At 44.0% G+C, this 144,179-nt stretch overlaps 4 protein-coding genes and 1 long non-coding RNA gene across 5 annotated transcripts in view; 2 read left to right on the forward strand and 3 right to left on the reverse strand.

Annotated features, from left to right (window-relative positions):
- Positions 1–2,679: 2,679 nt before the first annotated feature.
- Positions 2,680–21,625, reverse strand: Nudt21 (nudix hydrolase 21). The gene is made up of 7 exons (XM_036188700.1): positions 21,363–21,625; positions 17,791–17,991; positions 16,839–16,902; positions 13,304–13,393; positions 6,557–6,632; positions 5,074–5,188; positions 2,680–2,922 (listed from the first exon to the last, which is right to left on the reverse strand). Exons 1-7 carry the CDS (start codon positions 21,476–21,478, stop codon positions 2,901–2,903), a joined length of 684 nt encoding a protein of 227 aa, XP_036044593.1. The 5' UTR covers positions 21,479–21,625; the 3' UTR covers positions 2,680–2,900.
- Positions 21,626–21,815: 190 nt separating this feature from the next.
- Ogfod1 (2-oxoglutarate and iron dependent oxygenase domain containing 1) lies at positions 21,816–51,741 on the forward strand. Its single transcript, XM_036189164.1, has 13 exons — positions 21,816–22,025; positions 23,309–23,454; positions 29,866–29,912; positions 35,050–35,150; positions 38,357–38,473; positions 39,318–39,409; positions 39,714–39,842; positions 40,216–40,329; positions 41,166–41,245; positions 41,499–41,812; positions 49,829–49,951; positions 50,420–50,478; positions 51,151–51,741. Exons 1-13 carry the CDS (start codon positions 21,872–21,874, stop codon positions 51,310–51,312), a joined length of 1,638 nt encoding a protein of 545 aa, XP_036045057.1. The 5' UTR covers positions 21,816–21,871; the 3' UTR covers positions 51,313–51,741.
- A 4,278-nt stretch (positions 51,742–56,019) lies between these two features.
- On the reverse strand, positions 56,020–96,828 carry Bbs2 (Bardet-Biedl syndrome 2). The gene is made up of 17 exons (XM_036188220.1): positions 96,517–96,828; positions 89,949–90,176; positions 84,790–84,915; positions 84,161–84,223; positions 82,437–82,514; positions 78,265–78,369; positions 78,087–78,173; positions 74,051–74,186; positions 73,827–73,966; positions 72,919–73,063; positions 72,664–72,835; positions 71,532–71,661; positions 69,195–69,326; positions 67,363–67,500; positions 66,527–66,639; positions 59,749–59,897; positions 56,020–56,474 (listed from the first exon to the last, which is right to left on the reverse strand). Exons 1-17 carry the CDS (start codon positions 96,631–96,633, stop codon positions 56,368–56,370), a joined length of 2,166 nt encoding a protein of 721 aa, XP_036044113.1. The 5' UTR covers positions 96,634–96,828; the 3' UTR covers positions 56,020–56,367.
- A 31,496-nt stretch (positions 96,829–128,324) lies between these two features.
- LOC118584498 overlaps positions 128,325–144,179 on the reverse strand; it is a 19,028-nt gene continuing 3,173 nt past the window's right edge. The window contains exon 3 of the long non-coding RNA XR_004945040.1: positions 128,325–128,619. This is a non-coding gene — a long non-coding RNA (uncharacterized LOC118584498). The remainder of the gene's footprint in view (positions 128,620–144,179) is intronic.
- LOC118584497 (metallothionein-4) overlaps positions 144,176–144,179 on the forward strand; it is a 2,146-nt gene continuing 2,142 nt past the window's right edge. The window contains exon 1 of the mRNA XM_036188786.1: positions 144,176–144,179. This exon is cut by the window's right edge and continues 59 nt beyond it. The gene's annotated coding sequence lies outside the window, so the exon portion shown is untranslated.

A 144,179-nucleotide genomic window follows, 5' to 3' on the forward strand; every position in this document is an offset into this window, starting at 1 on the left:
CAGTTGGGCAGTGGGGCTTCACACCTTTAATCCCAGTACTCCCAGAGGCAGGCAGATCTCTGTGAGTTCGAGGCCAGCCTGGTCTACAGATTGAGGTCCAGGACAGGCTCTAAAGCTACAGGAAAACCCTGTCTTGAAAAACCAAAAAGAAAAAAAGGGGTGTGTGTGTCTAATACTCTCCATCATTTAGCATATTCATCATTAAAATGACACTCCAAGATTTGTATCATGAGGGTGATGTTTCGTATTAAAAAAGCCTTTTTTTCCCCTTGGTGTTTTGTTTTGTTTTCTTTTTTTGAGACAGGATTTTTTTTTTTTTTTAATTTTTTGGTGCCTGTCCTGGATCTCACTCCTGAGTGCTGGGATTAAAGGTGTGCGCCACCACCTGACTCATCAAAAAAGCCTTAACACTTGTGTTCTTTTTGAATACTTCAAAGAACACATGAAACCTGAATTCCTCTAATTCACCTCTGTTCATCAGGAAACAAGAGTATTGGGATCCACCTGTAATTGACCAAAAGGCTTTAAAACTTTATATGATGGGAACTTTCTGTTTAAAATTAGCTCCCTTACATCCCAAGGTTAGAACACCAAGTAATGTAAATCAGAGGTCTCAGAATAGCAGTGGCTGGTTCAAGCACTTAAGAGTTGGAAGAAGTGACCAAGAATTTCTGGGTCAAAGCTTAAGTTACAAGGGACAGGAGTGGATTTAAATCAGTTGATGACTCTTCAACTTAAGAACTGCTCTCTGACAGTGCACTCTACATCACAGATGGGGAAAAATTCCTCTCCACCTTCCCAGAACTGCAACAGTGACATCTGAATGCCCAATCACAGAAGATGAGCGTAGTCAACCTATCCTTGTCTACCTTCCCCAGTCTGAAGGATTAGCTGGACTCTAGTCAATAAAACCATGCTAAACTAGCAATATGCTAACATAAACCACTGTGGCAACTGTTGGTCCCCAAGGGAAAGGAGCATTCAAGGAACTACTGGCTTTTCAGAGGAAATCAGTAGTCATGTAGACTAGTGCTTACCCACAATGAAGCATGGACATGGTTAGTCATTGCCAGGGCTGACTTGACTCTAAATAAACTTGAGTGAGTTTAATTCCTTGGCCACTCTTGACGTGTCAAAGCTAAACAGAGAAGAATGTATTGGCATACATTTGCTACTGTCCAGTATTCAGAAGACAGGCCTTGTGGTAGACCATAAAAATGTGAGATCTAATCAGGCATATTTCTGCCTATTAACAACTTGCTACACCTCCTAAGACTTTCGTGACATTAAGCCTACAGCCAACAAGTCTGTAATAAATAACTACGTTAACTGTAAGTAATGACACAACCAGCCAAGTCCTTTGTTCTTTTTTATTTTTTTACATATATATATATATATATATATATATATATATATATATATATATATATATTTTTTTTTTTTTTTTTTTTTTTTTGGTTTTTTGAGACAGGGTTTCTCCTTGTAGCTTTGTGCCTTTCCTGGAACTCACTCTGTAGACTAGGCTGGCCTCGAACTCAGAGATCCACCTGCCTCTGCCTCCTGAGTGCTGAGATTAAAGGCATGCGCCACCACCGCCCGGCCTTTTTTTTATTTTTGTAAGTGTTTTGCCTACGTGTATTTATATGGACCACATCCATGTCTGGTGCCCAAGGTCAACCATGTCAGGTCATCTGGAACTGGAGTTACAGATGGCCATGAGCCCTGTGAGTGCTGGGAACCAAACCCAAGTCCTGTGCAAAAGCAGCAAGTGCTCTGAACCAATAAGCTAACTCCCCAGTCCTTAAACTGCTTTCTCTTTGAGGTAGGGTCTCACTATGTACCCACAGTTGGCCTGGACCTCAAGAGATCTGCATGCCTTTGCCTAAACTTTTTCCTATTTCATCCTAATTGGGCAGTGTACTAGAAGTTTAAATTTGCTATTTTCTCTTAGGCTAACAAAACCTGTCCTGACCTCTAGAATCTAATGATTCAAACAATTCCTCTGTATTGTGTTTTGAGATGGGGACTTGCTAGATGCTCGGCTATCCTGGAATTGTTGATCCTCCAACTTTAGGCTCCATACCCATACCCATCCTATTCTAAAATGTTTTTGAAATGCTTTACTGCTTGCTAAAAATCAAGATTTTTATCATTATGTATACAATACTTCAGATTCTCATAACTATAACTGTCTGAGAGTTAAAAACCTGATGTTATTTTTGTCATGGCCCAATAAGCAAATAATCACTGTTCCATTATACAAAGTAAAATACTGCAATGATGAGTTCTAAATGGACCTTTTTATACCAATTCGTGGTTTTCAGCTTACCTAATCTTAATGGTTTCCCAAATGTGTAATGTCTTTTGACTTGTGAAGTAAGGCCTAGACAGTTATGAAATATACTCTTCAGATAATATACTAGGGATTCTTTGTAACAGAACTCGCTGGAGTTTAGTTTGGTACACACTGTGCGTTGGACTTAATCAGATAAATTTAGTTCCCAGGAGAAAGCCTGTAACAGTCTCAGACTATATGCCTCATTTAACAGGCCATCAACTCCACTCATGTGAACCACGATCACGGTTTGACATTCCCCAGTCTAAAGCATGGAAAAAAGGATCCTCAACTATAAGACTTTTCAGAGTTAAATGAGAAACTTACAAATAATAATACAAATAGGAAGTTCACTTTCTTTAATGTTGTACAAAAAAATGTATGAGTAGAACAAACAATTAATGAACACTGTCACATGTTTACACCACTATCTAGTTCATAATTTTACTCTTTAAACAGCAAGGAGGTGGCAAGTTAGGGAACAAGAGAAAACCAAAAATTCTCTACAGTTCTTCTGTGTGTAAGCTGTGCTCACAGAGACGGCTTTACTTCTGTGTGCAGGAATTCAGTTGTAGATAAAATTGAACCTGAGTTAGAAAAAAAAAAGTTTATTAAAACCACTATTAATTATACAGTTTCCACCTTAAACAACAGGAAATTACCTGGCCGCTCCTCCCCTCCTTGAACATGTTTAGCATGTCTATACTAAGACAGCCTACTCTCATCAGTCATGCTTATGTACTACAGAAGTGCAGCTGAGTGCATACCACGAGAAACACTAAGAATGTAAATTTGGTTAATTATGAACTACAAAGTTTCCTTGAAGGCATAAAAAGTTGTAACAAATCCTTTGCTCTGTGCATATACATGCTCATGTGCACCTGATACAGCAAGAGGCCTGTATAGTAGAGGAGCAAAAGGTGAAGGGTGATTAGTGGCAAAGCAAAAAGGCCAATTCCACACTCACCAAGTGTCCAGAGACACTAACACTATGACTAGGGTGCTGTTAAACTAACATGTATTAACCATTTCCAGGTACTATGTTCTAATCACTCTGTGTCATCTGACTCGGTCCCCACAGTCCTATGAACAAACTACCATCCTCATTAGCATATGAAGTATATGGCACGAACTATAAGAGTTTGTCCACAGTTTTACTATCAGCAAGTATTGAGAAGGGCTGGAGAGATGGCTCAGCAGTTAAAGCACTGGCTGCTCTTCCAGAGGACCTGGGTTCAATTCCCAGTCCAGACATGGCAGCTCACAACTCTGTAACTCCAGCTCCAGGGGATCTGACACCCTCACACAGACATGAGTGCAAAACACCAATGTACACGAAACAAAATAAATCATAAAAAAGTGGGATTCAAATCCAAACACTAATTGCACAATGCATGGATTTAACTAAAAGCAAGCGGGGAGTTTGAGAGCACAAGTGTGTGTGAGCACCGGTGAGCACCGGACCGTAATGAGCTGCTGCCCAGAGTGCGTGCTGTGAATTAAACTCAGATCCAATGCAAAAGCAGTATACGCTCCTAACTACTAAGCCATCTCTCCACTATACAATCCATATTCTTTTCTTCCTTTTGTTGTTTGATACAGGTCTCACTACATAACCCTAGCTGGCCTAGAACTCATTATGTAGAGCAGGCTGGCTTTGAACTCATACTACCATTCCCGACCATATAATAAACTATTTGATGCAGCTCTTATCCATGGTTAGCTTTAAGAAACTCAACTAATAGAAATCCATTTTGAAAATGCATATATACTCAAGTGGAGCATGGTGGTGCACACCATTAATCCCAAAACTCCAAGACAGAGGCAGGTAGATCTGAGTTCTCAAGCCAGCTTGGTCTAGAGTTGAGTTCCAGTACAGCCAGGGCTGTGTAGAGATCCTGTTGAAAAACAAAACAATCCCCCTCCTCCCAACAAAAAGTCCTATTTGCCTCAAAACTCAGACTCCATATAAAATTATAGGATTGTCTCCCATTCGCCAATTCAGGCCTAAGTACAGTAAGTTTCAAAAACAGAAAGAGAATAAACTATACTAAAAGATTTCATTATCCTAGTTTTTATATAAACAACAACATCATATTTTAACTATTGACTGTTTTACTATCTCTTCTTTGAACAGACTGCAGACTTAACTGTGGAAGACAGCAGATTTGAAGAAGAACCCTTACATAAATATCAGAACATCATGCCATAATTTCAGTCTCGGGGTACTTTTAGTTGTATTTTATCTATTTCATACAATGTAAAAATACATTGATTGACAGGGCAGTGGTGGTGCACACCTTTAATCCCAGCACTCAGAGGTAGAGGCAGGCGGATCTCTATGAATGCGAGGCCAGCCTGGTCTAGTTGCAGGACTGCCAAGGCTACCCAGAGAAACCTTATCCCAGAAAGGGGAAAAACGAAACAGACAAAAACCTTCAATGTCTTTATTTTCCTTAAGCTCTAAAATTTGTGAACTATCACTTCTCAAGTGATTCCAAATTTTTGTTTGTTTGGTTTTTGGAGACAGGGTTTCTCTGTGTAGCTTTGCGCCTTTCCTAGAACTCGCTTTATAGACCAGGCTGGCCTCAAACTCAGAAATCCGCCTGCCTCTGCCTCCCGAGTGCTGGGGTTAAAGGCGTGCACCACCCCCACCACCCCCACCCCCCCCCCCGGCTCCAAATATTTTTAATTAGACATTTTACATAGTTCCATCCGAAATGTTGGACTTTCCATACCTGCTTAACAGCTGAGGAAGACTAGAAATGATGGGTCCATATCCTGGTGCATTGTCATACAGTTCAAACAATGGTGCAGCTACCAGCTTGTAATTTTTCGGTACTGCAAATAAGGCTACAAAAAACAAAACAAGACAGTATTCAATTTCCTTAATCTTTCATGTAATTTTTACTCCCGCTTTGTAACTCATCAATTTTACATTTGAGAAAAGCTTTGATGTGTTAGATCATGCAAGCACATGTGAAGGCCAGAGGCTGGCTGGCATCCATCCGGAGGTCTTCTCAATCACTTCCCACCTTATCTTTTGAGTTTCTTAGTGAACCTAGAGCTCACTGTTTGGGCTAGACTAGCTGACCAAAGAACCTCCAGATTCTCTGTCTCTGCCTAGCGGTCTAGGTATACCTCCATGCTCATCTCTTTACATGGGTGCTGAAGAGCCAAACTCAGTTTCTGAATCTTGCACAGTGAGCACTTTACCTGAACTATCTCCCCAGTCCTGAGAAAAACTTTTAAAGAACGATTAATCATTTTGGGTTATCTGTGTCTTCTAGAGATTATGGACATATATTCAAAACTCATCCTCTCAAGAGAGAAATGTCATAAACAACTTAGAAAACAAGATGAGAATTGCCTTGGAATTGTAATTTAATTTTTAATTTTCATATAAAACTATTTTAAGAAATGGAGCCAGGTGTTGTGACAGTTACAGCACTCCAGAGGCTAAGCAGGAAGATCAAGATTTGGAGGCTTGCCTTCTAAGCATGAGGAACAGAGTTCAACCCCCAAAACCCATATGCTGTGGGTGTTTGTAATCCTGGTGCCAGGAAAGTGGAGACAGGTGGACAGCCAGTTTAGCCTAATTGGTGAGCTCAGGTCAATGATAATATTCCTAAGAATAATCACAGTCAGAGGAAGGGAGGGAGGGACAAGGGAGGGAGGGAAGGGGCAGGCTGGCAGGCAGGATGAAAAATGACTCAGCAGTTAAGAGCAATGCTGTTCTTCCAGAGGACTGGAGTTTAGTTCCCACCACATGCACTCATGAGTGCAGAGACAGACAGACAGACAGACACAGACACACACACCCCTACACATAATTAAAACAAGTCAAAGAGAAACATTGATTTGACTGATCTGGAGGCAAGAACCTGTCACAAGAGAAAAGAACAAAAGCCAAGAGCGGCAGTGAGAGCCTGTCATCTCAGCACTTGAGGGGGAAGGCATGAGGGTCAAGACTTCGAGGCCGGTCTCGGTTACATGAGATCTTGGGTTGGTTTGTTTTGCTTTATGGGGAGTAGGGTGGGGCTGGGATGTTGGGGTGGAACAGATACTTGTTAAAACATACCAGGCCTGAAGACTTCTTTGCCTGAGTGTGATGTGTTTTACAGTCTTACAGCGAGCCTAAAGCTAGTCAAGAAAAATGGGGCGACCAGGAGAGTGCTTCACAAGAGCTTCTAACGGCTGTCTTCCAGACAAATGCCTTACCTTTCTCTTGAAGCTGAACCAGAAACAACTTCTTATGTTCCTTGGGCTTTGTAATATGTGCAGGAATATATGGATACTAAAACAGAAAATGAGAACAATTTGTAGGCTTCAAGCATCTTTATACCCCGTGTCTTAATTATCAAGTTCTCCACTATCCTCATATCCTAACTCAGTCCTACTGTAACACACACACCATGGCTTCATTTGTTCTCTTCGTGTACACTTGCCAGTACACTTCTGTGGGCACTACTGTCTGCCTTCCCTTCACCGGACTGAACACTTACATAACAGACTCACCCAATGCCTTCACACACACGAACTAACAAGCAATAAATCCATCAGTCATTCAAGTAAAACACTCAAAGAATGTATGACTGGAGACATTATAACACAATCAAATTTTGGTTTTAACAAAAGTTGCTGCTGCCATTTTTAAGTCTCACTAAAATGCTCTAGAATCCCGATGTGGTCATGTTTACTCCGTGAAATCCTTTAAGGAAGTCTTTGAGATATCTGACAAGATGCTCTTCCTCCCTTCCTCCTACTCCCCCACCATACACATGGCACATGCTTGAAGAACACAAGGTGAGCTAAGTGGAGTTCTGCCAGCTGGACAGTCTAACTGCTGGGTAAGATGCAAATGATTAGAAAGAAAACTCAAGGGATAGAAAGAACTGAAGAAACTACTGCTTGACAACAGTTTGACATGGGTGGGGGCAGGGGAGTTAAGAGAACTTTTTCCTTCCTTTACCATGTCTATATTATGCAGATCTCTCTCCAAGTTCTCCAACAATATATTCAGAAATCTGTTTCCTTTTGGGGTTGTATTTGAGGGCAGAGGATTTACAAAGGGCTGAAAAGAGACATACAGGGAGATGCCGGGCAGTGGTAGTGCATGCCTTTAATCCCAGCACTCGGGAGGCAGAGGCAAGTAGATCTCTGTGAGTTCAAGGCCAGCCTGGGCTACCAAGTGAGTTCCAGGAAAGGCACAAAGCTACACAGAGAAACCCTGTCTCAAAAAAAAAAAAAAAAAAAAAAAGAAAGAAAGAAAGAAAAGAAAAGACTGAAACAAGAACATGATATACCTTTCCACAATGACATCCAATGAAAGCAGGCAAGTTGGCTAAAACTAAATAAACACAGCACTTTACTTATATCCTTACCTCCAGGGCCAACCTTAGGCTTCAGTGAGCCATAGTGAGGAGATAAAGTATGCTATTTAGAAACCAGCCTGGAAGACTTCCGAGTTATCACTGAGCACTTTCCTTCCAATTAGATCAAGAAATGTCCAAGAAACCAAAGCCCATTTAGAATAAGTGTATACATCTTTGAAATAGCAACTTCACCATCTGTGTATGAAATTTTGCTTCCTAAAGCCAGGACACAAATGTATTGTGACAATTCTCAGAAACACAGCGTCCACAGAGCCCTGTGTGCTCGTCCTTAGCTACACAAGGCAGTTAGGAGAGGACAGAACATCTTTTGCTGACAATATTGTGTAACACTTGACCTGGAACACACTGTTATGAAAAGAAGCTCTCTAATAATAGGACTTTTGATCTGTCCAAAGAATTAAGGTCCAACTTTAAGATGCCGCCTTACTAGCCAATGTATGAAAATCAGAGCATCAATAACATTATCAATCATTATAACGGAATTAATGCACTTAAGTTCATGTGGTCATAGTGACACAGGAATGAGGTGTTCACGCCCTCCTCTCAGATCTTAGGCAGGCATATTTGGAAGTAACAGGAAATGTCTCCTTGCTCTCATAGTTTCCCTCTGCTTTCCAAACACCTCCAAGCTTTTCAACTCAGGAAACTGTAGGGAATCCATTCAAGTCCTACTCAAAGGGAGGAGTCCCTGCGTTTCCATCTTTCTGACAGACAATTTGGAGATGTTCAACACTGGTTCCTTGACAGCCCTTAGCAGTATTAATCTTGTTGCTCATGGCTACAGTAAGATCAATACTATTATGTTTGGCTTGGCTCTGGTGTTTCTTGTTGTTGTTAGTTTTTGTTTTATTGTCTCATGTTGCTGGAGCTGGCCTTGGACTCAGTATATAGCTAAGATTGGCCATGAGCTCCTTAGCTTTCTGCCTCTACTACCAGAATACTGAGGTTACAGGTATGTACCACCATGCCCAGCATTTTATTATTTTTTTAACACTGGCTGCTTCTGGTTCCCCTCTCCCTATACTTTGCTACTTCCTGTCTCACCTCTCAAGCAATCTGTATCCACATCTGTCCTACTTGCCCATAATATATCTTTGAAGGATGAATGCATTCTGAAAACTTAAGGAAGGAAAAGCAGCAGCTACTATTTCCTATGGAACCATATACCCCAGAGTAACCAAATAACTATGAGGTTGTTTCTCTGTGTTTAAGAAACACATCTCCAATAATTTCATGACTGTAGGAAACTATCATCAATGAGCTGTTATTACAAAAAACCAAATAGTCTAAAAAAAATTTTATATCTCCTTTGAGACAAAGTCTAACTACTGTAAGCACTAGCTGACCTGGCACTTGTGTGCATACCTGGCTAGCCTTGAACTCACAGAGATCCACCTGCCTCTTCCACTTAAGTGGCAAGATTTAAATAAGCATGGGCCACCATACCCATCCAGACAGTATGAGACCTTAACAGAAGGACAAACCATATCCTATGGAAGCCAGCATTCAAGATGTCCCAAACATCTAGGTCTTCTGAATTCAATCTTGATGGACTCTCTCCCACTATCAACCAGAGTGTGACAGATAGAATACAGAAGTGATTATTTACCACTGCCAAGACCAGGAAGCTAACTGACCAGAGCTTCCCACTAGGGCACTCCCTGACATCATTTCTTACATTCTTTTCAATTACATGCTCTAGGGAAGGTAGCTGACCTTGAGGAAGTCCTCCTTTGAAGATGACAAAAAACTCAGGGAAGTTAGCTCTGTCAACAACTGGCAAAACCTGAAGACTCCAGTCTACTTGCTAAGAAAGTCTGCATGCATGATGATTAGGGATGACATCCTTGTGCCGTTCTGCTTTATGATGCAGTCCCAGATGAGAATCTGTGACCTGATGAGGTTCTGAAAACTACAGTTTCATAAATATCTATTGTCTTAGGCTACTGAATTTGAAGATAAATTGAGTATCCCTTATTAGAAAGACACAAGATCAAAGTGCTTCCAATTCTGGAGTTTTGTAAACTCTGGAATATTTATACTCATGAGTATCCATGACTTAAAAGTCCAAAATTATAAGATCCAAAGCCTCTGGATCTCAGATTTTTGCATTAGAAACGCTCATTTGTTATATAGCAGCAATGCACTACCTTGCCTTGTTTGTTCCCTTTGCCCCATTAACAGAGGCCAAATCCAATCAACTGATTTATCAATATATGGGACATTTAGGAGAAAGAACATGTGTTCCATAATACATGGATGCTATTGGTTATTCAAACGCAAGACCACCTATTTTCATTCAAAATGATTTACAGGGTAGGAAAAAAGGGCTAACCACCCTGTAAATGTAAGAAACATTAGACTATCCTAATTTAAGCAAATATAAAAACAAACAGAAATAATTAGGACAGCCAAGCATGGTGGCTGTATTGGGTAGTTTTGTGTGTCAACTTGACACAAGCTAGTTATCAGAGGAAGGAGCCTCAGTTGAGGAAATGCCTCCTTGAGATCCAGCTGTAAGGCACTTTCTCATTTAGTTATCAATGGGAGAGGACCCAGCCCACAGTGAGAGGTACCATCCCTGGGCTGCTGGCTCTGGGTTCTGTAAGAAGGTGGTCTAAGCAAGCCATGTGAAGCAAGCCAGTAAGCAGCACTCCTCCACAGCCTCTGCATCAGCTCCTGCCTTTGGGACCCTGCCCTGTTTGAGTTCCTGTCCCGACTTCCTTCAGTGATGAACAACAATGCTAAAGTGTAAGCCAAATAAACTTTCCTCCCCTAACTTGCTCTTTGGTCATGGTGTTCCATTGCAGCAGTAGAAACCCTAAGACATAGCACATGCTTTAAATCAGCATTTAGGAGGCAGAGGAGGAGGATTTCTGTAAGCTCAAAGCCAGTGCAATCTATGTAGCAAGTTCCAGGACAGCCAGGACTACATAGAGACCCAGTCTCAAGGAAAAAAAAAAAAAGATATATGAAAATAGTGATTATATATGTGATGAGATAGCTTTAGTATGATAATGGTTGTATTTTCTTGTGTTGGGGATGCAGCTCAGTAGTAGAATACTTGTATAGCATGCACAAGGCCCAAGGCCCCATTCCCAGCTTTTATTTATTTATTTTTTTGAAGAATCTTCCCCCACCACCCCCGCACAGCCATTTTTCAAAAGTAGAACTTGTAAAAGCTATGTATCATTTCATCTATTTGAATGTCCTCCAGAGGACCCAGGACTTAGAACTGTCCTTAAGTACAAGGAAGCAGCTCTGCTTCAGTTTTAAAGATAAAACAAGCTATTTACTTAGCTAAGACAGCCAGACTCTCTTCCAATTTCCATGCCGGCCTTCTGGCTTTATGTCCACTACCAGTCTCTCGCTGTGGGTGATTCCAGGGGAGTCCAGACACTAGGCACCTGCTCTACTGGGAATCCCACACATTCTCTCTCAAGGTCTTTGGAAATGAGCACTGGGAGAGTAAATGTGTTCACACTGTCCCAAACACAGACCACTTACTAAAGACTCCCTTAAAGAAATTAACTGTGTGCCTGATGTCTTCAGAGGCTAGAAGGGGTTAGATCCACTGGAAGTGGAATTACAGAGAGTTGTGAATTACCTTGTGGGTGCTGGGAACTAATTCTGGCCTTCTGCAAGAGTAGTAAGTGCTCTTAACTGCCAAGCCATCTCTCCAGCCTTTTACTTTCATTCTTTTTTAATTATGTGTATGCATGTGTCTGTTACACATGGGCACAGGTGCCCACAGAAGTGAAAGGTGTCAGATCCCCTGAGGCTGGAGTTACAAGTAGTTGTGAACCACCTAATATATATTCTGGGAATGGAACTCTGGTCCTCTACCAGAACAGTGTGTATTTATAACCCCTGAACCACCTTGCTAGTCTCCATCATCATCTTTTTGGGTTTTTTGTTTTGTTTTGTTTTTGTTTTTGTTTTCAAGACAGGGTTTCTCTGTGTATCTTTGGTGCCTGTCCTGGAACTCGCTCTGACCAGGCTGGCCTCAAATGCAGAGCTCTACCTACCTCTGCCTCCTGAGTGCTGGGATTAAAGGCATGCCATCATTTTTATCCTTATCTTTTACAATTCACACTAAAATATTCACAATTGAAATGATATCTAGTATTTATCTAAAAATAGTCCATGGTGGTCCACACTCAGAAGGCAGCAGGAAGATCTCTGAGTTTGAAGCCAGCCTGGTCACAAAGCAAGTCCCAGGATATCCAGAACTGTTACAGGAAAACCCTGTCTGGGAGGGTGGGAGTGGAGGGTGGGGAAGTCCTTGGTGAGGGCAGGAAGATGCAGCAGCAGCAGGAGGTAATGAGAAATGTCTCACCACGAATTGCCGTTAAAGGTGAATTTCACTTACTGAAATTCTACTTTTACATATTAAAAAAAATTTCTTTCAAAGGGAAAGGGGTGGGCCAAGCATTCATAAAGCCTAGTTCAATTCCCAACACCTCAAAAAAGGAAGAAAACAACAAACAGTATCATCCTGAAAATATGGTTTATTATCTGTGCACTTCTGTAGTCCCAACACTGGAGCTAGAGGTAGGAAAACAGTGCAAGGCCAGACTTCGTTATATAGCACAGTCAACATAAATGCACACACAACAAAAATAGGAGGAGGAAATGCTGCTTGGTTTGTTAATGTTTCCTAAATCTAAATTAAGTTAAAAAAGAGAAATTGAAAGTCAAGGTCTACTTGGATCTTTTTTTAATTTTAAAATTTTTCCATTTGTTTTGTGTGGTGGGGGTTAGTTTCCAGCACCTATGTGGTACCTAATGACCATCCTCACTCCAGTTCCAGGGATCCCATTCTCTTTCTTATCTCCTTGGGCATCAAGCACATACACACACAGGCAAACACTCATACACATGAAAGGGAAAAGCTGTTTGGATTTTTTTGTTTTGGTTTTGTTTGTTTTTTTGAGACAAGGTTTCTCAGTGTGACAGCTCTGGCTGCCCAGGAACTCTGTGTGTACACCAGTCTGGCTTTGTACTCACAAAAACCTGCTGCTTCTGTCTCCAAGTGCTGGGATTAAAGGTGTGCATCACCACTGTCCAGCAAGCTGTTTGGTTTAAAAAAAAAATTTTTTTTTTTTTTTGAGCTGAGGATCGAACCCAGTGCCTTGTGCTTGCCAGGCAAGCTCTCTACCACTGAGCTAAATCTCCAACCCTTAAAAATGTTTCTTTAAATCAAAATTAAAGAGATGAAAATAAGAAATGGGAAGCCATAGTCTACTTTGATTATTTTTCATTTCTAAAAATTTCTACTTATTTTGTGTGTGTGTGTCTGTGTGTGTGTGTGTGTGTGTGTGTGTGTATGTGTGTGTGTGTGTGTGTGTATCTGTATACATGCCATGCATGTAGAAGTCAGAAAACAATTTAAGAGAATTGATCCTCTGTTCCCATCATGTGAGTTCCAGGGTTCCAACTCAAGTCCTAAGGCTTGGCAGCAAGTACCTTTACCTGCTGAGCCATCTTGCTGGCCCTGATCTTTTAAAATCTGGAATTAAGTGAGTTTTCTGCTTAACCAAATGCCTGGTAAACACAAATGAACACTGACCTGAGGAGGTTCAAAATTTGGTCTCCACCAGTTACCAATGCAGTCATCAATGACCCAGTCCTGCAGGACGCCATCTTGACGACCGAGTATCTGTGGAAAGTACAGTACAGTGAGTACAGTACATGTAAGAATACCTTTCTATGGTAGAGACTGTTAGTTCAGTGATACTCCTAACAAGAGACATCAGTCAGCTAGCGTCTTCCTGATAGATCTCTTCTCTGCAATGTATTACCCATTTCAATCTGTCAAAATAGATAAGATTAGTTCAAAATCTATTATCAACCTACTTTAATCCTACATTCAGGAGGCAGAGGCAGGAGGATCTCTGTGAATTCAATCTACATAGCAAGCTCTGGGCTAGCCAGGGCTACATGGTGAGTCCCTGCCTAAAAAAAAAATCTATCCTTTGCTCTGGCTATGCATGGAAAATCAAAAATGACCAGTTTACATCAGCAAAATAGCACACAACAGGTTATCTAGAATCAACTATCATTTCTACAGATAATCTACCTAAAGTTATAAAAATGTATATATTCTATTCTCACAAAATTCCATTACTAATCTTTGTAACATAACATGAACTCATTTTGATCAAGTTGGATTCAGGCTGGAGAGATGGCTCAGTGATTAAGAGCACTGACTGCTCTTTCAGAAGACCTGAATTTGGTTCCTAGCACCCACATGGTGACTCACAACAATCTGTACCTCCAATTCTAGGAATCTATCTCCATCTTTCTGACCTCTGAGGGCACCAGGCACACACATGGTATACATACACACATAAAGGCAAACAATCATACCATAATATAAGTAAACTTTAAAGTCGAATTCTACCCATTTCACTGGTCAAAATAGCTCTATGAAGTTCAGAGTAAGAAATCCATCAACTGTCCTGTTTCACTCATTCCTAACTGGCTACAACACTCAGCTCCTAGTTGTTTTCCCCAATATTTGCCTCTACATTTAAAAGTAGTCTTTTTATTTTTCAATTGTTTTAGAATAGTTTTACATATTAAGAAAACTTTCAAAGATGTGCCAGGAACACATCTTGAAAGGTGCCTACACCTTTCCTCTACTGTTACCATCTAATATCAGTATAGCATATCTGTTAAACTAATGAATCAATACTATACCAATGAAACCCATAGAGTTTTCAGTCTCTTTAACTCTGTATCCAATGTCCCATTTCAGGCCCAGGATCCCATCTAAGATATACATGTAGTCATCACTTTCCCTGAACTGCTCTAGACAGTGTAGTTCTGTAGCTTGAGGATCTTGACAGTCTTGAGGAATACTGCTCAGGATTTTGTATAGTATTTCTCAGTGAGACTGAGGTTACAGATTCTGGCAAGGAAGATAAGAGAGGGAAAAGGCCATTCTTATAGCAAATCAAATCACATCAAAGGCTTATGCTATTAGTATGACTCCCCATTAATGGGGATCATGATTACTCGGCTGAGATAATGTTTACCAGATTTACTTCCCCCAACTGTAGATTAGAATTTAGGTATTAAAACCATAGTACTCATTCATACTTTCCCCATTACCCTCCCATTATCAGTATGTGATTAAATAAGTATTCAGTATTTAAATTAATAACTACCTTCACAAATGAACAACTAGTAAACTATAATTAAACTGGACAACTATCCCCTAAGTTACTGCTGCATTTCATCTGCTATCACCACATTTATTCCCAAGCTATCTGAGAGCTTGGACATCTTTTCAATTCAAACAGCAATCACTATCCATCTCCACTTTCCTTGATCATGCTGCTCTGATCTGTGCATAGCCCAGCTCACAGCTGGACACAAGGGCTTTCTTTGGCCTTTCTCCTTCAGGGCTAGACCTTAATGTTCTGATTATTATATCATCTTTCCTACTTTATTCTTTTCTCTACTGCTTTCTGAGAAGGGTATAACAGATAATACAGTTTTGCAATTTCTGCAAATGTTAAAGTCATTACTTCTCCCACTGTTGCTTTACAGTTATATCAGAGAGTTCTGGTAATGCAGATTGTATCCTTTCAGAACTATGAAGGAGGCATGCTTCAGACTTTTGAGTTTCCTTTATTACTTCTGGGAGATCCAAAGCATTGACTTTCTTTTTTAGTTTTATTATTGTACAATGTGTGCATGGCAAGTATGCACAGTGCACATGTGGAGATCAGAGGACAACTGTGTGGAGTCAATTCTTTTCTTCCTCCTGTCTGTGGGTTCTTTAGACAGCACCTTTACTAACTGAGCCACCCTGCCAGCCTTGTTTCATAGATACAACATCTCCTCTATTACTCAAGAAAATCATAATCTTTGTGACTCATTTAGCTATCCTGGAACTCACTGTGTAGATCAGGCCAACCTTGAACTCACAGAGATCTACTTGCCTCTGCCTCCCGAGTGCTGGGATTAAAGGTGTGTGCTTTATTTTCTTAAAAAGCTTTCTTCACAGGCCAGCGATGCTTGCATGATTGATTATCTGCTCACAAGTAAGGGCAACACAGTGAAATAATGGGCACTGCTAGGGTGCAGGAGTTTTGTAACAGTTATGCTCCTTCTTTAGAAGACTCCAAATAACATCACCTAGTTTTTCTTGGACTAGCCACTCTCTTCAGAGCAGAAATTTGCAGCCTTCTGCACAGAGTAACATTCTCTGCTTTACTGTTGTGCTCTTCTCCGCACAGATGCTCTCAAAACCCCCTTCACAGCTGGACTCAAAGACTGCTCATTATTTAGGACGAAAGCTTTCATATATTCTCCCCATCTCCTAAACTATTCCAGGTAAGTGTTGGCTTATCCAATTCCTACAGCCTCAGTCACCAGTCAGTTGCCGCTTAACTGGACAGAATGGGAAAAACAAGGTAGACAGATAAATATAACCTCTGAGATTCAAGCAACCCAGCTCATGGACGGGCTCAGACCCTGGAACCTAGCACCTGCAGCTCCTCGGCCTTCCTGTTCTTCAGTGCTGCATTCTGGGCCAACTGTCATGCTGAGCTCAAATACCTTCTAGCTCTTTCCAACTTACTGCTACTATTTTTTTTTTACGATTTTGCTAATGTCTCATTTTGTCTTCCTTAAGTACTCCTTAACCTATACCTTTTAAAAGTTACCTTTCTCTTGATTTGTTGGTAGAGTTTTTAAGAGAACCAGAGGAAAAGTGAGTAGGTTTCCTCTGTTTTTTGTGAAAACTCCACCAAAAAGGCAATTTACCATTATTGTTTCAGCAATATTTTATTTTATTTTATTTAGCAACAGGGTCTCATTTTGTGGCCAGCTGGCATAGAACTCACTATATAGCCTAAGTGGTCTCGAACTCAGGGTAATCCTTCTGCCTCAGCTTCCCAAGCACTAAAATTGGATACACTTATTGTGTAGAAATTAAATATTATACTAATACAGGTTTAAGTTGTATTTACTGACTACTAACTATTCAAATTAAACTTATTTTCATAAGACATATGAAAACTCAATTAATTATAAAGGTGGTGGCATTCAGATAGAAATAAAATTGTTGAAGTGGTTAAACAGAAAAATACCTCTGTCATTAAGCGTTTTAGTCCTTCAACTTCATCTTCTCCTGGGTTAAGTTCACCACCAGGTCTGTAAAAAGGTTAAGAATTTCAGCTTTCAATTTAATATAATTTGAGAATAATAGCAAGAACACAACAATCATTGTTCCCATCAAGTAACTCAGTAAGAGCTATTTCAGTACCATCTGAAAGGCAATCAAACAAGGACCAAAGGCAGGAGATGTGTTGTAAAGTTCAACCTATGTTAAGTACCAGACCATCGTATACAATCCTAGTTTTAAACAGAAAAACCAATATATGTAAAATAAACGCAATCACTGGCTAGCGATCCACCACAGCCTCCTCACAGGAAAGTTATAATTAATGGAGTCTGCAAATGCCCAGAGAACAGACTACATTCTTTAGGTCTGTGGAATGGTGCATTTTTCAAAAATATCAATTTAGTTTTGAGGCCTTTCTTTTTGGCACAATCTTATCAGTGGGCAAGTAAATATTTAAAGAGTTATGGGCTCAAGTGATTAAACTAAATGAAAACACTGCACTAAGTAATGTTACCATCTGGTCTAGAAACTGAGCTGGGACTGATCTAGTTCAAGGATAATCAACAATATATAAAAACATGCAGATTTCTACTTTGGAAAGGAAGTACACTGGAGAAAAACCATGACTGTTTTCTTCCAAAACTCTTTCACAGTACTTGCTTAAATAAATAAGGGCTAAAATTGTGTTTCAAGCCGCATTCTATTACACTTCGTCTTTTTTTTTTTTTTTTTAAAGATTTATTTATTTACTGTGTATACAGAAGAGGGCACCAGATCTCATTACAGATGGTTGTGAGCCACCATGTGGTTGCTGGGAATTAACTCAGGACCTCTGGAAGAGCAGTCGGTGCTCTTAACCTCTGAGCCATCTCTCCAGCCCCCAAGTTGCCTTGATGTTAATTTCTGACACTACTTACAACTTGAAGAAAGTTGTTCCCAGCTGTAGCAGTAACACATGGGGTAGCCGGTGCTCGTGTACAATCAGAACCCCTTCTACAGTCCTTCTCATCCCAATTTTATCAAACTCCTCCCGCATGCGCTGAAATCTGGCCGCAACGGAGCTGTCCTTCTCGTAGAGGGGCTCTTTTGTACCAAAGGTATAATTAGTAAGCGGGTACCTGTGGGCCAAAGACAAGCATCTAGCATGAGAACAGATGGTCTTATTTACCAGGACAGTTCAAAACATAAAAAAAAAAAAAAAAAAACAGTGGTCAAAGCTATATTGTGCTCAAAGACAATTGGCCCAAGGCTTCCTAACCAGCTACGAGACAGCAAAGATCAGAATACTGCAGCTGTCTGGACTCTTGAAGCCAGAACTTCCATGTGTCAAGCACAGACAGCACTGTCCTAAGGTTCCTGAAATGCTTATTGAAGTGGATGTCCATTTTGATCATTTCATGACACAAATATCAGATGACCAACCTGGTTCTTCTAATGAACCTAGTTATAATTTCTATGAACTAACTGGCGCTAACAGCTAATTTCTTTTCTCATATATGCTGAATATCCCTCTTGCTTTCTTCTTAACTAAAATAAAAATGTGGTTTTGTACACGTGTTCATATGGTGTTCCATGACACATGTACAGAGGTCAGAGGGTAACTTGTGTGTTCCGGGGTATCAACTCACATCATCAGTCTTGGTAGCAAGCACCCTTACCTGAAGAGCCACCTCACTGGTCCCTCTCCAATTATTTTCTGTTTCTCCCAGGACGCAATACTCAGATTTGTCTAGTTCCTTTACAGATCAACTTTCTTCTTCTGACTTGCTTGCTTGTTTTTTGAAATAGAATTGGCCTGGAAATCACTTGGTAGACCAGGCTGGGCTTGAACAGAAACCAGCCTGCCCTTCCCTCTCAAGTGCTGGGATTAAGGACATACACTACCACAGTGGCTTAAACCTGTTCTTTTTTCCCTCTGAGCCTACTTAAGACTTCTGAATAGCCTCTTTTCCCTATCTAGAACTCAAAATATGATTTAAAGTGTTAAAGACTTCATCTTGCTTAGTAAACAGCAAATAAATTTTCCTTAAAGTTTAAAACCCACATTTATATGTTATCATACATTCTACCTTGCAGCCCCTTGATTATCGGGTTTTTTTTTTTTTTCATAAAGTGTTTTGATTGAACGTGGCTAATCCCAAAATATCTCATCTGTCAAAAAAAGTGCTTATCAAGCATGAGGACCTCAAATCAATCCCCAGAACCCACCCAAAACAGACAAACAAACAAAACCCAACCAGCACCAAACCAAATCTGAGCATGGTAGCCCCACAAGATCCCATGGTAGACCCCAAGAGAGAGATCCTATTCTCAAACAAGATGGAAAGTAAGAACTGACACCCGAGACTGTCCAGACTTCCACATGTGTGCTGGGGCACAGGCATACCCATGCAGTCACAAAGACTACACACACACACACACACACACACACACACACACACACACAAGTGCACACATCTGCATGAATGCATATAGCATACATATGCAACACACACGAAACTCTTGATATTAATAGACAACTACATACTCTCCTCAGTTATTCTTGAGAAGGGAAATCAAGGTAACCAAAAGAAAAACATTAATTCCAAAAGTCAAATTCTAAGCATAAACAAATAACTCCAAGATAATGAAAATGTACCATTTTCAGGGATCTTTAAAGATTACAAATAATTTTGCAGTAGCTCTAATAACCATCATTAGGAAGAAGTTACTACATATAGCTTTATGTACTGCACAATGCTTTACATGTGTTAACATTTGGTTTTCCACCTGCATTAGAAAGAATTAAGACCAACTACAATACATTTCGGTTGCAAGGGCTATCTCCTACATCACAAGATATCAGCGGAATGAAATGTTAGCATTTCCGAAGGCTGTGAAATCTGAGCACTAGCCAACACGGAGCCTATTCTCCACATCACACTGTGGGCATCTCAAAGCACAGTGCGCATCTGAACTCCTAGCCATGTGTATGCACACTGTGTGTTACAAAAGCACCCAACCAGTTTTCCTAAATGGAAATATACTGCAGAAACAAAGATTTACTTCCCATTTAATAGATAGTTCACCCATTCGATCTCAAGTTCACAGCAATTTACTTCTCAACACTGCATTTACACAGGAAGTGAAAAGTAACATGCTCACCTGTAAAACATCTCTGAAAGCTCATCTATTTTAACAATTCTATACAGTCGCCTGATGTAAAACTGATCAAGGAAAATGTATATAAAACCGGTGGTCCTGGCTTATCACTGAAGTAATACAGAACTTGCGCTTTCAGTTTTTACTTTTGAGGTGCTCAGAGATGAATCTGGCGTCTGTACACACTAGGCGAACTCTCTACCAGTTAGCAAAACCCTCCCGTGCTCATTCATTTTGTTAAAGAGCACTTGCCTTCTCCATTTCACAGGAATCTTTTGTTTGTTTTGTGACAGGGATTCTCTGTAGCCTTGGAGGCTGTCCTGGAACTCACTCTGTAGCCCAGGCTGATCTTGAACTCACAAAGATCTACCTGCCTCTGCCTCCCGAGTGCTGGGATTAAAGGCATGCGCCACTACAGCTCACAGGAATCTTTTTTTTTTTTTTTTAATTTTTTTAGCCCCACCACCAAGCAGTAATCTTTTCAATGTCATATGTCACATTTGGTTTTAGAAGGAAAAGTTCGTTTATTTTAATACGAAGTCAAGAAACACTATGATGACTTACCAAAACACCACTACCAGCAAAGTCTTGTACTTTTTAAACACATAACCAGCCTAAACTGGCCACTTTCTTCCATTAGAATCAGCCACACTGGGCAGTGGGATGCCAAATACTGAGTAAGCTATATCCCAATCTCAATTTCTTGCTACAGCAAAACTTTGTTTGAGAGAGAACTCGAAAAGCAATGATTTGCTTAAGAGAAAGCTGTGTTGAAAACCAAACCAGCCCACAAATAGGCTCTCTCGGCAACATGTAGGTACACCTAACAGTCCGAAAGAACACCAGACAAAGAGTGTGTATTCTCAATCTAGGTCTACTGGGTGCCTGCGATGATAATGTCACTTCGGTAGACAAGATATGTGAATGCAAGAGATAGACGGGACAGCACGAAAATGAATAAAATGTGGCCACTTGATGGAATACTACACAACACTAGGCCATTAGAGGTAAATCTGGAAAACTTACTGTAAAGGAAATGTACACTCTACAAAAATTATAATTATTCATTCAAATAAAAACAAATGCATGTGCAATGAAAACACCTACAACGGATTGAAAGAACATACACATTATGATTAATTCAAAGTAAACGTGGGTTTTAACCATGACTGAATAAAAGGGAAGGGGGGAAAAAGTCTCTCCTCAAAAATAGGAAAACTGCCAAATCGGAGGCAAGAAAGAGGTCTGGGAGAGAAGAAAGCGCGCATCCCGGAGAGGCCACCCCGCCTCCGGGGTGAGGGAGGACGCTCGGGGAGGGGTTTGCCCGCCGGGGCCTCGCCGAACTTACAGGTTAATGGTGCGCTCCAGGGTGAGGGGCTTGGTCTGCTGGATGTACTTGTTGCCGAACTGGTTGACCCCCCGGGGCCAGCCCGTCTGCGAGCGATTCGGCGGCACCACAGACATGCTGAACAGCTCCGACACTGGCGACGTGCAGAAAGCAGGGGCCAGGGGAGACGTCCGCGGGGCGGACAGCGGTTATCTGCGTCCCGCTCAGCACCCGCCGCCCGCCATTAACAGTCGAGAGCAAGAGGAGGCGAATGCACACCGGAAGTGAATGGCTCTGGCGGCAGGAAGTAGGGAGGCATTCCACCGCGACCATTCGGCTAATTGCTAGCAAGATGGCTCAGTATGTTGATCTTTCATTGGTTAATTTTGTATAGGTCCAGCCTCTTTATTTTTTGGTGCCTTCCCATTGGGTGATGCTGGGACTAAGGACTGGGGCATTTCGGGAACTGTAGTTTCTGGAGGGAAATAGCGTCCTGACTTCCTTGGCGTGGGTCTGTGCTTGGTGAGGAGATGAACGCGAAGCGGCCCGCCGATCTGGGCCCAGCGCGGCCAATGAAGAAGGGAAAGAAGCAGGTAGCGGCGGAAATTTCGGACGCTGTCACGGAAGAAACAGTGAGGAAGCAGGTGGCTGAGGCCTGGAGCCGCCGGACACCCTTCAGCCATGGTAATCAGGTGCTGTGAGGGAGGAGCGGCCGCGACAGGAGGCGTGGGAAGGACCTTAGCCACCTCCGACGCCGGCTGCTCGGTTCCTTCCAAATTCTGCCTGATTTGACAAGCCTGGGGAGGAAAATAAATATAGACCCGGGAGTGTGGGCAAGTAGGAGACATGTAGACTGAGAGTTGAATTCTAGAAGTCACGTACAGAATCCCTCTGCTGATGATACGTCACTGGGCAATGTATTTAACTTTGCTTAAGCGTCAGTTTCTTTTATAAAACGGAATCGTTTATAGTATTCCCCTCGGAAAGGTAGGATTGACAAACTAATGCTTGTAGGCATTCATAAATGTTTCCCAGAGAACCAGTAAACATCTAGCAAATGTCGCATGACTAGCACAGATGTTGAGAGCTGCGGGAGAGCTATTACCTGGAGATACCACTCTCAGGTACCTTGTCACTGGGTTACATGACGCATGAAACGAAAGTATCATGAAAGGAACCATCGTTACAGGCTAAGCTACAAGCTATTACCTTATACAATATGGATCTGGCTAGGTGCGTCATGAATTTTCTTCCCAAGTTTGCCATGGTTTTTTGTTTCGTTTGAGTTTTTTAAAAAGGCAAATCTTGGGTGCTTTGAGTGCAGAGAGAGATGAGGCCTTAGTGTTTAAAGTGCAGGCTCCAGATGCTCACAGAGACTTCTCAGTTTCCTCATCCGTTGCATAGGCCTAGTGACAGTATCTCTGTTCCTCTATTGTTGAGAAAGTAAATGAGATCATTCCTGTAAAGCATCACTGGGTCAGGCTCTTATGAGGTCAATATTGGTTGTTAGTCATAGATTGATGGAAGTGAAATGAATTAGAAGGTTAGAAACCATTTTATATACATATATATATGTGTGTGTGTGTGTGTGTGTGTGTGTGTGTGTGTGTATAATGCAGTTACTTCCTCCCCACAGAAAACTTGGGGAAAGTAAGGATAGGATTAATTTGCTATTCTTGATTTCCTTTCTTCCAGAGAAAATGAGTTAATCTAAAATGCATTGTGATACCCCCCCCCACACACACACACACATACAGTCATTAAAGACTAGCATTTAAGATCAGTATCTGAGACAGGTAGTCTTGAATGAGTAAAAGGATAACACAACTTACAATTCTTCTCCGAATCCTAAACTTTAAATATTAGGTTCCCAAAAATTTATGATTGTCTCCTTTTGTATTCTGTTATGCTACTTGGTATAATATGGAAGAGAAGAAAGACAAGGGATAATATTTTTGTTCCAACAGAAGCTATTGTCTTGGACATGGATCCTTTTCTTCACTGTGTAATCCCAAACTTCATCCAAAGCCAAGACTTCCTGGAAGGACTTCACATGGAACTTTTGAGCCTGGACTTCCATGAAAAGTACAATGATTTATATAAGTTCCAGCAGGTATTTATTCCTATTACTTTAGCTCTTCCTCTTCAGAAAGCCTTTGGTTATAAAATCATTCATTACTGTTAAGAGTGCTACTGCTCTTCCAGAGGACCCAGGTTCAGTTCCCAGCACCTCATTAGGTGGTTCATGAACCTCCAAGAGCACCTATATGCACATACTCACAGACAGATCCACATATATATAATCTAGTTTTGTTTTGGTTTGGTTTGGTTTTTTGTTGTTGTTGTTGTTGTTTGTTGTTGTTGTTGTTTTTCGAGACAGGGTTTCTCTGTAGCTTTGAAGGCTGTCCTGGACTAGCTCTGTAGCCCAGGCTGGCCTCGAACTCACAGAGATCCACCTGCCTCTGCCTCCCGAGTGCTGGGATTATAGGCGTACGCCACCACCACCCAGCTAATCTGATGTTTTTAATTCATTCTCTTTAAGACTCGGGGTTCTAGATTGGGTTTGTTTTCGGGAGTCTTCACCTTGACACGGTTGAGCATTCCTTCCTTTAATGTAAGCAGCTTGCTGAGTGCCAGTTGGTGTGACGGTTGTAAGGGTTCTGGCAGTTTCTGCCCTCTAACATCTAAGAATAGAGCTGAGAGTAACAGGAATAGTCAGGAAATGCTTTAAGCATTTAAGTGTATTATAAGATTAAGTATATCATAAACAAAGGGGTGAAATATATTGGGGTGGGGTGGCATGGTGAAGAGTCTTTATTTGAAGATAATAACCATTCAAACTTTTGAGTTCATATCTTTTGTGACTTGATATATTGCAGTCACAGTGTGCTGCATTACAATATATCTAGCAGAAAAGGAAAACTTTTTCCTTTGGGGAGAAGTACTGTTTTGATCCCAAAACCTTGAGTACACTAAGCACACACTCTGTCTCTGAGTTGTACTCCCAACTCTCCATTCTTTTTTAGTAGACAGTACAATTTAGTTTTTAAAAGTAGCTCAGGCTGGCCTCGAACTCACAGAGATCCTCCTGGCTCTGCCTTCCAAGTGCTAGGATTAAAGGCGCATGCCACCACTGCCCGCTAAAAAGGCTATCTTGAAATCAGATTTTTGGGTTTTTTTTTCCTACTCTTAGAAGACAGCCTTTGCTAGGTGGTGGTAGCACACACCTTTAATCCCAGCCCTTGGGAGACAAAGGCAGACAAATCTGAGTTTGAGACCAGCTTGGTCTACAGAACAAGTTTCAGGCCAGCCAAGGATAAACACAGAGAAACCTTGTGTGTATGTGGGGGGAGGGGAGAAATACAAGCCATTGGTGTCCTCAATGTGGGGTCATCTTCATTACAGGGACCACTCACTCTAAAAGGCTGTCAGTGTTAAAAAAAAGGGTTAGAAAGATAGCTCCACAGTTAAGAGCACTGGCTGCCCTTTCAGTAGACCAGCGTTCCGTCACAACACCGTGTGGTTGTCCACACCTGTCTATAACCCCGTCCATACACATAAAATAAAACTGAAATATTTTGGAAATACAAAAACGAAGCAGATGAATTCTTTTTTCTTTTTTTGCACTTCCCTTTTGATTTTATCTGGAAAAAGAGAGTGACTAGTTAATACCTCATTCTTTTACGCTGGAGCTGATCATCTGGTCAGCTGACAGCACCCTCCCCCACTCAGATTTGTAAACCTTGTACGTATGATTGAGTTATCCAGAAAATCTGATGCAAATAAAACTTTTATTCTAGTAAAGTTTACCAGGTTAATGGAAAATCAACAGTTATCTGCTTTTATAATTATACCAACTCTTCAATCCTAAGTGATCTCTGATTACTAAATTGAGATGCCAGTATGTGAGTGTGTATGTGTGAGTGTGTGTTCAGCAATTGTGGATATACATGTGTGCCATTTCTCAGGCACCATCCACATTTATTTTGAATCAGGCTTTCTCATTGGCCTGAAGCTCATCAAGTAGGCTAGACTGACTGAGCAATGAGCCTAGCACTGAAATTAAAAGCACATGCCACCTAGCTTTTTCTCTGGATTCTGGGAATTGGCCCTAAGTTCTTAATGCTCGCAAGGCAAGCATTACAATGACTGAGCAATCTCAACCCCAGAATGGGTTTTTTGTTTTGTTTTGTTTTGTTTTGTTTCTCTGTGTAGCTTTGTACCTGTCCTGGAACTCTCTTTGTAGACCAGGCTGGCCTGGAACTCACAGAGATCCTCCTGGCTCTGCCTCCCAAGTGCTGGGATTAAAGGTATGCTCCACCACCACCACCACCACCACCACCACCACCACCACCACCACCACCACCACCACCACCACACCACCACCACCATCACCACCACCTCCACCACCACCACACCACCACACCACCACCACCATCACCACCACCGCCACCGGCCCAGAATGGTTTTTAATTGATGCTGTTTGACAAGTGAAAGTAAGCTTGAGAAAAAAGCAAAAAATGGCTCTGGGTGATGAAAAAAGAGAAAAGCCATTACCCATTGTGAATAATTTTTACCTGGCTCACTTTTGGACAGGAACTCTTCACCTGTATACTTTTTCTTTGCATGTGCTATAAATTTAACAGATAATTGGATCTCTGACATTAGGATTTGTTTATATATATATATATATATATATATATATATATATATATATATATATATATATATTGTATTTGTTGTTTATTTTGTTTTTCGAGACAGGCTTTCTCCGTGTAGATCCAGCTCTCCTGGAAATCCCTCTGTAGACCAGGCTGGATTTGAACTCATAGCGATGTGCCTGCCTCTGCCTCCCCAATGCTGGGATTAAAGGTGTGAGCCACCACTGCCTGGCTATATTTTTTAAGCATTACTAGTATGTACTTTATGACAGTCCAAGCATTTTGGTTATTAAGTCCTCATCAGAGTCCTGTGACGGAGTGTTTTGTTTTGTTTTGTTTTTTTTTTTTTCATTAAAATATTTTCATTTAAAGCCAGGCGGTGGTGGCGCATGCCTTTAATCACAGCACTTGGGAGGCAGAGCCAGGTGGATTTCTGTGAGTTCGAGGCCAGCCTGGGCTACCAAGTGAGTTCCAGGAAAGGCACAAAGCTACACAGAGAAATCCTGTCTCGAAAAACAAAAAACAAAAATATATATTTTCAATTAAATGAAAATTTAAAAGATCTTGATCTAATTTTCCCCTTTAGCTTCCATCTTGTTTTTATTTGTTTGCTTGCTTGTTTTTGGTTTAGTTTGATTTTGTATGGGTTTTTTTTTGTTTTTTTCTGCGGGGGTGGGGGGGGGGGGGTTGTTGTTTCTTTTGTTTTGTTGGTTTTTGTTTTTTTGAGACAGGGTTTCTCTGTGTAGCTTTGGAACCTGTCCTGGAACTTGATCTGTAGACCAGGCTGGCCTCGAACACACAAGAGATCCACCTGCCTCTGACTCCCAAGTACTAGGATTAAAGGCAAGTACTGGGATTAAAGGCCTGGCCGACACTGACTGATTTTTTTGAGGCTAGGTCCCTAGACATAGCGTACGCTGCCCTCAAACTGGCACTCCTCCTGCATGCTGGATTCCCGGGCTGTGACATCACCTCTGCTAGCACAGTCCCTTTAAGGGCTGTCCACACTGCTTCACTTCCTTTCCTTTCTCCCTCTTGTCAGCACACTTGAGCACTCCCGTACCACTGGGCCTGCCAAGGTCACGCTCAGCCTCCACATTAGTAAATATAGCCTTCACTTGGCATTCTTTGACTTTGGGTTTGGTTTTTGGGTTTTGGGGGGTAGGGGGTGAGATAGAGTTCGTTTGTAGTTTTGGAGCCTGTCCTGGATCTCACTCTGTAGACCAGGCTAGCCTTGAACTCACAGAGAACTCCACCCGCCTGCCTCTGCCTCCTGAGTGCTGGGATTAAAGGTGTGCACCACCACCACCACCACCACCACCACCACCACCACCACCACCACCACCTGACTATTCTTTGACTTTTTATGAGACCAACACAATACCTACTATGCTACAAAGGCAGAGATAATCCTTGATCTTTTAGAAGCATTTGCAAAAAAAAAAAAAAAGCATTTGCATGCCTCCTTCCTAGAGACATATTTTCACTTTCCTTTTAGGATATCATGCTGTGTTAGTAACTTTTCTATTGCTGTAAAAAGACACCATGACCAAGGCGGCAACTTATAGAAGAAAGCATTTATTGGGGGCTTACAGGTTCGGAGGGTTGGAGTCCATGACCATCATAGTGGGGAGCATGGCAGCTGGCAGGCAGGCATAATACTAGATCAGTAGCTGATAACTCAAATCTCATCCACAACAGATATGGTGTGAGCTTTTGAACCTCAAAGCCCATTCCCAGGGCCACATCTCTTCCCAGTAGTCCACCAATTGGGAACTGCATTTATATATATGAGCCAGTGTCAACCATTCTCATTTAACTACCACACATATGCTCTTAATTTCCTTTGCTAAGTCTTCCCCTTATAACCAACATTTGTTTTTATTTTAATTTTAATTAATATTATTAGGAGGGCAAGGTGGGAGGGGCAGTCACAGGACAACGTTGTGGAACTGGTCCTCTCCTTCCATCTTTATGTAGGTTCTAAGTATCAAACTCTGGTCACTGTGTTTGCACACAAGCACTTTTACATACTTAGCCATCTCACCAGTCCATGTAACCAACTTCCTGGTGAGTCCTTCTTAATGCCAGAATACTGGATTCTGAATAATTTGATCCCTTAATTAAGACTGAGCACAGATTTCCATGGAATCTCATGGCTTTCTGTCTCCTTGGATGTCTAGGAGTCACAGGTTTAAAACCAACACTAAACTCCTAATCTCCTCCCTCTAATTCTGTTGTTCCTCTTGACCTCAGATCAAAATGAGTCATTCTTAAGTCCTTGTTCACTCCTCATGTCCCATCCACTGAGGACACTTTCTTCACTGCATCCCAACACCTACACTTCCACCATCAACAGCATTCACCCTCCGAGCTGTCTCTCTCACCATGATTATCATTTGAGGTATTAACCAGTCTCCTACCTTCACCCACTTATATAACTGTCACCAGTTTGTTCTTTTCATACATGTTCACATAAAAACTTGCTCATAGATGTTCATAGAAGCCGTGTTTATAGGAGCAGCCAGACATCTAGCCCACTGATTAATGGGTAAACAAAATGTAGTATGCCCATCTAGTGGAGTATTATTTAATCATAAAAATTTAAGTCAGAGCTGCAACATGGATGAACCTTAGAAATGTTTTGCTAACTAATAGAAGCCAGTAAGACTCTGGGAACACTGAGATGGTTCAGCAGGTGAGAGCACTTGCCGCTCTGTTCAGAACCCACATAAAAAAGTGAGATATGGTGGCAAGCATCTGTAGTCTAGCCTCCTCTGGTGAGATGGGAGGTGGAGACAAGAAGCTTGTGGGCCAGTTAGCCTGAAGTATGCAGTACAGTAGAAACAGAGACCTTTTCTCAACAAGGTGGGAGGAGAGAAGTGAACCCTGATGTTGACCTCTGACCTCCACATGTGCACCATGGCACAGCCATACCTACATTTTTACACACACTAATACACATATACACCTACTACTTATAATAAATATAAAATTTTAAAATAAGCCAGACTCAAAATGCTGTGTATTATATGATTTTTTTTTTTTTAATGTCCAGAATAGGCAGGTGGCCCATAGAAACAAGAAACAGGGTGGTGTTTGTTAGGAGCCAGTAGTAGAAAAGATGGAGCCCAACTGCCTAATAGATACAAGATTTCATTTTGTAGTATTAAATTCTGGACTGATGTAGCATGATTGGCTGCATGGGGAATGTGTGAAACCCATGGAACTATATATTTTTCAAGTGAAGAAAATACTAGATTCTATATTGTGGGGAGTTTTCTCTCAAGCTGTCACCTCACATTCCTCCTTTGCTCAATAACTTAATGACTCTTCATTTCCTTGAGTAAAGCCAATGTACACAGATTGGCTCCAGGCCAACACAGTGCCTTCCGTTAGGCCTTTGACCCTCACCTGCTGCTGCCCACTGGTGCTTCCCCCAGCCACTGCGTCTCTCCAGTGTTTGGGTCAATTGTGCTTTTCCTCATAGCAGTCGTCTACCTGGCTCACCTACTTGTCACGGCAGACCCTTCCTACTCCCAGCACAACCCGTTCCTCTCTCTGTTGCCTTTTCCTATGCACTTGCCACCTTTATGCTAATAAATTACATTTTATGTTTACTGTATGATCCTTCAACACATGTCAACTTCTCTGTAATAATGTCTTCAGTGTTTGCTGAATGAATGGTACAGAGACACTAAGTCACTTGCCCACATCATAACTGTAAGATGAAGGGGTCGTATATGAGACCTGGTAGTTTTCAGTCTAGGCTCAGCCACAATGTTCTATATCAGACTCCTCACTGTTCTTCTTTGCATCCAATATACTGTAACAAGGAATTTTTTTTTTTCTTTATGATCAAGTCTGATGATTTGAAGAAGAGAAAAGAGCCTCACATCTCAGCTTTAAGGTAAGCAAGTAATTACATTGTGGGGTGCCAAATATATGTTAGGCAGAGCACTGGGTGCTTTTTGTTCTGTGTGTGAATTTTAATAAACAAGATAGTCACACTTCATTTTGTTTTTTGAGATGGGGTTTCTTTGTGTAACAACCTTGGCTGTCCTGGAACTCAGAGATCTGCCTGCCTCTGCCTCCTGAGCGCTGGGATTAAAAATGTGCACCACCACACCAGGCTACTTTACTGAGTGTTTTAAATGTTAGTTCATACAGTCTCTGTTGGCATTATTGCCTTTGGTAAAGGAAGAAACAAACCCTAAGAAACTAAATAACTTCTTTAAGACAACCCAATAAAAATTGAGAGCTAAGATACAAGCCCAAGCCTTGGATTGTTTGCTTGACCACCCTTCTTTTCTTCCTTTCCTCCTTCCTCCTTCCCTCCCTTCCTTCCCTTCCTTGTGGGCAGGGTCTCAGGCAGGCCCAAGACTTACTATGTATGTAGCTCAGGTTGGCATGAAAGTCACAGTAGTCCTCCTGCGTCAGATTACCAACTGCTGGGATTACAAACATGAGTCACCATGCCTGGCTTCAAATCTTAATAATAAAGTGTTTGGGTTTGTTGGTTATGAAGAAAACCAAGTAACAACAGAGACAGCATTTTCTGCTTATGAAGCTAGGGAGCTCTGAGGGTTAAAACTGCAGTGTTGACAAGTCAGATGCGTTCTCCCACTTGTGCAGTCCTTTGGAAGTCTGCATTTACAACGTTTTGTGCTTATGGGTGTTTCGCCTGCATGTATGCATATACCCCATATGTGGGCAGTACCCATGGACATCAGAAGATGTTGGAACCCCAGGAACTGGAGTTACAGATGGTTGTGTGCTGCCATGTGGGTTCTGGGAACTGAACCCAGGTTCTCTGCAAAAAGCAGCTGGTGCTCTTAACCAGAGCCATCTCTCCAGACCTGCAAGTATGCACATTTTATAAAGTAGTTCTAAGAATTGATGGTGACAAAACAAAGAAGTACAGGGGCTGGAGAGATGGCTCAGCAGTTAAGAGCATTGGCTGCTTTTCCAGAGGACCAGGTTCACTTCCCAGCACCCACATAATGGCTCACAACCATAGGTAATGAGGTCTGGTACCCTCTTCTGGCCTGCTGGTATACATGCAGGCAGAAAAGTGTATACATAATAAATAAATAAATCTTTTTTTAAAAGATTCCATACAAGAAACTATACAACCATGAATATGTGTGTGGATTTGTTTGTTTGTTTGTTTGTTTGTTTGTTTGTTTGTTTTTTCTGGATCTGAGGACCGAACCCAGGTCCTTGCGCTTGCTAGGCAAGCACTCTACCACTGAGCTAAATCCCCAACCCCTGTGTGTGGATTTTAATAAACAAGATAGTCACACTTTATTTTGTCAATTCAATGATACTTTTTTAAAAAAACTCTAAAATCTAGTGTCCTCTATTTGCTATTTTGTTCTAGTTTAATTAGCAATATTTCCTCCCCTTAGGGATGTATTAGAGGATGGTTATTATAAACCAAGGCATCTTAGATCATTAGAATCACTGTTTTCAAAAGGAAAGAATGTACTACAGATATAAACTGTATGTTTATGTACAAACTTAAAGACTTCAAGTAGACTAATATAATTAGAGTTTTTTAAAAACATTTCTTTTTACTTCTTTAAGATTTTTTCAATAATGAGAACATGCTATATAGTAGCTGCTTTTCATCTATCTGCAAAGAGTTATTTTTTCTCTGAGACAGTCCCTTATACGATAGTAGCTTGTACAGGTTATTTCTTTCTATCTAGAAGTTCTGCTTATGTGTTAACTATAACTCATATTTCATACTAATTTAGACTTTCCTCTTAAAGACGTTTGATCTCATTAGTCCAAAACACCCGTCATCCATGACTGAGCATTATCCCATACTCAAAGAGTCACAACTAAATAATAGGAGAGCTGGACTTGCTTGACTGTTACAGAAAATGGTCTTTTTATTTGCTATGTGTGTTCTGGATGTTCTCACAAATAAAATTAAAGATGCCAAAGATGAGAGAAGCCTGTCCCTGTCGTGTGTTACTTCACAGTGTGGGTAGAAAGGGGCTTTCTGTAGCATTCGTTTTGGGGGTTGATGACAGCAGTTGATTTTTCAGAGATATTTACCCCACCCTTACACCCTACCATTGTCTGGGGACCCGTGTAGCAGCTGGCTGTCTTGACGCATTATGCATCATTAGAAGCTGTGCCTTTAGAGATTACAGAACACTTCTGGGGTTGTCCCAGCCAAGCACAGTCTTATGGGATGGTCTGGTTTGAGGAGTATACGTTGTAAGAAAATGGTAGTGGGATCTTACAGATTTTCCAAGAGTAGTTACTGACAGCACAGTTGCATTTTATATGAATTTCTGTTCTGTGCATTTGAATGAGCCAAAAGTACTATATCTTCATGTATATAATTTGATCAAATATAAGACTTTTAAACATTTGGATTGGGGTTTGGTTTTAGTTTTTTTTTTGTTTTGTTTTTGTTTTTGGCTGTTACTGTATTTGTTTTTGTTGTTCTTATTGTTTTCAGATGAAATTTTAGTATGTACCTGTGGCTGGCCCAGCACTTAAACAACTTTCTTGTCTTACCCTTTTCAGAACTGGGATTACATTTATGTACCACATGTTCAGCTAAAAGTTTATAATTATCAAAGTTAACATTAATTATTTCAGGGTTGATTGGCTGAACTAGTTATAACTTGTATTAAAGAAACTTCTATACAAAGGGCCAGAGGGCCAGCTTATTTTAGAATGGAAATGTTCATTATCTTTTCTTATTTACACCCTGCTGGCATCAGAACATCTGTGGATGTTTTGTGGATTGTTGTGTGATTAATTTAGTATTTGTAGTTACTACAATTCAAAGTCATTTTGTCGGCTAGTGAGTAGGCTCAGCTGGTAAAGGTGCTTGCCACTGAGAGTGATGGCCTGAGTGCAACTCCCAGTACACACGTGGTAGAAGAAGAGAACTGATTTCCACACGTTGTTCTCTTACCTTCACGTGTGCCACGGTGTGTGTACTCACACACACACACATACATTCAAGTTTTAGGAAGGTCATTGTGTGATCTCCTGCAGCTGCTCACCCGTGTTATCAAATAGCAGTACTAGTGCTCCTGGAGCCACTAGCACTAACAAGCTGACTCCTGACCCAAATTCTTGTCTGTGTGAAGAAAAAAGTGGCGTAAAATACATCAGATGGGAAAATGAGTTTATTTACACTTCTATCCCAAAAGTGGAAAGAGCTAATCTCAGTTGGATTCTGCCCTCCCCATGGCACTGTTACATTTTTAGAAAGGAGACAATAAAAAGCCAGGAAAGATGCATATGTAGATTTAACCAAAGCTGGATTTAGAAAAAAGACAGTTCAAAAAAATCATAATTTCAGCCAGGCTGAATTGGTAGTTGCACACCTTTAATCCCAGCACTTGGGAGGTAGAGGCAGGCTGATCTCTGTGAGTTCAAGGCCAGCCTGGGCTACAGAGTGAGTTCTAAAAAAAAAAAAAAAAATCCTAATTTCAAGGGCGCATCACTGCATTAGTATTATGTTTATGATACTGAGATTTATAACAGGAAATACTTAATTGATCTTAGTCCCTATTCCTGGCAGCAAGTTCCTAAGATTTCAAGTGTTCAAGAATTCAAGTGTTGAGATTAATAAAGGTGAATGGAGAATCTTTTGTTAGGGAAAAAACCTTTCTACTACACCTGAGCTTCTGGTAATGGAGAACTCCTAAAGGTTGCCAAGAAGATAACCAAGAGGGTTTCAGCTCTCAGCTCTAATCATTCCATCCTCCAGAAAAAACAAGGAGGGTGGTCAGGTCAGGTAGGAGGATTGCTGCAAATTTGAGTCTAGCCTGAGCTACATAGTACGTTGTAGGCCAAGCCTGGGCTATAAAGTAGGATCTTGTTTCAAAGAGAAGAAGGGCTTACAGTTGGCTGGATGCATCCCCAGTGGCCAGTGGTTTGTTAAGTCAACCATGCCTGTGCAGCAAAGCATCCCTAAGTTCCTGAGGTGCCAAGGAGATGAGAGAGAGGTTCTGTTTCTCTCCCTAGGGCTTTATGCTGTGAATCTTTTGTATTTGGCTGTTCCTGAGTTGAGTCATTAAAAAATATATATATTGTTTGTGTGTGTGTGTATGCCTTAGTTGAGTTCATATGTATGTAGATGCCCCTGGAGACCAGAGGACATTGGATCCCTGGAACTGGAGTTACAGATAGTTCTGAGCTTCCTAATGTGGGTGAAGTAAAAAATTACCTCAAAAATGATCCAACTTGAGGAGGGTGTTGTAGGGACCTCCTGTTTATACCAGATCAGCACAACTCATGAGCTGGTCCTCTAATTGGGTCTGAAGGCAGCCAGTCCTGTGAGACTGAGCCCTTAATCCTGTAGATAGTATAAGAATTGAACTGAGTTTTGTTGTTGTTGTTGTTGTTGTTTGTTTGTTTGCTTGTTTGTTTTGTTTTGTTTTTCGAGACAGGGTTTCTCAGTGTAGCTTTGGAGCCTGTCCTGGATCTCACTCTGTAGCCCAGGCTGGCTTCAAACTCACAGGGATCCACCTGGCTCTGCCTCCCGAGTGCTGGGATCAAAGGCGTGCACCACCACCGCCCAGCTTGAACTGAGTTTTAAGGTGTCCTGATTGTTTCCAAACTTAGGTAGTTAACAGGGGAAAACCCACGTATTTGGTGTCAGAAGCAAAATGTGTTAAAAAAAAAAAAAGCAATTGGGTTTTCGCATTTACTACTGAAAAGCCTGTGTGAAACTGGGTGACTTACAATGGAACAGTGGTGTAGTGACGGACAACAAACCAGAGTGCTGGTGTGGGAGGCCATACCACAGGCAAACTGCTAGGGAACCAAATGACGAGACTTAGAGCAAGCACGCTGTGGTAGCTGGAGAGTTCCATGATTTCCCTGGGAACTTGACACCATGCAAATTTAAACCAGAGCATCTCTCAGTCTCTCAGGGTCTCGTGAATAAAATTTGAGAATGGTCTCCTGAATAAAATGCAAGCTTTAGAGGGCATAGGAATGGCGTGGCTCCACATTGAGCCTATGCTGTGGTGTAACAAGTTGTCTTTTGTTCATACTTCTAGGAAACTTATGTTTGAAGATTTTCGGGACTGGCTTTCTAAGGTTTCCAGCATTGACCTAGAACCAACTATTGACATGTCCTGTGCTAAATACGAGTTCACTGGTAAGGAGGATAAAGCCCTGCTGTCTAAAGATTTCAAGGCTTTAACTCCACAATGATGGAAAGGTAGCATCAGGGTCTTCCTAGTAAGGACTCAGCTTCTGTGCAGAAATAGCCATCATATCATATCACAAAGGCTAAAGCAGTGCTTCTCTTTGGTTATATGACAGCTATTGATCATATTTTCAGAAAAACTCTCATACCAACTTGCATACAGTATTGTAAAACTCCACAGGTAATGCTATAAATCTCTCCTATATTTCTAAAGTGTCCTTAATGCTGAGTTTCCTTCTCTTTATTTTGAATTTAGTGAGTGAATATAGGGAATGGGCCATGTAACTAGTAATGGTCCCTGTCACCAGCCTTGCCTCTTCAGAGGTGTCTGTTGCCCTCCACTTCCCCTCAGATGCACAAATGTCCACTAGAATATGTGTGCCTTTTTAGAAGGAAACGTTGCTTGCCTTTGTTTTACTAAATTTCAATACAGGTTTGCTATCATGGATAGTCTTGGGGAAGTATAAATTGGTAAAATGTTTTGGAGATAAACTTAGCAATACATATGAAAAACTATTGTGTATCTTCATTACTTTTTCTTTTTATTACTTTATTTTCTTTGAGACAAGATCTCACTCTGGCTAGTCTCAGTCTCACAGAGATCATCTGCCCATCCTCTTGAGTGCTGGGATTACAGGTGTGAGCTACTACATCCAGTTTTTCTTTTTCTTTTTTTAATTTGAAATAATTTAACTTCAGCAGGCAGAGCACAAATAACTTGTTTTCCTGTTTATTTGAAAGACAGTTGCAGTTCTGGGATACCATAGGCCTGAACATTTCAGTCATTCTTCCTCCACGACAGTAGTGGGCTTTCAGAGTGAGAAAATTGACAGGCCTGTGCTGTTCCCATATAATTCGTAGGCCTCGCTTATCTGTCACTATTGGTCCTTGATGCCAAAGGGTCTCATTGAGGATGGCACACTACATTCACTTGTTCTGTCCACTGAGCCTCCTTTAGTCTCAAATAGCCTCTTGGTCTCTCCTGGACTTCCAGGGCCTTGATGCTTTGGGAGACTTAGAGACAGTTTGCTTTAACAGCTCCTTCAGTCTGGGCTTCTCTGGTGTTTCCTTGTGATTGGGTGATTCTCCTTAAGACATGCATTTGGAAGAGTAGCTAATGCTGAGCTTTCTCTTCTCTGAGTCCTGCTAGATGGTTTAAAGAGACTCTCGCAGTATTAGTGATGTTGCCTTGGATGACTTCCGTGGCACTAGTGTCAGACGTGCCCACTGCTTTGCTTCTCCTGTCAGTGTGCAGGTTGTGCAGATCCTCTGCTGTTGGTTTTGCTGCTGGATTGAACCTAGGGCCTCACCTTGCTAGGCAAACACTACCTCCGAGCTGTATCCTCAAGCCTTTTCTCCTTACTTCTATTTTCTTGTTTGTTTGTTCGTTTGTTTGGGTTGGCATCTAAGTTGCCTAGGTTGCCTTTGAACCCACCTTGTAGCCCAGATTGGCCTTAACCTTGATTCTCTTGCTTGGTTTCTGCAGTAGCTAGGATTGTAAGACTTTGCTACCAAACCTGACTGTAAGGATTTGTAGGAGTCAAACCAGGAATTTTCACATGCTGCTTTAAGATTATGTAATTATCATGTTTCTCACCAAACTTTGGTTCAGCTATTTTCACAGGTAATTTTCATAGCTAAATTACTGCAATGTCAGGTGCCAAATGATGATTTTCTAGTAGTCATTTCTTCTGCTTTCCTTAGTTGTCATTCCACTGTATTGAAAACTTCTCCCCACTGTTTATTCATCAGTTTACTTATATGTATCAGTATGGATTTATAGATCACTGTTTATACAGTGAGCTATTGCAATTGCTGTTATTACATCGAGGCTTATATTGTCTTTGATTTGGTCGAGGAGAATACCCTAGAGCTGATCTGGAGCCTTCTTGCTGTGTTCTTATCATTCTTTATTTCCGAATTTCTGCAAAGCAGGATTTCCAAGGCTCGCTCCCTCTTTCCCATGCCAAGTCTAGAATGACCTATAGTGCCTGCCCTCATCCTGGTTCCTTTAGTGAAGAATGATACTTGAAAGTCAAGGCCTGGACTCAGTCTGTGTCGGTAGGCTGTCACCTAGACCCTTTCAGTGAAAATGCTATAATATGTACCGCTACATAGCCACACAAACATATACACATAACATTTATGCATTTCTATACCTACATAGCTGTAGATATAGGAAACTGAATTCATATTGCTTTCTCCGGTACTAATTGAATAGTACAGGGTTTATTCTAGATTTCTTTTCCTTAACTGTAAACTTTCTTCAATTCTGCAGCACTTAGGCCCGTTATCTTCAACATATTTACATATTGGACCATTCATGTATGAACGGTCGCAGTTCAGTGTAGCCTTTTGCCCTGTCCCATCCTGCATAGATGCCTACCTTGCTCAACCCCACAAATGGCTTTAGAGAATTCGCCTAGGCAGTTCGTGAGAACAAGAGCAAACAAGAGTCGGGCCAGCAAGATGGCTTGGTTCAGTGGGTTAAAGGTACTCGTCTCCAAACCTGACAACCTGAGCTTGATTCCTGGGACCCACACAGTGGGAGAGGACCAACTTTGCAAGTTGTCCTCTTGCCCATGTGTCCCTCTCCTGCCACCAACACACACAATAAATAAATGTTAAAAAAAATTTAAAGAACAAAAGGATCCGTGTACCCATGAACAGTAAGATTCATTAAGGCATTCTTTGGGACAGCCAAGAAATACAAACAATTTAATTTAGAAATTCAATTAAAGAAAAAGTAAATTTACAGTCTGTATAGTACACTAATTGTGCAGCCTTTAAAAGTGATGTCTAGGGTGTATATTGATACGGAAAAATACTCGATTTGTAATTTTAAAGAAGTCAGCCTACAACCCACCACTATAGCATATGATTTCTTTAAGTGAATACACATATGAGGGAAAAATATAACAAAAATATGTAGAAAAATAGTGTTAGTAACTATATTGTAGCTCTATCTGTATTCACTGTTTAAAGCTTTCTATATTGCATGGGTTTTATTGCTTCGTTTACAAATGAGAAGTGTCATCTAAAGCGACAGTTAAAGCTGGAGTTGACATTACAGATGAATGTCAGGGGGACTGATTGGAAGCAGATAGCAGCTACTCCGTGTACAGTGATCTAAACTATGCTTTAAATGATTATAGATGCTCTGCTCTGCCATGACGATGAGCTGGAGGGGCGCAGGATCGCCTTCATTCTGTACCTGGTTCCTTCCTGGGACAGGAGCTTGGGGGGCACCCTGGACCTTTACGACACTGATGGTAAAATGCATGGTTGTTTTTTTTGGGGGGGGTTGTTTTTGGTTTTTTGTTTTGTGGAGCTGAGGATCGAACTCAGGGCCTTGTGCTTGCTAGGCAAGCACTCTACCACTGAGCTAAATCTCCAACCCCTAAAATGCACATTTAACACCATCAGTAGCCCCTCCTGAATTCCAACCAGTAGCCTCAGGATCACCATTCTGACATATAATGTGTCAAAGGAGATAGAAACCATGTATTTAGCTGGGTGGTAGTGGTGCATGCCTTTAATCCCACCCAGCACTTGGGAGACAGAGGCGGGTGGATCCCTGTGAGTTCGAGGCCAGCCTGATCTACAAAACGAGTTCAGGACAGTCAGAGCTGTTACACAGAGAAACCCTATCTCAAAAAAAAAAAAAAAACCAAAGAAAAAAGAAACCATGTATTTGGCACAGTGACTACCACAAGTAGAATTAATGCTAATCCTAACAACCACCTCTTGAAATTATATTTCAAATACTTGTTCCAGAGACAAAGCTGATTAAGATGAGAAGTAGATCTTGTTGTGTGTACTGACCATGGAAGGGCAAAAAGCATACCAAGCTACCTGTGCCTGTGAGTCCGCCAACAGCAGCCTGTCTGACAAGGCCTCGGGTTGTTTGAGTGACTCACCACAGGATGACTCTAGGAAAATGGGAAGCTAATCCAGCTCTCATCAGTAACAGCTGGATGATGTGGTGGAAGCATGTCACCTAGAGACTAGCAAGTTTGAGTCACATAGGCAGAAGGGGGTATTTGAGAACGCCAGGAGCTGGATGAGGCGGCCTGCAAGTGGCAATGCTAATGAACCCATTCTCTCCTGGTGCAGAACACTTTCAGCCAAAGCAGATTGTCAAGTCTCTTACCCCTTCGTGGAACAAACTCGTTTTCTTTGAAGTATCTCCAGTGTCCTTCCACCAGGTAAATATTAGGGGTTTTTTTGAGCTGAGGATCGAACCCAGGGCCTTGCTTGCTAGGTGAGTACGCTACCACTGAGCTAAATCCCCGACCCCCACCAGGTAAATATTGTAAGACAAGTCTATAGTGCACTAAGGACCGAGATCTTGTTTCTGTCACCCACTGTCTAAGTATGTCCCCCTCCTGCTGGACTGTCTCACAAGGTTGTTTTCACGCCTAGCTTGACGGAGTCTCAAGTTAGTGTGTCTTAGCTAGTGTCCTCACTCGTCACCTTTAAGCTGATGTACGCCTGGTCTTGCTCTTGTAGGTGTCTGAAGTTCTGTCTGAAGAAACATCACGTTTATCTATAAGTGGCTGGTTTCATGGTCCTTCGTTAGCCAGGCCTCCCACCTACTTTGAGCCCCCAATTCCTCGACACCCTCACATCCCACAAGACGTAAGCGTAAATTACTGGGATTCCTATCGTGTGTACTAGTATGTATTAGTTGTTTTTCTGATTTTACTCTTGTGAGGACCGAGCGAGCTGACATGTATTCTACAGTACTAGAGATTAAACCGGGGCTTGCATATGCTAACAGTGTTCTACCAATGAACTTGATACCCAACCTGTTTTTCTGATCTTACAGTTAGAGCTTCTCAATGCTGAAACTGGACTTTGAACTTCCATTTTTCTTAGATAAATTTTGATGATGTTTTCTCAGAGTTTTCTAGTACTTTGGGCTTGATAGGAGGAACATAAAAAGTGAAGACTGTGGAATGACAAGCTAGAGATATTAATGGATCTCATGTATCTGCTGCTTTTTTGTAAGCATGAGATTTTGTATGAGTGGATCAACCCTGTTTATCTGGAGATGGATTATCAAATGCAAATTCAAGAAGAATTTGAGGAAAGGTCTGAAGTTCTCCTGAAGGAGTTTCTTAAGGTAGGCCACCATAATCTGTTTTATATGTGTTATTGACATGTCATCTTGCTAAAACTGATCAAGAGTGTTTTCATTCCTAGCTCAGATGTTTATGTGTCTCTTCTGTTGTTGTTTGTTTTATTACTCTTTTTGGAGGGCCCACCACCCAGCTCCCAAACAAATCACGTACGGAGGCTTAGTCTTACTTATGAATGCCCAGCTTTAGCTTGAAAATGGTTCAGTGAGTAAGACCATTTGTTTTACAAGTGTGAGGATCTGAGCTTAGATTTCTAGCGCCCATGTGTTCATGTGTTTGTTTATTTTCTGGGGCCAGAGACAAGAGACTGGAATTGCTGACTACCAACCTAGTAGGGAGAGGGCCAGGGAACCACATGCTCCAGGTTCAGTGAGGGACCCTGTCTGAAAGAGGTCCTTCTCTAGTCTCCACACACATGTGCTTGGTGCGTGCATTCATGTGCATACACTCACATACATCACACACATACATCCAAAAGTTCTTTTCCTTTTTTTTTGAGACAGGGTTTCTCTGTGGAACAGCCCTGGCTGTCTTGGAACCTGAAACTCGCTTTATAGACCAGGCTGGCCTCGAACTCACAGAGATCTACCAGCCTTTGCCTCCCCAGTGCTGGGATTAAAGATGTGTGCCACCATCACTTTGCTTAAAAATTCTTTAATAATAAATTTACAAACACTTAATGGAATAGCCAATGGCACTTAGGAAATATTGAAATGGACCCCTTAGGAATCAGCCAGCTGATACTCTGCAGAGCTGCTTCTCCTGCCAGAACAGGGAGGGATTGCAGGAAGAATTGCTAACTTATTTGTTTTTTTTCCAGCCTGAGAAATTTGCAAAGGTCTGTGAAGCCTTGGAGAAAGGAGGTGTGGAATGGAATAGCCGTGGTCCCCCAAACAAAAGGTAGAGGTTGCCATCACAGATGGTTCCATCTGTATTCAGCACCTCCCTTTCATCTGCATGAGTCATCTCCAGTAGGACACTTGCCTTAAGATTTAGTTCCCCAGGACATGCTGCAGCAGGTCCTAGCAGGGTCTCACCAGTCTCCTAAGTTGTGCCATCATTTGGGGAGAAAGGTTCAAAGCTAATGACCGGCTTTGACTGCATGGGTGAGCTTACACATGGGGCTGAGGAGCTCACCATTGCTGCTTTTCAGGTTCTATGAGAAAGCGGAAGAAAGCAGTCTCCCCAATATACTGAAGGAGTGCATGGGCTTGTTCCACTCCGAGGCACTCTTTTTGCTGCTCTCCAACTTCACCGGTCTGAAACTCCACTTCTTGGCCCCGTCAGAAGATGATGAGATTGAGGGAAACGGGGAGGGAGAAGCAGCCTGTGCTGCTGACGGCACTGAAGAAGGGACTAGCCAAAGCCCCTCAGGGCCCAAGAATAAACAGGCAGCTATTGGCAGTCACAGTCAAGAGAGTGGTGAACAGACAGACCTGGAAGCACAGGAAGATGAAGCAAAGAAAGGTAAGCTAGTGTTAGGACTCACCTTTATTTTACCTGAAACCATTCGAGTTCCAACAACTTATCCTTATGCATGTACAGATGCCGGGCGGTGGTGGTGCACGCCTATAATCCCAGCACTCGGGAGGCAGGTGGATCTCTGGGAGTTGGAGGCCAGCCTGGGCTACCAAGTGAGTTCCAGGAAAGGCGCAAAGCTACACAGGGAAACCCTGTCTCAAAAAAACAAAAACAAAAAGAAAAAGAAAAACAAGCATGTACAGATCCTTGCTGAACGGTGTCTCCACCTCAGGAATGGGAGAACAAAGCAAAGGTAGCTCTCCTGGATCCTGAGTTCTTCTAGGATTTCTATACACAGAAAACAAAGAATCATCTTATAGAATTGTAGAGACATTGCTATAGGCTTACACAGCATGCTGTGTTAATACCAGCAGAAGCTCTCCTCTCACCACCGCCACTGTTCCTACTTCAAGAGAGTGTACTAGCTGTCCTCTTCCCGAAAAGGTTCATCCTGCATTCCTTCTTATTCAGATCTGAGCAGTGTCACTTCCTCAGAGAAGCTTTTCTATACCACACTCTCACTCGAGACTGCTCGGTCCTAGTCAGTCCTTGTCACATGACCTCATTACAGTGCAGTGTACGTACTGCCACAGTCTCTTAATTCATATGTGCATCAATCCTTTGTGTCTGGAGGAGTCACTTAGAGCCATTATTTTGTATGTTTGGAGTCATCATCCCCATTGGCTCTTAACAATGGTCCCATCTTCTCTTCTGCATAGCTCCCTAGGCTCTGAGGGGAGGGTTTGATGAAGACATCCCACTTAGGACTGAGTGTTTCAAAATCTCTTAGTCTCTCCATCTTGTCTAGATGTGGTGGGTCTCTGTTAAGTCTCATCTACTACAAGAAGAAGCTTCTCTGATGATGGCTGAGTGAGGCACTGATCTATGGGTATAGTACAACAATAGTATTTGGTTTTCCCTTAGGCCAGTGGCCTGTCCAGTCTCTGGTTTGGGGCCACCCATGCAAGTCAGACATGGGTTCCATGTCATGGCATAGGTCTTGAAACCAATCAGAGAGTAGTTGGTTACTCCCACAATGCTGTGCCACTATTGCATCAGCATATCTTACATACAGGCCGCTGTTGTAAATCTCAGGGTTTGTGGCTGGGTTGATGGTTACCCTTTCTCCTCTGATAACATTTGGCAAACCTTCCAGTACCATGAACACTAATCAGTAGGGATGAAGCCTCTAGTTAGGCACCAGCTTGATTTCTCCATGTTCAATGAGATAATATTCAGTAATAGGGCCTTACCATCAGTTTGTGGAGAGTGATCAGTAGTCTTGGCAATAGTGTGAGATGCTTTGGGCAACAACTCAACTAGATGTAACCCATTCCTGGCACTGGAAGTTTCAGTTGGTGGCAAAATATGTCTAGTTGGGGCATTGTCCTCCCCATTCTTTGGTGACTCCATTTATATGTCTTGCATGTATGTATCTGTCTTGGGAAACTTCTACAGTAGTAGGTTTCCTTGTGATCCCTCAGATGGCCCTTAGTGTTAGTTGTCCCTCCCTGTATTCCACTGGGAGATAGTTCCCTCCTCACTAGTCCCTTACTCTATACCTACTCTCTGTGGTTATGGATTGTAGCATCCAGTGCTTAAAAGCTAAAATCCATATTGGGGTCTAGGTTACCCCACCCAGGATGATTTTTTTTCCTAGCTCTGTTCATTTACCCACAAATTTCATATTTTTTAACAGCTGAATAATATTCCATTGTATAAATGCACCACATTTTCATTATCCATTGGTTAATGGGCATCTAGACTATTCCCAGTTTCTGGCAATTAGGAACAGAACAGCAATGAACATGGATAAGCACATATCTCTGTAGTAGGATATAGAGTCCTTTGGGTATGTGCCCAAGAGTAGGGGGATCTTAAGGTAGATCTATTCCCAGCTTCCTGAGAAACTGCCACACTGATTTCCATGGTGGCTGTACAAGTTTGCACTCCCCTTCCAATGAATAAGTGTTTCCCTGTCCCCATATCCTCACCAGAATGAGCTGTCATTTGTTTTCTTGATCTTGGCCATTCTGACTGGTGGAAGATAAAATCTCAAAGTAGTTTTGCAGTCCCCTAATGACTAAGGATGTTGACTATTTCTTTGTTTCTCAGCCATTTATGTTTCATCCTTTGAGAGTACTTAGCTTACTTAGTTCCGTACCCCAGTTTTAAATTGGCTTATTTGTTTTTCTTGTCCAGATGGTTTTTTTGTTTTTGTTTTTTGTTTTGTTTTTTTAGTTCTTAGTATATTTTCAATATTAATCCTTTATTAGAATGTGTAATTGGGGGCTGGAGAGATGGCTCAGTGGTTAAGAGCATTGACTCCTCTTCCAAAGGTCCTAAGTTCAATTCCCAGCAACCACATGGTGGCTCACAACCACCTATAATGAGATCTGGCACCCTCTTCTGGCCTGCAGGGACACATGCAGGCAGAATGCTGTATAAATAATAATAAAATAAATAAATAAAATTTTAGAATATGTAATTGGTAATATCTTTTCCCATTCTGTGGCCTGTCACTTTGCCCAAATGACAGTGTCCTTTGCCATACAGAAGCTTCTCAGTTTCATAAGGCCCCATTTATAAATTGTTGATCTTGGTGCCTGTGCTATGAGTGTACTATTCAGAAAGTCTTTTTCTGTGTCAATGAGTTCAAGCTTACTCCCCATTTCCTCTTCTCTCAGATTCAGAGTATCTGAACTTACGTTGAGGACCTTGACCATTTGGACTTGAGTTTTGTGCAGAGTGATAGATATGGATGTATTTGCATTCTTCTGCATGCAGCCATCCAGTTAGACCAGCACCATTTGTTGATGATGCTGTCTTTTCCTTGTGTGTATTTATGACTTCTTTGACAAAAATCAGGTGTCCATAGGTTTGTGAACTTACTTATGTCTGGGTCTTCAATTCCATTGATCAACGTGTCCGTTTTCATACTAATACCAGGCTGTTTTTTATTACTATCGCTCTGTAGTACAATTTGAAATTGGGGATGGTGATGTCTGCAGCAGTTCTCTTATCATTCAGGATTATTATAGCTATCCTAGTGTGTGTGTGTGTGTGTGTGTGTGTGTGTGTGTGTGTGTGTGTGTGTCTGTAGGAACATGAAAATTGTCCTTTCAATTTCTGCAAAGATTTGTGTTGGAATTATGATGGGTATTATGTTGATCTGTAGATTGCTTTTGGTAGGATGGCCATTTTCACTGTATTAATCCTACTGATTCAGGAGACTAGGAGGTCTTCCCATCTTCTGATATCTTCTTTTTTTTTTTTTTTTTTTTTTTGATATCCTCTTTCAGTTTCTTTCTTCAATGCCTTAAAGTTTTTATTATACAAGTCTTTCACTTCCTTGGTTAGAGTTACTCCCAAGATATTTTTAAGGCTATTGTAAAAGGTAGTTTTCCTGATTTTTTTTTTCTCAGTCTGTTTATCATTTGTATATAGAAGGCTACTGATTTTTGTATGTCAATTTTGTATCCTGCTACTTTGCTGAAGGTGTTTTATCAGCTGAAGTAGTTTCCTGGTGCAATTTTTCAGGTTATTTACTGTACAATTGTATCATCTGCAAATAAAGATACTTTGACTTCTTTTCCTATTTATCTCCTTCAGTTGTGATATGGAAAGAGTGGACATCCTCGTCTTGTTCTTGATTTTAGTGGAAATGCTTCAAGTTTCTATTTAGGTTGATGTTGGCTGTGGGCTTGCTATAAATTGCTTTTATTATGTTGAGGTATGTCCCTTGTATCTAGTCGTTCCAGGACTTTTACCATGAAGGGATGTTGGAGTTTGTCCAAAGGTCCTTTCTGCATCTAATGAGATGATTATGTGGTTTTTGTCTTTCAGTCTGTTTGTATGGTAGATTACATTTATTAATTTATTTATATTGAACTATCCCTGCATCTCTGAGATGAAACCTACTTGATCATGGCGGATAATCTTTTTGATGTATTCTTGGATCTGGTTTGCAAGTACTTTATTGACAATTTTTGCATCTCTAATCAGAAGGGATTTTCTTTCTCTGTTGGGTCTTTATATGGCTTGGGTGTCAGGGTAATTGTGGCTTCCTACAAAGAATTAGGCAGCCAGGTGTGGTGACACATGCCTTTCAGCCCAGCACTCAGGAAGACAGAGGCAGGCTGATCTCTGAGTTTGAGGTCAGCCTGGTCTACAAAGCAAGGTCTAAGACAGCCAGGGTTACACAGAGAAAACCTGTCTCAAAAAAAAAAGGAACTAAGCAATGTTTCTTCACCTTCTATCTTGTGGAATAATTTGAGGACTCTTGGCTTAATTCCTCTCTGAAGGTTTGGTAGAATTCTAAACCAAATCCATCTGGGCCTGAGCCTTCTTTGATTGGGAGACTTTTATTTACTGCTTCTATTTTAGGGGTCATGGGTCTGTTTAAATTGCTTCTATGATCTTAATTTAACTTTGGCAGGTCATATATATCAAGGATATTCATCCATTTCTTTTACGTTTTCCAGTGTGGTGGAGAATAGATTGTTTTTAAAGTATGTCTTTATGATTTTCTGGATTTCCTCAGTGTCTGTCGTGATGACCCCTTTTTCATGTCTAATTTTTATTAATCTGGATCTTCTCTCTCCATCTTTTAGATAATTTGGCCCAAGTTTTTTGTTGTTGTTGTTTTGGTTTGGTTTTTTTCTTAAAGAATCAATTATTTGTTTCATTGGCTCTTTGTATTATTTTTTTAAGTTGTTTGTTTCTGTTTTGTTGATTTCAGCCCTAAATTTCTTTTTAATTTTAAATTATTTCTTTAATTTTTTTAAAAAATTATTTCTTGCAGTCCACTTTTTTAGGGTGTTAGTTCTTCTTTTTGTTCTAAAGCCTTCAGGTGTTTTGCTAAGTTGCTAATATGAGATTCTTCCTTTTTTCTTTTTTTTTTTTTTTTTAAATGTAGACATTTAACACTATGGACTTACCTCTTAGAACTGCCTTCATTGTGTTACTTCCATAGGGTTAGCTAATTTGTGTTTTTATTTTCATTCAATTCTAAAAATTAAAGTTTTTAATTTCCTTTTTTTCTATCTTGACCCATTTTTTACTCAGTAGTGAGTTATTCAGTTTCCATGTGTTTGTATGTTCTCTGTTGTTGATACCAAGCTTTAATCTATGGTAGTCAGATGGGATGCAGGGGTTATATAAGTCTTGAGACTTACTTTGTTTCCACATATGTGGTCAACTCTAGAGAAAGTTGCCTGACCTGCTATGAAGGTATATTCTTTTGTGTTTGGGTGAAATGTTTGGTAAATATCTGCTAGGTCCATTTCATTTGTAACATTAACGCCAGTATTTCTCTATTTAGTTTTTGTCTGGATGACCTGTCTATTGTTGAGAATGGGGTATTGAGGTCTCCCACTATCACTGTGTGAGAGTCAGTATGTGATTTTACCTGTGTTTTTTTTTTTTTGTTTTTGGTTTTTTGTTTTGTTTTGTTTTGTTTTTCTAGAGGTGAGGACCGAACCCAGGGACTTGTGCTTTCTAGGCAAGTGCTCTACCACTGAGCTAAATCCCCAACCTCTCCTGTATTTTTTTTTTTTTTTTTTTTATGAACTTGGGTGCCCTTATGTTTGTTGCATAAATGTTTAAGAGTCCAGTATCCTCTTTGTGGATCTTTCCTTTGTTGACTTTCTAGTGTCCTTGCCCATCTGTTCTGATTAGTTTTGGTTTGAAATCTCTTTTGTCAGATGGTAAAATGACTGTACCTGCTTTCTTCCTGAGTCCATTTGCTTAGAATACCTTTTTCTGCACTTTTACCCTAAGGTGATGTCCGTCCTTGGTGGTGTAGTGTTTCTTGGATGCAGCAGAAGGGTGTGTCGTGTTTTCCCATTCCTTTAGTTTGTCTGTGTCTTTTTATTGGGGAATTAAGACCAATGATATTAAGAGTTACCCACGAGCAGAATTAATTTACTGATTCCTGTTGTTTGTTTGTTTGTTTGTTTGTTTGTTTGTTATGATGTGGGGATTTTCCCCCCCCCTTCTTTGACTGACTGGTCTTGGATTGTTTATTCCTTGTTTTCTTATATGTGGTTAACCTCTTCAGACTGAAGTTTTCCTTCTGTGGTAGGTAGATACTGCTTAACTTTAGTTTTATTGTAGAATATTTTATTTTATCCAGCTGGGTGATTGATAGTTTTGCTGGGTATAGTAATCTGGGCTGGCACCTGTGGTCTCCAAGAGTTTAGAACATCCATTCAGGCCCTTCTGGCTTTTACAGTCTTCATTGATAAGTCAGGTGTTATTCTAATGGGTCTGCCCTTATATGTTGCTTTGTCTTTTCTCTTGAAGTTTTTGGGGTTTTGTTTGTTTGTTTTTGGGTTTTTTTGTTTTTGTTTTTTGTTTTTTGGTGGTTTTTGTTTGGTTTGGTTTGGTTTGGTTTGGTTTGGTTTGGTTTTTGGGGTTTTTTGGTTTGTTTTTGAGACAGAGTTTCTCTGTGTAGCTTTGCGCCTTTCCTAGAACTCACTCTGTAGTCCAGGCTGGCCTTGAACTCACAGATCCACCTGGCTCTGACTCCCGAGTGCTGGGATTAAAGGCATGCGCCACCACCGCCTGGCTCTCTTGAAGTTTTTTATATTTTTTCTTTCATCTATAGATTTAGTGTTTTGATTATTATGTGTGATGTGGAATTTGCCTGGTCCTGTTTATTTGGCATTCTATATGCTTCTTCTACCTTTATTGGCATTTCCTTCTTTATGTTGGGACATTTTTTCCCTGGATTTTTTTTTTTTTTAATTCAACATTTTCTTTGAAATATCCGTTTCTTCTACCTTGTTTTCAGGGCCTGAGAGATTCTCAATTTCATTTCTTGTACTCTGTTGTTGAGGCTTATCGCTGAGGTTTTTGTTTGACTTCCTAAGTTTTTCATTTCCAGTTTTTCAGATTGAGTTTTCTTGTATTTTTGGTTGTGAGCCTAGCCTATAACAGCTGAGTCATCTCTCCAGCCCAAGATTGATTTTTCTTTAGTGATTCTATTTCAACTTTCATGTCTTGAACTGTTTTTATTATTTCTTTCCACGGTTTCTTTGTGTTGTCTCAGACTTCACATTTATTCATGTTCTCTTGAAGGTCCTTGAACATATTTGTATTGCTGTCTTGAAGTCCTTGTCTGTGTTTCAGCTGTCTTGTCTCTCACGGGGCCTCCTGTAGTAGGGTTCCTGGGTTCTGGTGCAGGCATTTTGTCTTGGCTCTCCATGTTTATCTTCTTGTGCTGGTGTCTAGGCATCTGGAGTTCGGATGGTTGAGATCATTCTAGGTGCTGCTGCTGTCTTGTCTTTGGGTGGGTGTTCCATTCCTTGGCTTCTGTTGCCCTCTCTGGACCTTAGGAAAGTGGTGTGGCTGTGGATTCCCTGGTAGAGTGTGCTTAGGAGAAAAGGCTGAGAGGAACTGTGGGAACGAGCTAGGGCAGGGTCCCCAGGGAGTTGGAGGTGTGGTGGGGGAGGGGCTCTTGCAAGCAGGTGCTGCAGGGTTTGAGGGTAAGAATGGAAAGATCGTAATGGAGAACAAGGAGGATAGTGGAACAGGTGTGGCCACGGGGTCCCTGGGAGAGATGTTTCTAGGTATCTGCAGCTGATAAAGGATTGGAGATCAGCAGGAAAGAGCTAAGCTGGGTTCTGACTTAAGAAGTGAGGGCCGGGCCTCAGGGAATGGAGGTGGGAGAGGGGGAACCCTTGCAGGCATGCTACTAGAGGGTTTCAGATGAGAGTGGAGAGATCATAATAGAGACCAGAAAGGAGAGAGAGACTGAAAGTCAACATTCCCCCCACTAAATAATAAGACGTGATAACTGCTGACTGTCACAAGACTTTGGGCCTGCAGGCCAGCTGAAGGATTGTGGGAATGGTTCCCACATGGTGTCCTGTCATCCCTAATCAGCACTCCCTTGTAGTCCTGCATTTGTATCAGAGTTGTACAAAATCTGCTGGGCGTCCTTTTGTTTTTTCTTAGAATCAGGTGTTCCCATGTGCCAGGGGGAGCTGAGGCGTTGGAAGACTGGTCACTACACTTTAGTCCATGACAACAGCAAGACTGAATTTGCCTTGGACCTGTTTCTCTACTGTGGCTGTGAAGGTAGGAAGATAACGAGGTGTCTCCTTAGTTCAGGCAGGCTCTCCAGGGGGACTCTCTCCAGCTGATCCAACTCCTAAGTACTTTTCTGTGGCCATGCTCTCACGGTTCTAAAGGACGTTGGGGGTCGTGAATTTCAGTGTCCCCAAAATCAGATTTATATCTGGGTATGGAAAGGTAGACCATACCTTATTTTTTCTCCTTAATCTCCAGCACAACCACAGGGTCTGTAATTTTTTAATCTGATTGCCCTTCCAGTTATCTAACATTCAGTTCCTTTAATTTTCTCATTCGCTGTTAATTAGTAAGCCTGTGTTCCCAAGTTCAGCTGTCCGGGAAATGAGGCATGTAAAGGAAAGGGAGCCCATGACAGCAGATGCTGGACGCAGCACAGAAGTCCCAGAGCCCTTATGTTCAGCAGCTAGTGTGCTTGCAGTGTGAGCGCAGTGCTGTCTGTCTTTCCTTTGTCAGGCTGGGAGCCAGAGTATGGCGGCTTTACCTCCTACATCGCCAAAGGTGAAGATGAAGAGGTGAGTGGCTCCTTCTCATAGCAGGTTCTCCTTCCCAGCTCTTGAAAAAGTCTGTTCTTAAGACACAGGATAATTTATTTTCTTAATGGTTTTCATTTTGTTTTTTTTGAGGCAGGGTCTGACTATATGGCCCAAGCTGTCCTACAGCTCACTAGTTCACCCAGGCTAGCTTCATACTTTCCACAGCAATGTGCCTGCCTCCACCAAACAAGTGCTGAGGTTACAGGTGTGAGCCACCATGGCTAGCAAGAAATACAAAATTTATTACCTCAGCCAGTGTTTTTAGCTGATAAATCCACATTGGCCTGCCTTGTGGCTCTAATTAAAAAAAAAAAAAAAAAAATACTCAGCATTCAGTAAAGCTTTGAAAGGAAAATCACCAAGTATTATACCTTATTGACAACCTATGATTAAGAGGCTTATGCCCATTCATCTTTCTAGATAGTTGGGGAAAAATGCATTGGGCAAAACCTCTTCTGAGTGTTGCTAGTGAGGAAAAGCCTGTTGGAAATGTCTTGACAGAGAAAAGCTTATCTCCTAATGAAGGATCTTTAAAAGGCTGCCTCATTCATCCCCAGCTTAAATCCTTGCTGTGGAAACCGCCTGTGGTGAGTCGTTGCAGAGCTGAGAATGAGCTCTGCATTCTGATGTGTCTCATGTTTCCTGTTTCAGCTGCTCCTAGTGAATCCAGAAAACAATTCTCTGGCATTGGTCTACAGAGATAGAGAAACTCTGAAATTTGTGAAGCACATTAACCACAGAAGCCTAGAGCAACAGAAAACCTTCCCAAACAGAAGTGGTTTCTGGGACTTTGCATTCGTCTATTATGAGTAATAAGATTGGGCAAAGCCAGCTGGCATTCATCAGTGCTGGGAAACCTGGGGTCTTCGTGGAGTGCAGGAAAGAAAGCATGCAGGCTAACAGGGCCTTCTAACAGGCTGTCCTTACTGGCTGTGCAGCTGCACACCTGTAATGCAGCCTTGGGGGGCAGAGGAAGGAGGACCCCAGTAAACTGGTCAGTGTGGTCTATACAGTGAGACCCCAAAACAAAACAAATCTTGGTCATCCCATTTATGGAACTCATGATTGTCCTCAACCTAGACATTGGCCTCCAGGTATGTACTTATCCTTGGTTGGTTTGTTTTTTAAGCCCCTCCCCCCAACCCCCATTGAATTCTTTTGGTTCTACAGTGACCGCCTTAGCAACTTCTAACTTTGGTGATTTTTTTTTTCTTGTGGTAAAATATATATAACAAAATGTAGCAGGATAACTTTTTTATTTTTTAGTTTGAGGTTTTTTGTTTTGTTTTTCTTTTGACGGGGTTTTAGTATGTAGCCCAGGCTAGCTCTGAACTACTGATCTTCCACCCCAACCTCCAAGTGCTGGAATTATAGGCATGAGTCACCAGGGCCACCAGTTCTTGTGTGTATATACATCTGTGGAATTGAGCACACTGACAGTACTCCAAAGCTCCCATCACTGCCGTCCACATCCAGATGTTCTCTGTCTCCCCAAAGTGAAATTCCGTGCCCTTTGAACAGTCAGTCTCACTGGCTACTGCCTCTTCTCTATTAAGAGAAGGCACTCTTTGCCTCTTAAGTGAATCATACAGTATTTATCCCTTCATAATTGGCTTGTTTCACTTAGCACAGAGCCCTCAAGGTTTATCAGCATCCCAGTGATTTCCTTTTCACTCATATGTGGTTGTAGAAGCATGTGTAACCTGTCATGTTGAGCCTGAGTGCTGTGGCCCAGCTTCAGTCACTACACTGCTCCCCACTGTGGGCCGAGCTCCACCCTGACTCTCAGGGTGTAGACTCGGATGGGTAGTGGGGCTTTTGAAAGATGTGGCTGAAAACTAACATGGCCTTGGGAATTACGTGGCCAAGAAAGGCAGGCTGGTTACTGCCCTATTTATTTACTCTCAGGTGTCTACTGCAGTGGATCACAACCCTTTCACAGAGGTCACATGTCAGATATCCTGCATATCAGATATTTACATTACAGTTCATAACAGTAGCAAAATTACAGTTATGAAGTAGCAACGAAAATAATTTAAAGGTTGGGGTCAGCATACCATGAGCAATGTGTTAAGAGGTTGCAGCACTAGGAAGATTGAGAACCACTGGTCTACTGCCTTCCAGACCTGGAACTGTGGCTTCTACGAGTCTAGCCTGCAGTGATGTCTTCCTACATGTTGGCAGGCCAGGTATAAAGCTTGTTGCCTTTTCCTTCCTTTTGAAAGGCTAGCGCTAAGAGGCTGAGTCAAAATCACAAGAAGCCCTCATTTCCTTCCGTTCTTTCTCCTGCTGTGCTCCAGGGGCTGTGACACAGCTCTTCCCACTGTGGGGTACACACAATGGCTGCCAGATGTTCTTGCCCCACCCCACCCCATATCTGTTTGCTGCTTTCTCCATTTCTGACTATCCTTGCAGATTTCAGTGTGGACTTTACTTATTAATAGGAAAAGCACTGGACCTTTAAATTTCTCCTTCACACTTCTCTTTCATGTCTTAAAACTATCCAAATACCATCTTATTGGGATTATATTGCTAGCAATCCATGGAGTCTGCTTAATGGTCAAAGGAATTTATTTGGGTGTTAACTCACAAGACAGAATAAAGGAATTTGTCGCAGGATCCTGGAAGGGTGAGGCACGGTCCAATGCTGTTCTCTGGAGAGCTTTGCCCTGGTCCGTCCCAGCATCTAAAACCATGATGTAGTGAAGAGAGAGCCAAGTACATGCATCCCAGGTCTTAAGGATAACCTACACACACACACACACACACACACACACACACACACAGGCCACGCCCCAGGGGGCATGTACCTCAAGGTCATAGGCAGGTGTACCAGTTACCTGCTACCTCACTAGGGGCGGTGCTTCAGGGCATGGTTCAAACAGCTCCCACTACATCATCTGTTTTTTACATTGATGGGCTTCAGTTTGTTTTCTTTGCCCCATTGAGTAAAACACATTTAACACTCATAGCCTAATGGATACTTACAAGTTTTAGGTGTTTGATATTAATCATAAAGTAATTTTTTAATAACGAGATGAGAATATCCAGACAACTCTAATTGGACCAAGAGGTAGAAGCAAGAAGATCAAGAGGTCAAGACTATCCTCAGCTGCACAGTTAGTTCAAGGCCAGTCTGGGCAATAGTAGACCTTATCTCAAAAACAAAGAGCTGCGAGTGGTGGCCCATGTCTTTATCCCAGCACTTGGGAGGCAGAGGCAGGCAGATCTCTGAGTTTGAGGCTAGCCTGGTCTACAGAGTGAGTTCCAGGACAGCTAGGCTAGCTACATAGCAAGTCCTGTTTCAAAAAAGTACAAAACCCAAGACTATCCAGATCTAGTTTCTCATGCCAGAGGTGATAGGCATTGTCCATGTATGCTGTGTTGGACTCCACAGCATTATAAACCTCAAGTAGGACTACGAATACTTTTCTTGCTATGGGTTAATTCTTTTTTTTGTTTGTGTTTTTGTTTTTGTTTCCTAAACTGGGTACTCAGCTCTGCAGGCCAGGCTGACCTTAAACTCAAGGTCCTCCTGCCTCAGGTTCCTATGTGGCAGGATTACACGGATGTACTACTACATCCAACTCCTTAGTTTGGGGGTGTTCTCACGAGTGGGGGAGAAAGAATGAGTTTAGCTAACATTTTGTCATTGGATTAACTCCAGGAAGACCCAGGGAAAAGTGCTAGAAAATGAAGCATTCTGTGAGCCAAAGCATGTGTCTCTTACGTTATTCAGCACCACCCAGGAAACTGTTCTGGAGACCTGTGGCTGAATCTTAAACTCTCCCCTTCATCCCCATATGCTTATGGTCTGTCAGCACAACAGGACCTTTACAAGACTGAGTTGAAATGCCTGAACAGAAAGGATCCTGAAGGACCCTATGTCTTTGCAGAGCCTCCAGGCCTGCAAGAACAATAGGACCTACAGATTGCTGCTTTTCATTTGTCATGTGCTGCATTATTGATGTTTCATTGAGAAAAATGGCATATGACAGTGGGCCCCTAAGTCTACAGTGGAGCTGAAAGATTCCTATACTCCAAACCACGCATGGTCATGGTGATAAACAGGCCACCTGTGCTGCTGCTGCTGCATGAGAGTACAGCCATGGAGCTGTGCAAAGAACAGTTGATTGCAGGCTGTCACTGTGTGTGCCCACTACACACTAGCTGCTCAGGGTGCACTGCTGTTAAGGCGCTAACTTCCATGTGGCTTCAGGCATGTTCTTCAAAGGTATTCCAGAGGAAGGCTTGGCTCCGGGGGCTGACACTTGTGTGGGTGTTACTTCCTCTGAAGACCACCGTACAACAGGACACATAAGGGAAAGCAGTGATGATGATGATGACAATCCTAAGTGTGAGGGCCTGAGCCAATGTGTGTGTGTCTTAGTTTTTAACAAAAATTTCAGAAAGTTTTTAAAAAATTTTGAAAATAACTTGAAGGGAAATATTTTTGTACAGTTATACAATGTAAAGTGTTGTTATAAGTCAAAGTTATAAAAGTTATAGAATAAAGAAGTTCTATTACGTAAACTAAGGCTATTGAATACAGAGTATTTTAACGTGTACTCATTGGAAGCCTGAAAGCTTCTGCCTTGTTTGTTCAAGTACACTGTCGTATTTGCACAGTGAACTTGCTCACCTCGTGAACTCTGCTCCATTCTTGATCCTAACTGATTGCTGCTTTGGGCAGAGGGCAAAAGAGGAATGTGGACTCTTGGTACCTCCTTTTAATCAAAGCTATGCTGTTTTTGTGACAATGGCATGTCTCTTTTAGTTCTTAATAGTGAGCCTCTAATTCTTTTTTATTTTGCTTTCTTATTTATTGGTGTTTTGAGAAGGGTCTCTGTATACTCTATCCCCCAACTGCTAATATTACAGAAGTACATACACCTCTGTGTCCAGCTGTGAACTTAACAGTTCTTGTAACTCCTTTTCCTCAAGGTGAACTTCCCTCCAAAGATAACAGCTTTCTATCTTTTCAGATTATATAAATATGCATATTCATTGTTGAGAAATTCAAACTATGTTGAAAAACACAATGGTCAGCTGAAATCTCGTCCTGTGATAACCACTTTGAGTGTCAATGTGTCTACCCTGCACTGTTTTAGGAAGCATGGCTCCTCTTTGTCCTCTCTTCCCTTTCTCCTTGGGTAGAGACAAATACAAGATCCTGGGGCAGCCTTGCAGGCAGGGCTCTGAGGGAGCAATAAAGGCCACCACTCCATACAAGAATGACATAGTTGCCTGAGTGGTTCCTTAAGCAAGTCTCTTTCAGGGTCCGTATGAATCAAAACAAGCAGCCAGTGATGCCTTTGGAGATCTGTATTCCAGCTAATGCTACCCCAACTGACAGCCGCCTTGATATTTGTTTTTCCTTAATATAAATTTGTTTACACACACCTTTGGAATGATTAAAACTTTTGAATGTCTGTATTTTTGGTTTTGCCCACAAAATAAAGATGTTTTGTGCATTTCTGTTATGGCGATAATTTATAATCAACAACAAGGACCATCATCTTTTATTTTTAATGAAAAAGTAAATACTCCATTTCAAATTTTAAAATTCACTTACAATATCAAGGGGGAAGGAGATAAATTCATACACTAACTTTATATAAGAACAAGCTAAACTCTGACACCCTGATATTTTAAGGTAGTCACACTATTTCATACAAATCAGCAACAGTCCTATGGATGTCAAAAGAAAGGAGACCGACTTTCAGATGGAACACCTGCCGTTCGTTATGTAAGTCATCATGGTTTTCATTCTTAGCAGCCTGGACCCACCAGGATGCGACGGGGAGCCAATTGGCCTGGATTTCCAGACATGGACCTCTGCAGGAGCTTCCTTCTTGGTCTTGCTCCCTATGAAGGAGCAGTTCCCACCCGCATGATTCTGAAGAGTGTGTTGATATTGTTGCTTCGAATGGCATCCCGACAAGCATTGATCACCTGGTTCTTCGGCTTTCCAACTGTATTTAAAAAAAAAAAAATCTAGTCAGTGTGTCCCAAAAGGGAAATTAAAAGTTAAGCCAGGATTAGTGGCTCATACCTTTCACCCTAGCACTTGGGAGGCAGAAACAGATCTCTGAGTTTGAGGCCAGCCAGGTCTACAGATCGAGTTCCAGGACAGCCAGAACTACATAGTGAGATCCTGTCTCAACTGGGAAAGAAAAAAAGAAAGAAATTAAAGGGCAGTTTGAAAACAGCATAAAACCAAGGTAGAAAAGAGTTACATGAGTTACTAACGTGTTACTCCAGAAAAGAGAACTTAGAGAAGCAAGTCTGCAGAAACGAGTCATAGCTCCCCCACTCCTAGCAAAGCCGACCTGAGAGGTTGAAGCACTGATTCCCAACAGCAGCGGCTCTCTGGCTGTATTTCTGCCTCCTGTGGTTTGGCCTGCTGTTCCCTGCACTTCCAAACGCCAAACGGCTTGCCTCCTCAATTTTCAGTCAGGTTTTTTGTTGTTTTGTTTCGTTTTTCTTACTTAAGCTATTTACTTCCTTTGGAGATTATAAACTGTCGGGGTCCAGCCTTGGCTCAGGTTCAGGTCCTGAGGCGGGGAAGGGATGACTGCTCAAGGAGAAATTCTGACCACCAAGTGGATTGCACTCAAGCGGCTCCAAGTGGCTTGAGCTGTCTTCAATTACACTTTAACAGTCTTTCTACCAGGGTTCCATGGACAGCTTTACTATTGGCTCCTGGGTTTTTATTTTTATTGTTATTATTATTATTAATTCTGTTTTGGTTTTGGTTTTTCAAGACAGGGTTTCTCTGTAGCTTTGGAGCCTGTCCTGGATTTCACTCTGTAGACCAGGCTGGCCTCGAACTCAGAGTTCCGCCTGCCTCTGCTTCCAGTGCTGGAATTAAAGGTGTTCGTGTGCCACCATCGCCTGACTTGGCTCCTAGTTTTGACTTTTAAGAAATACATTGTAGCCGGGCGGTGGTGGCCCACGCCTTTAATCCCAGCACTACTCGGGAGGCAGAGCCAGGTGGATCTCTCTGAGTTTGAGGCCAGCCTGGTCTACAGAGCAAGATCTAGATAAGGTGCAAAGCTACACAGAGAAACCCTGTCTCGAAACCGCCCCCCCAAAAAAAAGAAAAAAGAAAAGAAATACATTGTAATCAATATGAGAGGCCCCACTGTTCCCCTTTATTCTTCCCCAAATACACTTTCCCAACCGTTACATAATCTTATTCTAGTCATAGAGTTCAGCATTTTTGCAGGCTTCACTAAATATCGAGCTAGACACATTCTGCTCTCACAGCAATTATGTCAGCTGGCAGCTACTTGTGGTTACAATGTTAAAAAGTAAGACATGGGCACAATGCTTTAAGGACAACAATATTCATACCCAGACAATACTTATTTTTTAAGATTTGTTTGTTTATTTTGTATACAGAAGAGGGCGCCAGATCTCATTACAGATGGTTGTGAGCCACCACATGAGTACTGGGAATTGAACTCAGGACCTCTGGAAGAGCAGTCGGTGCTCTTTACCTCTGAGCCATCTCTCCAGCCCCAGACAATTCTTTCAAGTCTGCAAGATATGTTTTCACACAGTTCCCTTTTCTGCAAGAGGGTCCCATGTCTCAGTCTCTGTAAAAGGCAGACTTTGATAAAGCACTCTTTTCTATCCCACTACACTACACCAGTATCAGCTCCTGTGTATGGTAAAGATGGATGTCTCCATCCCATATTTTACATTGCATTTTCTCACTGGATCATATTAGATCCTATCATTGATTCTATATGCTTGTATTCCTGAGGCTTTTTCCTTATTCTGTGTACGCATGCCTTACTCTCTCCTTTCCAGAACTGTGAAACATGGTTAATGGTTCACGTATTGTTTTCTCACATGTACCTAATTACCTCTGTTGAGTCAGAAAAGTTCCCAGGATTAGGAGTTGTAGTTAGTAATTCCAGATAAGAGACTTGAGAAACAATAGTCCCCTGCTGAATCTTAGGAGAAAATATTCGAGAAAGAACAGAATTTCCCGGGAAAATTACAGCTGTTGCATGTATGACCGACAAAGTAAAACTAAAAACCACCCAAAAGAATCACCAACATAATGGGAGAAAAGAGCCTGTGAGCTGCATGGACTTTACAGATTCCTACGCTGTCCCGTGGACTACTGAGCCTTGCCTCTTAAGAGTCCGTTTCCACGGGTGCTTTGCCCCAGGAAACCAACTGCACAGTGGTTCTTATGATGACCCCACACTAGGCTCTATGGCTCCAGTCGATGAACACTAACTTTTCCTTTAGAACGATGGTTCTCAACCTTCTTAGTGCTGCGCTCTTTAAAACGGTTCCTCGTGCTGTGGTGAGCCCCAACCATAAAACTATTGATCTGCTACTTCATAACTAATTTGCTACTGCTATGAATCATAATGTAAATATCTGATACGCAACCCCTGTGGAAGGGGTTGCCACCCACATGTTGAGAACCACAACTTTTTTTTTTTCACTTTTTTTTTTTTCCTGTGGAGCTGAGGATCGAACCCAGGGCCTTGCGCTTGCTAAGCAAGCACTCTACCACTGAGCTAAATCCCCAACCCCCTTTTTAAAAAAATATATTTATTTATTAAAATTTTTTCATTTTACATACCAACCCCAGTTCCGCCTCCCTGCCCTTCTCCCACCTCCTCAGGGAACCACAACTTTAGCAGCTACAGCAAGACCTTAGAAAAGGAACTCAGGGCTTTATTTCTTTTGGTTTCATTTTCTTTCTTTTTTATTTTGACACAGGGTTTTTCTGTGTAACAGCTCTGGCTGTCCTGACCTCGATTTTTGTAGACCAGGCTGGCCTTGAACTCACATAGATCTGGCTGCCTCTGCCTCCCCAGTGCTGGGATTAAAGCGTGCGCCACCAATACCTGGCTTCATTTTCTTTTTTGAGACAAGGTCTCTTTATGTAACTCTGGCTGTCCTGGAACTCACTTTGTAGACTAGATGGCCTCGGACTCACAAGAGATCTATCTGCCTGCTTCTACCTCCCAAGTGCTGGAATTAAAGGTGTGCCCCACAAGACTTTATTTCTTTAAAAAAATCTGTCTGGACAAAACTAAATCCCTAGGTCTGAGTGAGAGAAGCCCAGGTGTAACCAGCTATGGGATGTTTATGGGGTGTTGAAGGCAGGCTGCTTTAGGACCCACTGTGAGTTTCTATAATGCAGCCACCACCTTCATAATCCTCATCTTTCAAAACATAGCAGGCCGATCAGGGTGCCAGGGAAAGACTCACCACGGAGACGGCCTGCTCTCTGGATCGCCTGGTTCACCGCCTTCAGGTTTCCTAGCAGTTCTGTGTGGTTGTTACATCGAATCTTATATCCGTTTAGCAAATCTTTATTAAGGTCATAGAGTTCCATATAACGATTCTTCATTGTTTTCCTGTGTAAATCAACAGAAACCTACCATTAACATTTAACGGACTTTTTAGTCACATTAAAAAAGGAAACAGCTAGGCATGATGACACACATCTTACGGCGATATTTTATTTGTGCTGAAATGTGATTTTATTTGTATGTTAATAAAGTTACCTGGGGGTCAGAGCTAATAGCAAGCCATAGCAGAAGTCTGGCAGTGGTAGCACACGCCCTTAATCCCGATCACGTGATAGGCAGATCTCTGTGTGTTCAAGGACACCACCAGCATGGAGACACGCCTTTAATCTCAATACCAACTATAGAAGACCTGGAGGTCTGTATAGACAGGCAGTGACGAGGAGGTCATGTGGTTGGGTTTACAGCCATGAGAAGGCAGAACAGAAAGTCAATAAGAAGACAGATACACAGGAAGTAGGCCTCTTTCAGAGGGGAAGGATGGCAGCGGCAGCGAGGGGTAAGAGCGTTTTAGTCTTAGCTCTTAGCTACTGCTCTGACCTCTTGGGCTTTTAACTCTGCATTTGGCTCAGTGTTTTTTATTTAATAAGACTGTTTATATTGTATATACTTGTTGGATATAGTTTTTCTTATATTAGTTATAAGATTTTTTTTTAATTTTAGACAAAAAGGGGGAAATGTGGTGATATTGTGTTCCCCAAAATATTGTGCACCCTAATAAACTTATCTGGGGTCAGAGGACAGAACAGCCACTAGATATAGAGGCCAGAAAATAGTGGCACACACACCTTTAATCTTAGCATTCCAGAGGCAGAGATCCACCTGGATCTCTATAAATTCAAGGCCACACTGGAAACAGCCAGGTGTGGTAATAAGAGCCTTTAATACCATGAAGTGATGGCAGGAGGCAGAAAGGTATATAAGGAAGGCGTGAGGACCAGAAACTAGAAGCTTTTAGGCCAGTTAAGCTTTCAGGCTTTGAGCAGCAGTTCAGCTGAGATTCATTTGGATGAGGACTCAGAGGCTTCCAGTCTGAGGAAACAGGATCAGCTGAGGAACTGGCAAAGTGAGGTGGCTGTGGCTTGTTCTGCATCTCTGATCTTCCAGTGTTCACCACAATACCTAGCTTCAGGTTTGTTTTTATTAATAAGACCTGTTAAGATCCCTGCTACATCCTGTGAATCCCAGGACTTGCCAGGCTGAGGCAAGAGGAATATAAATTCAAAGCCAGCCTGGACCCCAGGGAGATGCTGTCTCAAAAGAAGAGAAGGAAGGAAGGAAGGAAGAAAGGAAGGAAGGAAGGAGGGAGGGAGGGAGGAAAGGAAGGAAGGAAGGAAGGAAGGAAGGAAGGAAGGAAGGAAGGAAGGAAGGAAGGAAGGAGAAACAGTTTTAGTTGTATCTTCATAGAATAATTACTGAGGTTTGCTTAAAAACATCCAAAAGTTTCCATCAAAATAGCCTTTTTCTTCCAGATAGATAGAAAACAAGTGAGCTTTCTGAGTAATTGGGCTATGATTTGTTTAGATTTAGAAGCTTATCCCTGCTTGGCTGGTATTCTTTAAGTTTCAAACTAGTAATTTATTAGATAAAGGGCTGATTAATAAAATATTTCTAGAGAACAGACTCAGCTTCACATTTTATAAAGTTTAAAAATCCATGGGCCAGTGAGATGATCTGGTGGATAAGGACCCTTGCTGCCAAGGCTGATAATTTGAATTCAATCCCCAACCCCAAGAAACAGCTCTTGCAAGCTGTCCTCCGGCCTCTACACAATGCACAGTAGCATGTACACACACCACGTAAAACAAATGTAAAAGGAAATTTTAAAACATATAAACACAATAAAAATGATTTAAGTAAAAATGCTGAACTGAAACTCATGAGTGATTAATATAAAATGGTACTTTCTCGGCAAATTTGGCAGCTTCTTATATGCAGCTTTAGTTTTCTCTTTAAGGAAAAAATTCTTCAGTTCTTTTTCTAATCTTGCTACATACTTACTATATAAACCAGCAGTCTTATTCCAAGAGAAGTAAAAATACATGTGTAAGCCAGGTAAAGGTGGTGCATGCACCCTTTAATCCCAGCAGAGACAGGTGGATCACTGAGTTCAAGGCCAGCCTGGTCTACACCCAGGGCTACACCGTGAAACCCTGGGGGGGAGGGGGAGGAGAGGCATGTCTATAAAAACCCTGTATGAAAATGTAACCACAAAAGTTAAGGCCGGGCGGTGGTGGCGCACACCTGTAATCCCAGCACTCGGGAGGCAGAGACAGGCAGATCTCTGTGAGTTCGAGGCCAGCCTGGTCTCCAAAGCGAGTTCCAGGAAAGGCGCAAAGCTACACAGAGGAACCCTGTCTTGGAAAAAAAAAAAAAAGTTAGGGAACAGTGTGGTGGGTATTGTGTTCCCTGAAATATTGTGTGTTCCCCGAAATAAAAATATCTGGGGTCAGAGAACAGACAGCCACTAGAACAGAGCCAGAAATGGTGGCTAGAAAATGGGAAGAGTAAGCCCTAACAGAAGTTGGCCGGTGATGGTACACACCTTTAATCCCAGCACTTGGGAGGCAGAGCTAGCCAGATCTCTGAGTTCAAGGCCACTTTAGAAACTGCTAAACATGGTGACCCACGCCTTTAATCCCAGGGAGTGGGGGCAGAAAGAAAAAGGTATATAAGGCGTGAGGGCCAGGAACTAAGGGTTAAGCATTTAGTTAGTTAAGCATTTGGCTGGAGAAGTATTCGGGCTTTGAAGCAACACAGTTCAGCTGAGATTCATGTGGAGGAGGAGGACTCAGAAGCTTCCAGCCTGAGGAAACAGGATCACCTGAGGAACTAGCAAGGTGAGATAGCTGTGGCTTGTTCTGCTTCTCTGATTCACCCCAATAACTGGCCTCGGGTTTGGGTTTTATTAATAAGACTCTTTAAGTTTCCTGTTACAGAACAGCGCTATCCACCCACTGGTGAAAGGATACACTGACCACCGCATGTCTTTGTGTGCCACAGTATTCAGCAATAAAGAAGGCAAAACTGCTGACACATGGATAAACCTCAAAGGCACAATGGCAAGTAGAAAAAAGCCCAACTTAAAAGGTTACATGGTATGAGGAAAGGGTAAAACTGCAGGGTAAGAAATGGACTCTGGGAACAAAGAAGGAAAAGGTATCGAAACAGAAGCCCGAAGGAATAAACATCCCACATGATAATTTTAGCAGTAATCAGGGAAGTTTCTGTGAACTGACTTCTATATGCATATTACAAGCTATATATTTACTATATTTACATGAATTAAAATGCACATGCATGTGTGTGTGAGAGAGAGACAGAGAGAGTCTGCAAGGGAGGCACAAGTGATTCTGAGAACACGGAGGCTTGTGGACACTCACTGCTCCAGAACCTCACCTGTGCAACCAAATGCTAAGGATATCAGCGTTAGAGAAACAAAAGCATGAGCTAGAGGCCCAGAAGTAGTTGGCTATCAAAAGCAAAACTCTACTTCCACTTACAGGACACATCTGGAAATCCTTTTTTCTGTTTGTTTTTGTTTCTCAAGACAGGGTTTCTCTGTGTATCCCAGGTTGTCCTAGAACTTGCTCTGTAGACCAGGCTGGCCTCAAACTCAGTCCACCTGCCTCTGCCTCCTGAATTAAAGGTGTGCACTACCACACCTGGTCACATCTGGAAATTTTTTTAAAGATGTATTTACTTATTATGTACATAGGAGAGGGTGCCAGATCTCATTACAGATGGTTGTGAGCCATCATGTGGGTGCTGGGAATTGAACTCGGGACCTCTGGAAGAGCAGTCGGGGCTCTTAACCTCTAAGCCATCTCTCCAGCCCTGGAAATTCTTTTTTTGTTTTTGTTTTTGTTTTTGTTTTTGTTTTTTCGAGACAGGGTTTCTCTGTGTAGCTTTGCACCTTTCCTGGATCTCGCTCAGTAGACCAGGCTGGCCTCGAACTCACAGAGATCCACCTGCCTCTGCCTCCCAAGTGCTGGGATTAAAGGAGTGCGCCACCACCACCCAGCTGGAAATTCTTAAGTAGCATTTTATAAAATAAAATTGTTCACAGAAAATTTTCTCACAGAAAACTATAATTACAGAAAATGCAATGTAAAACAAAGCTACTATTCATAATGCAGAGAATAGATAATACTTAGGTTCAAACTTAACATGGAAAAAATGGCTGCAAGACAGTTTGTTATTGTTGTTTTGGTTTTTGGCTTCTTGACATAGGGTTTCTCTGTGTAGCCCTGTCTGTGCTGAAACTCACTCTGTAAACCAGGCTGGCCTCGAACTCCCAAATGCTGGGATTAAAGGCGTGTGCCACCACCTCCTGGCCCACTGCCTGGCACAAGAACAGTTTTAGAGACAAGACTAAAACAAAAACCTTGAGGTGGCTGATACCAAAAGAAGGAAGCCTAAGGCACTCCTGAGAGGCAAACAGGACTGGTACAAATGAAAAGCCATCCTACCCTGTATCCTGGCTAACGTAACACCATTTTAATGTCACTTCCAAAATTAATAAATCCAAAACCAGTCATACTTTTTCTCCAGAATTAGAATCACCGAAGTTGCAAAGAGCAAGTAACCAAGGAGGATGAAGCCTGCAGGACTGTAGCCATACACCCCCGCCCCCCCCCCCTACTCCCCCTACCCCCCACCCCCGAGCATGCAGGAGGTCAAGGCAGGAGGACTGAGTGTGAGGCTGGTTACTCTCCAGAAGACCTGAGATCAGATTTTGAAAAGACTAGCACCCTGTGTGCACTGCAGCGTTGTTCACAAAGCAACACACATGAGAAAACCCACAGGCAATGAGAGAATAGCATAGGAGGCCATGAGCTACTCAGCCTCCCAAAAGAAGGAAACTGCAACACACTTGAACTTTGAGGAGCTATGCTAAGTGAAATAATCTGGTCCCCAAATGACAACTACTACATGATGCCACTTCTATGAGGAACCTATAAAACTGCCCCCCAAATGACAGAGTTAACAAGTCCAATGGTGTCTGCCAGGGGCTGGGGAGAGGGGAAAATGGAGGGTTACTAATTGTTGGGGCCACAGAGGATCTCATGCAGGGGTGTCTCCTCAATGGAGGAGACAAAAATCAAATGCCTACATTCCACTCAGAAAGCTGAGAGTGGATCTTCTTAAGGATCTGGTGACCTTTCTGTTCTCTGAAGGGACAGTCCTCACCCAGATTCCTCAGACTGATCATCCCAGACTCTTCCCTCCTAGACTGTAGCCCATCTTTAGGGGAGATGTTATGTGAACTTTATGGCCTGCTGACCTCTACACTGTCAGTCAGAGACCACACTGGATTCTAGGTCTTCTAGCTATGGAACCCACCCTCACGGTCACACAAACTTTGTAAAGGAGTTTCTATGTAATCACCCCTTAGGCGTTACTGAGCATCTGGAATTGGACTGACTGGACTGATTGTTGCCTGAAAACCTTTTCCCAATTTGTAGTGTGTTTTAAATATGCTGACAATGAACCACCTGGTGTTAGACTTCCTGAAGTCTGATCCAGGATGACAAAGCTAATCTGCACCAGGTTTCATTCTTACCTCCTCATAGAGTTCAGCGCACTGCTCTATTGATGAATCTCAGAACATTCATTAAACTGTTGATGTTACTTTAGAGTTCCATCTGGGGATTTGTAGTGGATACCTTTCCACCTATGACCTGGGGCGTGGCCCCCCACCCCGACCCCCGGAGACAGGGTTTCTCTATGTAGTTTTGGTGCCTGTCCTGGATCTCTCGCTCTGTAGACCAGGCTGGCTTCGAACTCACAGAGATCCCTCCCAAGTGCTAGGATTAAGACCTGAGAGGCACATAGCTCTTCTCCCTTGTGGGCTTGGATGGTACAGACTGACTCATGTGGCAGGAGCAGTGTGGGACAGGAGTCCAGCCTTACCGAACCCTGCGTGATTCACCTGTTCTGTTTAGTGAGTTGTCTTTTCTGATTTATATCCTAATAAATTCCTTATAACTCTTAAGCAGACTCCCCTGGATTTCTCGCTATAGGGATGTGCTATGATTCTGACACGGTTTAAGTGTGCCCTCCAAAGGTCCTCGGTGTGTTAATAGTAAGAGGTAGTAGGACCTTTTAAACAGTACAGCACAAGGTCATTTGAAAAGGATTAAGGAGGTCTCATTAGATCTCAGTTTTCTCAAGAGAACTGTTATAAAAGAAAAAGATGAGTCTGTCTGGCTTCCAGTGTTGCCATGAAGTTTCTTGCTCTTGCATGTACTCTTGCCATGATGCCATCCAGATTGGGCAATACAGTCAGGAAGGCCCTCACCAGGACCAGCGCAGTATTATTTGGACTTTGAGCCTCCAAAACCTAAATGAACCACTTTTCCTTATACGTTACTCAGTCTTGGCATTTCATCAGAGCAATAGGAAGCAGACAGATACAGGACTCATAGACATGTCTTCATGAATACTGTGTAAAATGCACACTGTAATGAGCACAGATCTCTCTATACCTTACACTGGAAGCAAAATTGCTGGGTCACAAGGTACGTGTTCAGTTTTACCAATAATGCCAACTTATTTTCCAAAGTAACCGGATCGATGTAGCCTCCACCCAGCAGCATCTCAGAGTTCCTACTCCTTACCACTCACTTGTTTTGACTGTGTATATATCCCAGCTTTGGTAAATAAATACTCACATGTCCCGCATCAGACGAGCATCCTCAGCTCTGACCAGCAAACTTCGTATGAGATTAGAATTATCAGCCATGTCAGCACTGAGCTTTTGATGCACTGAATGATACTCATCCACCTGGAGACCAAGAACACTCAGAAATTAACAAGGCTTCCCAGACCTCTTGATAGCCTAGAAGGCTGGCACTGCCTGCCATGTAGACACTGCCTCCCCGCTCAGCCATGCCATCTTAAGCTCCACTACACTCATCCCCTTTTAACAAATGGTCTACACTCCCTTCAGTGATGATACCCCAGGTTAGACCTCCTGGGTCAGCATCAAGAGACCAAGCAACATAGTAAGGTTTAGTGATTCATGACAATGACGGTGGGATTCTGGTTTCTGGGATGGGTCTTACCTTAGGAGGGGGCAGTTTAATACTACAAACTGAACCTTGGGCAGCAAGTGTTCCACCATTAAGCTGCAGCCGCTGCCCCAAGAGTGTCGCTTTACACTGCAACGGATCACAAGCCTTATTTTCTTTTTATAATTTTGAATTTGGGCTTTTGGAAAGGTATGATCTCAAGACTAAAGTGGAAACAGCAGATTAGATGGAGAGAAATTAATGATGTGATTTGTACTTGAAAGAGCATCCTCTGGAACCAGGAAACACAGGGACTGAAGAGGTAACCACTTTTACAGAAATCCCTTAAGGAACCCACCAATGCTCATCTAAGGTTTTACAAAATTCTTTAGACCATGATTATTATATAGCCTATATACATGCAGTTATACATGCATTATTCATGCACATCTTTTCTGAGAGAAATACTTCCAGCTCTGAGGCTGTCATGATCTCACCTTCACCAACACTTTTCGTAATTCCTCAAAGTAGACAGGGAAATCTGCTTCTACCTGAAGATCTTCAATAGCAAAACAAGATGCCATCGACTGGATGATATCACCAGCCAGATCAATATCGTCAGTATTGACAGTGATCTACCCAGAGAAAAATGGGCCAAGTTAGCATCTTCACAGACAGCTGAGAAATAGCACCCAACTTTCTCAATGGTCCACACAATTCTTTTGTTGTTATTGTTGATTTTTTTGTTTGTTTTTTTTGGGGGGGGATGGGGGGTGCTTGTTTGGATTTTTGTTTGTTTATTTGTTTGGTTGGTTGTTTTTTGTTTTTTGTTTTTTAAAGACAGGGTCTCTCTGTGTAGCCTTACTGTCCTGGAACTCACTCTGTAGACCAGGCTGGTCTCAAACTCACAGAGATCCACCTGCCTCTGCCTCCCGAGTGCTGGGATTAAAGGCATGAGCCACCACTGCCCACATACAGTTCTTGAGAATGTGTTTATGTGTAGTGATGAAGTGAGGCTGCTGCTTTTAGAGATTAATAAACCATAGTCATTATTGCAGCTGGCCAAAAGGTCACTCTTCTACCCCCATCAACAGTCAAACAGTGAAAATGATCTGGTGCCAGGTGTCATTCAATGCTAACGCCCCAAGTAGCTGGGACTACAGGTCAGACTACTGCACCCAGCTTGGCACCAGGAGAAAGAAACACAGCAAACAGCCCAACAGGAAAACCAGTGTCCTTGAGAACAGCTGGATGGTAAGTGATTTCTGAGATTTCTCTATCTCATAATAGAAAAAGGCCTGCAGTGGGAATGGAAGCTGGAAGTTCCACAATGTGCAGCTCAGTCATGGAGAAGCTCAGTCAGGAATGTCAACTGACTGCCTCAGTTTCTCCAGTGGATGTCTGCTGGACGGTGTGTACCTCCTTTGACGGTGCTACCTTGGATTGCTCTCCCAGTCAGGCTACCCCAGTCATCTCTGTGGGATGTTGTCAACTCCTGATCTGAAGATGTTCTGCTGTCTATTGGCTACTACAGTCTCTGCTGCTCGCTACTGATCCCCTCACTTTTGCTTGCAATATACTCAATAAATTTACTCATTCAAAACAAAATAAAAATAAAAAGCACGGCCATCGTGGCTACAGTAGATCATTCTCTAGACCTTACAGAATAGTACCCCTCTATTCTCTCAGCCATCACGATTACCTTTTTATTTTTTGTTTGTTTGTTTTTTGAGACAGCCCAGGCTTGAACTCCCAAAGATCCACCTGCCTCTGCCTCCTGAGCCAGCACACCTGCTCCGCATGGTCATTTTTAACTGTCAATTTGATCCAATCTAGAATCAACTGTAAAGGACCTTGAAGGGTCTGGACTGGAGGGCCTGTGGTCTGCCTCTAAGGGGTTCTTAGTTGGGATAACGGAGCAGGGAAGACATACCCGGAAATGGGGCCTGGACTGACGGGAACAGTGAGCAAACAGCAGGAGCACGTGTCCACACTCTCCTCTCTGTCTTGACTGAGATGTACATGTGGCCAGCTGTCTCCAGCTCCTGCCACTCAAAACAGTGGACTGTGGCCTGGAACTAAAGCTAAAACAAATCTTTCTCCTCTGTGGCTTTCACCAGGGGATTTTGTCATGGTAACATGAAGGAAGACACCAACTCTCACCAAATTACATGTGGAAGGAATGAGAGGAAGAACGAGGCAGAACCCTCTCTTCAGAGTGAACCCAGTGTCTACAATGGCGCTGACACACCAGGCTGGAAAACCTGCTTTGTGATCTGGACGGTGTGTTTCACTTTGCACAGTACAACTCCACGGCACCATACATTACCTCGCCACTTGATTTTATTTTTATGTAGAGCTGGCCACCATTGCGTAAGGATGTGAAACAGACTTGAAATGGGGCATTCTGAATGTTAGTGTCTTCTGGCAACAGAAAGTTCTGGTTGAGCCACATGACCATCTTAGAAATGAACAGAACAAAGTACATTTCAGTTTTTATAGTACAGTCACAGTGGAATAAATTCCTTACTCTAGTTTTACTGCTTGGTTTAAAAAAAATTAGACTTCACCCCCTCCTCCAACACACACACACACAGGTCAAGTGCATGTGAATCATACTCCCCTTTCCCTCATCCCTGGTCTTCAGCAACACTGGTAATTACAGCTGGTCCCACAGCTGGCACAACTGTACGGCACTTCCTCCTTAGACATAATCTTACATGCAGCATAAAGATTGAAGTAGGTGCTATTTCTGTTTATCTGGAAGCTTTTCTGTGGCGGACAGGACTGTCTGCACAGGGCTGCTCCATTTACTGTGCCATTGTTTCTGATTAAGTATACAAGTGCACACTCAGACAGAAGTCACCTGCACACAGTCTTGGTGTTAATACTTCACAGGGGTTTGCAGTGGCCTTCCAGGCTAGAATCACTCAGGAGGCTATCTAGAAGGGCCTGCCTAGTGGTCTGAAAATCTACATTGTTACAAGAATTCTGAAGCCCACATTCCCATTGTCTTCTCCGCTCTGGAAGCAGCTCTCCTGCCGTTGCTGGACCCTCAAAATGTAGGCCTTCACCAACTTGTGCTCCACCTGCTCCTTGGTCAGAAGCTGACCACCATCTGCAGTTGTGTTGAACCAACAACCAGAGACACTGACTGATGGGGGCCCCAGCAGCTCAGCAGCCCCACATCTCCTGAACTGACTCGTCCCTAGCTGCAGCTTCCACGCCAGTCTCCATTTCAGGGGACATCAGCACAGCAGCTGAGTCCCTTGGGGCTGGGGCTGGGGCTGGTGTTGGGACTGTGTGGGGAGCCTCATCACCAGTTACACCGGAACCCTTCTCTAAAGCACCAGCTCCTCTTGTGTGTGATTCTGGGCTTTGCCCTCTCAGAGGCCGGGGGTGGCCTTTCTCCTCCTCGTTGCAATGTGAAGCAGCCTTCTCCACCTCCAGCTCCCACAATTCTTCCCCCGACTCCTCCTCCGCCCTGCAGCTTCCTCTTCCTGCACCTCCCCAGGAATTATGGGAAAGTCATGGGCGCAGGGTTGGACAGGGAGAAGACAAGCAAGTACTGGATTAGTAAGAAGGAAAAGAAGAGTTCTGACACCCAATCAAAGGCTCGCTCCACTGCCTCACATGTTAAGGCTCTAACGCATTTGACACCAGTCATGGAATCTTGCAGGGCTCCTCTAGTTACACATAAGGAAACTGAAAGTGAGGGAAGCCATCAAATCACTGAAAATGTAGTTAAGGAAACACTTAAGCTAAAAACCCCAAACGCCCCCACCTTCAAATCCTCTCTTTCCATCCCCTCCCCCAAGACTTTTCATATGCAGCCCAGGCTGGTCAGGAACTCCTGGGCTCAAGTGATCTTTCTACCTTCATCTTGCAAGGCGCTGGGAATGCAGACGCACAGTGCTACCTTAAACCTCTCTCTCCATTTCATCCTAGGCTTCTCTTGAAACACTAAGTAAAGACAACTAACTAATACCATAACAAAAGAAAAGGAATTAAGAATAGGAAGAATTCAGTTCTAAGGTGTGTGTGTGTGTGTGTGTGTGTGTGTGTGTGTAACTTTCAAAGTTCGAAGAAGAAAAATTTCAGTGAATTATGAGTTTTGTTTTGTCTTTTGAGACAGGGTCTCACTATACTATGCAGGCCAGGCTGCCTGGAATTTATGATGTAAGCCAGTCTGTTCTCAACTCATAACCCTCTTGCCTCTGAAATTCTGGGATTGCAGACAGGCCTATGCCACCACACCTACAACCAGTAATGTTTTGTTATAAGTTACTAGCAGAGCCGGCAAGATGGCTCAGTCAGTAAACCATGCCAGCCTGATGACATGGGTTTGATTCCTAGAACCCACAGAGGAAGGAGAGAACCAGATGCCAGTGTTGACCTCGGACCCTCACACTCACAGCATGGCATGCACACAAACATCACACAATCATAAACACACACACACACACACACACACACACACACACACACACTCACTCGTTAATAATAAAGTAAGTGAAGCTTAAGTTTCTTAGCGAACTCCATACTACATTACATAGTTCATGGTCACTGCTGCCAGCATGACATTCACATTTCTCTCTTCCACCAGGTAACATCAAAAGGACTCTAATGTTCCAGCTCTGAACTGAAGAAAAGAGACAACACTTACCCTCTGTGCCCGCTCCGCAATGATAAAGTTCACGTAACTGGCAGGCTCGCTAGCCGCATCTGGACTGGTCAGCGCATACATGGTGAATCGGGGGAGCTGTCTCGTCAATTCAAATACATGAAACTGGGTGCTACAGCCAGTCAATGAACACAAGAGAAGTGTTTGGTGTAGTATTACATCTGTACTCCCCACCCCCTGCGTTTTCAATACAGGGTCTCATGTAGCCCAGGCTGGCCTTGAACTCCTGGTCCTCTCACCTCTGCCTCCTAAGCACTAGGATTACAATATACCACCATGCCTGACTCAGTACAATGCTATTTCAAAGCGAGGGCCCAGAAAATAACTCACTACTGGGTCACCACCAACTGACATCTAAGGGTTACACTGAAGGAAGAGGGGGAAACTTGAAGGTTAAAATTCTGTAACGATGAATGGGCTGAGATTTAGAAATAATGTATGTCGTCCACATATACATGCACTCCTACGCCAGGGCTTTACAACCCCCTGAAAGAATACAAAAAGCCTTTGAATTTTATTGATCGACAGCTTGTGTTGATGTTGCTTTTATGAAACAGGGTCTCACTAAGTTGCTCAGCATGGCCTTGAACTCTCTTGGAGTCCAGGCTGGCTGGGAACTTCTGATCCTCCTGTTTCAGTGAGACTTCAGGCCTGCACCACCATGCCCAGCATGAAAAGGCCATCATCTTCAACAGGTGCAGTAAGGTGTTCCCACTAGCCTCAATACTGCACCTCATATAAATATCTCCCAACTCTCAGAAACTACATTTAAATAATTATCAAATTATTCTTCCACGTGTGCTGGTGAGGCTCAAACCCAGGGCCCTGAGTATGCTAAGCATGAATTCTACCACTGAGTTCACCAAGAACTCAAACATGTTGTTACAAGTTTTTGTGTTTGATTAAAAATGGAAAATAACCATCTGAAACTCACATACCTCCTTTTTCTTTGGAAAGAATTCAAATTAGGGAAATAAAAGGTCGTGGGAAAACCCTGACTGGTTGGCAGATCCTTCAGTGGCTGCTCTGGTCTACAGAGGGTAATTGTAATAGCAATCCAACCCATCCAGCCCTCGTAAGTCTCTATGGAAATGACCTGTGAAAAAAGGGTCACCTGCTTCTGTAACCCACGAAGGTTTTCAAGTGCAGATCCACAGGGACATCTTTGGGAGGTGTAATTGGGACACGGATAGAGCTAGAAAGGTTGTGAATGCTGGGGTGAACCACATGGCTTTCACCCACAAAAATTCCCTCTGCAAAAATTAATACTGCTCGGATGATGGTATCTGGAAGAGAAGGAAATGATATTTTAGGAACTACTCCAAGGCAGCACAGGCACCTAGCAGTACCAGCCATGGTAGCGTCTTACCATTGGAAGTGGAAATGCGCAATTCTGCATGCGCATCCTGTACATCACTCCCCAGACTAACTGAGAGGGCAGTGTGGAGCTTGGTATTGGCTGGAATTATGCCTTTCTGCCCATCAGCCTCATTCAGGGGACTACTCAGTTCTGCCTGTAAAACACCGCCACAAAATTTCAGCTCAGTCACTCAGAGAAGAAAGTCCAAGTTAAATACAATGGCTATTCACTTCAAGACAGGCTTCTCCTCCCCACCAATCTGACCTTTGTGATTCCTTTGAAATCCATCCACCATGCTAGCACTCCTTTGCCGCATCTGGCTCTGTGAGAAATTCCCATTCCTTATCCCTATCCGCAGTCCACTGCACCTCATCATGCCCTTTACAAATGTGTCTGTCTGTCTCTCTCATCTCTCTTTCTCCTTTTAAAAACATTTTATTTTTAATTTTAACTAGGTGAACATGTGTGGGGCAGGGAGGACTGTGCATATGTGAGTGCAATGCCTGGTGAGTCCAGAGAGGGTACAGAATCTCCCAAAGCTGGAGTTACAGGCAGCTGTGAGCCACCTGCCGTGGGTGGCGGGAGCCAAACCTCTGTCCTCTGCAAGAGCAGTATACACAGTAACTGCTAAGCCATCTCTCCAGCCCTTCCTGCTCCGTGTTTTGAAAAGGTCTGGCTATGTAATCCGGACTAGCCCTTAGGAGCCTCCTCTTAGCCTCGGAGTACAGGATTACACTGTGTGCCACGGTGCCCAGCTTTCACGCCTCTTGACTCCAGCAGCGGCCTTTGGCCGAGGCCAACTAGCTCCACTTCTGCAGGTGGTCAGGAGGGCCCAGCACTGACCCTGCACTCCCCACACTTGCAAACCACCCTGGCTGGTGGCAGCATCTCAGACTCCGCCCCCTGCCAAGTCCCACCTTGGTGTTCTCCTCATAGTTGCGGAGTTCCAGCAGCAGAGTCTGCTTCTTCTGACTGAGCTCTCGGATCAGGTCCTGCTCTACACTCGTGTCCAGGAGGTTCCCCCTCATCTCAGCTGTGCCTGGCAGATAGCCTCGGACTGAACAGAGGACATGACCCTAAGCACAGTCGCTTCTACTTTTGAAATGTTGACTTTTCAAGGATTTGGCTTATCCCGATTTACTTTCCCCATCCACTGAGCAGCAGATTAATTGCACATGGCCGTCCATCCGGTAATCTCCCTCTACCACACCAGCGATTGCAGAAGAAAAGTTGTCTTTAAATATGACCTCTCCAGTCCGGTCACTTCGAGCATCAACCTGAAAATAAAATAACATCAAAGTCACTTACACTACATTTTAAAACAACAGCAACCTCAGCGGTTAAGAGCACTGGCTGCTCTTCCAGAAGTCCCGAGTTCAATCCCCAGCAACTACATGGTGGCTCACAACCATCTGTAATGAGATCTGGTGCCCTCTTCTGGCATATAGGCAGAACACTGTATGTGTAATAAATAAATAAATCTTTAAAAAAGAAATAAACAACAGCAACAAGAAAGCTGACTTTACAGGTCACTTAGTCCAGCCAGGCTCGGTGACACACACCCGTAACCCTGTCCCTTGGAGGATAGCTAGAGGGTCATCCTCAGCTACATTTTATGTTTGAGGCCAGCCTGGACTATGTAAGGCCTTGCCATTCTCTCTCATTCTCTCTCTCTCTCTCTCTCTCTCTCTCTCTCTCTCTCTCTCTCTCTCTTACACACACACACACACACACACACACACACACATACACACACACACACACACACACGTACGTTTGGTTTTAAGAGTATACCATGAAGCCTGTGGCTTCTCCTGTAGACATCCTCAGCTGCTGGGCCAGAGGGACCAAAGTGTCCTCAAAAGAGATGTACTTCCCTCTCTTTCAACAGAAGTCGCCCTTCCCACAGTGTTCCTTGTGAAGCACTGGGTCTGCTGAGAGGCAGGCAGTTCATAGAGCGCATACAGCACAGGACAAAACCAGGCCCACCTGCCTAGGCCCAGATTCCACCCTGCCACATGCCGTTTATGAGATCTTAGGAAAGCTTGTAACGATCTGTTCACGTTCACACAGAGATCAATCACAGAACAAGAGTGCCAACAGGGCCCACAGGGCAGAGGGTACACCACTCCTGCAGCTGTCAGCACAGGATACATACACTGCAAACACACGCACAGAGGTATGCATAACATCAGCCCTAGAAGCTGCTGTGCGTCTCTAACTCCAGCAATCAAGAAGCTGAGGCAAGAAGTCTGCCCTGAGTTCAAAACCAGCTAAGGCTACACAGTTTGAGGCAAGACCAAAGTTTACACATGAATCCCATCTTCATGGCAAATGGCTCGGTGAGAGGTACCAATGACCTGGTGCTAACACCTGAGTCTGGCCCAGGACCCACGTGGTGGGAGGAGTGAACTGAGTCCTTCAAGCTGTCCTCTGATCTTCACAAGTGTCCCACGGCACACCTGCTCCCCACTTAAATAAATACATATAACTTCTTTCAAACTGTACCATTATGATTTGTACACTTATAAAATACATTGATACCTAACATTTAAACAACACCAAATTATCCCAATCTTCTACCTTCTAGTAACCTTTTCTTTGAGACAGTCTCACTGGCCCTGGCTGTCCTGGAACTCTATGTAGTCCAGGCTTGCCTTGAACTCACAGATCTTCCTGCCTCTGCCTTCCAAGTGCTGGGATTAAGAGTGTGTGCCACCATGCACAGCACAACTATACAACCTTTTCAATAACATTATCCTCTCCTCACAAAAACCCCTTGGACTTCTTAGGGCTCTTCCCATAAACAGATGACTGAGCACTTGCAAAGACATCTCAAGAATACTAACAAAGGACATTCACATGAAAAGGACTGGTCCAGGTAATGACACAGGTGTTAACCAAAGGCCAGGCAGCCAATGCTAGTACCTACGTTTATCTTCTCAGAAATATGCTTCTGGGCAAAACTTTACAACCCAATACACAGACTCCCAGTCTACCTTCTCTGGAGTGCATCCCGTTCACTAACTCCACCACGTTATTTATGACACATCATGCCTGGGCTTTACCTGAGCTCTCAAACATTAACTCCACCCCGTTAACTAGGGCTGAGTGAACTTCTTCCTTCCAGGGGAGCCTATCAAGCAGCTCCACGCTGCATTTCCACAATGTGTGGCAAACAAGAATGCTCCTTTGCTAACTAAGGAGGACTGTGCGTTTATTTCTGTGAACACGCTACGCTTCTGCTTATTCGACATGAAGGAGCAGGTGTCGCTCCAACTCAGCAACAGACTCTGACAAAGTCAATGGGCTAGCAGCATTTATTTTGTACCTTTACATGGACATGCGCAGTGGGATCGGTGCATTTTCCTTGGCTCTGTTATTTCTGTTAAGGACAGATAACTGTATAACTTTCTTCTCTACGCTCTCCAACAGATTGATAATAGGAAATCCTTAGTTTTAAACCTTTACAATAAAACTGTAGGTCCAGTCATCCAAAGGTACCTTTTATCCTTGGCTTAGTGAGACAGTTTCATTCTGTGGCCAAGGCTGGCCTTGAATTCAGGATCTTCCTTCATCTACCTCTGTTTGTTTGTTTGTTTGTTTGTTTGTTTGTTTGTTTTTCGAGACAGGGTTTCTCTATGTAGTTTTGTTGCCTGCTGGCCTCGAACTCACAGCGATCTGCCTGCCTCTGCCTACCAAGTGCAGGGATTAAAGGCATGTGCCACCACTGCCCAGCCTTCATCTACCTCTTAAGTATGGGAATTATAAGCATATACCACTATGCCTGACTCTTGGTAGTAACTCCAAATTTTTGACTCAAACATAATTTCTGTTGCCCAAGAATGTGGTTGGCTAGGATCTTAATGTTTGCTTCTCCCAAAAATTCATATATCGTAACCTCACCCACAAGATGATAGTATAGTGCCACTGGAAGGTATCCTCATGTGTGGGATTAATGCTCATATAAGACTCCCCCAAGTCAGGTGTGGGGGTGTACACCTAGAATCCTAGCAGTTAAGAGGAGGGTTTGAAGGCAGTGTGGGTTGTACAGTTTCCCAAGACAGGTTGGACAACATTAACAGGACCATATTTCAAAAACAGAAAAATAAATAATATTTTTAAAAAACCCTGGGAGATCCCACAGCTCCTTCTGCTGTGTGAGGTAACGGTAAGAAGATAGCCACCTACAAGGAAGCAACCCCCCCAGACACCAAACCTACTGCACCTGAATGTTAGAGTCCCGAACCCCAGAACAAGGGGAAATAAATTCCCACCGCTTACAAGGTACCCAGGCAATGGCATTTGTTACCACAGCCTAACAGAGCGAATATAATCAGCGTATGAACTTTGAAATGTCTGGGTAAGTAATGATGACATAGCCTTCACTTACAAGTGACAAGGATAAGCGAGAACTGCTTTTTTATTGTTTTTTTGGGTTTTTTTTTTTTGTTGTTGTTGTTGTTGTTGTTTTGGTTTTCCGAGACAGGGTTTCTCTATGTAGTTTTGCGCCTTTCCTGGAACTCACTTTGTAGCCCAGGCTGGCTTCAAACTCATAGAGATCAGTTTGCCTCTGCCTCCTGAGTGCTGGGATTAAAGGCGTGTGCCACCACCGCCCGGCAAGAGAACTGGTTTTTAAGTGGCATCCAAGGAAGGCAGAGGCGCTGGTCAACAGTGAAGAAGAGCACAGAGGAAAAGGCAGGAGTCGGCGGATGGCCTGGCTGTCCACACTGACAGAGGAGTTAGTACCAACAGTATCCGTGGAGATCTGGAAGCTAACAAGACAACCTTGACTTGCCAAAACACTAAGAAATTCTGATGTGAAGTTGAAAAGGTAAAGAAAGCAAAGGGATTTTACTTTGAAGTTATAGGTGGGAAATCAATATCCTAACATGATTCTTCCTGTTCAATTCTAAGTTTCCATTTACACAGCTCATTATTAGATTATTAACTATTTTTTAAAACTGGCCTACACCTACAATCAGTTTGATGGACGGATTCTCATGCCTTCAAAGAAGAGATTTAGAAAGATCTCTGGAGATTTGTCTCCCAAGTATGGTTTACAAGGCTGAAAGGACACGTCCACCTTGGAAAGACAGACTTAGGTTCTATCTAAGGCATTCAGCCAATGCCATAAGCAGATGCCAGAGTCCACACATTCCCTAACATAAACTTACCTTTCCATTGGACCACCCGGTTATCAGCTCACACACGCCGTCAGAGTTAATGTCAAAAGCATGAATGCTCATGGCATGGTTTTTGGACTGAAAAAGAATTCCAATAATTAGTAATGGAGTCTCTCAGTGTCAGAGATATACAGTGGTGGGTGGTGGAGGTGGAGTGAACCGCACTAACTTTAATTCTCCAGTATCGGGCTGTCTTGTCATAAACTCCAACTGTGCCATTGGAAAGAGCATAACCAAACCGGCTGCCGTACATGGGACACAGAGAGGTGATTATCTGCAACAAGAACACACGAGACAACTGTTCAGTGTGGATCAACTCACTTCACATGTAACCTTATAAAAATCACATTCCTGTGTGGAGAACGCAGTTCTCCAGGCATGACATGGCCATTGCCCCCTTGAGTAACTCACACAAGACCCTCGTAACACGGGCCACTAACATTCACTCATGGAAGCAGGGGTAGGGCTCACAAGGAGCACAGGGCCTCTCCTCTCCCTTCCCCAAGTTTATGGAGCTAACAATTGAGGGGTGGGAGACTTTTCTTTGGTGATGTTTGTATCCTCAATGCCAGATTTAAGGGGGCTAGTTTCTTTGGTCCATCATGGCCCTCTCAATCCTAGGTGAACAGTCAAGAACCTCCCTGCGGTAACTGTATTTAAATCTGAAAGTCCTTCCAAAACAAGCAGCAGGCAGGTAGGGCATGGGGATGCCAAGAGCTGTCGGTGCCCACCAGGCAGGTAGGGCATGGGGATGCCAAGAGCTGTCGGTGCCCACCAGGCAGGTAGGGCATGGGGATGCTGAGCGATGTTAGTGCCCGCCAGAGGATGAACAGCCTTGGAGTTCAGGCAGCTTCTTCCCACCATGTCAGGACTAAGGCACTTACCCAGGGGCTGCACTCGGAAGGCTTCTGAGTCCCACTCCCCCAGACACTTTGTGAAACATCACCCGACTTCTATGAAAATGGCATCTACCTCATAAATAATCACAAAAACACCAAGCCAAGATCTCTCTGCTTCACATGGCTAAATGAACCACCTGAACTGTGCCTCACGGTGAATTCTTTCCTTCAAGAAGACAAGCACCAAGAAAAACCCCAGCCCAGCAGCACTCGAACCCATTACTGGGGAAAGTGAGAGCAAGACAAAGTCCATTTTAAAGAAAACCTCATTTCTAGCAACACTAAGACAGAAGCTAAACGAAGCTCCAGAGACACAGACACCCAGCTAAGACTCCGGTCAAGGCAACCCTGCCCCGCCCCAGGGTGGGTAGGCTGCTGGCCAGGAAATAGTTAGGAAGCTAAAACAAAGGCTCAATCCATCAAGTCTCCAATAGTACTGGAGAGTCTCAACTGTGTTTTGTCTCTGAAGTCTTCTCTTGACTAAATGTTCCTGTTAACTGAAGTATGACCCTGAAACACAAAGGCTTGTACCCCCTGGCCTGCAGTTTTTCCCTTTAAAAACCCTTCACTCTGAGAGCTCAGGGCCGTCTCACGACAGGGACACAGCAAAGGCGTCCTCTTCTCTACCGTCAGTGCCATCTACTTCACAGTTGGATAATCAAATTTAAACAAACTCACAAAGTTAGATCAAGCCATGGGGAAATGTTTTAAAAGTCACAGATGTGTAATCAGGAGGAAATGAGCCAAGCACACAATAGATGCTGTTACACACATCAACACCAAAGGTTTAACCGACTGACTAGTTAACTTAGACTACAGTTTGTTTCAAGAATCAGCCAGGCAGTGTTTGTGCACACCTTAATCCCAGTAATTGGGAGGCAGAACCAGCCTGGTCTACAGAGCAAGTTCCAGGACAGCCAGGGCTAAGAAACCCTGTCTTGAGAAAAACAAACAAACAAGGATTATAATCTACAACTGACTTTTATCTGCATATTTTTTCTATAATATAATTTATTGTTTGCTTGAGATAAATAAAAATGTACAATGTACAATCTTTTCCAAACTAAAAGCTCAAACATGCAAACTCATATGGTGTGTACTCACAAACAGAAACGCATACACCACACAGAAATATTTGTAGGACTTTCTAAGACTGAACACACTTTAAAGGGTAGAATGTGATGTTCAGCAGGGCCTAATGCTCTCTGACCCTACAGATCTATTTCTAATTCTGGCCCCAACACAAAAGATACTAGGAGATAAATTGTACAAAGCAGAGAATGGTTATGTAATCTCCTTCACACCTACAGTTTTCCACCAACCACACACGTCACTTAACTGAATACAAAGCACTGAGTAGGATCCAAGGTTACTTAGCTCAAAGCACCCTCCTACAATACTTAGTACTGTGTACTGTTAACTGTTGAGCCTGGGTAGACACCTAAGGAAGAGCCATCCAACAGCAAACCAAAAGACAGGAAAATGGCTGCAAAGGAGCAGTTCTATCGCCTATGTTTCCACAGCTAGCTCCAGACTCCCTGTGAGCGCTGGCTAGTTTCATGTCAACTTGACACAAGCTAGAGTCATCTGATAGGTGGGAACCTCAACAGAGAAATTATCTCCATAAGATGGGGCTGTTGGCAAGCCTGTAGGGCATTTTCTTAATTAACAATATGGGGGGGGGGGGCAGCCCATTGTGAGTTCTGCCATCCCTGGGCTGGTGGTCCTGAGATCTATAAGAAAACAGGCTGAGCCGGGCGTTGATTGTGCACGCCTTTAATCCCAGCACTTGGGAGGAAGAGGCAGGCGGATCTCTGTGAGTTCGAGGCCAGCCTGGTCTACAAAGCTAGTTCCAGGAAAGGTGCAAAGCTACACAGAGAAACGCTGTCTCCAAAAAAAACAAACAAAAAAACAAAAAAAAAAAAAGAAAGAAAAGAAAACAGGCTGAGCAAGCCATGAGGAGGAAGCCAATAAGCAGCACCCCAACACGGCCTCTGCATCAGCTCCTGCCTCCGGGTTCCTGCCCCGTTTGAGTTCTCATGGCTCCCCTCAACGGACTGTGATGCAGGGGATGGCCAAATAAGCCCTTTCCTCCCCGAGTTGCTTCGGTCATGGTGTTTCATCACAGCAATGGCAACCCTAACTAAGACAGCGGATCCTTAGTGAAAGGTTTCCCTTTCTTCCTTTGTGGACAGAGTAGCAACTAGTTCCCTCTGATCCTTGGCTCTATCTCATGTTCCACTCTCCTTTTCTAGGACTCAGGGAAAAGGTGCTTCAAAGAACTCTAGCATCACATCTAATAGTGACAAAACCAGAAATCCAACACTCCCAAACGATTACCACCCAAGAGGAAAGGATTCACTACAATTAGTATGAAATAAATTAGTATGAAAGAGATGATAATGTACAACCCAGCCTTGGCAGGTCAGTGAGTGGTGCTCAAGCTGGTTTTTTTTGGGGGGGGGGCTGAGGGGGGCTTTGAGGAAAGCTATAAATCCCTCTAAGAATCTAATAAGCTGCTGGAAAAATGGTCCAGTGATTAAGGGAACTGGCCTCTCTTCCAGAGGACCCAAGTTCTATCCCCAGCACCTGCACAGTGGCTCATAACCATCTGTAATTCCAGTTCCAGGAGATCCAACATCCTTCTCTGGCCTATGCAAGCATCAGGCAAGCACATGGTTCACGGACTTACATGTAGGTAAAAGACCCATATACATAAAATAATTTTTTTTTTTTTAAATCCAGAAAAATCAGGTATGGTGGCTCACATCTGTAATATCAACACTTGGGAGGCTGAGTCAGGAGAATTGCCATGAATTCAAAGTCAAGCTGGACTACTCATGTTCTGGGCCAGCCTTGGTTATTACAGAGTGAAACTCTGTCTCAGAAGACAAAACAAGAATCCAGTGGCAGCAAGGACCTGCCTTCTGGAAAAACTCACATAAGCACGTTCTCATGAACTGGTCCCAGTGCCTCTACAGACACACCCCTTTACACCATTGCTCTTTGCACTCATTTCTCACCCTCACCTCTGTCTACAGTGCAATTTCACATTATAGACATCTGGGCCAGGCATGGCAGTGCACACCTGTAGTCCCCACATTCAACTGTCGAAACAGTCAAGCCTGCATGAGACTCAGAAAAAACAAAACCTGGGGGGCATGGCAGCACACGGACACCTGAGAATTTGAGCCCAGTCTAGTCTACATCCAATTCCAGGCCAGCCGGAACTACATAGTCAGAACTTGTCAATAATAACCACAGGTATGAGTAAATAAGAAAAAAATGTAAGTTTTTCTCCTGAAGACTGTGGGCTGTGGGATGACACCCAGCAATCTGTGGTGTTCCTGAGTGCACTGCTGTCCTACCTAGTCCAAGGTCTCTATTCTGCACCCTTGACTTCGAGAGCAGCCTGAGGTCACCATTCTGAAGGAGCTCCTACCTCTGTTTCTGTCATTTCCGCCACAATCTCATCCTCTTTAAAAACCCGGATGTCAAAATCTTCAGATCCAACAAGAAGCTGAAAAAGGGAAGAGAGGGTCATAATCTAATGTGTAAACCCAGCAAAGTTTCATAAATTAAAAACAAAAGCCATCCCTTTGCAGCTACTACTACCCACCAGTTCCAGCCTTCTAGAAATCCAGTGCTCGAGGGGGTGGAACTGGTTTTGGCAGGGAGAGAAAGAGCGGCTCTCCCCAGCTAAGCCCACAGTGCAGGCAGGGGCAAGCCTGCAGGACAGGCTCCTTCCCTGAGGCAGCAGCGGCCCCTGCTGCTGATGGAAGCCTGCTGTGCTCAGACTGTTCCTGAGCACGTGTGCTCCCGCTGTGTGCTCCCGCTGTGTGCTCCCGCCCTGTGTTCCATACTGTGTCAGAACTGCCTCGCCCTCAGAGACTGTAGACACAAGAATGTACCATCGGTCCAGGAGCACCCATCCATGACACACAGACTGATAAAGAATTGTTTCTAGAAATAGAATGCTGCCATTTCCCTGAGGTAAAATAGGACTGTGGGGGCACATGCTGTATCAACATAACATCAGAAAAACCAGGCCCGAGAGCTTATTGGACCTACCAGACTGAGGAAAGGGTGCAGCTCCTTCACCTGGCCCCCACCAGGAGGTGGGCCCTTAACACTGCTACGGTTCACAGTGACCTGTCACATTCCTGATTGTCGGGGGGCCTTCAGCTGAGCTAAGTCCCTGATATCGATGTGGTCTACTCAATCTGCCATCTGCCCGTCCATGCCCCAGCCCAGGTCCTGACCATCACCCCTCTGCAGCTGTACTCTGACTCCACAGCCGGCCTCAGCCGACAGACAGACAGACAAGCAGGCAGCACAGTGGCAGCAGCTGCTGCAGAAGTTCCTGCGTCAGACCTCAGCTCCCCAGGTCACAGAGACTATTTGAATCTGTGACCTCCCCAGCCTCCCCAGCCTCTTAGCCCTGTGTAGCGACACTGTAACCTGCATGTATACATGCACAGACAGATTTCTAGCTTCTCTGTGCTGTCCAGTGTATGACCTAAGAGCAACACCAGCAATTACGACTGCAATAAAAGAAGTCTGTGGGCTTCAGCCAGGGCTAGCCAGGAAAGAAGGACCACCTGAAAAAACCCTGGCACCCTGTGAATTTATTGATCTCTAATGAATTCTGGTATTGTGGAAAGACACAAACACATTTTTGTCTATGTTTCTGACATAGTACACTCATGACAAAGCCCTGTCTCAAACACCAGAGCAAGTAGGCTAAGTTAGGGCACAGTAGACACTGTACACATACCAACTTTTCAAGGATCTGAGTTCTAGGGTAATTTCTTATATTAATACAGAATTATCAGAATAATGTCAAAAGAAATAATTTTGTCACCAAAATTGAAAATGCCTGAATGTTCAAAAGCATCCAAAACAGTTTCTAAGATTATGAATAGAACGGAGGTCTCGTCAGCTTTTGCCTTCTCTCTTCCTATGTCTCAGAGACAGAGACAGTGAGAGGAGGAAGAAGAGGACTAGCAGAGATGAAGGAGGAGAGAAAAGAGAGGGAAGGAGAGGGGCAAGAGTCAGGGGAGAGCAGTGAGCGCATATGTAAAAACAGCCAGGAGAAGCGAATGTCACTGTGGTAAGAAAACATATCCAGCTGCACAGAGCTCTGACGGCCACTTCGCCTCCCACCTCTGTCTTCCCATCACCATCAAAGTCACACAAAGCCAGGGAATGAACATTGTCTCCAGTAACCTGAAAATAAAACAAAGTCATTAATAAAGCATCCTTTTTCATTTATCCAAAAATATCAGCTCATGAAGGGAAGGCTTACATAAACTACCAGTGAGTTCTCAATACTACCTACAGTTAATATACATATTATCCTGCTTTTAAAAATTATTGTGTGTGTACATATACATGTGTGCATACTCTACGTTCTTGTGTGGGCATGGGTACACATGTATATGTATATGTATGCCTCTATCCACTTCCTTTGAGACAGGGCCTCTCACTGGCCTGTAGTTCCCAACTGGATTAGACTGGGTGGCCAGTAGACCCCAGGAAGCCTCCTGTCTCCACCTCCCCAGGGCTGAGATACAGGTTCAGGCGGTCAGGCTCACCATTTTTATGTGGGTTCTGAAGACTGACCTCAGGTCTTGCCTGGGGAGGGTACTCTAACAATGGCGCCATCTCCCCAGCCCTGTTCGTCCATTCGGTTTTTTGAAACCATTATTCAATGCAATCAGTGGTTAAAGAACATCTAGAGAAAATTAAAAGTGGAAATGCTTAAAAGTATCAAAATGTTTTGTTCTTCATACCGTCCAAAAGAGATCATTTCCTTCATGGTCAAAACCCTGAAGAGCGCAATTGCCGCCGATGATGGCAAGAGGGGGAGCGATGTCCCCCAGGGTCCCCAGCACAATGGCATTTGCCCCGTCTGCTACCTAGGAAGGAAAAGACAGGCCACGGTGACGTGCAGGCACACTGCGGGTGAAGTTGCCAGTGTCTCCTCTAGATACTCCACGGACCCTGCCCTCAGCTCCTAAGGGGCATCCAGGCTTCTCTGGGGCCCACACTGTGACCTGGGCAGAACAAGCAGAATCCAGCACATGGGGAGCCCAGCTCCCACACCAAGCTGCTCTCCAGGACTTCTGACTCCTGGGGGTCTGGTCATCTCCCGATGACCAAGGCATGCACCTTTAAATACCCAAGTTCTGAAATGAATTTACCTCTTTCAGATAGAAATCTTTTTGTGCCACCACACCCAGCACTATATAATCTTTACATATGAAACATTTAAATATGTGTGAGTGTGGGGGGGAGGAAATAGATCATAAATTACATATATATAATTGTTCATAAAGAAAAGATTAGTTATAAAAAGGAAATAGGTAGGAAATAGAAAGGCTAGTGGACTACATGCAAAAAAAAAAAAAAACTGAATTGGCTACTAACTGAGAAAGGGGAGCAGCTGGAGGGCAGATGGGGAGCTGAGCGAGAAAGACAGCAATCGAGAACAGGCAGGATGAAACCCAGGACACTTTATCTGACCTAAAAAGATCTTAAAGGAATACATGTGTACGAATATTATTTGAACGATGCAAAGATGTGCTACACTTGTTTCTGCTGCGGAATATGACTTTACCTGTGTAAAGGTGTGCTACATTTGTTTCTGCTGCGGAATATGACTTTACCTGTGTAAAGGTGTGCTACATTTGTTTCTGCTGTGGAATATGACTTTACCTGTGTAAAGGTGTGCTACATTTGTTTCTGCTGTGGAATACGACTTTACCTGTGTAAAGGTGTGCTACATTTGTTTCTGCTGCGGAATATGACTTTACCTGTGTAAAGGTGTGCTACATTTGTTTCTGCTGCGGAATACGACTTTACCTGTGTAAAGGTGTGCTACATTTGTTTCTGCTGTGGAATATGACTTTACCTGTGTAAAGGTGTGCTACATTTGTTTCTGCTGCGTTTGTTTGATGATGTAAAGATGTGCTGCATTTGTTCCACCTTGCCTGCCTGAGGCACCTGATTAGTCTAATAAAAAGCTGAATGACCAATAGCTAGGCAGGAGAGGGATGGGCAGGGCTGGCAGACAGAGAGAACAAGAGAGAAAGAGCGAGCTGCCTGGGGTCAGGCACCCGCCAGACAGACAGAGTAGGACACACAGAACAAAAGAAATGTTTAAAAGCCCGAGGCAAAACATAGATGAGAAGAAACAGGTTAATTTCAGTTAAAGAAAAAAAGCTAGCCAGAAATGAGCATAAGCTAAAGCTGAGCATTCATAACTAATATTAAGTCTCTGTGTCTTTATTTGGGAGCCGATTGGTGACCCAAAAGAAAGCCTGTAACATGTATGTGTGTGTAAAAAGACCGCACTCATAAATTTAAATTGCCAAAAGACCAGCCAATCAAAACATAAAGTTAAATGTTAAATAATAAGTGTCAGGCTTGCACCTGTAGTCTCAGCTAAGCACAGAGTTGAGGCAGGAGGATTGCCTGAGCTCTGGAGTTTGAGATCAGCAAACACATCAAGACCCTGTCTCAAAGAACAACGATCGGTAGATAGATAGATAGATAGATAGATAGATAGACCCATCGAACATAAAAGGTAATAATGAACTGGGAAAATGAATTAATAAATATGTCAAACAATTTTCTGCTAATAAATGGCAAGTAAGAAAATAATGAACAAGAAATGCAGTAGAAAGGAAGCATAAATAAATAGCCAATGAAATGACAACCAGTATTCATTTCCTCCTCTTACATACGCAGTGGTTTAGGAAAAAAATCCACGCCTGCTGAGGTACTCTCATAATCTAACAGGGAGGTAGGAAAACAAGAGTCCCCTAGGGAGCAATTTAACAATAACTATCAAACATGTATTGAGCTTAGTGGTGCTGGGCTACCCTGAGGACAGCCTGCAAGCTTGAGGTCAGCTGGGCTCATGGGGGTTTATCTGACTTATAGCCTACAGTCCATCATCAGGGGAAGCCAAGGCAGGAACCCGGATGCAGGACATGCAGGGGTGCCACCTGCTGGCTTGCTCCCCATGGCTTGCTTACCCTACTTTCTTATACAGCCCAGGACCACCAGCCCAGGGGTGGCACTGCTCACAGTGGGCTGAACCCTTCCGCATCAGTCACTAAACAAGAAAATGCCCCATAGGCTTGCCTACAGGCCAATCAATGTGAGCATTTTCTTATTTGAGGTCCCCTCTGTCCAGATAACCCTAGCTTATGTCAAGATGACAAAAAACTAGCTTGCATATTTGGCTACTTCATGAGTTCAAGGCCAGCCTGGGTAACTTGGTGAGATTCTTATCTCAAAAATAAACAAGAGAAAAAGGAAGAAGAGGAGGAGGAGAAGGAGGAGAAAGGCCTTTGGCTTCATAATTATAGTTCTGGCTTTTAATTTTTTTAAAACTAATTTATTTGGTTTATGTGTGTTTGTCCGTGTAAGTGCATTGTGGAGTCTGCAGAAGCCCAAAGGTTGTAGCTCATAACTGTTGGTAACTCCAGTTCCAGGAGATCCAACACCCTCTTCTAGCACCCAAGGGCACCAGGCAAGCAAGTGGTGCACAGACATACATACACATACACCCATACACATAAAATAATAACAACACCTTTTAAAGAAAGCTAGCTAAGCTGGGCGGTGGTGGCTCACGCCTTTAATCCCAGCACTCGGGAGGCAGAGCCAGGTGGATCTTTCTGTGAGTTCACGGCCAGCCTGAGCTACCAAGTGAGTTCCAGGAAAGGCACAAAGCTACACAGAGAAACCCTGTCTCCAAAAACCAAAAAAAAAAAAGAGAGAGAGAGAGAGGAAAAAAAAGAAAAAGAAAGCTAGCTAAGCATAAGCTCATGAGAGCCAGAAAGCAGCCTTTCTCTGGAGTTCCTGCCCTCATTTCATGCAACAATGGACTGTAACCTGTAAGCTGAAATAAGCTCTTTCCTCCCCTAAATGGTGTTTATCAGGAACAGAATGACACAGAAATACACAGTAGCCAGCAGTGGTGTGCATACTTTTAATTCCAGGAGGCAGAGGCAGGCGGATCTCTGTGAGTTTGAGGCCAACCTGATTTACAGAGTGAGTTCCAGGACAGCCAGGGCTACACAGAGAAACCCTTTCTCAAACAACAACAACAAAAAAGAATACACAGTAATTTCAAATAAAGACATTAACCGTATATTACCAAATGAAAAGGGCTTTGGGGTTTTGTTTTGTTGAAACAGCATCTTGCTTTATAGCCTAGGCTGGCCTTAAACTTACTATATAGTCCAGGCTAGCTTAAAATCCATAATCACTCGGCTCCTAAGTGTCAGAATTACAAACTTATACTACCTACGCCTGGCTGTAAAGGTCACCTGAAATAGCCAGGGAGCAGACTGTCCATTAACTCAGAGAGAGAGATACATAGATAGATGGATGGATGGATGGATGGATGGATGGATGGATGGATGGATGGATGGATGGAATCCAGGGAGCAGACTGCCCATTAACTCATAAACAAATAAATAAATGGAATCCCGTATATGCATATAATGGAACATTATTCTACCATAACAAGGAATGAAGCAACACTAATACATGGCACAAAGTGGGCTAGCCTGGAAAACATGCTGGGAAAACAAGCCAATCACAAAACCCACAGACACGGTTCCACACTCAAGAAAACAGACTGCTGCTGTCTAAGGCTGGAAGCTAAGGGGAACCAGGTTCCCTGTTTTGGGGTATGGAGGTTTTTTTGAGGTGATAAAAACATTTAAAACTGATTGTAGCAAATGTTCCAAAACTCTGAAAAGTTCCAAACTAACTAATAGAGACCTTAGATGAATTGTACAGTATCTTAATTATATTTTAATACAGGAAACATAAAAGCCTACATGTATATACTGTGATTCCTTTTTATAAGAAAATGAGCTGAGGAGCTATGGGCAATTGCTGGCTGCTGGGGAAGAGAGAGCTACTTTTCTTTGGGGTGTGGCCACTGGTAGGTGGTCCGTGTCCCAGTGGTTGGCCCCACACCAATGCACATATTCAGCACTAATTGGATTCCATGTGTCATTTAAACAACAGAGGACCAAAAAAAAGGGGGGGGGGGATGTGAAGTCGGGTGGTGAGGCCAGAGCAGAGCAGAAAGTGGCTAAGAGGAGTGAGACGGGAGACAAGTTGTGGACCCAGAGGGGAGTAGACAGCGGATATGATCAAAATACACTGTATAAATGTACAAATTTTTCAAAAAATAAATAAGAAGTATTTTTAAAAGAACTTTTAAAAAATTGTACTCATTTATACTTACTAAATGAATGAACAAAGTGTGTAACCAGGCATAGCTGGTCTATGTCTACAATCCCAGCACTCAGAAGACTGAAGAAGGAGAGTCACAAGTTCAAGAGCAGCCTGGGCAATGGTGAGCCCTAATCTCAACACACACACACAAATCTAGGTGGATAAATTCAAATGCTGTTTGTTTATAGGTGATTTTTAAAAAAATATTCCTTCCTATCTTTCCTATAATAAATACAGACAGCTCAGGTGTTAAAGCTGCAGACGCATGGAGACGGCAGGCTGCAGCAAGGCCTCCAACAACCTGCGGTGCTTAATGCAAAGCCACCAGAGGACTGTCTGACACATGGTGTCACAGACACAGATGCTAGAGACACTCCCGGCTGTCACCAAATGTGTGACAACCATAACCGGACAAGTAGGCTACATATGCACAAATAGAGGTGAAGGGGAGCTCCCACTGTCACCACAAAGAAGACACTGCAGCAAATGGCTCCAATCCAAGTGACGAGGGCTGGCAACAGCAGCTCAGAGATGGAACACTTACCCAGTATGCACGCCAAGGGTCTGAGTTCAGTGCCCAACACCACCAATCAACAAAAAACTTCCTGTCTGACAAAAACAAAAACAAACAAACAAACAAAAAAAACCATGGGCATTAATGGGTCAGAGGGGGTATACTTGCCTCTCTGTAGAACAAATCTGAATTGTTGTAGATATCATAAGCCAAAAGACTGGTCTGTGTTCCCACTAAAAGAGCATCACAGCCAAGCTCAGGGTTCAAGACTCCTGCAGCCAGGCAGCTCACTGTCTGGTTAATGTTGAGGAGCGAAACATCAGACTCCAAGGGGCTCTGGAAGACTCTGGATGCATTGAAATGTTGGCTCCGTGTATGAGGATTATGAATAAAAATCTGAAAAATAAAAATTCATATTCCCTTTAAGACATCAAAAAAAGCCAAATTCACATAGTTTGTTTATAAAAATTGATTGAGTCGATTCCAACAATAACAAGAAGTCACCTTAATCTATAAAGCTTAGGATATTCATACAAGGCCAGGCCTGGTAGTCCACGCCTTTAATCCCAGCACTTGGGAGGCAGAGGCAGGTGGATCTCTGTGAGTTCGAGGCCAGCCTGGTCTACAGAGCTCAGAAGACAGAGAGAAGATGTTCATACACAGTTTTGTTGGTAGGCAACTTCCAGTCTCGATGAATTATGGAAATCCCATGGTTCTTAGACCCACCGTGAGAGTGCACAGTGACCTCTAGCTGCCATTTATGAGGGCTGCATGCATGCTCTCCTCCAGCAGGATGCAAATGGTTCAGAGGCATCCATCTTTGCTAGTGTTAAACACAGGAAGCTGATACCAGCTTCAATGCAGATACAGAACAGCACCTAATCACAGGAATCAGAAAAGCACATCCCACAGTACCTTCCACACCAGTCCTAACAATTTCCCTTTCTAGCTCTTAGAATAGTCCATGGGTTTAATGTACTTTACAAACTTAAAATACATCATTTAAATCACGTTCTTGAAGATTGTTCCATAATCTCCACTAGTAAGACCAAGAATTCAAATTAGTCCCAAAGACAGAAAGTCAACAGCTTTGATGATCATAAACTTGATCATCTCAGTGAATTCACACATCATTCAACCCCCTGAGCTTCACCTGTGAGAATGAAGCTCGCATCAGAAAATGAATTCTCAGGTGCGGTGACACTGTTCCGAGACAGAGAACCCACTGTGGGCAGAGTGTCTTAGATATCAGAATGGCCTGCGGCTTCTAAAGAGCTACCGAGCAAGGGGGTCTACGGTCTCACTGTGGGACTTCATCGCAGAAACCGCCGAAGGTTTTATTTTACTAATGTGTATGTCTCTGTGCCTGTATGTACAAATGTGTATGTATGGGCCCCAGCAGAGGCCAAAAGAATGCACTGGATCCCCTAGAGCTGGAGCTACAGGGCATACGAGCTGGCGATGTGGGTATTGGGAACCAAACTCCAGACCTCTGCAAGAACAGTAAAATTATTAACCCCCAGTTCCCTCTCACTGAGAAAATTTTTATTATCTTAAAAAAAAGAAAGAAAAAACACCAACTTTAAGGGATCATCATGCCAGAAGGATGAAAAACACTAAACTGGAAATCCCTGGGCCCTAATTTTAAATATTTTGTTACTTTAGTATAAAGACAGTATTAACTTTAAGCTATTGCCTACACAAATTAGTTTAAAAAAAATACTGTAGAAAAAATTTAGGCCAGCAATAAAGCTCAGCAGGAAGGGAGCTCACCACCACACCTGCATTCAATCCCAAGGACCCACATGGTGGGAGAGAAGTGACTTCCTCTGACCTACACACACACACACACACACACACACACATACAAATTAACTAATTTAAAATATATTCAAAAGAACTAACCAGAAAACATGAAGAAAATGTGTGCAGCAACTGAATATTGTTTAATGTTCTCATTTGTGTGATATTTTACCAGCTCTGTTAATTGCACTTGACTTCTATGGGGTCAGAAGGATTAAGCCTGATTGTAAGTGACAGGACTCAAACAAGCAGCCTAAGTACCCTGACCATGAATGGCATGAGTCACCACATCATATTCATTTGTAATAGCTCTGAACAAAGGAACTCCTGAAGTCTTCTAGAAATTAGACACTGAGAAAAAAAAAAAAAACAGAAGGGAAGTAACTCGTGCACCCGAGTCTGGATAAGACTGACGCATACATGAATTCAGAGACTATGGCAGCATGTATACAGCCTGCACAAGTTCAAGCCAGATGGGGTGTCAGTGCTCAGAGCAGGAAATGGACATGGGCTCCCACCCTTAACCAAGAAGCTATCCGCAATTGGTACCCACTTGCAAAAGAAAAACAGTTTTCTCCAGTGGAGTCTCACTGGGTATATCAACCACACTGCAGTATAGACCCATGTCCAGGAGCAGACGGTTAACACAAAACAATCTCAGTGGTGTTTCTGTAGACTTTTTGTGTCATACTGCTTTGTGTGGACATTTTATTTGTCTTATTGTTTTTCTTTTGCTTTGCTTGTATATTTTGGGGGGTTGTGTGTGTGTGTTCGGCTTTTTTTTAAATTTGCTTATTTTTAAGGACGGGAGAAGGGCATGGAGTTGGGTGGTAGAGAGATGGGGAGGGCCTGTGAGGAGGTGAGGAAAGGAAAAGCATGATCAGGATATATAGTATAATATTTTGTTCAATGAATAAAATATCTTTGTCAGGCGGAGTCCGGGTCTGGATGTACTGATGAAGCTCTGCCTCAAGCTGAGGCACCAGTGGGCAGAGCAGGTCTTAGAGTCAGCTGGGAATGTCTCTTCTGTTTGCATACTGTTTGCAATGCTGAGGATTGACCATGCTAGGCAAGCACTCTACCAGTGAGCTACATCCTAGCCCTTTTTCATGTTTGAGACAGGGTCTTGCTCTATAGCCCAGGCCAGTCTTCAACTTCCAGCCCTGCCTCTGTCTATGAGTAGCTAAGAATACAGGCCTATGCCACCAGGCCTGGCTGCAACGTGTTTTTATGGGGTTTTGTTTGGTTGGTTTTTCGGTCTGAGTTTTTTTGTTTGTTTGTTTGATTGGTTAGTTTTGTTTTTTTGTTCTGTTGACCCAGAGTGACCTCCTACTTTTGATAATCTTGTCTCCAAGTATACTGACATATACCACCACACCCAACTGGAATGTGTGTGTGTGTGTGTGTGTGTGTGTGTGTGTGTGTGTGTGTGTGTGTGTTCGAGACAGAGTTTCTCTGTAGCTTTGTGCCTTTCCTGGAACTCACTTTGGAGACCAGGCTGGCCTCGAACTCACAGAGATACACCTGCCTCTGCCTCCTCAGTGCTGGAATTAAAGGCATGTGCTACCACGGCCCGGCTCCGGAATTTGTGTTTTTAAAGAATGTTTACATTTTATATGGATCATAAAATGGATATCAAAGGACGATCTGTGGATTTCATTCTCTCCCTCTGCCACATTGAGTCCCAGGGATCAAACCTCTGCTTGCTGAACCACTTCAGGGGAGAACCAACTGTTTGGTTTTTGCTTCTCATCTGCCCAGATGAGAACACCAGTATGACTGGTCCAATAGGGCTTCCCCAGCCGTTTCTGCTGATCTGATAATAATAAGTGGCTGACCTGATAATGTCCCCTTGTTTGTGCCCTTAGTCAGGCTACTCCCGTCACTTCTGCTGGATGTTGTGAGCTCCTGATTTGATGTTTTGCTAGCTATCTGCTGCTTCTACCTACCTGCTGTCTACTAATTTTTCCTTTACTTTCGCTTGCTATGTGCTTTAATTCACCCCTTTCAATCTGAACGTACACAGAGCATTCTCTGTACAATACAGAACAAACCACGGCTAACACAGCTCCTGGCTACCTCCTGACCTCGGCCATTCCGCTCCAGCCCCACAGTCTCCTTGTGTTCTGGTTTACACCAACACCTTTGCACTGACTGATGCTTCTGCCTACAAAGCAGTCGGCCCACATGGCTACAAGCCTGCTTGGTTTCCTTCAAACCTGTGTCCTGGCTGATCACCCTCTCAATCAGCAAGCTCCCATCAATTCTCTTACTGCTCTGTCCTCTTAACCTACATAGCATGTATATAATTCAAATGCATACACCAGTGTGTCTATAGCATCAACAGTTCATAGCATATTATACATTCCAACACGATATACCAAGCACACATCACATACATAGTTAACTGCCTGGTACTCTCAAATGTAAGCTCCAGAGGTGAAACTTCATTTCCCACAGTATCTGCAGAGTTAAGAAAAGTGGCCAGCACAGGATAAGGCCTCAGATCAGGGGCTAGGGCAGTGGTTCTCACCCTTCCTGATGCTGCAGTTCCTCCTGTTGTGGGGAACTCCAACCATTGCTACTTCTTAGCTGTAATTTTGCTACTGCTATGAATTATAATGTAAATATCTTATATTCAAGATAGCTGATATGGGACCCACAAAGGGGTCGTGACCCACAGGTTGAGAACAGCTAAGGTAAGACCAATGGGATATCTTCAGCCTGTTATATTACTGCTGTGCTCCTACCCATGAATATGCAAATATGAATCTGTGGTGAATGTTTGTCAATGCCCGGGGCAGGGGCAGCACTGGAGATGGGATCCAGGGTGTTGAGTTGTAGACAAGCATTCTACCACTGGGTTACATCATCAGCCTTTCAATTTTATCTTATCGCATTGTTTTCTTGTGTGTGTCTTCAGGCTCCATATGGCACACAAGTGGAGGTCAGTTCTCTTTCCACTGCTTGCCCCTCAGCTAGAACCCAGGTCATCAGGCGTGGCAGAAGGTGCCTTTATCCAATAAGGCATCTCCTCACCCTCTCCCCTTTTCTAACTTTAATTTTGAGGTGGGGGGTCTCCCTATGTAGCCCAGGTGTACTGAGTGGTTTTGTGTGTCAACTTGACACAAGCTAGAGTCATCAGAGGAAGAAGCCTCAGCTGAGGAAAGGCCTGAATAAGATCCAGCTATAGGGCATTTTCTCCTTTAGCAATCAATGGGGGAGGGTACAGCCCATGGTGGGTGGTGCCATCCCCGGGCTGCTGGTCCTGGGTTCTATAAGAAGGTGGGTGAACTGAGCAAGCCGTGGGAATCAAGCCGGTAAGCAGCTCCTCTCCACGGCCTCTGCATCAGCTCCTGCCTTCTGGATCCTGCCTTGTTTCCCTTCACTAAGGAACAGCAGTGCTGAAGTGTAAGCCAAATAAACCCTTTCCTCTCCAACTTGTTTTTTGGTCATGGCATTTTGCTGCAGCAATAGGGACCCTAAGACACCAGGCTAGCTTTGAATATATGATCCCAACCTCCTGAGTAGCTGGAATAACAAGTGTGTACCACTCTGTCAGGCTGGCTAGTGCCTCCTAACCACAGCATCACATATCAGGCCCAGTGCTCAGTACTTGACTTCATTACACCAGTCAATGAAATCATAACCCACTGAAACGAATCGTTATACTCCAGCTATGTATCCCAAGACATCACACAGAAAGTAGCATACGACGTACATGAAGTGTCTTAAACTCGCTTCACAAATGTAACTGTGACTGACAACCACCCTGGGCGTGACAAAATGCTTTCAATCTCACTCCCACAACTTTCCCCCCTTTTTCCAACTGGGTCTCGGTCTGTAGCCCACACTGATCACACACTGGTGGCAACTCTCCTGCCTCACTCTCTTGTACTGGGATTACTGGAATTGTGTGAGCTACCACATAAAGCTTCCTTTCTAGAACTCTTTGGTTGAGCAATCTCAGACACTAAATTGAACCTCTCTGAACTATTTCTAATCACTAAGGTGGGAATAACAAAAAGAAAATAACAGCAGCTAACAATTAGTGATCACTTCCCATACATCATAGTTAGTTATTCATTGCTGAAGGTTATGGAATTAGAGGCCAGTAAAGCAAGAATCCACTACGCCTCCACTATGCTAGCATTGTTGGCCTTGTAGCAATGATGCTGGGTGAATTAATGTATGAGGCTTTGTACCTGTTAGAAGATGCATTTTTGAAGTCCATATAGTCCTTGTTTTTTGTTTTTTGGTTTTTTTTTTTTTTTGTGCATGCCTCCATCGATACACAGGCCTTGTCATTTAACAAATATTCATATTTACATTGGACACATCTTTCATGCTAGATTTTGGGGATTCAGAGATAAGACGAGGTCAATACTTTTAGAAAGCATGTAGAAGTGTCAAATGTAAATATGAATGTTTATTAAATGATCTTTTATCACTGTGACTCTGATAGCTATCCCAGTATGTGTCTGTCTCCTATTAACCACTTAGTGAATACTTAAGTTATGGGGGAGAATCTGAATGTTCGTAATCAAGGACCAAAAGTACAATCTGAATTTAACGTTGGGATTTGTGTAGTCTTATTCCCCCCCCCTCCCTGTAAAGAAGCTAGAGACTCCATGCAGCAAGCATAGGCTCTGCGCAGGAATTTGGAGTCAGCGATCACTGCTAATCCTGACCAAACTCTCCTCCTTCTTGAGCCTTCCCTTCCCTAAGCTCCTGATCTGGTCTCAATACTGTGCAACACTAAGAACTGCCCATAAGAGACGTCACTACTCTGAAGCTGTTCCTCGGAAACCCCATATAGACAGGCCTCAGGCCAAGGACGGCAGCGACCGGTTGCTAGGCAATGCGGGCTGGGGGCGGGGCAGCGTGAGAGGCGGGATCTGGACGCCGGCGGAGTTCGGGTGGGACCGGTTACCTTGCCCGCTTGGGTGGCAGCCGCCAAGCACGGGTGAGTCCCGTCGTATCGCCCTATGGCCACCATGCGGGGGCTGATTTTGTGGCGGAGTTTCAGGGTGAACACGGGCAGCAGCATGATGGCGCCGACTGGGGGCAGAAGGCTGGCGCCCGACGCAGGCGCAGTGCAGACAGCCTGGCAGAACAGTTGCCTGGCAGCGGGTGAGGGATGCAAGGGACAGACAGACAAGCGGGACGCCCCGAACGCCCCAGGCCCCGCGCCCGGAGCGCGCAGAAGCACTGCCCGAGTCGCCGACTCCCTCTGCGCCTGCGCGAACCCGCCCCGCTGCAGAGCTGCGCAGGCCTCAACTAGCTCCTGCGACTGCGACTGCGCAGTGGGCGTCCTGCCGGCTAATGCTGTAAATTAGTGTTAGGCGCGACCCGACCTTGGCGTCTGGGTCCGGGTGTCTGAGCCAGTACCTCCCCAGCAATCTCTCTGTCACGTCAGCCAAGCTGCACCCCGTAGACCCCACACACTATACCACCCACTCCAAAGGGTCATTCATTCAAGAACTAATGACTTTAGCCGGCGCATGGCTCAGTGGATGAAGATGCTTGTTGTCAAGCCTGGTGACCTGAGTTCGAGGAAAAAACCAGCTCCATGAGGTGCACACACATGATAAATAAGATGCAATAATTTTAAAAAATAACACTTAAGGTCGGGCGGTGGTGGCACACGCCTGTAATCCCAGCACTCGGGAGGCAAAGGCAGGTGGATCTCTGTGAGTTCGAGGCCAGCCTGGTATACCGAGCGAGATCCAGGAAAGGCGTAAAGCTACACAGAGAAATCCTGTCTCGAAAAAACCAAAAAAATAAAATAAAATAAAAAATAACACTTACGTGCCTACTGTGTCCGTTGCTTTAGTTATTATGTCTTTGCAGATGACAATAATAACCTGAAAACAACAATCCTCACCAATAAAGTAAAATAAAATAAAAAATGTTTTCAACTCATGTTTAAATAGTTTAGGTTTAGGCGATGAATGTAAGCAGGAGAGAAAGATCCCTTCTCTCCCAAGTCTAGTTAAGGATTAGCTGAGAGCTAACCTCCAGCTCAACTAGCAGTTGCTATGGAGGTTACCTACAGAGAGACAACGTTCCCTGTATGTAAAGATACTTCAACAAAGAATGTTGAAGTCTTAAACATGTATGGCCTTCCTCCTTTCCCAGCTGTAAAGCAGCAGTTTGCTAGAACCCTTACAAGAAACCGGACTTAAGTAAATGACGTCTTAACCCCTGGGTACATCCTCGTGACCCGTGCGACTATCATCAGATTGCAAACCCTACCTGAGGCACCTCTGAAGTCACCTTATAATCTCTTTTATCAAAACAAGAGGAAAGAAGGAACGGTAAACATGGAGGTAACAGGGAGGCTAGGGGAGAGGAGCTAGCAGGTGAGAAGGGTCAACCAAATGGAATATGAATGAAAATGTCATAATGAAACCTGCTACTTTGTAAGCAAGTTTTTAAAATAAAAGAGTCAGAAGGGGGGATTCTTTTTTTTTTTTTTTTTTTTTTTTTCAAGACAGGGTTTCTCTGTGTAGCTTTGCGCCTTTCCTGGAACTAGCTTTGTAGACCAGGCTGGCCTCGAACTCACAGAGATCCACCTGGCTCTGCCTCCCGAGTGCTGGGACTAAAGGCGTTTGCCACCACCGCCCAGCCGGAAGCGGGGATTCTTAACAGCTCATTGAGATATAACTTGAGAGCTACCAAGTAGTCTATATAGTGGATGATACAATCCTTAAGTGGGAGTTTCCTTGCAAACCCCACTTCCAAGCTCTTGGCTGTGTATTATTCTTTCCCTGAGCACCTCTATAAAACCACTCCCCAATTCCCACTATGCTTAAAGCTATTATATATATATATATATAGTGTGTGTGTGTGTGTGTGTGTGTGTGTGTGTGTGTGTGTGTGTGTAGAACAACACTGTGGGTTCTCATGACCAAACTCATGGCATGTGCTTTTACTTGCTGAACCATCTTGCTGACCAAAATCTGAATAAACTCCAATTCTGCTTCAAACTGTCTGGCCCTGGAATTCTTTTCTGTAATGAAATTAAGAATCCCATTTTCACTTGAAAAGGGGTCTCTAGAAAGAAGTCCTCAGGCTGCTGCACATGGCAGAGTGGAGCTGTGTCTCTGGCCCACACCTCACTGCCAATGGCAAAAGGTAACCTTATTTGGAAAACAGTCTTTACAGAGGTAAGTTAAAGAGCTTGAAATGAGGTCATCCTGGATCAGAGTGGCCCCTAGTTCTAATGATATGTATCCTTTTAAGAGGGAGAGAAGACAGAAAGAGCCATAGGCAGGAACTGAAGTTGCCTGAAGGCTCCAGAAGCTTGGAATTCTTCCCTAGAATGTTCACAGGAAACATTCTCCTGTTAATATCTTGTGTTCAGACTTCTGGCTACAGGTGTGTGAGGAAATAATCTTGTTTTAAAACAGGCATAAATGAGGTTGGAGGGTTGCTTCTGAACTACTGGTATAATTTTTAAATACAAATATGCAATATTGAAGAGTTGCAACCATTCATCCCACACACATTTTCGAAAGCCTGCTGTGTGCCTGACACTCTTCCAGACAATAAATAACAATAAAAGACGAATCTCTGCACTCTTGGAACTAACACAATAGACAGAGAAAATAAGAAATGTGCAGTCGTTAGGCTAGGCACCACAGGAAGGTTAGGAGAAGGGCAGGTGAAGGGTGAGGGGAACACAATTCTTAGTAAGGCTGTAGGGAAGACACCTTCCTGAGAAAATGACATCCAGGCAAAGAAAGTCAGTGAAGGAGCCAGCTTCCAGGGAGAAGGTTCCAGCAGAGAAAAAGCTGGAGGCCTCATCTAGCTGCCTTCTCAAATAGGCATTTACTAATGACAAATGAGATGAGCAGCCACCACCATAGGAGACTGGGGAGCAGGCATGGGGGACAGAGAATCAGGAGGATGTCGGCCTAGAAGACAGGTTGACAGAGCTGCTTGGAACAAATGAACAACTGGAAGGCTCTGTAGTGTGTGTTGAAAGATGAGCTCAAACTCTCCTTGGTATTTGCATTCTGTAGAGTTGTATGAATGAACATTTTTCAAGTCTGTTGTTGTGGCTGTGGCTAGTTGCAATCTTCTTTGGGGATAATATCAAAAGATTAGTTTTGAATGGCTTGTTGGAAGGCAAGACCCATGCCTTGGCCCTCCAGGACTCTCTAGTAGCCCATGCTTCTGAGTTCCACCAGAGGCTTTGCACCCCATCCTTACAGATCACCTGCAGACTCCTGAAGACCAGGAGCATCTTCCTGGCCGACCCACTGATGGAAATTGTCCTGAATCTGTTCTTCTGCAGCAGAACTTACTTTATTTTTATGTAATCCTTTCTCTTCAGCTCAAGGCCTGTATGTCCACAAAGCCCTCGGTTCACTGAACTCACTGAACTGTGTTAATTTCTGGTTGAGGTTGATAGGTCACCTCTGCCAGAATCAACTTGCAAAGAATGAGTCTCTAGAAGATATCATTTGAGACCTTTCACTTTTCTGGGAAACATTTATCGAAGGTCTGCTTGTTCCAGACAGAGATATAGTGGTAAGCAAAGAAGGCATAATCTGTCCCTTAAGAATAACAGACATTAAACATGAAAACAAATAAGTTCATTTTATCTGACCATCAGGCTGATGAGCTGGGACTTGGGGAAAGCCTCTCAAAACAAATGGCATTAGGATTAAAAGCTTATAAAAGAAAAGTGGCAGCTACAATAAGGTATAACAGAAGGGCACTCCAGATAGAGGGGACCACAAAGATAAAGGGCCAGGGTGGGCAAGATTAAGCATATGACCGGAGCCCACTGTGTGAGACCGAGAGATGTTGGCACGGGCCAGGCCACTATGCACTTGTGGTCTACATCAAGCTTGAGACTTCCCGTTCATTGGTCAGACAAGCCCATGCCTACTAGATCTCCATGCAAGACTGGGACTCTATCCACTCGGCCAAGCCAGACTTCCTCTATGCATTGCCCTGGTAGCTGTGACTTTGCAACAGCTCTTCCTAACAGGACATTAAAATCCTTGGCAAATGCACCACTAACGATTTATTGAACATAACCTAAAAGCTGTCCTAAGTACGTTACGCAGATCCCTTGGTTTAATCCCACCATTGCCCTATGAAGTAGGTACTGTTATGCTGTTTCACAGACAGCAAAACTCTTACCACTGTCACATTGTCTCTTTTTACATCTTCTTTGGTTCCCAATTGTCAACCACAGTCCAAGGTCTCTAACTGATCACAGGAAGATCCTCAAAGGTGGGCCACTAATCTCTCTAACCTCAACTTCTGTCTCTTACTTCAGACCACATCCTTTCTTGGACGCTGTTTCAAGCTTCTCTGCCCATTTCATGCCTCTGCCTGCAACGTCTTCCCTCTCATTCACAACCCATCTCTGAGACTCAAGTTGAATATCACCAGAAAGTTCTAATAGCCGCAGTCACTGCCATTCACTCACGCTTGGAAAGTGTCATACTTTCTTTGTGGCTGCATTGGAGCCAGCAGTCATGCCCTTTGTCATATTGAGGGTATCTGAGTTTCTGGAACACAGTCTCCATCAGGATCAGCAATGCTGCCAGGAAGACAGGCAGAATGGCACTCTCCCTGCCATGCACTGAGCCAGGTAGGGAGCATAGAGGCTTCCCTCTAAAAAGAAAGCTGACCCTCTCCCACCAGCCGCCCTTCGGTCCTCTCTGCCTCTGCTAACTCCCTCAAGAATCAGTGGCTCTTCCAAGAAGATGCTTGACTTTTCAGGTTAGTGGACACTCTGGACTTGAGGTCTTGGGAGTTTCACAGGAAACAGCGTGACAATGGATTGTAAGGGAGGTAATACTAGACTGTGGATCAGTCTGTGAACCTTGACAGCTGCAGACATGTCTTACAGTCCTCTTCCATCAGTCACTAGTGGAGACATGGACCTGTTATTTTACCCTAACAGTATACTCTCTTTGTTTTGTTTTGTTTTGTTTTGTTCTGTTTTGTTTTTTTCTGTTTTCAAGACAGAGTCTTACTATTTAGGTCTAGCTGTCCTGGAATTCATTATGTAGACCAGGCTGGCCTCAAAGTCATAGGTGTCTACCTGCCTTTGCCTCCCAAGTGCTGAGACTGAAGGCCTGTTCCACTAAAGCTGGCTCTAATATTCACTCTTATCGACGCTTCTCTGTTTGCCAAGTGCTGGCACACACTATCTAAGTGACTGGTTCTCATGGCTTCTCTTGAAGGAAGGGACTGTCATCATCCCCATTTACAAGGAAGGAAATTGAGTCTTGGAGGTTTTGTAACTTAAGCTCAAAGTCATGTGGCTGGTAAGCTGCAGAATGAGTACGGCAAACCCAGGCAGGCAGGCTCCAGAGCCTGAGAGCATGCACTCAAGAGTCACACACACAGACTACAGCTGTGAATTGAGTACCAGTGTGCTCATCTGAAAAAGAGGGTGGGTAACAGTGCCGTGTGTGAGGAATGTCATGAGACTCGGATGAGCTAATAGATCTTGTCCTGGTTGGTTTTCTGTTTGTTTTGTCAATTTGAAACAAGCTAGAATCATCCAGGAAGAGGGAACCCCAATTGAGAAGTCACCTCCATCAAAGTGGCCTGTAGGCAAGCCTATGGGAGAATCTTAATGATTGATGTGTGAGGGCCCAGCCCACTGTGGGTGGTGTCCCCTCCGGGCAGGGGGTCCTGGGTTGTATAAAAAGGCAGGATGATCAAGCTGTGGAGAGCAAGCCAGCATCACTCCTCTGTGGTCCCTGTCTCTGCTCCTGCTTGAGGTTCTGCCCTGACTTCCCTCAACGATGCGCTATAATCAGGACATGGCAGGTGGTCCTGAATGGTATACAAAAGGAGGCAAGCCATGGGAGCCAGCTAGTAAGCAGCATTCTTCCATGGCCTCTGCTTCGGTACCTGCCTCCAGGTTCCTGTCTTGGGTTCTGAATTCCTTCAATGACTATGACCCAGAATATGTGAACCAAATAAACCTTCTCTTTCCCAAGCTGTTTTTGGTCATGATCTTTTTTTTTTTTTTTTTAAGATTTATTTATTTATTATGTATACAGTGTTCTGTGTGCATGGACACCCGCAGACCAGAAGAAAGGCAGCAGATCTCATTACAGATGGTTGTGAGCCACCATGTGGTTGCTGGGAATTGAACTCAGGACCTCTGGAAGAACAAAGCAGTGCTCTTAACGTCTGAGCCATCTCTCCAGCCCCAGTCATGATCTTTATCACAGCAAAAGGAAGCAAACCAAAATGGTGCTTAAGCCAATGTCTAGTGCTTAAAAGGGGTTCTAGAAATAGTCACTAATATTACATCTAGGAGACTGGGCTATCTGACTGGTTGGGGTGTCCATGGTAATAAATTCAGCATCTTTTTTCTTTTTTCTTTTTAGCAGATAGTATTGTAACACTTTTCTTTTCAGCCGTGGGTTTGGAAAGCCAGCCTAGCTAGTCAAATTCTACTAGGCTATACTAGGACCAAAGTATAAGATCTTGACAGCTGGGAAAGGGAAAAGGGACCTTAGGCAGCTCCCGCTCCTGGTCCTCACCTTGAGTTTGCTGAGCATCTCCACTAGAGGGTGTGCAGGTGTAAAAAACAGACTTGGGATTTAGGCCAAGAGGAGGCCGGGTGAGAGGTCCTGCAAGACAGGAGGCTTCCAACAGTAGCAAAGCTTGCTTTGCACGGCATGATGGGGCTAGATAAAGATGCTGAAACTCATGGAGTGCATTTCAAGGAGGGCCAGCTGGAGAAGGACGTTTATTCTGCTTTGGTCTTTGAGATAGGGTCCTACTATGTAGCCCAGCTGGCTTTGAGCTGTTGGCAATCTTCTCGCCTCTGTTTCCCCTTAAAATAACATAATGTGAAGATGGAGGCAATCTGGGGATAGTCCATGCCTCTTCCCACTCCTGTTGCCACATAGCCTGTCTGTAAAGGAGCACAGCTTTAGGTGTCCCCATACTCTTTAAGATGAGCGGACATTCCACAATCCGTGGGAAGGAAAGGAGACCACTGGAGCAGAGCAGGTTTTCCAGGGCCAGGATCTGTGTGCTGGCCTCCTTTCCCTTCAGAAGCAGCTCTCACTGCTTTCCCAGCCTCTATTCTCCCTTTCTAGAAGTCTTGGTAGCTCTGTGTTGTGAACCACAAGGTGAGGCTGACCATGTCGGTCTCTTCTCTCAGCTCATTTCACACATGCGTGTCAGAAAAGACATGAAACGTGTGTGTTTCTGCATCACCAGCTTGTCACATAGGAAGAACAGTCATCTCCAGCCAGTGGATGGGAGAGGGGCGCCTATAAGAATACTAGCTAACATTTGTTCACCAGTCACCATGTCCCAGACTGCTGAAGTTCTTATTTGTATTATCTCACTTAACCTCCAATCCTGTGAAATAAGTAACATTATTACCTCCAGTTTCCAGATGGAAAAACTAATGTCAACTCCAGATTCTTCCTAGTTCACTGGTCCCAGACACACCACAGAACTGGTAAGGAAAGACCACCAATTGGTATTAGGTGTACCCACCCCCCACCTCAGAAACCCATCAGAACCAGGAAGGTTCTAGTAGGGCCAGACAATGAGGGACATTTGGTAAGTGTCAATGCCTTTGTCTACCCACACTCCTGGTGGTCTCTTCTCAGAGGAGATTCTCTGTCACTTCCTAGAAAGCTACACATCCCAATATCCAGAGTCCAATAGTCTTTTAAGTATTGTGTGAGCCTCCTCCAAGGGTTCTTGACCTAGTGAGGCTAGGGTTCACAATATTAAGACACTTATAGCTTAAGTCTGAATAATGTCCGGATGCTAGACGAAGTGAGCAACACATTAAAATGGGACCAGCGCTGCAAACCCCAGCGCCTCCAGCAGCACGGGGAAGGAACCGTTTCTAAAGCTCCTTCGGGACACATTTTTTGAACTTGTGTTCCTGGTGGCACCATCTCCTCTTGCCTCTCGAGATCCATTCCCTCCCTCCTCTGTCCAGCCTGTGCCCTGGCAAGCTGACATGAGAGATGTGGTCCCCAGGACCCCTCTGCTCTGCCAGATCAGAGCATGGGAGGGCAGGCAGGTCAAAGCTGTGGTCCCTGCCTCCATGCTGAGCATAACATAGCAGAGCTGTCTGTGCTCCCCAGGAGGCATTCTCTCAGTCCCAGCTGGATCATCACTGTGCTCCATGACACCACCTCCTTCTCTTATTCCTTGGGGCCCAGGGATGAGGTGACAGGTCCCCTCTGTGCAACACCCAGATGTCTCTTCACTTCTGAGTTCAATTTAACATGCTCATACTGCTGCAAGTGCATCCTGTGGACAAGTAGCAGTTTATTCCAAGCATGCCACTTAGGCATGAGGATTATTTTGAGCTGAATACAGTTGAGGAAAAACTGTAGGAAAAGCTTTCTAATAAGAGTGTGGCAGGACACACCATGGTCCCAGCACAGGAAGGGAATTGTTGTAAGTTCAAGGGCAATTTGGTCTACAATTACAGACCATCTAGTGAGACCCTGTCTCAAGTTTTTAAAAAGAAAGGCAATAATCAGTCTTTTTTGAGATATTACTCATTGGTAAAAAATCGTTTGCTGCTCTTCCAGAGGATCAGGGGTCAATTCCAAACACTGACATGGCAGCTCACAACCCCATCTGAAACTCCAGGTCCAGGTGATGCATTGCCCTCTTCAGGCCTCTGGGGGCACTGCATGCATGTGGTGCACAGACATACATGTAGACAAAACACACATATGCACAAAATTTTTTAAAATAAATAAGGGCTAAAGAGATGACTCAGTTGTTAAGAGCAAAACACCCATACACATAAAATAAATCTCAATAATATTTTTTAAATAACTTTTTTTTTTTTTTTTTTTTGGTTTTTCAGAGAGACAGAGTTTCTCTGTAGCTTTGCACCTTTCCTGGAACTTGCTTTGTAGGCCAGGCTGGCCTCGAACTCACAGAGATCTGCCTGCCTCTGCCTCCCGAGTGCTGGCATTAAAGGAGTGCGCCACCACCGCCCGGCCTAAATAACTAATTATTAAAGATGAACTCTCCAATATGTTAGCCATGGGTCTTGCAGTTGTTGAAAATTTGGAATGTGAGTGATTCAAATTACACCAGTTACAAGTGTAAAATATACTCCGCTTAGTTTTGTTTGGGGGTTTTGTTTGTTGCTTGTTTGTTTGTTTGTTTGTTTGTTTGTTTGAGACAGGGTCTCTCTACATAGCCCTGGCTGCCCTGGAACTCACAATGGCGACCTGGCTGACCTCAAACTCACTGAGATCTGCCTGCTTCTGCCTCTGGAGTGCTGGGATCAAAGGTATGTGCTACCACCACTGGGCATCCTCTGCTTTTTAAAGAGGTGATATGAAGAAGAATTTAAACCAGGTGGTCTTGTATAATATTAGAGGGACCAGCCTCAATGTTATGCATCCCAGGGGCTCAGGAAAGAGAATTACTAACGGCGAGGACTATTTTCAGGAAATAAAATCTCAGCACACAGAACTCTATAGTCCACTTGCTTTAATTCCTCTGGCATAACATCCTATATACACAGCTTCAGTTCTGTTCTCGTGCCTAGCTCCTTCCTTGCCTGATTTCTCTCTATACTTATCTACTGCTCCCTCTAAGTTCTATCTTAATTCTCTCATCTTAATTCTGCCTCATCTAGGGCCTTTTCAGCTTGTTCTTACCCAGCTAGGACTTCCCCATCTGGCTCTTCCTCATCTTCCATCTCGTTCCTCTAGGACTCTCTTCTAGCCCTTCAATCTAGTTCTTCCCCATCTCAGTTTGTTCCTCTCAAGTTCTTACCCATCTAGTTCTTCCATTTTCTTTTCTCTTCTCCATTCTGTGCCCTGGAAGTCCCAGTATATAAAGGGAGGGTCTGAGCTAAATTGTGTAAAGCTATTGCTTAATGTCCACCTGACCTAGGCAGTGTCCCCTTCTGGAATTTACCTTAAGTCAGGAGACTTGTATGTGGGCTGCTATCACTGTTAGTCCTTGAAAGTGGCTAAGGGAGATATCTGATTCCAGAGAAAGCCTTTCCTGAGGCTGTTCTCCAAATTCCTGGAATGTGCATGTCCAGAGAGTGGTCAGTCCACACTGTTAGCCCTTCTAAGGGAAAAGTCAATTGGGAAAACTATGAAGGCACACATGATTTTCATAACAGAATACAGCTGATATATAACAAGCCAAGTAACACCAAAAACTCCTTGGGATTTGGCTTCCTCTAGAGGAATTCCCTGATCCCTCCAGGTAGTGACTTTGCCATAACCAGCTGAGTTCTTATGATATATTCCTGCGGACCGCAGCAAGGTGTGGTGGTTCATATTTGTTATCCCAGCACTTGAAAGCTAAGACAAGAAGATCCCAAGTTTAAGGGGGAGGAGGACCCTATCTAAAAAAACAAAGCAAGGGCTGGAAAGGTGGCCCAGTGGTTAAGAGTACTGGCTACTCTTCCAAAGGACCCAAGTTCAATTCCCAGCATTCACATGACAGTTCACAACTGTCTGTAACTCCAGTTCCAGGGGATCTGGCATCATCACACAGACATATATTCAAGCAAAGCCCAATGTTCATAAAAAAGTAAATCTTTTAAAAAATCAAATCAAATATTTTAATGAGAAAAGATAAGATAGAAATTCTAAAAGTGCAAATAAATAAATAAATGCTTATAATTACTGAAGAGACCAAAGAACTCCCAGAGTACTTTTGCTTAGAGCATTTACATCAACACATAAATATGCTGTGTTTTGAATTATCTTTCAGTTGCCTTAATCCCAGAACTCAGGAGGCAGAGGCAAGTGATCTTGTCTCAAAAAAATATATTAAATAAACAAATAGCATAAATAATTCCAAATGTAGTCCCTACAAAGCAGAGCTTGATTTTCCCACTTTGTATTGTGCAGCTACATTTCATGACTTGATTCCAAGGGATTTCACAAGGGAAAATAGAGACTTTCCAAGGGAGAAACCTGACAGACCCTGTGTCAACCAAGTGATCAAGGTTAACGTCCCCAGGGTAAGACATGCCAACATCATGATCAATGGCACGATCACTAGCACAACTCCCACAAAACCTGCCTGGACAGATAGGATGAGTCAGAGGCTTACTTGGTGAAGGGAGGCCATGGGAGACCTGATGCCAAATGGTAGGAAACACACTTCATTTTGCTCAAGTTCTTCACCAGACCCCCCCCCCCAAAAAAAAGTCTCATCACATAAACCCAACAGGTGGACTCACTTCTAAATGCCTGACTAGTACTCATCAAAGTCTCCAAGGTCACAAAACCAAAAGAAAAAGGAAAGACTGAGAAATTGTTCTAGATGGAAGGAGACCGAGGAAGCTTGATTACTCAGTGTGGTTCTGGGCACAAGAAAACTGCATTAGGTCAGTTTCTCACTGGGAAATCTGGTAGAGCTTAGCATTTGGTCAGGACCAGTGTTGCTTTCCGAGTTTCAACAAATAGACCGCATGGAAGATGGTAACACCAGGAAGGTGTCTGTGGGAACCTGGAGCGGGATACACAGGTGTGGTAACAGAAGGAAGGGCAGCTGTAAAGGGGTATGAAGGCATCTGAACTTCTCTTCTGTCATGCTGGAGGTCAGAAGGCTGTAAACGTGGCTAGGAAAGCATCTTCCATTGAACTGAGTTACAGTCTGCTGCCAGAAGGAACTTTTAGGAGAGGATAAGATTGTTACAGCTGGGGGCTAGAGAGATGGCTCAGCGGTTAAGAGCACTCGCTGACTGCTCTTTGAGAGGACCCGAGTTCAAGTCCCAGCACCTACATGGCACCTCACAGCTATCTGCACCTCCAGTTCCAGCAACATGGTAGAGCACCAATGCACATTAAAAAACCGGCACATGCCTTTAATCTCGCCGGAGGCATCCGCAAGTGGATCTCTAAGTTCAAGGCCAGCCTGCTCTACAGAGTAAGTTCCACAAAGAGAGTAAGAGCAAAGAGAGTAAGTTGGAGCCTGATGTGGTAGAGAAGGGAGGCCATAGGAAACTGGACCATTTGGGCATGTGTGAGGACCAGGGGATTTTGTTTGGCTGGTTTTGGTATTTGAGTCAAGGTGTCTCTCTGGAGCCCAGACTGGCCAACTAGTGAGTTAGAGATGAGACCCCTTAGAAAATCAAAGAAAAAATTGGCCCACCAGGATTCAATACCTTAATGGCTTTGCCAAACAATTCACTCAAAGAAAACACATTTTCAGTCATTTAAACAATTTTGTATTTTATTATTCATATGTATGATGTGTGTGGCGCACATGTACAGAAGTCAGAGTGCAGCTTTCAGGAGCTGGGTCTCTCCTCCCACAGCAGGTCTTGGGACTGAACTCAGCTTGTCAGAATCGTAAGTGAAGTGTTCTATACACTGAGCCATCATGCCGGTCCTGGATTGAGTCATTTTTTGTTGACATTGTTCTTATTCTTCCTGATAGTCTCTGGCTTTGGCATAAATCTCTGGGTTTGAATGCATATGTAGTTTACATACATTTCGACTTTTTTTTGACAACTCTGTGAACCTTGGCCCCTTAATCTTTTTGTTTAACCGGTGAGAAGCTGCCCAGCTCTCAGTGGTAAGCGGTACTGATGAGAAGGTGTGGCCCTACCTGGGCTGACAGTGATAAATCTGCTTACTGGCTTCTGGTCCACCCTTCCAACAGGTTCAGATCAAAGCAGATTGCCCAGATCTGTTCCAGTTTCCAGGGAGTGTGCTCCTTATGAGCCCCTGGGGCCATCCCTAGGTGTGGTTAGCATCAGACGCTGGCTAGGAGCTGACTCAGCTTTAGTAACTACCCATTTGGTGGGGGAAGCCAATTCTTGGACACCTGCTGAGGAAGGCCCAAGTCCTTTTGCACAGGTCTAAATTCATGTAGATCCCCTGAGTGTCATATCTTCAAGGGGCACAAAGGGCTAAAAGAAATTCCAAGTTCCGTTTCTATAACCACACTATCACAAAGTAGAAGGAACCAGAAAGATCACCTGCCCAAAGGCAAGAACTGAAACTCAGCCCTTGTGTGAATTCTTCCAATGACAGCAGCTCACAGCTCACAGTTCTTTGAACCTATAGTAGTTCTTAAAGCTTCTACTTATAATGACCCACGTACCTATCTCTTTATAGAAATGGACAGGTTGGTTCCATCACTCCCCCATGTCAACTCTTCTGGTATTGGAAGACGTATCCCCTAAGTATCCTCTATGCCATACACCAGCAAGTGGCCCCCTCAAGGGTTCCAGGGAGAAGCATTTCCAGCTTCTTCTTCTTCTTCTTTTTTTTTTTTTTGCTAGCGCTGAGGACTGAACCCACTGAGCTAATCCCCAACCCACATTTCCAGCTTCTTTACTGAGGTGACCCAATGTTCCCATCACTTCAATTTTAAAACTTTCAAATTACATTCTTATGTATTTGTTTTGCATGTGCATGTGTGTGCACATGTACAGTGGCCCATACGTGGAGGTTAGAGGACAGCAACTTGCAGAAGCCTGCTCTCTCCTTCTACCATTTGAGTCTGGGGATTGAACTTAAGTTGTCAGGCTTGGCGCAGGTGCCTCAACCTGCTGAACCACCTTGATGACACAATCTTCTTTCTTCCTCCTCTTCCCCTTTCTCCTTCATTTTAATGTGTATGGGTGTTTTGCCTGAATGTGTGGCTGTGTACAATATGGATGCTTGGTGCCTGAAAAGGCCAGGAGAAGGTGTCTGGTCCTCTACTGGGGTTACAGATAGTTGTGAGATGCCATGTGAGTTCTGGGAATGGAAGCCAGGTCCCCTCCAAGAACAACAATGGCCTTTTACCACAGAGTTATCTCTCCAGCCCCCCATTGACCTGGACCAGAAGGTTGTTCTTCAGTGACAGGGTCCTGAGGGGGAAGGAAGGTCTAGGGTATCAGAGATAAAGAAGATAGAAAAGAAGGTCTCAGAAATTCTGGCACAAGCAAGTTTATTAAGAAGTACAGCAGCATCGCTAAGGAATGTGGGGCCAGAGTAATCAGAAAGCTATCATATAATGGGATGAAGTCAGCAGGAAGCTAATCAGTGTTGCCCAAGGGGAACACAGGGTATGTCAAGTGCGCCACAGACTGAGCAACCTTGGAACTGATAACCAAAGCTTCTCAGGGTGGGAATAGTTGGGTTCTCAGAGTCTGAAGGCACAGCTCCCCCAAGACCCTGGCCCCAGTCCATCACTGGCTCTGCCAAGCATGTTCCTGAACTTAGAGAAGGGACTGTGTTCCTTCTCCATGCATCAGGGCTGCAGGGGACACCTTGGGTCAGTCCAGCCTCAACACCCCGTCTTTCTTCAGGCCTCGGTTCTGACAGGACCAGAGCGCTAAGCAGACTGGACAAATCATGACTCTCTCTCCGCCACAGACACACAAAGTCCTTACTCCTGCTTCAAGTTTTCTAGGTGTAATCCAGAGGTGAGGGCAGCCGTGCAATACAACGAAAGGGGTACATGGGAGCCATGAAATTCTCCAGTAGGCCACCAAGGACCGAAATGGGATGCTTTTTGTGTTTTGGCACTGAGGACTGCCTAGACTTGCGACACACTAGGTATATGCTCCATCACTGAGCTACACCCCCAGCCCAGCACTCCTTTTTGACAGATAAATGAAAACCAACTGGTAAAGGTTCTGAAAATTGATGAGTCCCTGCAAGACACAGGGGCACACACTGTGGAGCAGCCAAATGAAGGCTGAGACTTGGGAGACCAATAAGGGAGAAGGAAACCACAGTGGAAGGACGCTGAGCTCACTTACTATAAACTGAGTAGACTCCTCTGTACCTCAAAAAGATGTGTTCAAGTCCTTAGCCCAAGCTCTCCCTCAGAGAATGACTGGTTTGGAGACAGAGCCTCTGTGTAGATGAGTGGAAAAAGCAGTCATTGGGCGGCATAAACAAATCCGTAATCTGGTATGAGTGGCACAGACACAGGCAGGGATGAAGGCAGGGTCTAGTGATGCATCTACAGGCCACGGAGAAGCCCAAGACTACTGCTGGTGAGCCACTGGAGGCTGGGGAGGGGCCTGGCACAGGCCTTTCTCACAGCCCTTGGAAGGAAGCGACCCTGCCCACACTTTGGTTTGGGTCTTGTGGATAAGTCTGTGTTATTTGAAGGTTCTCAGTGAATGGTGTTTTGCTAGGGGTAGTGTTGGCAGACCAGGTCTAAGCAAAGAAGGAAGAAGTCTACCTCAGGGGCCTCATGAAGGGGCCCTGGATGGAGCTGTATTCATAGGATCTTGTCCACAGCTGGACAGAGTATCCCTGGTGGATAAAACAGGAGGAAGCTGAGGAACACCTAATCTGACCCACTCTTGGACACCTGGGAAACCCGGTTCCAGAGAAAGCTGCGGCAGGGTGAAACTCAGGTTCAGCTCTCTTGACTAGGGGTGCTTGTGAATGTCTGGCTGTTCATCATTGTCTTTCATTCACACTCACCCTTCTGACATGACAAAAATATTTTGTTTAGGGGCTGGTGAGATGGCTCAGAGGTTAAGAACACTGGCTGTTCTTCCAGAAGTCCTGAGTTCAATTCCCAGCACCCACATGGTGGCTCACAACCATCTACAATGAGATCTGGTGCCCTCTTCTGGTCTGCAGGCATACATGCAGACAGAACACTGCATACATAATAAATAAATCTTTAAAAAAATATTTTGTTTACTGTTTGAATAGATGATTCTTCAGTATGTTAAATGAAAAGGTAGAAAGCCAGAACAGATGAGCATGCAGGGAGATTGGAACCCTCCTGCAGCCAAAGGGACTGTAAAATAACCCAGCAGCTGAAGAGCACAGTAGAATCCTTGTTCAGAATTTAAACAGACTCCACATGACCCAGCAGCTGCATATATATATCCCAAAGACTCAAAATCAGAGGCACAGATCCATGCACCAGTGTTCAAAACAGCATTAGTCACAGTAGCCAAAAAGTGTGATAAGCCACATCCATCAACAGATGGGGAAATAAACATGGGATGGAAGCACACAATGGAATATTACTTGGCCATAGAAAGGAATGACATTCCAGCATATGCTATAATATATATGAATCTTGAGGGCATTGTGCTAAATGAAATAAGCCAGGAACAAAAAGGGTATAATTATGGTATACTTTCTTTTATATGTGATACCTACTGCAATTATATTCATGGAGACAGAAATTAGGATAGAAATTATCTACAGCTAGGGAATTAAGTTATCAACAACTGGGGAGTTATTGTTTGCTTGTTTTGATTTTGGAGATAGGATCTCATTTTATAGAATAGGCTGGTCTCCAACTTGCAATCCTCCTGCCTCAGACCTCTGAGATATATGCCTGGCTAGGTTTGTTTGTCTTTTCCTTACTGGTGCTGGGGATCAAATCCAGGTCTTGTTCATGCTAAGCAAGTGCTCTACCACTGGGCTCAGAGCTTGCTGTGGGATGTTCTGTATGCTGTGAATATATGTTGCTCTGATTGGTTGATAAATAAAATACTGATTGGCCAGTAGCCAGGCAGGAAGTATAGGTGGGATAAGCAGACAAAGAGAATTCTGGGAAGAGAAAGACTGAGTCAGGAGACACCAGCCCACTGTCCAGCGAGCAACATGTAATGGCACACAGGTAAAGCCATGGAAGATGTGGCAACATATAAATGAACAGAAATGGGCTGAGTTTAGTTGTAAGAGCTAGTCAGTGGTAGGCCTGAGCTAATGGCTGAGCAGTTTTAATTAATATAAATTTCTGTGTGTTTACTTGGCCTGAGCAGCTGTGGACTGGGCGGGACATACACGGGGACGGGGACACACACACACACACACACACACACACACACACACACACACATCTCCAACTACAATTGGCACCCAACATGGGGCAGGAATTCACAAAAAAGCTACTTGCCTGTGGCTTTGTGGGTCCCCAGAGCTGAACCTGAACATGGCTGGAATCTCTTTGACATTCTCTCTCCTGGTGGGTGGTGGGTTCTCTCTCTGTCTCTCTCTGTCTTTCTTTGTCTCTCTCTGTCTCTGTCTGTCTCTGTCTCTGTCTCTCTCTTTCTCTCTCTCTCTCTGTTGCTTCTCTTGGTGCCAGCTACAGGAGCTAATGTGTGATGGATATGAAGTTCTGTTTGGGATAATGAAAAAGTGCTGAGGACAGTAGTGATGGATGGTGACCCAAACTATGTGTGACTTAATGTCATTGAATTGAGTAAAGTAGTTAAAAGAGCAAAATTTATGTTATGCATATCTTACCAAAATTGAATTAAATTAAAAAGTATATCTTCTAGCTGGGCAGTGGTAGCACATGCCTTTATTTCCAGCTTTATTCCTCAGGGGACAGAGGGAAGCAGATCTCTGTGAGTTCGAGGCTAGCCTGGTCTACAGAGCGAGTTCTAGGAGAATCGGCTACACAGAGAAACCCTGTCTTGAAAACAAAACAAAGCTTATCTTCTGAAAGGCCTGTACAATGAAAGGGGTCCTCTTCCTGTCCCCGAGGGTTGTTACTCCCTCCCTGGAGTGCCACCACCTCTGGGCTCCCCTTCCGCACATGGCTGGTGATTACAGTGGTGAGTGTTTTATTCCTGTGCATCTACCCTAGCTTTTGTGTGCTTCATAATCACGGCCTTTAGATGTGGCTTTTGTTTTGTTTATTTTGTTTTGTTTATTTGTTTTATTTTATTTTATTTTATTTTTTTGAGACAGAATTTCTGTGTATAGTTTTGGTACCTGTCCTGGATCTTGCTCTGTACACCAGGCTGGCCTCCAGCTCTCAGAGATCCTCCTGGCTCTGCCTCCCAAGTGCTGGGATTAAAGGTGTGTGCCACCACCGCCCGGCATAGATTTGGCTTTTTCACTTAGTATGTGCTTGAAGGGCTTTGGAGAGCATCCATGTCTTCTCTCTTTCTTTTCTTCCTTCCTTTTTTTTCTATTTATTTATTGAAAGGGGGAGGGGAGGACAGGGTCTCATTATGTAGCCCAAGCTGGCCTTGACCTTGCAATGTTACTGTCTCTGCTACCCAAGAGAGCTGTGGCTACAGTTGTATACCACCATGGCTGGCAGCATCCTCATTGCTTACAAAGGGAAATTCCGGTACAAAGCTTTCTACCCAAGAAATGGTAAGTAAACATTTGAAGATGACAGCATTTGCATTTTAATGAATGGGAGGGTCCTAACGCCAAAGAATGAAGCTTGTGTCAAGTGTATATCTGCCCAAGGAGAGAATGGGGTATGGATACAGTGTACTCCACTGGAAGTATCCTCATTTGTGAAGGCTCTATCTGGGAAAAGGCCTTTTGCAACCATACCTAGTGGCCTGTATCTGTAATCTCAGCACTCGGCAGGATGAATTGGGAAGATTTGGAGTTTGAGGCCAATCTGGGCTGTCCTGCAAGATCCTGTCAAAGAGAGAGGCAGGAGGGAGCCCTTTTCTAGATGCTGGTGAACTAGTAGCCAACAGTTCTACTCCTGGGGCAACAAGTGTCCTAAGCATGTTGGCATATTAACTGAGTTCATCTTCACAACCACATGATGATGTAAGGGCTGTTAGCAATTACCCCATTTTACAGGCCACAGCTCCTGGGCACGAAGAGGTTATATGCCTTACCTAAGATCTAGTGAATGACAGAGGCTCTAGGGTCCTTGTTCTTGCTCCCTGTGTCTTCCTTATTTACTTGCCTCTAGGGCACACAGACATCTACTGAATTTCATGCCAGGCCCTGGGCTTCCAACCTAGAGAGATATAATGATACCTTAGACATAAGCCCCAGCCCCATGAAGTCCACAGCTACAATGGGATCTTGATGTACCTTAATACAAAGCAGAGATGTTATCAGTGTTAAGGTACCAAGTGCTGAACTGCCACATGGAGGAAGTGGTATTCAAGTGTGTAGGAGACCACTACACCCATCCATCCATCCATCACTAGCTACTTGACATGCTTAGACCTTCCAATGGCCCCATTTTCTCCCAACCTCGTTTCATAGATTGAGAAAATAAACTGAGGCTTCCCAAGATGCACTAAAGTAATGGTGCTGGGACTCTTGGCTCTGACTCGGAGCTGGGGCCTCACTAAGGTGAGTCCAGCCAGGACTGTAGCAGATGGGCCCACAGGGTCTTCCCTGCACTGCTGTCATCTGGCACCCCATCTAGAATGTCTGGGTTCTCATTTGGTGGGAAGCACTGTCCTTGGCAGGGCTACCCAAGCCAATTAATAAGCCCAACGCACTTTGAAGATGAAATTGTCTATAAAAAGGTCTGGTTCCCACAGTTGCCAGCAGTGAGGCAGGGACAGCCTGGGGAGAGGGCTGTGCCAGTGATGCTGGAGGTTCTACACTGTAGAAGCGGGTGGAATCCCTGGGCAGGAATCCTAACACAGAGGCTGAGCTCCAGGCCCTCCAAAAGCCTCCTTCTTTGGTTCCAGAAGAGTCGACTTCAAGGCAAAACTTTACAAATTGAGCATCAGCTACACGATCCCTGAATGATGCTCAAACTACCCACAACTGTGCTAGGAGTCATGTGGTTTCTTTATTAAGCTGACTCACTTTCAAAACCATTCTTCCATCGAAAATAAATGTTTTTCTCATACAATTTATCCTGACTATAGTTCCCCTCCCTCTGCTCCTCCCAGTTCCTCCCTAACCACCACCACCACCACTCTGGACCCACTCCTTTCCGTCTCTTATTAGAATCTATTTTCAATAAAAGAAAAAATGTAAATAATAATAATTTTTTGAAAAGTTTGATATGGATTTAAAAAATTATTCTTCCAGGACTGGTGGAAATGCCTCAGCAGACAAAAGCACTCACTGATAAGGCTGACGACCTGAGTTCATCCCCTGACGGTGGAAAGAGAAAACTGACTTCCCAAAGTTGTCCTCTGATTTCCACATATGTACCACAGCATGCATACACACACACACACACACACACACACACACACACACACACACACACACACGTACATAAATGTAACAAGACGGGGTTGGAGAGACAGCGCAGCCATTAAGAGCACTTGCTGCTTTTAAAAGGATCTGGGTTTAGCTCCCAGTACCCACATGACAGCTCACAGCCATCTGTAATACCAGGTCCAGGAAACCTCTTCTACATACATAGGCACTGCGTACACAATGGTGCACATCCATACACGCAGGCAAAACACTCACCATTCACTAAAACAATTCATCCTAAGCACTAACCTTTGTGACATGTGTATGACACTCTTGCTTTTCCTTCTCATAGGCACTTGGAATAATTTTAAACAAAGACCACAAAGACTTTGTTTTCTGTGAAGAATTTAAAATCTTTGGGAAACCCCTGTCACTGGTGAGTGGAGGATGCTGGAATGCATCTTTCCTTCTTGTTCTGGGTGCTTGGGCAACTCTCTGGGGCTTGGTTTCCCTCCCACCAGGTTCCCTGCAGCTCTTGTTCATTTTGCCAGTGAAAAGCTGACCCAAGCCTGAATGCCGATGCCGCCCCTGCCCTTCCCTGCCCCTCAGCCTCAGGCAAGTTACTTAGCCCATCCCAGCCTTGTCTGCACTGCCTGGGAGCGGAGTCTTCATCACAGAGAGGCAAGGGCTTTGCATCTTCTCTCTGGAGCACGCTCTGACACCCTGCAGTGTGTACACCATATGACCCCCACCCCCAGTGCTCTTTTTTTTTTTTTTTTTTTTTTTTTGGTTTTTCTAGACAGGGCTTCTCTGTAGCTTTGGAGCCTGTCCTGGACTAACTCTGTAGACCAGGCTGGCCTGGAACTCACAGAGATCCACCAGCCTCTGCCTCCTGAGTGCTGGAATTACAGGCGTGCACCACCACCTGGCGTGTTTATCACTTTCTAACAAACTGTATGGTCCGTTTGGTGATTGATTGCTTCCCCCTGCCCTCTGTCTCAATGCAAATTCTACAAGAGCAGTGGTAACTCATCACTTTTGCTTGTGATGATCCTCACCAGTATACAATTTCCACAGTTGATGTTACACCTTTCAAATCCTTCTATCTTGGACATATAATAGAACCTTGTGTTTTTAAGGACTGTCTAACATTCCATGCATTGACTTAATTCATTGAACCCCATTCCCATTGGCATGGACATTTAGGCCTTTCCTAATCTCTTAAAAGCAAGATGGCGTTGAGTGACACCCACTTCCTTGTACAGGATGTATAAATAAACATGTAGATAGTTGCTCTGCATGTCATGGTGTGGCTCATGTTTTAGGGAAACTATGTCTAAACACGTCCACTTCCCTGAGCCACTGGGTGAGCGTGCCTTGAATTTTTGGATCTCTGCTTATCACATAGATTATTGAAATAGTATCTGGTTGTCATTTTAATTTGCCTTTCTATTAGTATAAATGTAGATGTTTATCTCACTTGTTCTAAATGACATTTGCATTATTTTTTCCTCCATGATTTTCCTGCACAATACTCACCCTTCCCCTGGGGAAACCTTCCGTCCCTTGTCCCAAGCTGACTCCTTTCTAGATCTGCACCTCTAGTGTACCTAGATTGCTGTATGTCTTATCATGCCCCAAAATTCCAGTTTTGTTTTTCTGTGCTGTGGACTGAACCCTGGACCCCCCACCCACACACACACATTTTAAGGAAGTGCTCTACTGTTGAGCTACCTCCCCGGTCCAGCTCAGCTCTTCTTCTGGTTCCTGTAGCTACATAGAGAAAGGTGATCATTAACTCCAGCTGGGGCAGACTCCCTGTACCTCCTGCCTGCCTGTCCAATCCCATGCCTGTCCTAATACTTGGCAGCATGCCTGCCTGCCCACTCCCGAGAAAAGAAACTTCCTGGTGGATCTGCATTGCTCTTTTTGTTGGGAACAGAACAGTTCATTCACCAGCAGGCTCTGAAAAGCCCTTTTGTGCTGCATCTATTCCAGGAGCCTGTTCAGTGTTCTCTGGAAGAGAAAAGAGTTGCAGGACGTTGGCATCCTGAGAACCCTGCTAACGAGCTACAGGCGCCCTTGTCCTATTAGTAGGCTAGCCACATGCAGAGCCAACCTCAGCTCCTCCCACCCTGCTGGCTGTGATGCCCATATGCATTGCAGAGATGTTTTGTTTTTCTCCTCTAGCATGCATGAGGAAAATTCCCAAAGGTCAATTTTTTTTCACTCCCTGGTATGTGGCTGAGGTAGGTTAGTTCTTAGCTGTCCGTTATTATCTTCACCTTAAATTATGCACAAAACCCAGGCTTTGGACCTAGATAATGGGAGTTTAAACCCCATTCTGCAGATGGATGGTCTCTTTATGCTCGTAGTCTCATCTCAAATATGGACGTGCAAAGTACCTGCTTTTGCTGGGGTTGATCACTTGCAAGTGTGATGTTGGGACCAGAATTAGAAGTGAGTCGTTGGCCAGGATTCTCCCCTAAGGACAGGAAACCAAGAAAATAACTGGGCATGATGGTGCATGCCCATAACCCCAGAACTTGGGAGGGAGAAGAAAGAGGATCTGGAGTTCAAGGCTAACCTTAGCTATATAGTGCATTCAAGGCTAGTCTGGGCTACATGAAACCCAGCCCTCACCCCCCCCCACAAAAAAAAAACCTAAACTAAAACACAAACAAAACTAAGAAGACAACCACTGAGCTATAGAGAATTACAATCAAACCCAAATATTTCCTTCTGAGTTGGAGCTCAGAAACGTTTTATTATCCTCAGGTAAAACAGAACTCTTATCCTAGCTCCAAGGGCTCTGGGACTCGGCTCCACCTCACCCCAAGTGGCCAGTTCTACACATAGTCTTGAGCTCTAGTCTTTGGTCAATGTGAGTGTCCCCAGATCTGTGGATTCTAAGCTGCCCTCTTGTTCCCTATAGTTCCTGGACCTGAAAGCTACCTCCATGTGGACTATTTCCCATAGTTCCCTTCAGGTACTATCTCTTCAGCAAGCATTTAGATTTCAGCTGCAGGATCCCTCACCTGGAAAGGCAAAGGCCTCTTAAATACATGCATAGAACCCCATCTGTAACACTGTACATAGAGGCTAGAGAGAGGGCTCAGTGGTTAAGAGTACTGGCTGTTCTTTCAGAGGAGCTGGGTCCAATTCCCAGCAACTATACAGCACCTCACAAGCATCCATAATTCCAAATTAAAACAAAAACCAGCAATCATTTTTTTTGTTTTTGTTTTGTTTTGTTTTGTTTTGATCTTTTTTTAAAATGATTTATTTATTATGTATACAGTGTTCTGCCTGCATGTGTCCTTGCAGGCCAGAAGAGGGCACCAGATCTCATTACAGATGGTTGGGAGCCACCCTGTGGTTGCTGGGAATTGAACTCAGGACCTCTGGAAGAACAACCAGTGCTCTTAACCACTGAGCCATCTCTCCAGCCCTTGTTTTTGTTTTTAATTAAAAAAACAAAAACAAAAAACAAAACATGGCCTGAGAGCTCTCTGCCTCCCTGTTGATGTTCCTTGCTAGAATATCAACAAACCCTACAAGGTTGGATTCCAAGAGCTGGCTGGATGTATTTCAAAGATAACTGACATAGAAGGAACTCACTGAGCATCTGGGGTAAGCAGGAGCACAGGCGGTGGGGATGTGACTCTCCTGACATGATCCCTGGGACCCCATAGCATAGGGCAGCTAGCTGTTGTAACTCCTCTGGGCCAGGCCCTGGACATGGGCGTGGGTTGGGATATATGGATGGCAGAATTTTAAGGACAAGCCCTTTGAAGTCAGTACAGCCCAACCACAGTTTCCCCTCCCCCACTTCTTCCAGCTCCCAACCACCACCTCCCCTCTTCCCCAGATCCACTGCCTTCCATTTCCCTTCAGAAAGGAGCAGGCCTCCAAGAGACAATGACAACATCACAAAACAAGATAAAATATGACAAGGCAAAAGCCCTCATAGTGAGGCTGGACAAGGCTATCCAATAGGAGGAAAAGAGCCCCAAGAGCAGGCAAAAGAGTCAGAGACGCACATGCCTTCACTGTTAGGAGTCCCTGCTTCCTGAGTGCTGGGAGCCAGGCTGTGGTGGCACGCCTTTAATCCCAGCACTCAGGAAGCAGAGGCAGGCGGATCTCTGAGTTTGAGGCCAAACGGTCTACGGAGTGAGTTCCTGGGCAGCCAGGATTACACAGTGAAACCTTGTCTCAGAAGAACAAAAAACAAAACAAAACAAAAAAAAACCCAAACAACAACAAAAGGAGCCTCACACAAACACCAAACTAGCAGACATAATAGATACATATATGCAGAGGACCCATGCGAGCACTACTTAGCTGACTCAGGGGCCATGTTCTCCTGGTGTCCTCCATCTTCTCTGACTCCCACAGTCTTTCCCATCTTCTGCAGGGTTCCAGCTTGGGGAGCTTCAAAGCCATTTTTCAGTCCTAACCACGCCCCACACTGTCCCCTGCAGCTGCTGCACTTGGCTCCAAAACTTCCTGTTGCAGAATAGGGAGCATCCTGCAGTTAAAGTTTGAGTGGGTACCATGAGAAAATCAGCCCGAAAGGTCCTCTGTTCCTCCACAATCACTGGGAGGAGCAGAGGCTGTAAGCTGAGAATACCTTGGGCTTTGGTCTACCTATGAGCAAGGCACCCCATCTGCTGTGGGTTTGCCCAACTCAGGGGCTACAAGAGGCAGTATCCAGGCCACCAAACAAGTGTTGTGAGGATTGAGGGGCGGGGGTTGTTGTTCCTAGTTTTGTTGTCTTGGGGAGGTGTGGGATGTCTATGTACATGTATATCCATGTGTGTGCTTTGGAGGTCACAAGTTAATATGAAGTGTCTTCCTCAATCTCTTTTCTACCTAATTTTTTGGGACAGGGTCCATCACTGAATCTGGAGCTCACCGATTGGCTAGACTGGCTATCTAGCAGGTCCCTGGGATCCTCCTATCTCTGCCTCTGGGCATTGGGATTACACACACCTTGCCTGATTTTTTTTTTTTTTTCCATGAGTGCTGAGGATTCAAATTCAAGTACTCACGCTTATGATGCAAGTTCTTTACCCAGGGGCCATCTCCCCAGCCTCCTTCTCCCCCTACTACCCACACCAGACTTCTTTAAAAGAAGCCAAGTTGGAGTTTATTCAGAAACAGTCTTAATATTAGCTGAAGCATGCACATTAAGGGAGAAGCAGATGCTTAGGATATGGGCAGTACATGTCTAAGACGCCAGTGTAGACTTCTCAAGAACAAGTCAAGCTTGCTTGCTTTCTTTCTTTCTTTCTTTCTTTCTTTCTTTCTTTCTTTCTTTCTTCTTCCTTCCTTCCTTCCTTCCTTTCATAGATTTGGCATAAAAACATAGTTTTTCAAATTCTCTTAAAAAATCAGGATATTCTATCATGTTGAGAACACAGGTTTGCTTGCACACATGCAGTACCAGCTAGAGAAGACCTGCCTCCTTCACACACCATTGTTTTGTTTTGAAACAGGGCCTTATGAATCCCAGCAGGGCCTCAAATTAACTAAGCCTCTCAGGATAACCTTGAACTTCTGATCTTCCTCTCTCTCCCTCCCCAGTGCTGAAATTATAGACATGCACCACTATGCCTGGTTTCTGTAGGGCTGGGGATTTCACCCAGTACTTCATGCATGCTGGAAAAACATCCTACCAATTAAGCTCCACCTCCAGCCCACACTGGGCATGCTCATCCAGTTTGCCACTGCTTACTTTGTCTCTGTTCTGGCTCACTTCCCTTACTTACGGATCCTAATAAACCCTCTTGCGAGTGTCCAAACTCTGGCCCACAGGCCATATACATGCCAGGCCATATGAATATGGCCCCATTAACTTACCTGAAACATTGAGGTTTTTTTTTTTTTTTCCATTTAGAAGCAAACTCAAGCATGAACTTTGTACATGACAATATCTTGTGATATCAAAAGGTTGAATGCACCTTCTAGTCTAGGCATCTTATTCACAGCTCATTCACAGCTCGGGATGTAGCTCTTCCCCCTTGAGTTTCTACCTCTAGTTATATCGCCCTCTTGGGTTTCGGGAGAGGCTGCTCTCTTCCCAGCCTCAGGGCCCTTGCATGTGCTATTCCCTCTGCTTAGAACATTCCTCCTCCACAAGTCTCAGCTGAAAGCTCATGTCCGTTGTCTGAGTTAGGGTCCCCTTCATTTACCTAGAGTCATCATCCACGTCACAATTTGTGATTCTTCATGGCTATGATCATCGCTCTCTCTCCTGTTTCCCCAGGTAGGGACACCGTAGGGCAAGTATTAGCTGTTTCATTGAACTTTATCTTAAGTGTGCATCTCAGAACCTGCACCTCATTGGCAAATGTTTGTGGAATGAAGGCATGGGTATCCATCCCATGAGCTGTGCCAGTCACCTGTGAGTCTGGAAAGCAGATGCCAACACCCTTCTGTCAGAAGTCCTGGGGTAAAAACTGAGCACAGAAACTACATTTGCATCCAGACACGGAACACGAATCAGAAACTGGAGATGGCCACAGAATCAAAAGGTAGCAAGAGGACAGAACTATGAAATGAGGCCTTCTCCACGTGGAGAAAGGGAGGCCTGGCTTGACCTAAATCTATAAAATTCCCAAGCAAAGTTGGGGGAGCACTTAACCTTCACAAAAAGAGAGGTCTTCCTAAGAGTTCCAGGCAAAGATATACCATTCCTCTAACCTTCTTTTGTTCAGAAGAATCTTTGGGTTTGCTCTACGCCTAATGATAAGATGGGCCACAAATAAAAACAGTGTTAGGATAGCTTTGAGGTTCTGAGTGATAGATTTGAAGCTAATGGTGGAAGTGGGTCTGTGATCAGTATTTGTGCTGGGCTAATCATTGATTTGATGCTATTGTGTTCCCAAGTCATACCTGACTCACGCAGCAAGGCTTCTCTTGCAGATTTGGGGGTCAGCAGTGGAGAGAAGGCTGAAGATATGCTAGAAGTCAACATTCGAGTTTGGCTTTTCATACTGCAGAATGGAGGGGGTACATAATGTGGAGAAGGATGAGGTGCCAAGGGCAGGAATTGGCAGGCATGTGGGAGGCCCTGGGTTTCACCTCCTGTGGCACAAAAATGTAAGAAATACACAAATAAACAACACTGAGAGGGATGGGCAAGGTAATTAGCTCCCAAACCTGGCTGCACATCAGTCACCAGAGGAGTTTTAAAATTCTAAGAAAGGGGCTAGAGAGTTGACTCAGTGTTAAGGGAACTGGCTGCTTTTCCAGAGAACCTGGGCTCAATTCCCAGCATCCATATGACTGCTGACAACCATCTGTAATTCCAGTTCTAGGTGATCCGATGCTTCTTCTGGCCTCTACAGGCACCAGGCACATATGTGGTATACAGACATATGTACAGACAAAACACTCATACACATAAAAATAAATATTTTTTTTAAAAATTCTGAAAACAAGCCAGGCGGTGGTGGCACATGCCTTTAATCTCAGCACTCGGAAGACAGAGCCAGGTGGATCTCTGTTACCAGGCCAGCATGGTCTACAGAGCAAGGTCTGGGGCAGGGACCAAAACTACACAGAGAAACCCTGTCTCAAACAAAACAAAACAAAATCAAACAAACAAAAAACAAATTCTGAGACCAGGGCATGGTTGCACACACCTTTAATCCCAACACTTGGGAGGCAGAAGCAAGCAGATCTCTGAGTTCAAGGCCAGTCTGGTCTACAGAGTGAGTTCTAGGATAGCCAGGGCTATATAAACCCTGTATTGAAAAAATAATAATGTTGAGAAAACGTCACAGATTGCACTCTAAGACTAATGATTCAGAATTCTAGTTTTGTTTTCTTTTTCATGTAAGACAAGATCTCATGTAGCCAAGGCTGTTGTTACACAGCCAATGATAATCTATGTTTATTTGAGACAGGGTCTCACTATATAGCTCTGGCTGACCTGAAACTTGCTCTGTAGTCCAGACTGATCTCAAACTCACAGAGATCCACCTGCCTCTGCCTCCCAAGTGCTGGGATTAAAGATGTGCACCACCACTCCCAGCTCTCCAGTGTTGATCCTGAATCTCTTGATCCTCATGCCTTTACCTCCCAAGTGTCAGGGTGGGTGTATGCACTCATGCCTGGCTAAGCATTGTATTTTAATAAAGATATTCATGAATATTCCCAGTGTCCTAATCAGGGCCCAGCTCAGTTTGTAAAGTGCTTTCCAATTCCTAGGAACCAAGTGAAAGCCAGAGCTGTGGCATACTGGGGAAGCCTGTACAGGAGGCTCCCTAGGACTCACTAGGCAGCTAGTCTAGCCTGAACTGGCAAACTCCAGGTTCAGCAAGAGCCCTTAATGACTGAAGAAGATGCCAGATGTTGACCTTTGCCTCAACAACCTTCCATCGTGTACACATGCACACATAAGAAGGAAGGAGGAAGGGAGGGAGGGAGGGAGGGAGGGAGGGAGGGAGGGAGGGAGGGAGGGAGAGAGGGAAGAAGGAAGGAAGGGAAGGAGGGAGGAAGGAAGGGAGGGAGTAATAATCTGCCAATGTTCATTTTCTGTCCATAATAAGGAAATTTCAGCATTATATATCACAATTTCTGCTGGGTCTATTGCTGCTAATTGAAGTCTTAATTTTCCTTTCAGAATTAATTCAGAAAACTTTTCTACATAGGTCTTTAATTTTTCACTCTATGTGGTAAAAATATACATTCTAAAATATTATCTTCTCTTAGCGTTAGAATCCCTGAGGAGAATGTGTAGAAGATAAAGTAACCAGAAGCTGTGTACCCAAATGATCCACATGTGCACCCTATAATTTCTGTTCTACCAGAGCCAATCCTCTCTCAGCCTCAGCTGATAATTTTCTTGATAAAGTCCTTATCGCCTTATAAGGTTTGAAATAAATTCCTTAGTTCTTGAGTTTTCAATCCAATTGCGCTGTAGCCAGTTAATATCTTGCAGCAGCTGTTGAAAATCATTAGGAGTTCATAATTCACCTCTCCTGGTTTGTACTTTCTGTGGTTGAAATTTTTGTAAATGTAACTTATATCCTAGGTTATTAATAGAATCTCCTTTTTGTATTTTTTCAAGAACAATTTGTAATCCCCAACAAGATAAATTTTTCTTTACTTCTTCAAACATTTTTCTCTAAGGTATCTGCATCTGAATCAGCTAGTAAGATATCATCCATATAATGATAAATTACAAATTGAGGACACTGATTACAAATTATTTCCAATGGCCGTTGCACAAAATAGTGACATGAAGTGGGGCTGTCTAACATTCTTTGTGGAAAAATGTTCCACTGATATCTTTTAACAGGCTGGGAATTATTATAAGTAGGCACTGTGAAAGCAAATTTTTCTCTATCCCCATAAATTTATTGCTATGTTAGCCACAAATGACTTTAATTTTCCTCTCTATCCTTCTGGTTACATTCGACATATCATGTGCTTTGTTTTACCTGAGATAAAGTTCTAATCCCTAAAAGCTGAACATTTACCTCCTGAAAAGGCCAATTTGGATACCAAGATTTTGGTGCAATTATTGTTACATCTGTCCCTGTATCTACCAAATCCTCAATTATAATGCCATTTATTTGTATTTTTAAATTTTGGTCTTTGATTATTTATAGAAGTTTGCCAAAATATTTGCTTTATGGTTTCTCCTGAAAATTACTTTTTCTATTCTAAAGTTGTTCTGTCATCCAGAGAAGTATGTTCACAACAGGCATTAAGTCTTTTAATTGTTCTGTGAAGGCGTTTCCCCAATGTTGACAGGGAATGATTGAACCAAATTTGACACAGGGGCCTGCGAGAGGCCCCCTAAGGCATTCCTGATGGCCAAGGGTTACCTTGCCTGTCCCATGCTGATCTGCATTCATTAGTTCAATGTTGGCCTTTGCCTCACCTTCGGCATAGTCCAGAGGGCTGGGGCCTTCTTTTTGGATTCTCTCCACCAAAACAAAAAACAAAAACAAAAACAAACAAACAAAAAAAAAAAAAACATTGTTCCTAGGAACCTCTTGTCTGCAATCCCTTTTCAGATGACCTGGTCTACAATTAAAAATCTAACCTTTTAATTTTTCTTAAAAATTTTAGAAGCCACTTTTCCTACACAAGTATCATCATAAGCATGAGATCCAGTATCAGCTGTATTTCTAATCCATTCTCTATGGGTGCTGATCTTGCCTTTAAAGACCTGATCACCCTTTTACATTCTGAATTACATTCAAAGGCCAAAGATTCAATTAATATTCATCTAACTTCTGGGTCTAATATCATTCTATTTACAGCTAAAGTTAATCTTTGTAAAAAAAAAAAAAATCAGTGATGGCTTCTTTTGGGCCTTGTATAATTTTAGTAAATGGCTCAGATATTTCCTCTTTCCTGATTCTTCAATCTTGTCTCAAGGATTCAAAGCTGCTGTGTAACATAGAGCCAAGGTATGATCATCAAATGTAATCTGTCTTTCCACATCAGCATAATGGCCCTCACCAAGGATTTGATCTCATAACCTCTAAACCTGTTCAATGACCCTGGCTTTGTCTCTCCACCAGGTTTTCCACTGTAACTAAGGCCCAGCTTCCAATACTGCTGTAACTAAATCTTTCCAGTCTTGCGGAATAATTCTGTTCCAAGTGGCCCATGAATTTAACATCCGTTTCATAAATGATGAATGCACACCATATGAAACTATTGCTTAAACTCTTCAAATCTAACAAGTCAACTTCTGAATAGCCTTGGGACTTTGTTCTTGAATGGTAACTGGATCGATTAAGGTTGGTTTTCTTTTTTATTTTAATTTATTTTTATTTTATGAACATTAATTAGTGTTTTGCCTGCATGTCTGTGTGAGGGTGTTGGGTCCCTTGGAACTGGAGTTACAGACAGTTGTGAGCTGCCATGTGGGTGCTGGGAATTGAACCTGGGTTCTCTGGAAGAGCAGTTGGTTGGTGCTCTTAACCTCAGAGCCAGCCCCAGCCCAAACTTGGTTTTCTAATGACCTTGAGCCAACTCCTCCTCAGTTTCATAATGCAATGGCATGGTGACTTCTGCTCTAAATTCCTCTGTTTCTATGTGAATACTTTCTTAGCTTCATTAGTCTGTCTTCCTACGGATTTTATCTTATCAGTCAATTTTGTTTTTTTTTTTTTTGTATTTGGCACTGATATCAAACAACTTTTTTAGGGCTAAAATAAGAATTACCAGAAAGGATAATGATTATAATTGACATTTTGTCAATCCCAGCTAAGTTGATTATCCTTTCATTTAATTGTTTCATTTTGAAACCATCCATTGTGGAACTACACAGAGACCTAACTCCCTGCATTATAATATTTCCCTCTTTTGTTTGTTTGTTTTTGGTTTTGTTTTTGGAGACAGGGTTTCTCTGTAGCTTTGGAGCCTGTCCTGGAACTCACTTTGTAGACCAAGCTGGCCTCGAACTCACAGAGATCCACCTACCTCTGCCTTCCGAGTGCTGGGATTACAAGCGTGCGCCACCACCGCCCAGCTCAATATTTCCCATTTTTAACATGAGAAACCACCCCCCCCCCCCCCCCCCCCCACCCCCTTTTTTTTTTAGCGCATTCCCCACCTAAGAGTTGCCAGCTGTCTCACCAGATCTGCTGGCAAGGACAGTGAAGCATGTGGCTGTCACTGTGTAGCACAGCGGGCAGAGAACACGGGTGGTGGCCAGCCTGGCTGAGGGCAGATGCAGGTGCTTGCAGCAATAGAGGCCGGAGCCAGTGTTGAGGCAGCTAAGCTAGTGTGGCAGCAGCCTGAGGAGGGGGTCCAGGGGAGGCCCACCACCCACAGGAGAAGGAGCCAGCTGTCTGAAAAGCAGACACAGGGGAACGTGCAGAAAAAGCACGTATGGTGGGATCTGGTTGAATGCAGAGCCAGCCAGTCATGAGTGGGTACGTTTACTTGGAGCCCAGGCACCTGTAGAGTTTGGGGCCTGTGCAGTCTGGGCAGCAGCTAGAAGCTCGTGTAGAGAGGCTGCAACAGGAAAATCCCAGACTTGCTCAGAGGGCACGGTGCAGGAAAAGGCAAAGTCAGCTGCCGGTGGCGGCTCCAGTGGCAGTGGCTTCAGTGGTAGCAGCTCTGGTGGCTCCAGCGGCTGCCGCAAAGCCAGGGGCAGCAGCTGTCTCGTGATTTCGTGTCCCGAGTTGGATGCCAGGTGAAGTGTTGACCTAACTATTCTTTATCAATAAAAAAAAAAAAATTGAGAGTCAGATATTGGGGTTTTTTAAAACCTGAATGATCAGAGAAGCCGAGGAGAAGCCACCAACACCTACCTTCCCAAAGGGCTGAGATCCTCTCTTAGCCCCGCCTTACTAATTCCTGTCACCTATCCGTCCTCAGTTGGCCAAAACCTCTATGGTGAAGTTTGGTCAGCTAGTGGCTAGCTCTGCCCTCTGACTCGGAGCAAGCTTTGTTATCAGAACGCAATCAAAATATCATACAACAGTAACCAGAAACTGAAATGAAAAATTTAAAACCTAAGCTTCTCAGGCAGAACTCATAAGATAGGACCCTGTGCCTGGGCATATGCTTGCTTATGTGGGCAAGTATTAAAACATAATAAATAACAGCTGGGTGTGGTGGTGGACATCTGTTATTCCAGCACTTAGGAGACTAAGGCAGGAGAATGGGGATCAGCCTGAGTTACACAGCAAGAACCCGCTTCACTAAATAAATAAACAAACAAACAAACAAACAAATAAATAAATGTTTCAAAGTTGGAATTCCCTCACCATGAACAAAACGCCAACACTCCATTGCTCTGTGAACATTAGCAGAGCTGACAGCAGGGACCCTCACAGCCCAGTCCGCAATGGGGGCTTAATTAGCTAAGCCCCCATACCCATGACCAGTCTGCCTTCTGTCTCTAGTCATGTCTTTTTCTCAAGCTGGACTAGAACCCTGGGCCTTGCCCACACTCCTGCTGAGCTGCCCTTCCAGACCTACTCTGCCTCTTTTCCCTTATTAATTACCTAGCCGGAGGGTACTCTGGTTTGACAGCCCCTTTGAGAGTGTCCCCAGAAATTCCCCAGTTCAGGAGACTGTTCTAAGGTGACTTCTGAAGTGGGACAGGGATTGACTGTTTCTGGCTGACTGTAAATCGAGGGTCCTCAGGTTCCCAAGCTCCCACCATCCCACTCCGCCTGCAGCTAGGCATCCATCTTGTAATTCCAGCTTTGGGCCAAGGACTTCAAAGGTAAAGGAGGTCCAAACTGAACTGGTACTGACCCCCGTCAGGCTCTACCTGTCTTCTTCTGCCAAGCAGAACCTTCTGCTCACTTCCATTAAAATTAACAAGCGTGGCAGGCAGGCATCAAAGGCAGCGCCATGCCTTTCATTATGTAGGCAGGCCCAGGCTGGGATGGCAGCCCCTCCCCCTCATCTCTTCCAACTCAACTGGCAGGCAGGTCTGGACTCCTGGCCAGAATCCGAACATTGCCATCCTCTTCTGTTTGATATTTGCACCAAGGAAAATCCCAGGCCAGCAGAGCACCCTCTTGGCAATTTTCTTCAAAGTGCACTGGAAAAACTGGCTAATTATCCTTGAGAGACGCCTTTAGAAAGGTGTGTGGTTAGCTCCAGTTTATTAGCAGGGAAACTGAGGTCAAGTGGCTTACCTGTGGAATGGGGGTGGGGAAAAGACACAGGGAGAGACAGAGACAGAGACAGAGACAGACAGAGACACAGAGACAGAGAGAAAGAAAGAGAGAGATCAATCAGTGGCAGCATAAACCTCTGTCACCAAGGGCTCCCTCAGACCTGGCTCTGGCTGTCCTGGCCACCTTTCCCAGTCCTCATGCTGGGCTTCTGGGGTCAGGAACCCTGTGGTGCAGAGAAGAGCAACAAATTCTGTAGTCAACTCTTTCCACGGCAGGAAGTGAACCCAGACGTTAATTAATATCACTCTCTTTTGTAACCGTCGGACTGTCTCTGGGTTTTTGGTTTTTGTTTTCCTTCCTAACAGTAGTTGAAGATGATCTGATAAGTTTCTAGAGCTATCTATGTATACTGGGAAATCAACAAATAACCAGTACAGAAAGGTCCAAGTCACCAGGGACAGCCCTGAGAGGTGGGTAAGCACTCTGTGGCTTGAACCTCATCCTCTCTGCTGACCAGTTGTGACACAGAAGTCTGCAGATCCAGGTTTGGGAAATGGGGCTTGTATTCTGGCAATCTGGGAAGCATGCTGCAGGTCTGCAGGGCCTGAGCTGAGAAAAATCCGCAAAAAAGTGCCTCCTCCGCACCATGAACAGTTAAAGAGGGTTCCTTCAAAAGTGGCTTTGGTCACCTTGCTACAGACAAAGGCAAGCTTCTTAAGGGGAAGAGGTTGACTAAGGGATTGCCCTGATGGGAAACTGAGGCAGGGAAGTGAAGTTGAGTGTGAGTGATGGTGTATAGGGAGCTCAGACGCTCTGGGTCCTGGGGTGAGGTTTCTGTTTTAGGAAAGAAAAAAGAAAAGGGGAGTAAAATTCAAAGTGAGGAAGGAAAGAGGTGAAGAAAGGAGAAAGGAAGGAAGAGGAGGGGGAATGGGGGAAGAGGGAGGGGGAGGAGAAGAGGGAGGGAGAGGGGAGGGGGAGAGGGGGAGAGGGGGAGGGGGGGGAGGGGGAGAGGGGGAGAGGGAGAGGGGGAGAGGGGAGAAGGAGGGGGAGAGGGGGAGAGGGAGGGGGAGAGGGAGGGGAGAGGGGCAGAGGGAGAGGCAGAGGGAGGGGCAGAGGGCTGGGAAGAGGGGAGGGAGAGAGGGAGGGGGAGCAAAGAGGGAGGGGAGAGGGGGAGAGGGGGAGAGGAGGAGGGGAGGGGAGGGGAGGGGGAGAAAGACTGTGTGGAGGATTCTGACTCATTTCACAGCTGGTTCTATGATGCTGGCCAGTGGTGCCTCCGCTCCCCAGTTCCACCATAAAACCCTCTTCTTTGCACCCTGGGTGGGGCACGTGGCACGGTGTGAGGTCCCCCCTCCCCAGTTGCTCAATCTCAGCAGATGAGTCTGAAATGGCTCCACATCACAGATGCCCGAGAGATTCCAAGGTGCTGGGCTCTTCTCCCCCCTAATTCATCGCCTCACTGGACAAAGGCTGCAGGTGGATGAGAGCACAGGTCCTGGCCCTCTACAGGCCTCAGGCACCCCATCCCTACACAGGGCTGGAAGGAGAAGGTCTGGGTGACATCACCACCCTTGGAACTAGGAATTCTGGAATGATCTTACTTTGAAGACTGAGTCTGCATCTGCCAGTCTCCTCAAACAAGAGGCATTATGAAAGCAAAGTCTTCTTACAGTGAGGTAAGCCTGATGACGTAAGGCCTGTCGTCCAAGCCACTCAGGAGGGAGAGGAATCAAAAGTTCAAGACCAGCTTGGGCAACTTAGGAAGACATTGTCGAAAAGTAAAAACTAAAGGGCTGGAACCATCGCTCAGTGGTAGAACCCCTCGCCCAGCTTGTGCAAGACCCTGGGTTCAATTTCCAGCGTTGTAAATCAAACAAAAGCTTCCTGTGATGAATGAATCACCCTACGTGAACGGGACCAGGTACAGGGGTCTAAGATGCCCTTTGCCTATAGACCATGCCCCTTGGCTCCATGACAACCTGCACAAGACTCGATGGCCAAGGATGCTGACCTGAACTGCCACCTTCTCTCCCTGACCCCCTGATCTTCCGGAGAATACCAAGATGCCCATCTTCCTCATCTCTCAAGGTCAGTTCTGAGCCTCCTAGACATATAAGACACCAGAAACCAGAATGTGTCAGGGACAGAGAGATGGCTCAGTTAAGAGCACTGGCTGCTCTTGCAGAGGACCCAGGTTCTGTTCACAGAACCCATATCATGGCTCACAACCATGCATTACTCTGCTTCCCAAGGATCCAGTGCCCTCTTCCGGCCTCTACAGGCATCAGGCACACACATTCTACACACACATACACACAGGCAAAACACTCATATATTTTAAACACATATTTTAAAAATATTTATTTTTTATTTAAAATATTTAAATAAATATTTTTTAAAAAGAAAAAAATGTGAAGTATCTAAAAAATGACATAAAGTGTTCTCAATTAAAGCTATGTCCCAGACAGTAACCACAGAATACAGAATGAAGGACCACTGAGTGAGGCCTGAATGGGCCCCAGTCTTGTAAACACTGCCTTGGTAGTCATCACCAAATGAACAACCAAAGGGATACCATTACTATCTGTCATATAGGTTCCATCTACAGCCTCACACACAATTTAGTTGACAAAAATGTAGAAGTCCGGGCCAGTGAGATGGCTCAGAGGGTAAAGGCACCTGCCACCAAGCCTGACAACCTGAGTTGGATACCAGGTCCCACATGGTAGAAGGAGAGAACTGACCCTTGCAAGCTGTCCTCTGATCTACACACACACACACACACACACACACACACACACACACACACACACACATATACACACGCGCACGCGCGCACGTGCGCAAAATATGTTTATAAGCTATAGAAGTCTGACAATCTCATTCATTCCCAGGCACATGGATACTCCAATGCAAATGGATTCTTACATCCATTTCTCATGGACACGTCAATACACAACTGGACATCTAGTCAAGTCAGAAGAATGTTCCCTTCTAAGGTATAAGTCCATTGTAGACACAGCTCCTAGGAAGACCCCAACATAGTCCACATATGGAAAGATGTCTGAGTGGACACTCATTGCAACAGTGTTTACCAAGGTGAACAGTGGAAACACCTAACTATTCCACAATGGGGTGAAGATAAACCAGGAAACAGTCAAATGATATGCTGTGAAATCAATTCAAAGCATAAAGTTTCAAAATGTTGAACAAAAGAATAAAAATAAAAAGCAACAAAAATAATAAGAAGCCAAATAGAGAATGATGTCATTTCATGTAAGATTTAGAAACCTAGTAAGCCAGCCAAGTATGTCATCAAGCCACACAGGTATGCACATATGTGCTAAAGTTCGGAAAAGGTGTGTAATCGGGACAAATATTGAACTTGTGCAATTGGTCTCCTGGTTGGTAGAGTACAGGGGTGACCATAGAGGACTCCCATCCTCTTCTTTGTTCCTTTGAAGCATGGAAATGGTGCCAACACTCAATAGCACTGGGAGATTCCGTATTTGACTCCCCATTCTTTTCTGTTTAAAGAATAGTCATTTTAAAAGTAATTTTCAAAAAGACAAGAACCGAGAAGAGCGCATGTCCACCTGCTCCATCCTCTTGGCACTGCAGGTGCAGATTGGCCACAAGTACCCCAGGGGATGCTGGACAAGGCCACCAACCCTGCTAGGCAGCTGCCCACTACCTACTGCCTCCCTTCAAGACCACAACAATAACAGTGTGAGCCTGCAGGGATAGTGCACACTGGTAATCTCAGAAGGCAGAGGCATGAGGATTATAAATTTGAGGCCAGCCTGGGCTATGTAGCAAGATTTTATCTCTCTGCCTATCTATCTATCTATCTATCTATCTATCTATCTATCTATCTATCTATCTATCTATCTATCCATCCATCCATCCATCCATCCACCCACCCACCCATCCACCCATCCATCCATCTACCCACCCATCCATCCATCCATCCATCCATCCATCCATCCATCCATCTATCCATCCACCCATCCACCCATCCACCCATCCATAAATAGTATTATGGGCCAGACATAGCACATACCTACAATCCCAGCACTCCAGAGGCTAAGGTAGAATGATTATAAATTTGAGGCCAGCCTGGAAAGATCCGGTCTCAAAGAAATCAACCAATAACAAAATCTCCCATCATGTGTGAGAGGGCAATGATGGAACACACTTTTTTAAATGGAATTTTTAGAGGGAAAGTGTAGGCCTGATAAGAGCAGCATCCACTCCAGCAGCTGTACTGTACCCCCAGAAGTCCCCAGAGCTCTGAGCATTTACAATCTGAAAACCCCCTAGTCTACCTCCCACATTCCACAAGGAAGCCAGAGATTATCCAGATGGGCAAATGAAGGGTCAACACTAGGGTGAGGCATGGTATTAAACAAGGTCCTTGCCCTCTGGTTGTTGAAGGGCACCCTGCCCTCCTGTGCCCTGCACATGGCTGCCCTTCTCATTTTCTGATAACTGGGGAACATGGTTTGATCCTTCATCAGACCATGGGTCTGTGCCTGGGTCCCCTGCCCAATCCAGAGGCCTACTCTAAAGCCTGGCACAGACTGTGCCCTCAACATGCTTGCAATGATTGATTAAAGGATGGAAGGAAAGAAGAATAAGAAATGAGGGGAAGGAAGAGGGAGGGAGGGAGAGAGGGTGGGAGACTCCTTCCACTAATGAGCTCTGGTCTGGGCTTACAGCCGAGCTGGACCAGCCATTTTACTTACTGCTACGGGCAATGAGTGTGGGTAATTGTCAGCTTTAGTCTTACTCATCCTTTCTCAGGGCCGTGTATGAATTGGAGGGTTTCACCTGCCCAGCGGGTACTGAATTATGGAGCGGGGCTCTATGTAATTAACCACAGCAAGGAGCCCTGGGGATCCTGTGAGGCTCACAGAGTGTACAGGTGCACAGGGCATGGAACAGGGTGCCTGCTAATTACCCTTGGCCTGGTTTCCACAGTTCCCAATGCTGGACCAGCCTCCTCCTTGGGGGATGGCTGTATACTGGCTGTGTGTTCATTGCTAGGGATCATTGAAGAAAACCTGGGACCAGAGAAGCAGACTTGTGGGCACATTTGAGCAGCATACGGTTTGGGAGGAAAAATCAGCTTCAATCTCAGAGGGGCCCAGCTTTCTCTGGCTCCAGCTCCATCTCCGTCTGTCACACATGGCTAGAGACACGTACTATGCTTCATCACTGATGGACCTCACATGACAGCGGAGGAAAGAGGTGAAGGACAATGTCCACATTGGCAATACCACTATGTTCTTTTTTTGTTTTTTAAGATAGCGTCTCTATGTAGCCAGGCTGGCCTCAAATTCTTAATCACCCTGCTTCTGCCTTTGAGTGCTGGGAGTATAGGTATATGCCACCACACCTGGTTTACACTTAGGTAACATTAAAAATAGATAAAGCAATGTGTGTGCAGATTATGTATGCTCACACGTGTAGAAAAAAAAAGTATGAAAACTTTGAGATAGCTAAAAGTGCTTGCCACCAAGTCAATCCCTGGGACTCACATGGCGGAAGGAGAGAACAGGTCCTGAAAGTTGTCCCCTGGCCTTTACACATGTCCCGTGGTATATATGCACATATGCATGTGTGCACATAACCACCAAACCACACACACACACACACACACACACACACACACACACACACACAAACCTAAATAAATAAATTTTAAAATTATAAAATCTAAATGGGAGCTGGGTGTGATGGTATAGACCTCTGATTCAAGAAGCTAGGGGACAAGCTTAAGAGGCCCCACCCCTCCCTGAGACTCTTAGGCAGGTTAGTGGTTACTGGGAGGAAGAGAGTCTTTTTCTCCAGTGTTGTAGCCACTAGTAGGTGCCCATGCTCCTGTAATAACCCTTCACCCAAGCTCTTGGTAGCAGCCCTAATTAAACTCATCGGGTTGCAAAATAAATAAATAGATAGATAGATAGATAGATAGATAGATAGATAAATGAGACATGAAAGTAGAAGGGTGACTAGCAAGGAAGAGGAAGGGTCAATAGGAGGGGGCAAGAGAGAGTCATGGGGAGAACTGCATGATATGCATGTATGCAAAGGTCATAATGAAACCCATTCTTATGTATACTTACTATGCGTTCGTAAAAAGTTAATGAGAGAGCTGAGCATCTGCTTTGTACCCTACCCTACTTTTCCAGACACACCCGAGGGAATATATCCCTACAACATGGACCCATTCCAGAAAAGGAGTGACACAGCAAACAAGATAAATAAACAAAATACACAGAATATTTAACGGCAATGCATACCAAGGAAGAAACAAGATGCAGGGCTGGGAGTGTGGCTCACTGGTAGAGTGCTCCCCTCACAAGTACAGAGGCCTGGGTTCAGTCCCTAGCACTGCAAGAACACACACACACACACACACACACACACACACACACACTTACACTGTGAAGAGCCGTGGGAAACAAAGGAGAGACAGCAGAGGATGGCTGTGGATAACCAAGGGCTTTGAGCAGGACAATGACATGATGTGCTTTTTGTAGGCTCACTGGGAGTGACGAGCAGCAGTTAGAAACAGTAAGGTCAAGAGGGCAGCGACACACAAAGGCGCATGAACCAAGCCTAGAATCTGGGCAGGAGCTGATGGTGTCTCAAGCCAGGGTGAATCCTGGGGGAGGAGGGTAGGCAGGAGCTCTGCAGGCCAGCTTGCTGAGAGGCAGCCAAAGGCATGACGCTGGAGTTCAGGTGAGCAGCCCCGGCTATGAGGACACCGTGGGGGCCACCAGCACATCACTGCTATTTAAAGACACGAAATGGGCACTTCATCCCTTACAATTAAACAATCTGAAGGCAAGAGGATGGCGTCGGCATCTTGCTCATTCTGGGTGGTAACTACAATGGTGTTAGAAATGCTGTTCTTTTTGTATTTTATGTGTGTTTGAACTTTTTTCTAACAAAAGTGAATTAATAAACACTTGTAATGTCTTGCTGCTCCAGATTGCTAAAGTATTCTGTCATGAGTTCTTCAGTGCTAAGTGTGGGGGCTGGCTGTGAGTCCTGAGAGCCAAGTGCAGACTCCTCCTCCCACCAGCCCAGGCTCAGTGGCTGGTCTCTTTGAGCTTCCATGTCCTCATTTGGCTGGCAACTAGCAGCTGGCTCCTGCTTTCTAGGGGCTCCCCTAGAGCTTGATGTGTAAGATTAGGTTGTAGGCACACAGCCCCTGTTTGTTCTGACTGTACCCCCAACATCCCAAGCCTCATCCTTCACTAATCAGAAATACCCCTTAACAGGACTCTCTGCAGAAGGTAAACTTGACCTCCCCAAAGATAGAAACTATAGTTAGGAATGAATGCCAGGTACCGTAGCAAATACCTGTAACCCCAGCATTCAGGAATCTGAGGCAGGAGATCACAAGGTTGAGGCCATCTTGGGTTCTACAAACAAGAAGAGACTAGGATTGGAGGGATGGTTTTGTGGCAACAAACAAACAAACAAACAAACAAACAAAAAACAACTCACGTTTGCTGTGTAAGTATGAGAATGCAAGTTCAAATCCTTAGCTCCCACGTAAAAAGCTGGGCTATAGGGCTGGACATGGTGGTACATGCCTTAACCGCAGCACTTGGGATGCAGAGACAAGAGGATTTCTGTGAGTTTAACGCAAACCTGGTCTACATAGCAAGTCCCGGAACAGCCAGAGCTATGTAGAGAAATCTTGTCTCAAAACAACAACAATGAGAAGCTGGGCTGTATATACCTGGAACCCCAACACTATGGGGCAGAGATAGGCAGATTCCAGAGCACTCTGAGGAGCCAGTCAAGCAGAAGGGTGAGCTACCTGTTCATTAGAAACCCCATCCCAAGGCAATAAAATGGGAAGCAATACAGGAAACCACCCGATGGTTCCACGAGCATGCTCCTAGGTATTCAGCTCCACATACGAAGGGAGGGAGGGAGGGAGAGAGGGAGGGAGAAGAAAAATAAAAGGAATGGTTGTCAGGAGAGTTAGAAAGAACGTCACTCCATGGTCCCCAAACTAGGGTGCTCAAACTAGGCTGAGCTTAAAAGCAGAGGTCAAAGAGACTCAAACTCTGTGAGATATATTGCTCATGGCATCCTGCTCAGGTCATAAATAAGGCCTATGGGATGAGCCTGACACATACAAACGCATGGGTAAAGGCTAGGAGTGTGACTCAGTGGTTGAGCACTTGCCTAGCATGCCCAATGCCTTGAGTTCCATCCACAGTGTGACACACACACACACACACACACACACACACACACACACACACCATGGGTGGTTGGACCAATTGCCAAGTCATATAGTCAGACAGTAACAACAGTACTAATAGTCATTATGTTAATATGTAGTTTTGTGCCAGGCTCTGAACAGAGAGCTTGGTAAGCTGCTTCCTGTTCTCTCATTTAACCTTCACGACAAAAGTCACAGGGTTACCATTTGCATGAGTCAGATGGGGAAATCGAGGCTCAGAAAAGTTGTGCCCTAAATCATGTAGCAGAGAAGGAGCAAAGCTGGGATTTGAACCCTTGCAGCGGGACTCTGCTCTCAAGCTTTTCTGGTGAGCAGAGTAGCTCTATGAATCTCCGAACAAAAGCAAGAGAGGACCACTTGGAGGTAGCTCTGCTCATTGAGCCAGTTAGTCATCATTGACTCGTGAATTGAGTACCTACCGTGCAGAAGAACTCAATGTGCCTGGGCATGGCAATGTGAAGCCACAGCCTCTGCCCTGAGATGCTTGTGGTCTAGAGAAGCCAGTTCACCTGCAACATAATAAAACTGCTGGCTCCAGCCTGCTCCTGGGAAGATGCACATCAAGAGGGTCCAGCAAGCCAGATGTGGTGGCTCAAGCCTGTAATGTCAGGAGTCTGGAAGGTCACAGGTTCCAGTCAGCCTGGTGAACATCAGGAGAGCATGTCTAAAACACAGACGCTCAAACAATAAAAGAGAATCGTGTACAGGGCCACATGTCTGTAACTCAGAAGGCTTGAGGCAGAAAGATTTCTGTGAGTCCGAGGCCAGGCTGTATTGTATAGTAAGTTCCAGGCCAGTCAAGGCTACATAGCAAGACCCTATCTGAGGGAAGGAAGGAAGGAGAGAGGGGTGGGGAGGAAGAGGGCCAGCAAGGTAGCTCAGGGGGTGAAGACACTTGCAGCCAAACCTGATGATGTGAATTCAATCCCTAGGACCCACAGGGTAGAAGGAGAGAACCAACTCCAGACAGTTGTCCTCTGACCTCCACACATGTGCATGCATGCGCACATACAGTGAAATGTAGAAACCACAGAAACCAGGAAAGCACAATGGGAGCATTGCCAGGATAGGGGGTAGGGAAACAATAGAGAGGGGATAGTGGGATATAAGTCAGAAGAGATGGGAGGGGATAACAGAATACAGGTGATCTGATGGGGAAGAGGGGAAAGGGTTCTTTTTTGTTTGTTTGTTTGTTTTTTGAGACAGGATTTCTCTGTGTAGCTTTGCGCCTTTCCTGGAACTTGCTTTGTAAACCAGGCTGGCCTCGAACTCACAGAGATCCGCCTGGCTCTGCCTCCTGAGTGCTGGGATTAAAGGCGTACACCACCACCGCCCGGCCATGAGGAAAGGGTTCTTTAGGGAAGGGGGAGATAAATACAGAAGGAGTAGGTAAAATAACACAAGGATGTCTGAGAAAGTCACAAGGAATCATACTATTAATTATTTACCAAAAATAAAAAACCTATGATACACATGATTCTGTGTTTAAAACATGCATATGTAGCTCTAAACAACTTTTCTCATCTAGGCTGACAGTGTCCCTTTAAGAGCCAAAGCCCACCTAACAAAAACCTCAACACCAGACATATGCCCTCTTTTGAGCTGTTGGCCAGGACTGTCCAAGAAAGTCCCAAAACATACAGCCCATTGCTGTTGCCCTGGGTTACCCCCAAGAAGTGGAAGGTAAATCCCTGTTGCTGAAGACAACATGCACTTTAGAAAAAGAACCCAGAAACCCCTGAACTAAAAGTGACCTGAATGTTCCCTCCCTGAAGACTAGCTTTCATGGTAGCAGAAGGTGCCATGTAAGCTTCCAAAGAAGTAGGCAACCAACAGTTCTACCCTATGAACCACACCAACAACCAGGACAGCACGGTACCCCTACTGGTGTAGCAGTGGCACGCATACCTTGGTGGTAATCAACAGCTCTCTAATTGGACTTAAGAACTACTCAACAAGAGGGAAACACATGCCTGGTTCTGGAACACGGCTAACTACTCAGTGCTAGTGAAGTCATGGTTGTTGGAGGAGAATCTACAACCACTAATTTATTAAACCAGCAGAATAACAAGCTATAACAAGCTATAAATGTGTGTCTTTATACCCATAGATAAGTGCAGTCCTCACCCCTCCTCCAGGAAACTTCTCTTTGAAACAGGCAGAAACCTCTACAGAACACCACAACCAATCAAAATGTAGAGTTGCAGAGCCCAGTCCCAATGGATATATCTCCAAAACACTCCAGAACCTAAGGCTCAGGGAACATTGTGGAAGAGGAGGCCTAACGATTATAAGAACCAGGGGATCAGGGAGTTTGATGAGGGTGTGTCTTCTAGTAACATGAGAAGCTATACCCAGCCAGTAAGCCTCATCAACCTGACTGCCCAAACATGAGCTGAACAAGGCTGATAACAATAAGCATGCTAAACTAGATAGGAAAAAGTCCATGGGGCCTCAATTTACCCAAAGGTGGCTGGGGAAAGCTGAGAGCAGAAGAGGTGGTCTTTCTCAGGGAAGAGCACACCGGTTGGTAGCCCAGTGCCAAATGCTCAGCTCTGAAAATATACGTGCAAGTAACACTATACAGACTGAACAGGTTATATTTAGGAATATATATGAATATACGTAAGATATGTATGCAATAACAACCAGTGAAAAAAAGAGGCCATGGTAGTGGGGGTGGGTATGTGAGGGTTTGGAGGGAGGAAATGGAAGGGAGAAATGTTGTAAATATATTATCATCTCAAAAATTTAAAAATTAAAATAATTTTTTTAAAAAGAAGGAAGGAAGGAGGGGAGGGAGGGAAAAATAAACAGAGCTTATGTAGAGAAACCGGGAAGAACAAACATGGGGATGGGCTAACGTCAAGCTACTAAACCTTTCTCTGCTACGATGGCATGAGGGAAGCCCTGCCTCGGCTCTGAGCCCCAGACACTTCTCTGTGGCATTTTCTGCTACAGACAGCATACGCTTTACTTTTACCTGCACGGGAAGGGAAGGAACAAAGTCAGTTACTTCGTGCTAGGTAAAAGGTGGCATCAGAGCCAGGCAGTGGTGGTGCACGTCTGTAATCCCAAAACTCGGGAGGCAGAGGCAGGCGGATCTCTGTGAGTTCGAGGCCAGCCTGGGCTACTAAGTGAATTCCAGGAAAGGCGCAAAGATACACAGAGAAACCCTGTCTCGAAAAACCAAAAAAAAAAAAAAAAAAAAAAAAAGAGGTGGCATCAGGGGGTTGGAGATTTAGCTCAGTGGTAGAGCGCTTGCCTAGCAAGTGCAAGGCCCTGGGTTCCGTCCTCAGCTCCAGAAAAAAAACAAAAAACAAACAAAAAAAACCAAACAAACAGGTGGCATCAGACACTCCTTTCAAAGGTACTTAGGCGTGAAGTAGTGGTCGTTTCCTGGGACGGAGATATTTAGCACTCAGCTGCTCAAAGGAGTCAAACAGTTTTGTGAAAGAAGTGCTATTGGGCATAGCTGCATCTGTAACCTCGGCATTCTGAGGCAGGAGGAATGAGTTTGAGGACAGCCAGGGCCATGTCAGACCACTGTGAGGGAAATGTTGTATACTTACATGTACTTACCACCTCCGTAAGAAGGCCTAGAACTTAATCTTCAGATTCAAAGACTCCTGCAATCAATTCCACATGGTTAAAGCTTCACTTCTCCAAAAACATGTTTATTTCGTTCTTGTTTTGTTTTGTTTTGTTTTGTTTTGTTTTGTTTTGTTTGTTTTTCGAGGCAGGGTTTCTCTGTGTGGCTTTGGCCTTGGATTCGCCTGCCTCTGCCTCCCAAGTGCTGGGATTAAAGGCGTGTGCCACCACCACCCGGCCACATGTTTATTTCTTTAACATTTTTTTTCTTTTTAAATTTATTCATTTTTGTGCGTGAGAAGATATGTACCATGGTTCAGATGTGGAGGTCTGCAGGAGTCAGCTACCTATTTCCATGGGGATCCAAGGCTCAACGTCCAAAGGTCATCAGGCTTGGCAGCAAGCGCCATCTTGCCAGCCTGACGTGTAACTCTGTGTAGGGGTTGAAGCTAGGCTTCTAGTCATTTAATATCCTCAGGGTAGACTTGTTTCCTTCACTACCCTCCATCGGGAGCTGAGAGCCAGAGAACAGACAGAGAAGTGAACAAGCCTGATATGATCTTTCTCGGGCCCTGGACCATCTTGGACACAGTTTAGCCTGGACTAGACCAGCAAGTGTTGCATATTGCTTCAACCTGCACAGCCCAGAAATTGGGAAATTTTGAAGTATTAAGGGATTGGGTTTTAACATTGGCATTCAATTGGCCTTGAGCAACATCACACTGTTACTCATCCAAAGAGGAAACAGTTGCTGGCACAGGTGGTAAAGAGCTGAGAGAGATGGCTTAGATAGGTAGAAGAACATGCCATCTCTGGGCTTGTTCCATGGGCCGGGCCCTTGGCAGTATTGATACCTGTTAGAGGTGGGGAAACACTGTGTCATGGATGGGCTGGGACGAGCTTGAGTGTGGGCCCAGAAAGACTGTGAGCAGCCACACACATGTATGCAGCTCCTGAGCTGAGCTGCACTCCTGATGCTCTCAACCATGAGCTCTGGTTTTAATCAGCACTGGACCCCCAGCTCCCAGCACGGTGCAGGCTCTTGGAAAGCGAGAATGAAGGAGTGCCCACTGCTAGACTATGGATGCCTTCAGGGACCACCTCTGCCCCATCACATCATCCTCATTACTTCTTCTTCTTCTTCCCCAGTACCTGCCATGGAGCCCTTCTGGTGCCCATGATGTCAAGTCCCTTTCTCCCCACTAGATATTCTCAGTTCAAGCATCCTGGGTCAAGCTAAGGCCTGACTGATGGAGACAAGCTGAGAATGGGAAGGAAGTTAGAGCCAGGAGCCAGGATGCATGCCTTCCCTTTACTGAATGGTAGAACCGCTTTTCATCAGAGGTCATCAATATAGCCATATGAAGGGCACTCAAGTATTAATTCCGTCATTCATTAGTTCACTTTGCAGTTCATGTCTTCAGTCATTTGTTATTTCTTCTGACTTATCCATCCATCATTCCTTCATGCATTCAATATCCACAAACCCTTGTACAAGACACTGAACAAGGTACAGAGATGCTTTTACCAAGGGACACACATGCCATGCACGCACGCACATGCGCACGTGCATTCACACACACACACACACACACACACACACACACACACACACACACACACAGAGAGAGAGAGAGAGAGAGAGAGAGAGAGAGAGAGAGAGAGAGATCACTGCAGCTATGAGGCATCCTATCATCTACATGGCACTCTGCATCCCATTGAAAGGTAGGTGGCTATCTTATGAAGAATGGGGTTGGGATGGAAGTTGGGGCTGGTTAAGTGCCCCTACCAGGTCTTCTCTTGCTTCTTCTACCCCATGTGTGGTCTAGAAGGAAAGGTTCCAAGTCTGGATGGACACACTCCCCTGAATTTCTACCTTCTTACCCATGATAAGGGCTTTAAAGACCAGCCATGGGAGAGAATGAAAATCTGAGCCTGGTGGGCAGGATTGTGGCCCCACACAGGAGGGAACAGAAGTGGCAGGTAACTCTGTGTAGCTGGATGTGTGTGGCTAACAACCCTAGCACTGAGCACCACTGGAACCTCACACTGCTTCCTTGACACTGGCAGGTAAGCAGGTAGGGCAGGTCGAACCCTTTCCTCAGAGGGCCCTCTGCCCTCTGCCACCTGCCTTCCCCACCTCCTAGCCCTGAGCATCTTACTGGGCCGTGTGCAGGGCGTCTGGCCCCAGGGAGAGGTGGGGTGATCTGTAGTCCACACCTACGCAACTATAAAGAGGGAGCCTCCAGCTGCTGCTGCCTCAGCCTCC

This window comes from Onychomys torridus, chromosome 5, assembly GCF_903995425.1.
Source record: "Onychomys torridus chromosome 5, mOncTor1.1, whole genome shotgun sequence".
Classification (NCBI taxonomy): Eukaryota; Metazoa; Chordata; class Mammalia; order Rodentia; family Cricetidae; genus Onychomys; species Onychomys torridus.

What these genes read in the sequence shown, in the direction of transcription:
- Nudt21 (XM_036188700.1), bottom strand. Translation starts at nt 21,478, where the DNA reads ATGTCTGTGGTGCCGCCGAATCGCTCGCAGACGGGCTGGCCCCGGGGG. An exon ending in CAAATTTTGAACCTCCTCAG is followed by an intron (nt 6,633 to 13,303) that starts GTCAGTGTTCAT and finishes TTTCTGTTTTAG; the next exon opens with TATCCATATATTCCTGCACA. An exon ending in CTTCCTCAGCTGTTAAGCAG is followed by an intron (nt 2,923 to 5,073) that starts GTATGGAAAGTC and finishes TTTCTAACTCAG; the next exon opens with GTTCAATTTTATCTACAACT.
- Ogfod1 (XM_036189164.1), top strand. Translation starts at nt 21,872, where the DNA reads ATGAACGCGAAGCGGCCCGCCGATCTGGGCCCAGCGCGGCCAATGAAG. An exon ending in CCTCACATCTCAGCTTTAAG is followed by an intron (nt 29,913 to 35,049) that starts GTAAGCAAGTAA and finishes TCATACTTCTAG; the next exon opens with GAAACTTATGTTTGAAGATT. An exon ending in TCCTGAAGGAGTTTCTTAAG is followed by an intron (nt 40,330 to 41,165) that starts GTAGGCCACCAT and finishes TTTTTTTTCCAG; the next exon opens with CCTGAGAAATTTGCAAAGGT.
- Bbs2 (XM_036188220.1), bottom strand. Translation starts at nt 96,633, where the DNA reads ATGCTGCTGCCCGTGTTCACCCTGAAACTCCGCCACAAAATCAGCCCC. An exon ending in GCGCATTTCCACTTCCAATG is followed by an intron (nt 72,836 to 72,918) that starts GTAAGACGCTAC and finishes CTTCTCTTCCAG; the next exon opens with ATACCATCATCCGAGCAGTA. An exon ending in TACGAAAAGTGTTGGTGAAG is followed by an intron (nt 66,640 to 67,362) that starts GTGAGATCATGA and finishes CTTGGTCTCCAG; the next exon opens with GTGGATGAGTATCATTCAGT.